Source organism: Phoca vitulina, unplaced genomic scaffold (assembly GCF_004348235.1).
Source record: "Phoca vitulina isolate PV1807 unplaced genomic scaffold, GSC_HSeal_1.0 scaffold28, whole genome shotgun sequence".
Taxonomy (NCBI): domain Eukaryota; kingdom Metazoa; phylum Chordata; class Mammalia; order Carnivora; family Phocidae; genus Phoca; species Phoca vitulina.
In genome coordinates, this window is record NW_022589731.1 from 10,772,349 (window position 1) to 10,893,281 (window position 120,933).

At 47.1% G+C, this 120,933-nt stretch overlaps 2 protein-coding genes across 2 annotated transcripts; one reads left to right on the forward strand and one right to left on the reverse strand.

The window, feature by feature from the left end:
• The first annotated feature begins 15,817 nt into the window (after positions 1-15,817).
• On the forward strand, positions 15,818-48,305 carry HABP2 (hyaluronan binding protein 2). Its single transcript, XM_032423445.1, has 13 exons — positions 15,818-15,982; positions 27,995-28,031; positions 34,721-34,831; positions 36,240-36,347; positions 37,546-37,662; positions 38,517-38,636; positions 39,140-39,311; positions 40,510-40,607; positions 41,500-41,755; positions 42,809-42,951; positions 43,704-43,838; positions 45,201-45,346; positions 47,733-48,305. Exons 1-13 carry the CDS (start codon positions 15,914-15,916, stop codon positions 47,895-47,897), a joined length of 1,677 nt encoding a protein of 558 aa, XP_032279336.1. The 5' UTR covers positions 15,818-15,913; the 3' UTR covers positions 47,898-48,305.
• Positions 48,306-48,375: 70 nt separating this feature from the next.
• NRAP (nebulin related anchoring protein) lies at positions 48,376-118,719 on the reverse strand. Its single transcript, XM_032423446.1, has 42 exons — positions 118,518-118,719; positions 118,073-118,167; positions 117,283-117,370; positions 112,319-112,423; positions 109,763-109,867; positions 108,553-108,657; positions 107,730-107,834; positions 106,857-106,964; positions 106,533-106,631; positions 103,721-103,825; positions 102,599-102,715; positions 100,258-100,362; positions 98,668-98,775; positions 97,533-97,637; positions 92,515-92,613; positions 91,119-91,223; positions 89,293-89,400; positions 88,946-89,047; positions 86,558-86,755; positions 85,863-85,967; positions 83,333-83,431; positions 82,131-82,235; positions 80,884-80,991; positions 79,118-79,429; positions 77,891-77,995; positions 75,069-75,167; positions 73,356-73,460; positions 72,522-72,629; positions 71,862-71,975; positions 69,952-70,149; positions 68,176-68,280; positions 66,892-66,990; positions 64,888-64,992; positions 64,432-64,539; positions 63,245-63,556; positions 57,305-57,409; positions 56,424-56,522; positions 54,994-55,098; positions 51,582-51,689; positions 50,074-50,385; positions 49,163-49,294; positions 48,376-48,579 (listed from the first exon to the last, which is right to left on the reverse strand). The coding sequence occupies exons 1-42, from the start codon at positions 118,587-118,589 to the stop codon at positions 48,475-48,477; spliced, it is 5,187 nt and encodes a 1,728-aa protein (XP_032279337.1). The 5' UTR covers positions 118,590-118,719; the 3' UTR covers positions 48,376-48,474.
• Positions 118,720-120,933: the final 2,214 nt, after the last annotated feature.

The following is a 120,933-nucleotide window of genomic DNA, read 5'->3' on the forward strand; positions in this document are numbered from 1 at the left end:
TAGAGGGTGAGAATTTCCTTGGGACAGCCCAGGGAAGCAGGAGACAGAGAGGCACAGCAGTGACCACGCGGGTGAGGCTCACACGTTCTGCCAAACCACCAGCCCATCTTTCCTTCTCAGCCTGGGCACCACCAACCTGCCTGCTTTCACACCATTAAAAGCATGAGTGTCAGGTTCTTCAAAGACTGAGCAGCAGGCCAGGCCAGCCTTGCTTCCAGTCCACCTGCAAAGGACCCAAATACGTGAATGAGAAAGCCAACCCCTCTCTTGTGGCAAACTTCGTTTCCAAGCCCAAGATCTCAGCCTTGCCAGGAGAGGCAGGCTTTGGGTCCAAAGGACTCCTCCAAGTCTATGTTTGAAGGCTGAAGGTTGCCATCAGAGGGGCTAACGGGACATGGGTGGGTCCCAACATGATGCGTGTGGCCTGACTGGAATTCGTGGGTCACCCAAGGGAGCTGAGCACTTCCCAAGAGGACAACGCTCCTTTGGAGGTGCCGGTGACTTAAAATAACAGTCTCATGAGTTCATAATCACACCTAGGAAGACTGCACAGCGGCATCTGCAGGTGGCGCCCTGCCCACCCCAGCTGGCAGGGGCAGGGATGTGACGACCCAGGGCAAAGCAAGACCCCACAGAGGGGGGCTGGTGGGGACAGGGGCTCCAAGGGCTGCAGAGTGATGGGCCCAGTTCTGTTAAAAGTTGAGAAAGAAGAGGAAGAGAGTAATCGTCAGAAGGGCGTGAGAAGGCTCCTGGCTGAAGGAAGAGCTGCAGTCTGCCCAACTACTTCTGGAACTTTGAAGAACGCCGGTTGATTTCAGACCAGTCCAGGAGCCCCGATGGACACGGGGAAAGGGGGGTGAGGTCTGCAGGTCCATAGGAAGGGGAGACCCACAGATAGAGGCCACATGGGGAAGGTGCCCCCAAGAAGATGCCAGCTCCCCGTCCTCACTCCTCCAGGCTCTGTGAGTGCAAGGAGGGACACCCCCCTGAAAGGGATTTGGGAAATTCAGGGACACGACAGTTTTTAAGTGCTGCTTACTCACTGGGCTCAGGGTCCCTTGGGCTTCTCTGTAACTGGTTTTCTCCACCCATAATCAGGTGATGAGGAAGGGTGTTGGGCTTGCATGCCTTTCCAGGATCTGAGATAGTCCCAAGGGAGCAGGTGGGGGGCAGAATGGAAGAACCGTTCTTCATGGCAGAAGAGCCAACGGTCCATGCAACCTGCCTGGGGAGTCTGGGGAGGGGTACAATGATGGCAGGTTCCAGTCTTACCTTGTTTCCCAGGTTTTATGTGGCACCCAACACATTCCTTTTAACTTATTTCCTTTTCCCTGCTGCCATTTTCTGTCTTTAAATGTATGAATATTTTAGGAAATATAAAATATTTTGAAATATTTATCAAAACCACCGAAATGTACATCAAAAAAATTGTTTTAATTGTATCAAAGTCATATATACACATGATTAAAAAATAATAACATTCAATGGCATTTAATGAAAAACAACCTTCCTCTGTCAAGCCCAGAGGCAACTTCTTATTTTTAACATTGCTTCTATTTTTAGTTCTTCTGGTGATCATCTCCATATCTTCAAATCTTCTGCTTCCACTACCACTTCTTGCTTTATCGATGGTGCACTTTATCTATTGCCCTTCTACCTGGGGAGATGAGGACTCAGCTCACTCAGGAACACTCACCGCTTCTCATCCTTCCTTATTCCTGGTAGAACTAAAGCTCAGTCTGACTTCCTCTGTTGGTCACCTTTGTCTACATAATGCATGCATCTGTGCTATTTTAAAATATCTACTGTTTACATACATCCGTGTGTGTGTATGTGTCTGAGTGTGTGTGTGTATCGACTGGAGTGTCTCTCTTTCCTGTCTTTTGTCCTCTCTCTTACCATATCTTCATCTGCACAATCTCAACATAGTTGAACACTTTGCTTGGATGTGGGTGGAATCAGCACTTACATGTTCGTTGCTGTCCCATAGATGAGCAAAGAGAAGGAGAGAGTAAAATATATGAGGAGCTGGTGTCCCCAGCCCTGGAAGCTGGCCCAGATAAAATGAAGGGATCAAGGTTTGCCCCACTTTTGCCTACATGCACATTTGCCAGTGGATGGTCAGATGCCAAGAGAAAGGCTGAAAACACAAAACCCTGGAAGCAAATCAGCACAGGCTGCTGCTTCTGGCCTGCAAGGACCCCCCTCCATAATCTTTTCTCTTCACTGGCCAGCTCCTAGTTGTTGACTCTGTGTTCCTACCTACCCCAGGAGCTGTCACCCCAGGAATAGTCATTCCCAGGAATGGTCACCCCTAGGAACAGTCATCTCCAGATACAATCCCCCCCAGACACAGTCACCCCCAGACACAGTCACCTCCAGATACAGCCACCCCCAGGAACAGCCACCCCCAGGTATAGTCATTCCCAGGAATGGTCACCCCGAGATAGTCACCCCTAGATAAGTCAGTCTCAGAAACAGTCACCCCCAGGAAGAGTCACCCCCACGTACAGTCATCCCTGGGTATAGTCACCCCCCAGATACAGTCACCCCCAGGAACAGTCATCCCCAGGAACAGTCACCCCCAGGTACAGTCATCCCTGGGTATAGTCACCCCTAGGAACAGTCATCCCCAGATACAGTCACCCCCAGAAATAATCACCCCCAGGTATAGTCATCCCTAGGAACAGTCATCCCCAGATACAGTCACTGCCAGGTATGGTGATCCCTAGGAACAGTCATCCCCAGGTACAGTCATCCCTAGGAACAGTCATCCCCAGATACAGTCACCCCCAGGAACAGTCACCCCCAGGTACAGTCATCCCTAGGAACAGTCATCCCTAGATACAGTCACCCCCAGGAATAGTCACCCCCAGGTACAGTCATCCCTAGGAACAGCCACCCCAAGGAACAGTCACCCCCAAGTATAGCCATCCCTAGGAACAGTCATCCCTAGAAACAGTCACCCCCAGGTACAGTCATCCCTAGGAACAGTCACCCCCAGGAAGAGTCACCCCCAGGTTCAGTCATCCCTAGGAACAGTCATCTCCAGATACAGTCACCCCCAGGAACAGTCACCCCCAGGTTCAGTCATCCCTAGGAACAGTCATCTCCAGATACAGTCACCCCCAGGAACAGTCACCCCCAGGTACAGTCATCCCTGGGTATAGTCACCCTCAGAAACAGTCACCCCCAGGTATAGTCACCCCCAGGAAGAGTCACCCCCAGATACAGTCACCCCAGATATAGTTCTCAGTCCTCTTACTAAGTTCCCACCTCTCCTTCTCTGCTCCTGTCCTTCTTCAGCTGCTCATGGATGCAACACATATTCATTGAGCAACCACCCGGTGCTTAGACACTGAGAACATGGGCACATACAAGACAGACAAAGTCCCTGAACTCTGGGAAAGGGGCTTAAGTGGCCTTTAAAAGGGACAGCCAATAAATAAATTAACTACATGGTGTAGAAGTACCTTAAAGGATGTCAAGAGAGAAAATAATAGAACTTCCCTTCTTTGAACAGAAATGCCACTAGGCATTTAAGCTGAGGCCACAGGAGACAAAGGAGCCAGGCATGCACAGAGCAGCCTGAAGGAAGGATGGAGAAGGGAAAGTGAATGTGCAAAGGCCCTGTGGCAGTAATGGGGAAGAGGGTGTCTTTAGGAACTGAGAGGAGGCTGGGCGCCTGGGTGGCTCAGTCATTAAGTGTCTGCCTTCGGCTTGGGTCATGATCCCAGGGTCCTGGGTTTGAGCCCCACATCGGGCTCCCTGCTCGGCAGGGAGCCTGCTTCTCCCTCTCCTACTCCCCCTGCTTGTGTTCCTGCTCTCGATGTGTGTCTCTCTGTCAAATAAATAAATAAAATCTTAAAAAAAAAAAAAAAAGGAACTGAGAGGAGGCCCTTCAGCTGGAGCTTGTCAGGCAAAGGGGAGAATGGTCCATGGTGAGGTTGCCAGAGGCAAGGGCCAGACTTTGCGGGCCTGGTTGACTAAGAGTTCGATATCAGAGGAAACACAACAGGAAGGCACTCAAAGCTTTTAGCAGAAAAGAGATACGGCCCCATTTTTGTGCTTTAAGATGTCCTGTCCGAAGAACAGGCTGAAACATGGGGATTCCTCTGCCCTAACTAGAGCCATGGACACCCCATCTTTCTTGGGGAAACGGGTCCATCTTCTCTCCAGGTGGTGTATCTGTGGCTACCAAAGAGTTCAGGGTTCTGGGAGAAAGGAAGGCGCTTAACAGAAAAGCCGTTCAAACCAGGGTGCCTGCTTGGCCACATGTCACAGGGGGACTCTCGCACCGCAGACCACAGAAGGTGCACGGGGTCTGAGCGTCATCACGCCGGGCGAGTGGGGTCTGGCTGGCGAGAGAAGCAGCAGCGTGGGAGCGTTCTTCCGGGGATTGCAGACGCGGGACCCGAAGGCTGGAATTACCGCCAGATGCATTGCAGTCCTCTATTAACAGTTTTTTTTTTTTTTTTTTTTTTTATCACCTGAACTCTTTCCTGGTCTCCCTGGCTCCACAGCAGGGGTCCCCATGTGATTTCTGCCGGGATCCACCCCCACTTTCAGGGACCGGGTTTGAGGCCCAGCCCCTCCACTTTCAAAGCCTTTCCCCTGGTCATCAGAGAGTGTCTCGTTGGGGCTGGGCTCTGTGAAATCCTCACTCTCTCCTCTCGCCCCGCCCCCTCTCTCTTCCTCTCCCCTCCCTCCACTCCTCCGTTTTTTTTTTTTTTTCCCCCTGTCCTTTATATTGAGTTATCTGTTCAGAGCAAAGCCATCTCTCGGTACTGTGTGCATGGGATCTTGCCTCCCATCAAAGCCGGAGAACCTTTCTCCAGCTAGTGGTGTCTGTCAAAACTTGAACTGCTGCGGCGTTTCGAGGCGGCACTTCCCTCCTTAGAGCTGTAGGCACACGTATGGCTCTTGAAGGCCCAGCATGGGCTGGTGTCAGCCCGCGGGGCCTGGTAGGGTCATGGGGGCTGATTACAGCAAGGCTTGAGCCAGCTCCCAGGTCTGGAAGGCACTTGGCCTTGGTGAGCAAGGGCTCCACGGCCCGACTGCCTCGGTCCACGTTCTGGCTAGTTCGTTGACTGGCAGTTGGATGGACGGCAGGCTGATTAACCTCTTCCGGCCATTCCTCAGCTGCTAGAGGCCACCCCCATTCTTGGCACATGGCCCTCCTTCCCCATCCTCAAAGTCTAGTCTCTCTCACACTTTGAATTTCTCCTTTTTCTTTTCTTCTGTCTCATCCCTTTGCCCCAGCCAAGAAAAGTTCTCTGCTTTAAGGACTCATTTCTCTAAGAAATTGGGCCCACCCAGATAATCCAAGATGATCTTTCCATTTCAAGGTCCATACCCTTACGCACATTTGCCAAGTCCCTTTGCCATATTAATAGGTTCCAAGTTCCAGGGAATTTGAGCATGGATATTTGGGGACCATTATTCTATTCTATTCTATTCTATTCTATTCTATTCTATTCTATTCTATTCTATTCACATTCCCTTAAAAGTCATTTAAGTCTTATATCTTCTAAAAATTCCTGCTCAACCATTTGTCTTCTAAGCCACTGAGCTGTGTAACACTGAGAAAGTCACTTGATCTCTCTGTTTCTCATTTCCATTGGGTACAGTTGTGTGCTGGTGAACACTTAACAGCTAGCTCTCCAGGGTGGGGGAGCCCTGATCTGTAGCATTTGCTGATTTCTGTGATACAAATATTTCCATGTGGCTGATTTCAAGCTACCAGTGTGATGCTCCCAAATGTAGACAATCAGCTCTTGGGAGCCGGTATGGGCCGGCTCCAGCACGCACTAAATGCGTGCGTGTAAAACAAGGAATTGACTAGTTGATTCAAATACCACTGGTGAATTAATGATTCCTCAAAATCTTGGAAACTTCTGATAACTCTCCATATAAATGTGTCCCTCTTGGCAGCTGGTGCCATCTCCAGGGTAAATGTTGGAAAGATACCTCTGTGAAGAACATATGGGAGAACTGGTTTCATGAGAAAGGCTGGAAGAAATTCTATCTAGAAAGAGATCTGAAGACCTCTGTGGTCTGTTGGCCTCGTTGTGATCACAAAGCCCCAAATCCAATCACAAAATGTGCTTGGCTTAAGGAAAATACATTATTTCTTTTTCTAGAAATGAATTCAGTTGTGTAACGGTTTTATTGTGATTTCCTTAGGTAGACATAATCAAGTGGAGGAATCCATTGAAGAATGCCAGCCTCATAAAAGAACCATTAGGATGTTACATAAAGTACGGTAATAATCTTGTCTTACAATATGTGCATTTCCCTGTGGTGGTTGAAAGTCTTGCTTTTAGGCAGCCCAGGAAAGTAAGGGCAGCATTTATTGAGTATTGACCGCATGCAAGGTATTGTGCAAAGACCTTCGTGCGTATTATTGAATTCAGTCGGCCTCCTGGGTCCCCGTGGATTGGATAACCGACCAGTCCCAGATCATTTGGCTAGAAAATGGAGGCACTGGATCCAAACCCAGAACTCCCTAGCTCCACCATTCCTATGTGTGAACACCAACCCACAGGACAGGCTCACAGCAAAGGTCTGTGTGAGGGAGGTCCCACGGGAGGGGTCAGTCCGAGCCAGAACTGGCAGTAGCAAGTATTGACAGGGAATCCCTGGGTGCCTGTTTCTGAAAGACGCAGTTCCCGTGAGCCCACCGACAAATGCTCCCCTTGTTTATTTGCTGTTGCTGCCCCTTCTATGTACTCGTCCGCAAGGACAGACGTCAAGGAGAACCTCTAAATAGGCTCAGACTAGGTTTGGGGACCTGTCACCCCAGAGGATGCCACTGCTTGGTGTCTAAGCCTGCCTTTATCCCTCTTCTCCTTCCTTCTCCCCCTTCTGCGATCCCCGGGATCTCATATACCCCTGTGGTGACAGACACACCTCCATAGAAGCCGGAGGCTACTGCAAAGGTCCAGGTAGGGTTGTTGAGGGCTCGAGCCACACCGTGGCGGTGCTGGTAGGGCCGAGAGGACAGACGTGAGAGAGATTCGAGAGGCGCACACACAGACTGACACATCACCTGCATCCTTGCAGGGACCCCCAGCCTGGGGTTGGGGCTGGGGCTGGGGGAGGGGGTACAGGGAGCTAGGCCAGTGAGTTTCGAGAAGTACATTCCAGGAGGTCGCAGGAGAAAAGGAACTCTGGGGAAAGGAGGTGATTCGAGACAAAAATCACCTGTCTCCAGGCCAGCGGATAAGCCTGGACACAACTGCAGAAGTGGCTGCCAAGGGCAAGGCGCGGTGACAGCACACACACCAGTATTTTACGGGAGATCAGCAAGGGCGAGGGGAGGACCCACTCCTGCATTCGGGAGGTCATTGTGATGATGAAGCATTCCAGCCCTTCCTCACCACATTGGCAAAACTGGCTGAATGCGTGACATTTCACAGTTAAAAAAAAAATGAGGCTTCGGGAGGTCGCCAATTTGCCCAGAGGTACCAAGGGACACAAGAGGGCACTAGAACTAAACCCGGATCTATGGAGAGGGAGACCCCATTTAGCTTCTGGCCACGGGGTCCTGGCTTCCTCTTCCCCCGGTCTGTCACTCCTGTCGTCTGTTCCACGTGACCTAACACTTGGCCAGTCTCTAACTATGTCCTGGGGTAGTAATGGCTTAACATTTGAGGTCTGTGCTACATGGCAGGAGCTGTTCTCAATACTTCCTGGGCTGCGAACTGACCCAAGCCAAGCTGTCCTTTCCACAGCTGTCAGGCTTTGGGGAAAACAAAAGGAGTCTCTGCTCATCAGAGGGGGATGGGAGCTGCATGGCTTCCCCTCCCAACCTGCTAGCTGAGGGCACTGTAATAAAAGCGGTCTGCCACACGCAAAAAGGAGGCATCAACTCACCCAGGTGGGGTCCTTGTAAGTCTCCACTCTGCTGTCGCAGGTGCTCTGACACCAGCCTGCAGGCAAGGGTCACTTTGCAATTGTAGGTCTGGTCTTTGGTTGGACCAGGAATGAGAGCCAAGACCACAAGGATATCTAGACGGAGAATTTTTCTCTGAAGGGTTGGGCAGCCAGCTTCACCGGATTCTTTTCTTTTGTGTATGCCGGGCAAAGGCACCTGCTCCACCATTTCAGTCAACCTGCTATCTCACCCCCGAAATTTATTTTTTTAACACCCTTTATGCTAATTAACAAGGCCCTTGGTGCAGCTTTAGATAGTAGTGTTTGAAGTCCCTACCATAGACACTCCGGAGGGTGGGTCATTTAACAAATGCTTGTAGAGCATTCCCAAGAACTGGAACAGTTTCAAGCATTTTGAACTTTACACGTCATAACCCATTTAATTGTCATAACAACCCCGTGAGGTGCATACTAATACTGCCCTCGTGTCCCAAATGAGGAAACTGAGTCATAGAGAAATTATGCCTCCCCAGATGGGGGGTGAGGGCCTTCAGTAGAGCCTGGAGGTGTGGCCCATCCTCCGAGCTCTATCCTCAGAAAGACACAAGAAATACATGTTGGTGATGGTTAGTAATTACCAATATGGCAACCGGTTTTACTGAATGGCGTGAGGTTGGGGTGTGTGGGTAGGTATGAGTGTTAGCTGAGTTATTCTGTAATGACCAATGGGACCCGCTTCGTACCTTCCATTCTTCCAATATGCCTTCCTCCAATTTCTCTATGTCCTGCATGACTCAGAGTTGGCCTCAGCAAAGACCTGGTTTTATAGCTGCTTGTAGATTTGCCTATTTGGATTTCCCTTGACAGAGATGGAAGTCTCTATGCATATTAGAATGCCATAGCACCCCGCCCTGAATGAGTTCTTCCAAAATCAGTGAAAGAATGCATGATTCAGGGGGACAAATCACACACCTGCATATATGTGTGTGTGTGTGTGTGTGTGTTGTTTCCACTTCTACCTCCTTCACATATATCATCCCATTTAATTCACACAAAAATTATTTAAGACAGGCTCAGATACGTTAAGAAATTTGCTCAAGATCACACAGCAAGTGTGTGGCTTTACCATTGGTTCTAACGCCAGCCCAGGCTCTTGCCGCCACAGCACAAAGCTGGAAGCAAACATGTTTAGAAAAGATGTCAACATCAGGCTGTGTCTAGAAGTACATCTTTGGTGGGGGTGCTCCGAGGTCTGCCACCCCCCAAAGGGAAAAGGCTTTTGAAAATAGCACATTCGATTCAGAAAGCCGACAGGTTTAGACAGAAAGGGACACCCAAATCTCAAGATCCCTCCTCTCTTTCAGGTTTTCTATTACACTGAAGTGGGGAGTGGAGGGCTTCCCAACATGCAAAACGTATGCAGAATTTTATTCAAAAATATTTAATAAATCAAAGGTACACTTAGAACAAGAAGCATCACACAGCCCAGGTGATAGCTCTTTGTGAGTCTGAAGATCCAAGGGGGCGGACTCGTGTTTTTGCAGAACTGATTGATGGGATGGGAGAGATCGGGGGGAAAAAAATACACTCCCTGCCATAGACAACCACCGAACAGAGGAAATTTAGAATATGAGAGGGAAGATTGAAGCCCTGCTGAAAGATTAAAGAAAGGAAAGAACTACAAATGGGCAGATCAATTGTTGTGCGAAGATCCTGAAGTGTTTAATTCATATTGGGCTGTGCTGTACTTGGAAGTCACACAGTTGTGCCGCGCGGATGGTTCTTGTATCTTTCCAAACATCGTAGATGACAGGAGTCACAACCACCAATGACCAACGACCAGGGTTCATTTCAGGTAGAGATTGCCAGCATGTCAGTGGAATTCCCCATCCTGTTTACCCAACTCCAACCTGTGCTCATCAGATCATAAGGGTTTTGTTTTTTGTTTTTTTAATCAAAATTGACCTGGAATTGACCAAAAAGGGGGAAAAAAAAAACCACCTTTATTTTTCCTGGAAAACCGACTTAAGTATAATGAAAATCATGCCAAACGATCAGGGTTTTCCTTTATCTTTGGCCAACAAGGAGCTTAGCTATAAATTTGTAGTTTGGCTTATTAACTGTGTAGCATTTATGATTTCCATAATAGCAGTCTGGTTTTCTGCTTGATATTTATTGCCCCAATTAAACATCTGCAATTGCTCCATGGACCTGGATCGGCCTGGCCATGTTTGTGGCTCCAGCTATCTCGAATTAGACCAAGGATAGACTGGGGAGGCTCATCCACAGCTTGACTGAGCCATTCAGGTTTCCTGACTTGGATTTTCCAACTAGGCAATGTGAAGGAAATTTCCAGTCCCTAGTTGGAGTGGATGCTATGGTGTTTAGATCCCTTTTCACAAACGAGGCCCTTTCTCTCAGCTGCCTGGTGTTGGCTCCTGAAGGCTCTCAGTTGAGCTCCTCTTGCAGAATTACCCTTACCCAGAGTCGCCTTGACCCAACTTGTGTTCCTTCCATGGGGATAGCCCACGTCCAGTGACACTGGGTGTTATAGGCAACTAATGAATCATCGAATGCTACATCAAAAACTAATGATGTACTATATGCTGGCTAACTGAACATAATAAAAAAAATAAAATAAAGGGTCAGAATAAAGATTAGATCAACTGGAAAATAAAATAAAATAAAATAATAAAATAAAAGCTGTTATAACTCCTTTTTGACGGGATGATCCCAGTACAAGGGCCCACCCCATGGCTCATGGCAGGACAACACTGAGGGCCAGCCCAGCTCTAGAACTTTCCAGGCTCTGTTGTGACTACATGGCAGCCCAAATTCTTCTACCTGTCCTGCTCCCCTCATTCCCCTATGGGCACTGATCCTAAGAGCATTCCCCAACAAACTTCCTGCCCACAAATCTCAACATCTCCATCTGTTTCCCAGGAAATCCAGCCTAAAATAATAGTGGCAGCTGCTGGAGGAGGACAGGGTTTCTGTACTACCCACCTAAGAATATGTACTGGCCAGGATGGAGAGAATGTAGAAATTGGCCAGGCAATGGATAATCTTTGCTTTCAGACATGTTTTCTTCCACAAGTTCTTACGTGGCTTGGAGTAAATGGCAAAACTACCACCCCAAGACCCTGGAGTCCATGCCATAGAGTGGGAGGAATTTCCAACCTGGCTCTGTCTCAAGCTGGGTGACCCTGGGCAATTTATTGAACCTCTCTGAGCATGGGCTTCTTTAACTGTAAAATGGGTCAGTTCACCTTGTGGGGTAGTTATAAAGACTCTATGAGCTTAGGGTTATAAAGGAACCTGGAACACAGAAGCTGCTCTATAAATATTGGTTTTCTTTTACAAACACTTTGGGGTGGTGGGCATCTAGTATCTCCGAGGTAAGAAAATGGGGTGGGCAGTACCAACGAGTTTACCGTGGACATGAACATCCTGGGGAGATTTGGGGCAGCATGGGGAAAGGTTACCCCCCATGCCAAGTTAACAAGGCATCTCCCCTGCTCCCTTCCCTCCCAACCCCAAAGGAGGGTGCCCCCTGGAAGTTAACAGATCAGGCAGGGGCCTTGAGGAGTAATGGGATGAACAGTGGCACTTCCCTGCAGGATGTCTTCTCTTCTCTGAGTAGGGATGACTTTAAGAATTTAATGGAAGGGGCACCTGGGTGGCTCAGTCGGTTGAGTGTCTGACTCTTGGTTTCAGCTTGGGTCATGATGTCTGGGTCCTGGGATCAAGCCCTGCATCAAGCACTGTCCTCAGTGCGGAATCTGCTTGAGATTCTCTCTCTCCCTCTCTCTCTGCCCACCACCCCCCCGCTCATACACATTCTCTAAATAAATAAATAAAATCTTAAAAAAAGAAGAATTTAATGGAAGTCCAGCCATGTGACTCTGAGTGAGGGTCATTACGAGAATGTAACTTCATGAGGCTGGCACTTGGTCTGTCTTCTTTGTCCCCTACAGCACTGCCTGGCATGTTGTAGGTGCCCAATAAATACTTGTGGAAGGGATGAGCAATCATCATTAGTCCCCACACCCCGCAAAGTTCTGATGATTCTGGAGCAGGGGGCATAACTTCTGGGGGAACACTCGGAGGGCAGTGATGTCACATCAGTCCAGGCCCCTCCGCTGGTTTCCGGTGTGTCACCACAGGGGCCCAGGCGAGTTGTGCAATGCTCCAGCTGCATCCCATCACTTTCTCCTGGGTCAGGGCTTCACAAGCCATGGCCTTTTTTTTTTTAATTTATTTTATATATACATAGAGAGAGCATGAGCAGAGGGAGGGGCAGAAGGAGAGGGAGAGAGAATCTCAAGCAGACTCCCCGCTAAGCACAGAACCTGACGTGGGGCTCCGTCTTATGACCCTGAGATCATGACCTGAGCCAAAAACAAGGGCCAGACGCTTAACCAACTGAGCCACTCAGGCGCCTGCCGTGGCCCTTTGTTTGTAAATACTGTTTTATTGGGACATAGCCATGCTCACTGGTATAACATTCTCTGCAGCTGTTTGTGTGTCATAGAAGCAGGATTGAGGAGACGCAACAGAAATGGATGGCCAGAAAAAAACCTAAAATTTTTATTATCTGGTCCTTTCAGGAAAAGGTTGCTGACCCCTGTCTTAGAGAGAACAAATGAAATAAGGGTTTCCCCCCAAGAAGGGGCTCATTTCTTCCCTAGGTTGGAGACTAGACTCACTGAACACAGTGCCCTTTCATCTCTGAGGGTCTGGGGGCTCAGCAAGTACCATCCCATAAAAAGATTTGACTGATATCAAAGGCAGCGTGTTCTGGAAAGTCTCTTCCATACCAGCCGTTGCGCTAAGACACCTCTCAGTAACGCCACTGCGTGGGAACTCTATTATCCCTACTTTACAGATGAGAAAACTGAGGCCCAAAGAGAATAAATGATGTCCACAGCGTCCCATAGCAGGGCTATGGCAGAGTGGGGGTTCTCCCAGGGCTGTTTTGAGTCCCAGCTGCTGTTCGTGGGCATTCCTCTGTCCGCCTCCCTGTGCTAAAGGCCCAGCAGGAAGTCTGTTGGGACTTCACCATGAATAAACATGAAACAGGTTGGTTCAGGCCCAACCAGTGGTTGCTGTATAAAAACAACCCCGAACCCAGTACATCGACGAGTGGGTCTCTGGCAAGGGCATCATGAGGAAGACTTTTCTTAGGGTGGAAGAATCAGCCCGCAGACAACCAGAGTCCCAAGCCCACCCAAGGCAGGATAGGGGCTCTCGCCACGGGATGTACCCCAACTCGTGAGAAAATGCCGCCCAGAACTCGGACGGAACAGACTGACTTGATTACAGCTGACACCCACACCGGAATGAGGCCTAAAGACTCTGCGTTTGAATTCAAAACAACAGAGATCCCAGGCAGGTCTGCTCCAACTCCCCAGATAAAGACATATTACACGATAAGCCCCACCCTTTTGTCTTCCTAAATTAAAAGGACTACACATCGTTTAGAGAATGCTCTCCTTTAGGGCTCTGCGCAGAAATTTATTCAATTTCACATTGTTGTGATAACAAGACTGTAGGGAAATAAGAGACAGTATGTGGGAGGCCTGCAGTTATTACACAAAGAGCAAAACTGTTTTTTGCTTGAGATAAAGGGAAGATTACATGTCAGGGAAATTAATCCGGATTAAAAAGATGGACAGCACGCGTGCTGAGGTCACTTTCCGTTGACACAGGAAGGAAAGCTGCTGGTTTGTTTTCTGAGACTCTGTCCACAAAGTCAGAAGGTCTCAAGTTCACGCAAGGCTGTGGAGGGAGAAAGAGATGTCCCAGTCACATGAGTGATGCAGTGATTGACTTAGGTGAAAACTTCTCTTTCTACTTTCTACCGACGGGTACAGGTCCTGTGAAGTCCCCAGCTTAAGTTTGGAAAACAGCAAACTCCCGGGTGCTCTGCCTCTTTGGCCCTTGCTCTGGGGTCAGATAACCATCAACAGTGTCCCCAGCACCTGACACGGGTGACCTGCTCTGCAAACATCACCACCTTCACTGCCTTCCAGGCTACGGAAACCTCCCACCCACAAGTATTTCTGGTCCATCACCTTGTTTCCTTCTTTTTTCACACCTATCATTAACCAAAATGAACTTGCTTACTTTTTCATTGTCTACCTATCTCCAGACAGAGCGTGTGTTCCTTAAGAGCAAAGTTCATGTCTGCAGGCTCAGTCCCTGCGTCGCCAGCCCGGGCTCACAGCGGATCACTGGTGCATATTCGACGGATATTAATGTAATTTTCATGCACAGGTTGGAGTGTGTTTAAAATTTCACAAATACTTTAGTTTTTCACATCAAGTTGGCTCTGCTATTTTAGGGGTCCTGGTTCTAAGGTATCCAACTGTCACTTTAACAAAGTGGCTTTTCATTTAAGATATATTTATTGAACACCTACCACGGGCCAGGCAAGTGCCAGGCTTCTATGCTAGGAATTCAATGGTGAGCAAAATAAAATGCCTGCCCTCAGGAGCTTTCAGTCTGGTGGGGACAGCGGGGAATAAGGATCAATGAAACAGCAATGCAGGCACAGGAGGGTGACCTCGGTAAGGGCTAGGAAGGAAAAGCACATGCAGGGCTTCTGAGAAAGTCATGTCTGTGCTGAAGTCAGAAAGCTACATTATGTACTAACTAGGTGAGTTAACTAAACAAACTTGCTAAAGAGTGATTAGGGTTGGAGTTAAGAACAGAATTAGGGTGGGAGTAAAGATTAGGGGAAGAATAGGGTGAGTCCAGAGAAGAACTTTCCAGAAAAAGGGACTAGTGCATACATGTGTCATAGACGTCAGGTGGATGTTGACCAAGAGTGAGTAGTTGACGGCTGTCTAAAATAGCTGGAAAGAAAATAAGTAGAGAAAAGAAGACAGATTTGGAGTTATTTAGGAGATAAAATGGCATGACTTGATTTGTCCTACAAGGACATCTGGTGCCCGAGGCATTGATTGGCCGTCTCCTGGGCTGGTACCTGGCGGGGGGGGGGGGGGGGGGGGCGCCCTCCATGGCTAGCAACCTGGCTTCCAAAGCCAAAAGAAGCCACTGAGCTGTCCGAATGCGTTATGGCCCCAGGTGAGCACCTGCCTTGGTTGGCAGCAAGGTTTCAGAACTGGGATTCAGGACTCAGGACGGAGGATTCCTGGAGCCCTTACATAGATTACTGTGGGCAATCAGGTGATTACGAGAGCTCAAGATGATGCCTATTAAAGAAATCAATTGTGTTCCTGAGAACCCACGCTTCATAGGTAACGTTGCTTTATATAGCCGTCCCTGAAACCAGTGTAGCTAAATAAGGAACAGAGAGAACAACGGGCCCCAAATATGAGCATCGTGATTTCTTCGCCCTCTTGATCAAAGAAAGACTCCAATGAAAGGAAAAAAAATAATTAAAAAGTAAAAACCTTATGTAATGAGATTTAAAAGAAAACTTTTGAAGCCAACAAGCAGCCATGGGCAATGCTTCAAAGGGCCCAGAATCAATGTTTGTCAATAGCAGTTTTGCATCCTTTATCTTTCATGAATAGAAAGTGTGATGTTATTAGGAGCCCATCCATGCCTTAATTCTGTTTGAGATTTGATGAATCAGAACTCTGTTAACATTCTGTCTGAATCAGCAATGGCCACGGCCCATAGCAGAAGCCTTACCCGAACCCAGGCTTTCATCCTGCGACTGGGATGGTCCTTATCTCTCGGACCTTCTGCACTGAACCCTCAGTGGCCCCCGGGGTGCACCCAGGGGCCGGGGCTCTTGAACTCTGCTACTTTCTTTGGAGACTTTCTCCCCAGAAAAGAAACCACCCCATGACTCAGCCTAGCTCCAAAGTTACCATTTGTTTAATCAAGATAGTTGGTTTGCAAAACATTAAACATTAAACAGTATTTGATGCCTAGTTAATAATTGGCATCCTCTTCATTTGTTCCTGAATCCTTGGAGACTGACATTTTCCCACCCTAAAGGCATAGACAACAAAAGAAATTGTGTGTCAGGCAACGCAAGAGTTCTTAAACTGCATAGATGCTTGCCAGAATGTCTGACCTCCATATTCTGCTGTTAATGGTTCTGGCGGGAAAGACAGCCATGGGCGTAAGTGTTCCTTTCAAATGTCTGTAGTTGAGAGACTGAGGTTATGAGGAGAACCAAAGCAGCTGGGCCAGGAGTGACTAGAAACTTCAGTTGTGAAGTTGAATATGGCCGGGTTGTAAGAGTCAATGCATGCCTGTAATGTTGGTTGCTGTTGAGAAGTCTGTTCCACGAGACCATGTAACTGACTTGAGCCCTCTTGGAGCAGACTCTCCCTGAGCGCCTTACAACTAAAGGGACTGGGGCAAGAAAATCTGCTAAGACAGTGGGCTGGGATCTGGCGTGGACCTTAGAGAACCGTTTGAGAAGGCTTTGAAAGCTAGCGACTCTCTTTGTACCCCGTTGATAGACCTACACAGTTTTCTAGCCATTTCAGGCAACACAAGGGTAAGATCCCCTGTGATTTGGCTCTAGAGGAGAATCTTGCTGGTTGCGTATGATCCTGGCAACAGGTTTACTTAGATGGATTCATTTTGGAGAAAGCTTTGTGGGTAATACTGTTTCTCCCTTTTCACAGGACCCTAGTAGATGGGGCAGGGAGGGGAAGCAGGGGCCCAAGGGAGGTGGTGGTGAGCAAGGAAAGGAAATGCCATCCGAGGGTCTTGCATGGGGATGCTCGGCATTTGGGAGCAGAGGGCTAGAGGAGAGGTCAGCTCCTTCTGTGGGCCACTGTGGTCACGGACTACTGGCTGGATCTTTGTGGGCACAGGAGAGGCCCCATCAGCAGAAATAGAGCCTCCTGGAATTCCCTACCAGATGCGGGTTAGGCATGAGTGTGGGGTTGGGAGCCAGCGCCTTGAATCACAGCTTTGCCACCTTCTCGCTGTGGAATATTGGGCCAGCAACATAATCTCTCGGAGCCTCAGTTTCCTCTACTGCAAACCAACTGATAGTCTCTCACTGATCTGGGGAGGGCCATGGCTGATTGAATGAGGTGATGTATTGGCTTTCAATAAATGTTAGCTCTTTTCCCTTAAAATTTCCAGAATGAATACAACTTCTCTGTAAAAATCAGAGAATGCCCCGCTTTGTGCATGTGTGTGCGTGTGGGCGGGGGGGGGGGGGGGGTGGATAGAGAGGCAGCAGGGGATGGGAACTGAATTAACAGTCATAACCTCTTTATCTTGTGAAATACCTTTGCATTTTATTTCCCATTTTACTCCATAGAGCTTTTCCTGTAGGAAGCAGGTTCAGTTTCAGGTTTTCTGATTATATACTTCAAAAACAAGAGCCTCTCTTCCCTTTTCGGTAAACCGTCCTCAGACCCCTACTTTAGCCCCATATTAACCTGTCAAGTGTCTCACCTCTGAGAGAGTTTCTTGTCCAATGATGACTTGTATATGTGTGCTGGGGTTGCAATTACACATTTTCAAGTCCCCCCCCCCCCCACCTCATTTGATTGCTTGTTGGATGTCTGGGGCAGAGACCCAGCAGAAACAGCACAAGTCTAGAGGAAGAGGGAGCAATTATCAGAGGCCCACAAGGGGCCCAGAGAAAGTACCAGTTGGAAAGAATTAGAGCCTAAAGTTTGCAGGCAAGGAGAGAGTTGATGTGGTCTGTTTGAAGGTCACAAAACGGTAATGGTCCCCAAAAATCCCTTTTTTGCAGGCCCCGGTGAATTTTTAGGGTTAGCAATGAAATTATAAGTCAATAATGGATAAAAGAGAAAATATGAGAGATAGCCTTCAGGCAATGAGCTTAGTCGGTTCCAGAGAGAGGATTCAGGGCTTTGGAATGTTTTCTTACCCCAGATGTGTGCCAGACAGGTGGTCGGGAAGGCGGCTTGCGTTCCACGGGCCAGGCCACAGACATCCAGGGGAAAGTGGCCAACCCGCTCAGATGCTTTGGAGAGTTCGGGGGCATCATCGGGGGAAGGAGCCACACAGCCAGATGGGCTGGGCGGCCTCTCCCACCGCACATAGCTAAAAATACTAACCAACTGCTTTCGTTTAATGAGAAGTCCTGTGAGCCAGGCTCTGTGTTTTCAGTGGATCAGTTCATCTCGGGAAGGACCCTGAGAAGTAGGAACTGTTATTGCTCCCATTTCACAGATGAGAAGATGGACAGCTTGGCCTCACACCCCTGGGAAGTGGCAGAGCTGAGCTCTAGACTATGGGATGCTGTCCACTGTCTGGACCAGGTCTTTTGCCTGGACCCTGGCTAAAGATGAGATCTCTTCTGTCCAAAGAGCTTCAAGGGCATGGTCCTTTGTGTAGGAACAGGGAGCTCTTAGACCAGGGGTTTATGTGCTGGTTGGGGTGTAACAACTCCATGTGCCTCTGGAACTTTAGAGAAAAGCAGTCACAGGGCCTGTGATTGCTATCCTTTGGAAGGTTGTATGGACACATGAATTTAGGTCATGGAGCACACCTTATAATGCCTTCTGTCTGAGCTCATCTCTAACTTAGATTTTTATTCAGATATCTATGATCCAAAAAGGGATAGGTCAAATGTGATTGCTGTCAACACCACAGCTTCAGCCATAGGTTCTTCCTGGACGGGGCTAGATTTGGTTTTCCTTAATGAACACCTGTCCCCAGCACAGCCTTGTATGGTTGTCCCCATTTTATGAGTGAGAAACAGATCCAGAGTTATTAAACTAACATCCCAGCCAGGATTGAGGCCCAGGTCTGCCCAACTCCTTCCCCATTACAGGAAGCCCACTCAACTGTGAAAAGGAAGGGCACCACCATCCAGGGCTCAGAAATCTCTTCTTGCTGTGGTTCTTGGGTGATTTGGGGGTGCCACTGGGCTTGGCCATAATAAAATTTGACCTCTTCCAGGGTCAGAAGCCAGAGGACAAGGCTTGTTCAGGCCTGCCCTACTTAGCTCGGCCCATCTCCAGAGAGGACAGAAGACAATGGCCCCTCCTCTCCCCAGTGTGTTTGTTCCCACTCCTGGACTTTTTAAACCCTAGAGTTTAGATTTAAGAACTCTGGAACTCTAGCATCCTCTCAGGTAGAGCACCACAGACATTTTTGAATAGGCCAGAGTCTGCAAATTGGCAACTTGGGGTACATTCGGCTCACAGCCCAAGTCTTATTTGGTGGGCGGAAGGTCAGCCTAAGAGTATTTTAATTTCCTTTCAGTTGCTTGGTGACATTTGCAAATCAGAACATTTCACATAGAAATACAAATTCCCAGCTTCTCTTGAAAACCAGACATTTTAGTAACATGGGGCTCACATTCCTGTTTGGCACCAACCAGATGAGGGGCTGTTGCTCCCATTTTTAGAAGAAATTCAAGCCCCCGAGTCCATAGGCCCTACCACTTTCTACTTTGACACCCTTTTGCTTGACAGATGTACATTATCTGCCAGATTCTAACTTGGAGAGAGAGAGATAGAAATAAGACAGAGCCCAGCTTGTCTGTTACAATGCAGAAATAGTGTGGATGTTGAAGGATTGGAGCCAGTTTTGGATGGTCAGGTAACTGGGTTCAATGTCTGATTAATTTGAGCATCCAAATCTGCATGCCCCCCAGGACTAAACCAGGCCTTTGATGGGAAGATACAAGCCACCCCTTTCTAAGCCTCAATGTTCCATAATGTCCAAGTTTCTTTCAGACCCAGGAGGGATGTCCTTCCCTCTTGCTGGAACCCACACAGAGTCTTATGGAAAAGAGAGGGATTGAATGTCACTGCAACTTCTCATACATTTTTTTTTTAACTGATCCAAAGCACAATTCCAACTCATTAGCTTTGGTGGTGTGCACTAGTATTTAGGGAAATCAGGTTGCGGGAAAATCACATGTGTATATAGGCACAGATATATTTATATTTTAAATTCATTAGGGTTCCCTAAATGCAAAAGCCATGCTGCTGTCACAAAGAAACAGCATGGCAGAATATTTGGCAGCCGGGATTTTAAATAAAACATGCTTTTCTTCATAATTAATATAACAAGGTTTTCTGGCTTAGGACCTGGCAAGGATCCCAGGAAAAATGAAGGGGTGGGGGTTGGTGTGACATGCCTCTGACCGGACGAACAAATCGCAGGAAGAGGTTATGCTTAGTGAGCCCTCCTCAATCATGTCCACACTTTGCAAAAAATAAAAAAGGAAGGAAGGAAGGAAGGAAGTAGAAAGAAAGAAAGAAAGAGAAAGAAAGAAGAAAGAGAAAAGAAAGAAAGAAGAAAGAAAGAAGAGAAAGAAAAGAAAGAAAAAGAAAGGAAGAAAGAAAGAGAAAGAAAGGAAGGAAGGAAGGAAGGAAGGAGAAAGAAAGAAAGAAAGAAGAAAGAAAGAAAAAGAAAGAAGAAAGAGAAAAGAAAGAAAGAAGAAAGAAAGAAAGGAGAAAGAAAGAGAAAGAAAGAAAGAAAAAGAAAGAAAGAAAGAAAGAAAGAAAGAAAGAAAGAAAGAAAGAAAGAAAAAGGAAGGAAGGAAGGAAGAAAGAAAAGAAAGAAAGAAAGGAAGGAAGGAAGGAAGAAAGAAAAACTCAAACTCACTGACAACAGTGGCTAATAATCATAATCATAGTGGCAACCATTTATTAAGTTTATTAAGTCTCTACCATATGTCAGCTATTGTGTGCCTACTGTTTATGATCTCATGAAAGTTTCCCGAGAGCCCCATGAGTTAAGGGCCATGTCATCCGCATTTGACAAATAAGAAACTAAGCTATAGAGAAGTTCAATAATCTGCCGCAGATGGCAGCCTTGGGGGGTTACAGAGCCGGGATTCAAACCTAGGTCTGCCCAATGCCAGTTCCAAGCTCATGACCCCTGGGCTAGAGATTGGCAATGTCAGGTGCTACCTGAGAACAGAAGAGGAGGTTGGGCATGGTGTGGAGGTGTCAGAGAGGCAGTGGTCTCAGACTCTAGCTTCGGGCAGGAGACAAAGTTGCTCCTACCCGGAGGCAACTTCCACAGTCCCCACAGTTTTTCTTTCTAACACCAAAAGCATCGAGGCTTGCCAGAGGGCTAACCAATCCGTTCAGTGTTTTCAAACCTTACTCATGAACGAAATCTTGCTAAAGCCCAAGCCAGTTTCTTAATATGTTCCTTAAACATACTTATCTTTTTCTCTATCTTGATAGATTTATTTTTAAAGGAAATTGTCCCTACTATAAATGGGGGAAAAAAATCACAGAAAATGATGTCATTGAATTCTTACCGGTTACACTTGTCACGCGGATGCTCAGAACCTCAAGCCTGCTTTCTCCTTGTGGGAAGGGGAGACTAGCAAGAGGCAGAGAGGATAGAGACTTACCAGCTCCACCGAGTTTTTCTTTGTGATGGGTTTGGGAGGGTTGACAGTAGAATTGGGAAGGGAGTGACCGCCTCCTGCTGTGTTTGCTGTCGCGCCCTGGCCAAGCACCACCCAAATCAGCTTGGGGATCCCCGGTTCCACACTAAAGAAAGCACAGCTTCAGGGCTGGACTGGGTTCCCATCAGCGGGAAGTTACTTTTCTGAGCCCCTGAGCTGTTTGCTGAGGCCAACTGGCCAAGGTTAACATGGGGAATTATGCCCATGTGGCCGGCCTCCGACCCATCCTATTCTTTTATTTGTTCATTTGCCTTTCCAAAGGCCTTCCAACTGCATTATCACATCCAGAAAGGAGTGTTTTTATCCAATCTCACTATCCTGGATGACCTTACTCCCTAACCTTCAATCCTCCCCAATTCTTTGCAAATGCTACACTCCCCATGAGCAGCCGCATCCCCTTGAATAAAAAACATCAGGGCAAGGAAATTTTTACTTTTACAACTGGGGAAACCAAGGCACAGGGAGATTCAACACCTTGCACAGGAGCAAAGATCAGCCCAGAGTCTCCTTGGCCAGGAGCTTCATGCCTAAGGCAGGTATAATCAAAGCAAGGCTGAGGGTAAAGTCCCCTGGGTACTGGTTGAAAATACATGTTCTGGGCCTACTCCAGGGCTCATGGACACCTAACCTCTGCAGATAGGGTCCAGGAATCTGAATTCTCATCCAGCTCTCCTGCAAAGAATGACAACTGCCATGGAGCTCCTCCCTCCACCCCACCCCCTCTCTGCTTGTCACATGAAGCTATAGTCCAGCCCCCACTTACCTGGGCGGGCATCTGAGTGGGCTCTAAAGCTCTGAGCTTGAAAGCAGAGAAGCTGTGCAGAGTCCCTCTGAGCCACATACAGGTTATTGACTTCGGAGCAAGGAGGTCTGGTCTTGAGTCCTTCCCCTGCCCCAATCGGCTCATGTCCTTACAGGAATACTTCACACACACACACACACACACACACACACACATACACACCCTGGGCCTTAGTTTCCTCCTCCATACAGGAAAGCTCTAGACCTGCTCTTCTCAGCAATGCACCCTTGCTGGTCACTATGGTCCTGCTTCACCCAGGCTCCCAAGAAGGAAACCACCCACCCAGAGCAATGGCCGGGGCTTTCTTCTTTGGCCTCCATAATTTCCCCTTCCCTCCTTGCCCTGAGCTTCAGATTAAAGCAAAGCCACAGGGAACCTGTCGATTCTGAGACAGCATCGTGCAGCTTCTGTGCTAAAGTAAGAAAGGCAAGATTCCTTGTGACCGAAAAAAGGACCGAGTGGCACCACTTCGACACCTATTAGGATGGCTAGAACTTTTTAAAAATGGAAAGTAACCAGGGGCGCCTGGGTGGCTCAGTCGTTAAGCGTCTGCCTTCGGCTCAGGTCATGATCCCGGGGTCCTGGGATCGAGCCCCGCATTGGGCTCCCTGCTCGGCGGGAAGCCTGCTTCTCCCTCTCCCACTCCCCCTGCTTGTGTTCCTGCTCTCGCTGTGTCTCTCTCTGTCAGATAAATAAATAAAATCTTTAAAAAAAAAAAAAAAAAATGGAAAGTAACCAGGGTCTGTGAGGATGCGGAGAAATTGGAGCCCTCACGCGTGCCCGGTGGGAATGTAAAATGGTGTGGCCGCTGTGGAAAATAGGATGGTGGTTCCTCAGAAAGTTAAACGTAGAACTATCCTAGCACCCAGAAAATTCCACTCCTAGCCACAAGCCAAAAGGATGGGAAGCAGGAACCGAAAGCTATTTGGACACCAGTGTTTACAGCAGCTTTACTCACAACAGCCAAAGACGTAAACAACCCAAGCATCCCTCAACATACGAAGGGGTAAACAAAATGGATATACAAGGAATCCGACTCAGCCTTCGAAGGAATGAAATTTTGATATACACTACCAACACGGACAAACCTTGAGAACATTATGCCTCGTGAAATAAAGCCAGTCACAGAAGGACAGATACTGTGATTGCACACATACGAAGTACCTAGAATAGGCGAATTTAGAGACAGAAAAGAGAAAACAGGTTGGCTGGGGGCAGGGAGGAAAGAGTAGTTGTTTAATGACTAAGACTTTCTGTTGGGGATGATGAGAAACTTTTGGGTAAAGATAGCGGGGATAATTACACACAATGGGAATGTGACTAATGCCACCGAATGGTCCACTTACAAATGGTTAAAGTTAAAAAGTAGTGTGTTATGTGTATTTTATCACAGTTTTTTTGGTTTTTTTTTTCCCCCCCGGAAAAGGTCTAAGTGGCTTTGCACAACTGTTAATTTCATCACCTAGTTTGTCTGGAGCAGGAGATAGAGTGGGGGGGTGGTATGGGGCAATACTTGGGCTGGTGACCAGAACCCTGACAACCTCTGTCCTCTGTCACCACCACCTCTCACCCTGACCTTGAGCTCTTTGTCCAACAGTGAGGACTGGCCTGCTGAACTGTGCACTTCTGTCTTTGGCCCGCCTTCCAGCTCCATGGCTGCATCCTCACCTGGCCCCGGGGCAGACTTCCCTCCCACCCAGCTGCCCTCAGGAGGAATGCAATTCTTCCACGTTGATCTACCACCAGGTCATGGTAGAACATCCAAGGAGGAAGGGATGGTGGGATTAGAGTCCCCAGTTTTTACCCACCAGGGGAAAGGTTTTTCTGTTGTTGGTTCATGCTAAGCCAAGCTTCAGGCCCCAAGGGACAGGTCTAGCTCCCCATCCCCCCTCTTCTGCTTCCCAAGCCTGGGATTCATCAACTCAGAGTTTTAGCCTCTGCCTTTTTGTTTGTTTTCCAGAAGATTTAGAATTCTGAAAGGTTAGAGGAAGAACCAGAATTGAAATAATCTAGGAAAAGATTAAATTAGATTAAAGAGAGGCCAAAACAGATTAGACTTCTATGCTCTTCACCCCTAAGGAGATTACACTGTAAATCAGTAAGACTCAGAGACAATATCTTTCTCTCTGGCCTCTGTCTTTCCCACTAACCAACCTTAGCCTAGAAGACCCTAGAAGATACTAGAAGCTGCTATTTTAGCCCAAGTTGAGATGAGGAACACAAGTGGTGGAAGAAGCAGGCAGTAACTGGCGTGCGCCTTGAGCTGGGTGGAGATGTGTGTTGAGATGCATTAGCCACAGTGGACCAGCCGAGGCTGGAGCTGACTTTTGTACCTTCTGCAGCTGTCATTGGTGCCCAGTGGCCCTCTCTGTGTCCTGCCAGGCCTGGGCTAGTCTGGACAGGCCTTTCATAAAGCTTTCCAAGGACAGGGGTCTGATCTCATCACCCAGTTCCATGCCCTGCCTCTCTTAGAATTAGGTAGCTCTTCTGTTTCCTTCTTCATTCTTCCATTCCAGTGAATGCTTGCCATGGCTCCCTTATCCCTCATCGTAATGGAAATTAAGACCAAGGCCTCTGACGGAAGGCTGGCTCCATTCCATCCTGGCTCCAGCAGTTGGCCAGCTGAGTCACTTTGGGCAACTTAGTCTCTATACATCTGTTTGCTCACCTCTAAAATGGACATAATTATAGAACCTCAATGATCAAGTATTATGTACAATAAGTGAGAGACCAAACGCACGTACACCATTTAGCACACTGTCAGCTCTTGATATGTGTCAACGGAGACCACAGTTGTCTCCTCCTTCTTCTTATTCTTTTGCTTTAGGGGTCTTCCTCCTTGGATTTGCAAGTCCCAGGAGTAGGAGTTATATCATTTCCCTGTCACCGTGGAAAAACGGAATGCCATAATGGGATGAAAGGAGGCAAATATTGTGCCTACCCATTCCCCCGGCCCCATCATCCAGATTAGTTTCAGGATCCAGACGGAGGGCATAAATAACTGGCTACTGGCCTGACCTTTCCCACAAGGTCCCCCAGATATCCAGCCTGTGTTTGGGCGGCCCCTTTCCACATTTCACTGCAGTCTCTGCTGGGGGACCTGGTGATTCACAAAACGAGTGGGCCGGCTTCAGATCCCTGGGACCCCCAGACACGCAGCCCAGGCTGCACAGCTGGGCGGCAGCTGCTTCCGACTCCCCGAGAGCCAGTGGGATCAGCAGGGCCCCCAGCCCCAAGAGGTCCAGCTTTCTTTTTGTTGGTTTCCCTCCGAGCTCCAGCTCCAGCTCCAGTTCCTGGGAAGGGCACGTCTGCCACCTGCTGGCTGTGGGCGGCACGGTACCTGGCTGGCCCTCCTGGTCCCCGTCAGAGCTACAATTTGGGGCTCTGGCCCCAGGCACGGGTGTCAGAGGGCCTTTTGCGCACTGGGCCCCAAGGAAGTCTGTTCCTCGAAGTCCTCCCTCCCGTCCTGAGCACTTCTTGGGGCCGACAGTGGACAGGCACGGCCCACACAATTCAGTTCAAACGGGAGAATTCAGTGGGTACCTCCTCTGGGCTGCGCGAATAGGGGTAGAGAGGGACAGGCCCTGTCCTCCAGATGAGCTCCACGGAGGGCAGCGGAGGCAGGGCAAAGGACAGGACCAAGGCGGAGTTGGCGGGGGGGTAACGTTGGCACCTGGGGCTGTCTCATGCCCCTCCTTTGGCACTGCCTTGGCCCTCAAGCCTGGAGGGGTCAACTTCAGATGCTCCCCATTCGAGCCCCCAGGCCCAGGAATACCCCTGAGACCTGAACTTGCCCTCCCTCTGTCAGGTTCCCCACTACCAACCCCCTTCCTAGAGAAATGCCCAGCCCTTGTATCATCCTTTGCAGAAACCAGGTGCGGGGTCGGGGAACGTGAGGCAGTTAGACCCGGACAGGCACAGTCCAGACAGCTAAGGGCCTCTCTACTCTCTGCATCCCGCTCCCTCGCCAACCATTTGTGGTAGAATTTGTCAAATCTACAGAAAGTGGAAAGAATAACACACTGAATATACATATAGATATATTCACAATACCATTATCATTCTCAAGAAATTCCACATTGATATGCTAATATTCTCTAATATAAGTCTATATTCAGGTTTCTCAATTGCCCCAATAATGTCCCTTATAGCTTTTTCCTTTTTAAAAACAAGGATCACTCACTGCATTTGGTTGTCCTGTCTCTTTAGTCTCATTTAATGAAAAACAGCCTTCCCATCTTCTTTGTCTTTCGTGACCCTGACATTTTTGTAGGGTCGAGGCTGGTTGTTTTGTCGAATGGCCACTATCTGCCCCATCATATGCCTTATGGGTAGACTCAGGGTAAGCATTTTTGTCAAGAATCCCACTTGTTGATGTTGTGCGCTCAGTACATCCTGTCAGGATGCAGTCTTTCTTTTTACCTGTCTTTTCTAATTTATTGTCCATCTGCCTAATTCCCAAAATGGTTAAAGTGGCCGACAGTAAAACAGAAAATCAAAACTTCCGCTGGAGGGAGAGGAAGATTGATGTGGGTACTGGGAAGATGACCACATTGGCCACAGCTTTTTAGTGGCTAAGACCCAAAGGGAGACCCGTCAGGGGCTAGAACCCTCTTTTTCTAAATCGGATGTCAGCAAACTTTGTCAAGTGCCAGGAAAGAAATATTTGGGGCTGTCTGGTCTCTGTCACAATGACTTCGGCGGTGTAGCACCAAAGACGTCTCAGACAATACTTAAAAATAGGCATGGCTGTGTCCCAATCAAATGGGTTTGCCTGCAAGGGCCTGAGTTTGCTGACCCTTGAATTAAGTAAAAGCAAATATTCCAGCTATTAAATGAGTAAAGCTTTCTTTTTCCGGTAAGTACTGCATTCTAAAAGGAACTGTTCATAACACTATTTACTTATTCAGCAAAAACTCTTTGAGGATCGTCATGTGCCAAGCACTATGCTCAGTATGGGGTAATACATCAGTGATGAAACAGACAAGGTCTTTGCCTTTCTGGAGGACGGAGTCAATGTGAGAAACAGATAACGTGCAGATGAACAAATGTAAACTACATGTCGCAATAAGAACTATGGAGGAAATGAACGGATAGAGTGACGAAACAATGGGGGAGGGGGTCATACCCATAGGGGAGTTGGGGAAGGCCTCCTTGATGACATTTAAGCTGGCACCTAGTGATGGTCATGAGAGACAGCTTTCCAGGCAGAAGGAAGAGCAAGTGCAAAGGCCCTGAGGTGAGGGGAGCTTGGCTCATGCCATTGGAACCCAGGTGTGGCTGGAGATTAGTAAGGGGCAGTGGAAGGGAGGGGTATGGGGGGAGGTTCATAGGCTGTGGCAGGTGTTTGTATTTTATTCCAAGAACAATGGGAAGCCACTGGAGAGTTTTAAGCATCTGTCCATCCCCAGCCCAAGGAGTTGTCACCCAAAGCAATCACCTAGACTTGAGTGTGAATCCAAATCCTATCACAAATGTGTGACCTCTGAGCCTCAATTTTCTCATCTGTCAATGGGCCAATAAAAGCCTCCTTATAGGGCTCTTATAAGAATGAGATGCAGCAACGCACAATCAGGCAGACAGGAGATGCTCAATCCATGCTAATCACTACCACTGACGAGATTGTCTGTACCGGCGGGGGGGTGGGGTGGGGGGGTGGGCAGCCACGCCCCAGCGTGAGAACAGGTACGCACAAGCACCACAAGTCTGTACCAAGAAGGATGCTCAACTGGCACAAGAAGAAGGAGGCATCTTCAAAATAGGCCCCACCCTCTCCCTCCCACCCATCCCAGCCACAGCCATCCCAGAGCACCCAGTGTTCTTGATCCTCCTATGTGACCCTGGGAGATGTTCCTCTGGCCTTGCAGGAGCTTAGGGAGGCACCCAGCCAGTTAGCTGACTCAACCTTGCTCAGCCCTGTGTTGGTTTCTGTTTGTTTCTGTTTTTTTCAGTTCTCCCTGATGTCTTTACTCATAGACCCGGACCCAGGTGAGTGTGTGGATCGCCCTGGGGCTCCTCACAAACTACAGGCTGGTTCTGGGATGGAAGAAAGGGGACCCATGCATGTAAGTGTTGGCACAAGCCCAGGATTCAAACAACTCAGAAATGTTGTGACCCCTTCCAAGAATTTTCCCAGAAAATGCACTCCCGGTGTTTGTCCCTCCGTGCACATACACCATGCTTTACTCGATTTTGAGTTGCCCATGAGTACCCCTGGTCCCCCGTCTCAGGATCCCAAAGGAAAAACTGCTGATACAGTTAAATCCCTTCATTTTACAGAGAAGGAAACTGAGGCCCTGCAAGGGGAGGCTACAGGTCACACAGCCCGTTAGTGATAAGATGAGCTGAAAAGGCCGACACAAAGTGAGGGTGGCATCGGGCACTTACTGGCTCCAGGCAGGCCGGCCCTGGGCCCCTACTCACTCCAGGAGCCAGGTCCTCCGTGCTGGGCCACGCAGGCAGTCCCCAGGCTGACCCGCCCCTGCGGTGGCCTCCCACCTGCACCCCCACCACTGCCGCCCTGCCCGGGGCCCTCCACTGTGCCCGAGCAGAGCAGGGCTATTGCTCTAGCAGTCACCCAATCTCTGACTCGGGGCCCAAGTCTCCCTTCACTGCTCCGAGCCCCAAGGGGGAGAAAACTCCGCACCCAAGTCCACCAGGGTGGAGGCTGGTATCCCCCACTGGCAGTGACCTGTGCTGGTCCTGGAGGACCAGAGCCAGGGAGCCAGCACATGGAGATGGCGGTCATGTCTAAAGTTTGGGTCAAGGGCTTATTTGGAGCAAATGTGGGGACACCTGGGTCAAAATCCATGTGACGGTCAATATTCTCCAGCAGCAAAGCCGTGGATGGGCAGACAGACTTGTGCTGGTTCAAGGCAGGAGATGTCTGAGCTTTGTCCACCCCTTATGCTCAGGGAATGTTTGTGGAATTGAGCATGGCATGTGCGTTTTCAGAGGGTCTATGTCCTTCCCCAAAGGAAAGGATTCTGTTCTATTCGACAACATATAATTTAATTCCTTGAAGGAATCTTGTTTCAAGGGGCTCTCCCCAGCTGCCCGCACCAGCATCCACATGTGGAGTCTAGGGCAGGGGGTGGTCCAAAGCCAAGAGGTGGGAAGAGCTGCCCCCTCCCCGGCCTTCAGCACACACCACTCAGGCACCAGGGGTCAGAGAGATGGAGCTCCAGAACTGTGGGGTCACACAGCAGACAAGGAGCACAGAAGAGTCCAGAGACCTCGCTCTCTTCAAGGATTTGAAAAGCAGATCCACTCCTAGTCCATGAGGTCAACTTTGTGAGAATTAAGAGGTGTCTCTACCTCAAGACACTGTACGGCCATCATTCAGAAAATTGCAGAAGACATCTACAGTGACCGCGAGTTTCTCACACCATGGCACTGATGTTGTGCAGTGAACAACTTACACAACTGGATGCAGTGGCCCCACTGAACATGGATCACAGAAAAGGGAGGACTCATTCTCTGTGTTCATAAGGCTTTTAGCTTTAATGAAAGAGATTAGAAGTGATAGGATCAGATTTGGTCTGCAAACAGGAGAACTTCCTCCTCATCAGAGTGGTCCAAAAATCTGAATGGGCTGTTGGGCTCTTGGGAAGTAGTAAGTTCTCCATCACTGGTGGTCTTTAAACACAGGCTGAAAAACCACTTAGGGAGTGGAGAGTATTGGATTTACCATTCTGAAAGTCTAAGCTCTAGAAGAACTCTGTCAATAGTTTCTGCCAGTTTGGTGAGTAGATGAAGGGACCCTGGAGCCCGCCATCCCTGGGCTCCCAAGTCTGGCTCGAGGTGTTCGGTCAACCTCTGGCTGTGGAGCGGGGTGAGATGTAGTAGCCGGGCCTTTCTGCAAAGAGCAGGTTAGGTTTTTAAAATGCCCCTGTCGGTATCTGCTCTAATTGCACATGGGGTGGTGCTTCGATGGAATTTGTCAGATCCCAGCCGGCTTTAGAAAGCGGTGTGGCCAAGGAAACACCATGCCCGTGTCCACAGGCAAGCAGCTTCCGTAGCTGGTCTTGCTGGACACAGTGCATGGCGAGGGTTTTGCGGGAGCAGAAGGCGCCTGGGCCACAGTCCCCAGTGGGTGGCCGAGGAGGTGGCCATCAAACAGCACAGACTCTGCTCATCTCCCCAAAGCAGGTGCCGTGACAGCCAACGGGCCTGCGGAAATGCCTCTTCAAAGCTGGCTTGGCTCTGCCCAGCAACACAAGCTGAGCCCATCCATCAGCTGTCCTGCCACCTGCCAGTGAGGGTCTCCACTGAGCTTGCCCTGTCAGCTGGATTGGAAGCGTCAGATACAGGCCAACAGGGCTGGGGTTTGGGGGAGGCCCTCGGAGGAACTGTCTGTGCCACGGTGATGGATGACGCCAACAGGGACAGCATTCCAGAGATTTTTATTCCGTTCCGCACATCTGGCAAGCTCCTTAACCAGAGCAGCTGCGGATCCCCCATCACACAAACTCTGAGCTTTTTCCGAGAGACCCTGGGTCCAGACCACAGTAATCCCGCTTGAGGGACTTGGAGCATGTGCTAAAAAAGATTTCTCGACGTGTGTTACTTCCTGGAAGATGAAATCCATGGAGTTCCACGAAACACAACCCCACAAGAGGCTCCTGGGCCGGTAGAAAAGCAAACCAGACTTGGAGTCAGGTAGACATGGGTTTGGATAGCACCTCCTCCTGCTCTTGTTTTCCCATTTCTGTCAAATCGGAATAATAATACCTATGCCACGGGGTGTCTCTACAGTTAAATAAGGTCATGTGCCACCACATTTATTTAGTATAGTGTCCAGTACATAGAAAGTACTCAATAGATAATAACCAGTTATTGGGATGATTTGAGTTAGCTCAGGATACTCTCACCATCCTTCCTGATAAGTTCTAGAAACAGACTCTGATAAATAGACAAATCCACAAGGATTTCTTTTTATACCTAATACAAAATGCTCCTGAGAGCAGCTCCCATTCTTCACCCGAAGCATTCTCCTTTTCTACAGCCTAGAGAAAGTCTCCAATAATCTGTATTTGGACCTGCGGTGTTTTCCTCCAACCCAGCAATGGAAGCAAATTCTAGGTCGGGCTCTAACCCCTCTCGATGCAGGAAAGCACTTGGACAAATTTCTAGACTCTACGGAGCTCAACAGGCAGCTTCTTCACCAAATACCTACGACCCAGATCTCAAATAGTTTCTCTCCTAAGTTCCCCGTTTCCTCTGCTCCAAGCAAATACCAACTTTGCTGGCCGAGCTCTGTGCTGGCCAATCAGAAGGAAGGGAGGCCCCACCACAGAGGGCAAAACTCACTTGTCAAACACATCCATTAACTGCATCTAGGGCTCTGTGCTGGGTCTGAGGGCTACAAAGAGGAATAGACATGGCCCTCGCTCGTAAGACACCAACTATCTAGTTGGAGGGAACAATTATAGACCAAGTTGAATAATAAACCACAAGAAAGAGGTACCATCTGAGCTCCAGCCATGAAACCTAACACTCTACAGCCTTCTTGGCCACTGAGGAAATGTCTAAAATTCTTATCCCACTGGCAACCCAATATCAGTCAAGCCCTGTGTGTTCATTCATTATTACTGCAGAGTATACTACCCCAAACTTAGTGGCTTCAACCATGGATATTCTTAATAGAATAAGAATCATGTCTCAATTCTTTGGGTTGGCGATTTAGATCAGGTTCAGCAGGGCACTTACTCCGGTCTGGACCAGGCTCAGCAGATGTTGGCCAGGCTTCCTCTTGAGTCTGCAGTCACCTGATAGATCGGCTGGGCTCTCACATGTCTGAGGCCTTGACTGGAAGTGCTAGGTCATCTGCTGCCCCACACCTTCTCTTAACCTCCAAAGAATAGGCCAGACTTGTACACATGGCAGTCGCAGGGGTGGGGGAGAGAGAGAGAGAGAGAGAGAGAGGGAGAGGACGTGCGTAAGACTTCTTGAGACCCAGGCTTGGTGCTGGCACGCTGTCCTTCCAGCACGTGCTATTATTGGTCAAAGCAAGTCCCAAGGCCAGTTTAGACCCAAGGGGTGGGGAAATCAACTCCATCTCTTGGTAGGAGGACCTGCAAAGTCTCACTGCTAAAGATGAGGTGACAGGGAGAGGTGGCAGGTCGGGGCCATCTTCCCCCATGGGATTGGCTCATACTGCACTAACGTGCCAATGTGGAACGTGAAGCCACTTGAGCTAGACTCGGCCACATCTAGCTCCGCTGCCTCTCCACTCCCCATTCATCTCCTTTCTTGGCTGGTTTTCCTCCCCGACTCACCCTGGCCCAGAAGCTCCTGTGTTGGAGGCCACATCCCACTCTTTTCTGCACATCTCTCCATTACTCCCAGTGCCTTCCTGAGCCTGGTGTCATACTTGGCCCATCGTAGGTGCACGACACACTTTTCTTATGTAGACAGTGGGATTAAGTGCCAATAGCATAGAAAAGACAAAATAAGCTAAGTTTGGAGGTGGAGAAGCGCTGCCAGGGGGTGCTTCTATAAAGGGCTCTGAAAACACGGGACAGGCGCCCCAAAGGTAAAGGATCTTGGTGCCTTTCCTTGCATAGAACTCCAATCGGCTGACTTCTGGTGACCTGGGGCCACTGAGCCTCTGTTGCTTCACTCCACCTTAACCAAGGGCCCTGGACCCCCCAGGGAAGAGCAGGGATTTTTTACCTTGTTTAGGAGACATATGACTCAAAGCTTACATGTCTTATTCCCTCTTTAGCTTCACTGAGAGCTGAGCAGACCTTGTTAACAAGGCTGGATTCCAGTTAAAATCCTCCAGCAGACATTTCAGCCATCCCCCAACACCTAGAAAAGTCACGTGACTCCATTTATGTAAACACCTTCCCCGTTTCCAAATATCTGCAAAGGGAATGATTCTTAATGGCCGAGCTGAGATTAGCCCGGCTGACCTTCAACCCGTGGGAGGGATGGGAGAAATTACAGGAGCACTCTGAAGGCACTTATCTATAAACACCTGTTGGAAAAACAAAAATAAATTCTCTAAACCAAAAAAGAAATAAATAAATGATGTAATGAGCTCATTACCAGCCCATTGTCTCTCCCAAATGTCAGTTTGAAATCTTTCATGTCAAACTCCGAAAAACGGTTTTTTCCCCTCACTTTCTCACTCTCTTTCTCTGCTTTATCGTGCTAGATGGAAAGAAACTTTATTTGCTCCAGGAAGACAATGGCCTTATCTTCAACCTAGATCCTCGTCCCTGGAAAGGTGGCCTCCTCTGGGAGCATTTTCATAGTGGGGAAAAGCAGCTCACGAGAAATAATGAGCAAGCAAAGGGAGTCTTGACTTGACACTGTGATAAATGAGGTGAAACTTTGGCAAGGAACCAGAGTTGGCGTATTCAAAAAGGAAATAAAAAGATCGTTCCATTTTAATGGGAAATATAAAACAGCCATTGTGCAAAAGTCGATTTTTCAAAAGCCAAAGAGATAAAGACTATAAGGGAATGACTGAGAGACGAGGGAGATAATGCAGTTGATAATCAGGCTGAGGTAAAGTGGCACGCTCCGAGCCCCCGGCTGGCTCTGCGGGAGTGCCTTTGCAAGTCTCGCTAGCTGCATTTGCTCCCACCTCATTACCATATGCATCTCCAGACAGCGTCCTTATAGCTTCAACTTGCCGCCTTGCCACACTCCGGCCAGCCGGGGAGAGCAAAGTCAGCCCAACTTTCTTCAAATCGCGAACTTCTCTCCATGAGCCACAGAGCTACCAGCATCTTCTAAGTCCCCAGATGACAAAGAGCCCGAGCCCAGCCTTACGCATGCACTTGCTCTTCCCAATGGACCTGACTAGCATGAGGTTGACACCTGTGGGCAGTGCCATACCCTGCCCTGTCTTTCACTGGGCAAAATCCATGAATCTTCTCTAGGTTGTCCTTGGGCAAATCCTAAATAGCAGGCTCGGTATGCGATGGGAATGGTTGCACCCCTTTCCCCAAGGGTAAGTGTGAATTAACCGAGGCAGTGAAAGAAGCCAGCTGAATGCAGTCGAGCTGATGCAATTTAGGGGCTATATGGGGATCAACTGCCTTAGTCCAGATCCTGCCATTTATTCTCCATGTGAAATTAGCTCTGTAAAATGCTTGGTGCAGGGCCCAGTACATAGTAAAGGCTCAATACATCTTAGCTGTTAGGATGACGCTAGAGATACAACGAGAGTACTTTGATGCCGTGACCAAGAGGAAAGTGATGAGTTTCTTTGACTTCATAAGCTAAGGTGACTAATAAAGGCCCAGGGAGAAAGTTTATTCACAAAACTGCCCAAGGAGGTGCTCAGGTGCTAGTGGGTCTCACCCTGGGCACCTCTTGTGTAGAACCTTGGAGACCTTCTAAACCCCAATCATCTTCCTGCTGTTCACAGATAAGCAAACCAAGGCCTGAGAATACTAGTAGCTTGTCCAAGGTCACAGTCAGTGGAAAGCAAGAACTTGACTTCTCCCCATTTCCGATCAGGTGCTCTGGACCCTGCCAAATGCCAACACCGCCCTGCTGGGTCATAAAACACACCAAAGGAAAACTCACCACGCCTAACCCCTTCTGTCCACCCCATCAGTTGAGGAGCTAGAAAGACACATGGATCCTTCTTCAGGATTTGGAAGTCTTTGGGTCTAATGATTAGGGTTTCTTCCATCCTCTTCCCACTTCTGCAGATTGGACCCCTGACTACTACGAGAATAGCTACGAGCAATCCAACCAGGAAGAGAACAGCAGTAATACTCCTGCCTACCAGGAAAATCCTGACTGGTACTACACAGAGGACGGTAGGTGCCAACGCTCTTGGGGGGCCCTCCTGGGAGGAAGCCAGCTCTGCTAGAGGAGTTTATGTGTGATTATATGCAAACGCCTCTCTCTCCTCTCTGACCAGCATCATAGAATGGGTATCGGATAAATGACTTAGACTGGCTTTTTTCAGTTAGAATCATACACTAGGAGGACTGGGGAGGTTCCTAGAGACTCTCTCTCCCACCCTCGAGTGACAGAGGAAGTGGCGTTGACTTAGCCAGGGTCATACAGCAAGTTAGTGCATCATCATCTGGGTGACCTGACACGGTGAGTAAAAGTCATGTTCAAAATCACTTCCTAGCTTTGATTACAGGTAGGTCCTAATTATGCAGAAGAGGCTGGGTTAGCATTCAGTATCAGATTGTAGCTTTCACAAATGTGGCATTGAAACTTCCCTTCCCTTTGTGCTGTGGTTTTCTTTCTCTTTACATTCCTCGGAAGCTTTGCACAGTTGATGTGTGTGTGTGTGTGTGTGTGTGTGTGGTGTGCACACTCATATGTATGCTTCTACACTTGTTTTTGTTTTTATGGCTTCTTAACCCAAGCAATGGGACAGAAGGAAAAATGAGAAGTGGGGCCCAAGCAAAAGCATGTGACAAAGCCAGGAGAAGGAATGGAATGCACTTAGCAGCTAGAATAAAAACTGTAACTGTGCGAAGTGGCCTGGAAGGCAGGGCCAAGATACAGGGCATCAGGGGAACATCAGAAGGGACCATCAAAACAAGAGCTGGGCCCAGGGATCCTAGTTCCTGAACCAAAGAACAATGTGTGTGAACAGAAGGATAAAGAATTCCCCAAGGGAAGATCCATTCAGACAACCATGAAAAGCCAAAGGCACAGATGAAATATGACAAAATCTAACTGAACAAGTAGTTGAAGAAAGATGAAGGCCACTGGGTCATTTCCTCCTCGCCGCCAATCCTTCTGTCACCCTCTTGCCTTTGGTCTTCTTTCCTGATGTTCAGAAAGCTTGTGTTTCATTAGGGGTGGGTTTTCTTTCCCCACTCCTGACCTCCACCCCCGGGCACTGGGAGTAGGGGAGGTCTTCAGGCTTATGAAATGCCTTCAGCATCAGAGGCAGACCCCGTGGCACTCCCAGCGAGACTGGGAGGAGAAAAACACTGATGGTGGAAAAGGGGAGTTTCTCAATGAGAAACTCAATGAGATTCCTTCTCGCCTGTCCTCTTACTAACCTGAATCTCTCTCTGGTCCTGTGACTGCAGTTTTCCTTGCTCTTTAAGGGCAATTCATGTTTCCCCCTTTCCCCAGTCACCGGCTATGCATTCGCTCTCTCATTCGGGCCAGGAGACCGAAGTTTGACGAGCAAGCAGGGGGCTTCTCACCTGCTGTGCTTTGCGATCATTGACTTCTGTCCACGTATCATAGATCCATGCCTGTCCAACCCCTGTGAACACGGTGGGGACTGCCTTGTCAGCGGGGACACCTTCACATGCAGCTGTCCAGCCCCTTTCTCTGGAAACAGGTGTCAGAATGGTGAGTGCACTTTCACTGGGTTCCCTCCTCCTTCTGAGTTGAACAAGAGGCACCCCAATCTAGGGGGTAAAAAGGGCTGAATGATTCCATGGAAAGGGTTATACATATTGCATCACCCATAATGGACTCCTTGGCATGATAACAAGAGACATCTCATTGGATCCTTAGCCATGCGTATTGGATAGGACTGGTATGTCCATTTTATAGATGGGAACACTGAGGCTAAGAGGAGATAAGAGCTGGACTCTGACCAAGATGTATTCTACACTCAGGACTTGTTGTTTAGAGTGTTTGGACTAACTACAAGAGAGAAACACTGTTCTCAGATGAGAAAGCAGGAAGAATCTGAAGGCAGATGAAGCCCAACCCAGTTAGAGAAAGTGAACCCAGAGACACAGGGGACCTGATCATGGTCACACAGCTATTTAGGAGAAGAGCAGATATTAGAGCTGTGGTGCCTGGCTCCCATCCCCATGTGCTCTTTCTTCCTACCATCCTCACTTATGGAGACTCTGATAAAAATGATGTCTGCCTTCAGTGACCTCTTATGGGCATAACATGAAGCTATGTGATAAGATATTGAGAATAGAACCCTTATGGGCTAAGTGAACCCCTGGAGAGAATGTGGATTCTGTTCCATCTGGTGACCATCTAACTGGGGTGAGGGAGGCAGTGAGGATCTTTAAATAGGGCTTTATGGTTGTCTTCTTTTCTCTGTGCCTTCTTCACCCCTTCCTTCTATTTTCAATCCTATAAGTCCTTCAATAAACGCGTCAGGATGGTTTGGGGTATCAGGCATTAACATAGTACCTGGGTTCATCCTTCAACTTCCCCAAATAATGACAAAATTGTAAATGAAATATAAAATCAACTGCAAAGTAAAGAAACTCAAATTGTAGCTCTATTTGTTTGTTGAAGGTATAAAAATGATCAAGGTTTTTAATAAAGATAGAGTAAGAAAGAATATGAGCCCTGGAAGGAACTGGGATGCAATCATCCATGACCCAAGGATTTATTAAAAAAATATATATATATTTTTTGTCCGGGGGTAGCATGGTATTTCGGGGCCACAGACAAGGGCACGCACTCTGTCAGTCACGCTTCACCACCACCCCCAAACATTGTATTATGCGGGTACCCCAGTAAGTAAAATTTGTCCCCAAATCATGTTGCTTACTTCTCTATGGATCTCCTACAGTGCAAAACAAGTGCAAGAACAACCCGTGTGACCGGGGCGAATGTCTCATTACCCACAGTCCTCCCTATTACCGCTGTGCCTGTAAACACCCTTACAGGGGTCCAGACTGCTCCACAGGTAAGTGCGGGAGGCCCCTGCTCTGGTACGTTTTCTCTCTCTGAGTTCTGCCTGGAACATCTACAACCTATTGTGTGGAAGTCCAGATGCCTCTGACGTTTTAGTGGCATCATCCGGGGACACCTGGCAGGCTCAGTCAGTAGAGCATGTGACTCTTGATTTCGGAGTTGTGAGTTCGAGCCTCACGTTGGGCGTAGAGATTACTTAAAAACAAAATCTTGAAAAAAAGAAAATGCATCACCCCTAGAGAGTCTAGGGGGAATTGACTAACCTGTGTCCCTTCTCATCCAAAAAGAATAATCTTGAAACTCATTTCCTCCAGGAAGTAAGCCCGGGTCTATTCCTGGAACGGGCCATATAGGGGATTAAATCTGTACTTAGTCACTGCAATGAGTCAGGCATTGTCCCAAGAGATTTACATTTTTTCTTACATTCTTCCAAAAATACCACAAGGAAGAACTTTACAGATGAAGGAACTGAAGTTCAGAGAAGTTAACCGACTCGCTTACAGTCCCACAGCTATCGAGGGGCAGAGCCAGGTTTCAGCCTAGCTCAGACTGGCCCATAGGTTCCTGCTCAGTCTATACCTCTTATTCCTCACTGAATGACCCATTTACTTAGATGTTCTTCTTTGCATGGCCTCCATCACATTCCCTCACCCATGTTTGTTTATGTTCTTAAGGTTCATGTGTCCATTTACTAGAGTGTCAGTGGGTCTGTCTTTCCCCTTTGGTAACCCAACTTTTGTGAAAGGATGGGTACCAGAAGAGTGCCACAGAGATCTCCTCATCATCTCCGATGTAGCTACAACTCCTTCTGAAGAGCCTTCCTGGCCCCATTTCCTGTGTTCACAGCGGTTCCTGTGTGCAGGCCAAATCCCTGCCAAAATGGCGGCACCTGCTCCCGGCATAGGCGGAGAACCAAGTTCGCCTGTACCTGCCCTGACCAGTTCAAGGGGAAATTCTGTGAAATAGGTATGGATCTCTACCACCGCCACTTCAACAGAAACTTGGGGCCACAGTGAGGCCTCTGGAATCCTTTTACATTTGGGTTTTGTTCCCAGAATGGGGTTAACGTCAAGATTCCCAAACTCTACTATTGCCTCTGCCTTCCAACCAAAGGGCATAGGGTGCACCTGGCTCTGTGTAAACAGTCATAAACTGGGATGTAGTGCAGGCAAATCAGGTACACCTGGGCCTCCCTGGCCCTCAACCCGAAGGCCATCAGGCTTTGTGTGAGCCAAAATTAAAGAACTAAGTTCCATCTAAGTTCCATCACAACCACCATGTTTCATGTTTTTAAGCTGGGCTGAACGTGGAATATACAAGCCACTTTCCTTCTGGAATTCATGGTGCAAGCTCAGGGTGATCAATATTCAGGCCCGATCCTCTCCCCACTTGATACACCTGCCAGGTCCTTTTCAGGAGCAGCATGCCAGTCCCTCTCAGTTCCCATGTCCCTGCCTGCTCTCTCCAAGGTCCTGATGACTGCTACGTTGGTGATGGCTACTCCTACCGAGGGAAAGTGAGTAAGACGGTCAATCAACACTCATGCCTTTACTGGAACTCCCACCTCCTCTTGCAGGAGAATTACAACATGTTTATGGAAGATGCTGAGACCCACGGGATTGGGGAGCACAACTTCTGCAGGTAAAACTTATCTTCTTCCCCATGAGCAGTCTTGGGTGCTTGTCAGTGTAAGGGTTTGTCTGTCCCTTTTTCCTGCTCCTAGTGTTCCTGGGCAGCTTAGAAACTGGGCGGGGGGGAGGGGGGGGCGGTAGTGCGGAACACTGAAACTCATCAGCTTTCTTTCTAGGAAGGTTTTCCTACACAGGATAGGCTAGGTTGAGCTGCTGTAACAAACAGCCCCCAAATCCCAGTTGCTTGAATACCTCAGGGTTTAATTTTCACTGTGGCTGCATGGGTCATGTGGGTTGGGGAGTGGGATGCGAGGGAGAGTCTTAGCTCCACAGAGTTACTCAAATACCCAGGAAAGGCAAGGAGAGACTCGAAAATAGAGCATGAGTTTTTTTACTACCTGAACCTAGAAAGGACACATCATCTCTGCACACATATTTCATTGGCCAGAAATAGTCATGCCATCCTGCACAACTTCAAGGGAGAAACGTAGAAGATAAAATGGAATGTCTGGTGAGCATTGCAGTCTCTGCCACAGGATGTTCAGGTTTTCCCACATCAGGATAATATCATTTCTATACCTGATGATGACTAGTTACCTTCTTCTCCTGCTGCCTCCAGACTACTCTGTTGGCTTCCTCCACTGCTCTAACCACATAGAATCTGCACATAAGGGGCAGGATTTGTATGGCTTTAAACTGGTTCCATTAAGCCAGAGGATTTCCCTTGCAGAAAATGCAAGTTACCTCCCACCTTCACTCAGTTTGAGCTGTTCCCTTCATGGAGGGCTCTCCAGGGCGATGCTCATAGCAGCCTTCCTCAGAGAATTCCCACACATGGAATTTGGGGGTCTTGGCAGAGTCTCTCCTCTCACCATGCATCTGTAGCTATTTCACTTTCCTGACAAAGGAGAATCTTCAACAGGGACCTCATTTCTTTTCCTACAAACACTTTGATATGTCCCGTGGATCTGGCACACATCTTGTTAACTGTTTTCTGGTCATTGGGATTCTACCCTGCAAGTTAAAGTTTTGCCACAAACACTTATGTGCCAGGGTTTGTTGACCTGTTGGAGGAATAGAATGGAACGTGGTCCCCGGGTGGGGGGGGGGGCACAGGAACTTGGTATTCTTTTATCCAAGGGTCCTTTAATGAGGTTCAGGGGGTTCACCAAGCCTTGACTGTGGGTTATTTTGTGTTTTCATTTTAGAAACCCAGATGGAGACAAACAGCCATGGTGTTTCATTAAAGCCAACAACGCAAAGGTGAAATGGGAGTACTGCAAGATCCCAGCTTGCTCAGCCGTGGGTAAGAACATAGCTGTCCCGAAGCCCCAGCAATGGTGAGGTTGCAGGCTCCTGCACCCCATCTCTTCACCCTGTTCACCCGCCACACCTGTTTTACCAATTGCCATCCCAGTGGAAACCCAAATGCCCAATCCTCTGCTCCCCTTTCAGGATGCCTAGCAAGCCTGGATACCTTTGTTAACAGAGGCCAGTGATCCAACTATAAACTCATGTTTCCTGACTCCCAGACAGTGCACTCAGCAAATACTTATGGATTGCTCGCTATCTGCCTGGCACTATGCCAGGTCTTCAGTATACAGTGGTGATCAAACATTGGCTGAGACTCCATAGCCTCTCAGGATGCAACATGGACAGAATTCCAGCCTCACAATCTTCCTGGCAGGCTTCTCTGGCCCACCTCTCTACCCATGTCCGGAAAGTTGCACCTTCCCACCTTGTCCTGATCGATGGGATTACCTCCCTGGATAGTTTCAATTCTGTGCCTTTGCTCTCATGGTCATCTCTGTCTAGAATACTCCATCCTATGTCTGATTTTGTCCATATCCAACCATTCTTTAAAAATCAACTGAAGTAACCCTTCCTCCAGTGATGGATTTACATATTTACACACACATTTTTGTATACATGTCAAAATAAGAAGTAAAAAGCAACATCTTCAAAAAAAAAAAAGCAACATCTTCATCATTAATTCTATAGACTTGTTTCATAGGAATCCATGTATTAACACATATTAACTGTGTACCTACTACATGCCCACCTTGTATGCATCAGTGCAGTCTCTTAACTCTGAAACTTGCTAAGCTGCTGGACTCAGAGTCATACCTTTGACAGGTCCCTTCTGAGGCCCTGGAAGGAAAGTGAGTAGTGTGATCTGTCTTTCTTGTGTCCCACAGACATTGCTGACACAGAGGAAAGCCCCACAGAGCCTCTGACTGAGCTTCCAGGGTTTGACTCATGTGGGAGGACTGAGATGACGAAGAGGAATGTCAAGAGGATCTATGGAGGCTTTAAGAGCACGGCGGGCAAGCACCCATGGCAGGCATCCCTGCAGACCTCATTGTCGCTGACCATCTCCATGCCCCACGGCCACTTCTGCGGGGGAGCGCTGATCCACCCCTGCTGGGTGCTTACTGCTGCCCACTGCACGGAGTAGGTGCCTACTGAAAGCAGAGGCCAGGGAAACTCAAGTCTTTGGGGCGTGTTCTCCCCTTCCAATCTGAGCAGCATTTTGGTGACTTTGGCAGGATCAGAGGGGCTGATCTAGCTCTAAGAGCAGGAGTGGCTCATTAAAACCAGATGGAAAAGAGCTACCATGTCTAGAAGGCTTACCATGGGCATTATGTGTATTATGACAATTAATCCTGAACACTATCTACTGGAAGACAAGTTGAGGAAGGACAGAGATTTTTACTTTTATTAACTGTAATATACCCAATGCCTAGTGCAAGTCTTCATACAGAACAAGTGCTTAGTAAATATTTGTGCAGTGAAAAAGTTGATTGTTATTCTCATTTCATAAACAAGGACCCTGGGTCTTGGGAAGGTTTAGCACCTTGCGTAAAGTCATGTGGAAAGTGAGTAGGTAAATGGGATATGAACCCAGACTGACCTGTTTCCTTAACCTCTCCAGCCTTGCCCTGAACAGAGAAAAATAGCATGCTCCTATCTGATGCCATTACTATGAACCTCCTGGTGTTGTGTGTCTTCAGCCATGACTCCTATTTGGCCTAGAGAAGCCAGCACCTACTGAGCACCTGAATTACCACCACTCCCCTGAGTTCCCCAAATTCATGGTCAGAGCTGGTCCCATGTAGCCCAGGTTTTGGTGGCAGCTTTGAAGGTCTTCCTATCCAGTATCATTAAACAACTTCTTCTGGGATTCAAACATGCAAACACTAGCCTCCACAAAGAATAGTTGTTCAAGAAGTTAATTGGCTGCTCTTTAGCAAATCCCAGGGGGAACGGGAGGTCTCTCAGGAAATGTGGGATACATGTTACAGCTTGCATTTGGAGACCATGTTTCCTCACATTTTCTTACTTGGACCACACAGCAGAGTTCTGTGAGCAAGATGACAGTTATAAATGAGGATGCCAAGGCTGCAGAAGGTCAGGTCATTTGTCCAAGGTCATAGCTCACTGGGAACAAAGCCAGGGCTTAACTTCAGTCTCTCAAATACCAGACCATCTTACCTTCCCTTGCAGCATAAAAACCAAACATCTGAAAGTGGTGTTAGGGGACCAGGACCTGAAGAAGACAGAATTCCATGAGCAGAGATTCGGGGTGGAGAAGATTTTCAAGTACAGCCACTATAATGAAAGAGAAGAGATTCCCCACAATGATATTGGCAAGTCTCCTCTATGGTGGATCTCCCATGGGTCTTGTCCTGGGTAGATTTCATTACTGATGGAAAGCTGAGGTTTGGTTCTAGAAGGTGCTTTTATCTTTTTGGTCCCTCATAGACTCTATAAGATAGAGAATTTATTCCAGAGCCCTTTAGTTTTAAAGGTCTGTGTTGATGTTATCGATAAATGAGGGGAAGAGGTGCTAGCAAGGCTGTATTGTGGAAAGAACTCAGCCTTGAATCCCAGCTCCCTCCCTTACTAGCTGGCTTCACTTCTCCAAGCCTCAGCTCCTCTTCTATAAAATGGATATGCTGGTGTACAACACTCAGCTTCCCGTGTGTTAAGTGACTTGATGTGCATGTGTCCCCACGTACATCTGGCATCTGGTAGGTGCTCGGATGTAGACGCAATGATGTTAAGGTGCTGGCTGCTCAATGTGTACTCTAGCTCTCCATTCCTAGGATCTGTCACTCTCTCTCCTTCCTCAGTATCTTTTTTTTCCCTCTTGAAGCCTGTTCTTTAAAAAAATGGACTATAAACGATTTCAAACTCCACTATTATTTTTTGATATTACACTCAGCCTGAAGTGTGACTCCTCCCCAGTTGGAAGTTAAAAGAATGCAGTAGCCGAGGAGCAAGGCATTCATTTGTTAGGCACTGGGAGTGGGGCTTTGCAATGTCTACCTCCTGATCAAGTTGAAGCTAATGACAGAGAAGATACCATCATTCATTTCCTCTTTCTCTCCTTACCTAGCTTTGCTCAAGCTGAAGCCAGTGGATGGTCACTGTGCTTTGGAATCCAAATATGTGAAGACTGTATGTTTGCCCCATGGTGTTTTCCCCTCTGGGACTGAGTGCCACATCTCTGGCTGGGGTGTGACAGAAACAGGTGAGTCTGGCCATGCATTCTCCTGAGACCCAGGTGAGTTGCATTAACTAGAGAAGAAAGGGGTCAAACTCAACATCCCTTCTGAACTTAGAATCAGTGTTCCATTGAAGGTGCATTACAAAAAGGAAGAGATTGCCTTATGGCTAAATCTCTAGATAAATCTCATCACTTCCAAGGAGCCTTCCCTGATCTTTCTATTTGTCCCTGTCCCCTACCTTGACTTCCATCAAGCATTGATCCTGTATCCACAGAGATCACTCTCCTTCCCGTGGTAGACTGGAAAGAGGATAGATTATAAAGAAGATGGGTTTGGCATCAGACAGACTGGTGTTGGGATCTTGGCTTTGTCACTTGGACAGCTGAGTTTTAGTTTCTCCATAACCACACTTACCTCCTAGGTTTGGAATCATTATAATAGGAGCTGATAGAATTCCATGGAGATATTCACTTAGCCCCTGGAGGGCAGGGTCTGCGTTCGTTTATCTGTTTCCCCTGAAGTGCTTCGCTCAGGGGTCTCCACATTGTAGGCATTCTATAAATTTTCTTAAACCAAGCTACTGATTTGTCTCTAGGATGTGGTCTTATCTAAAAAAGTAACCACAGGATCCATTTCCTCATGTGCTGACAAGATTATATTCTCTAACATATGAAATCCAGAGGCGTATTTCAAGTCTTTCTCAAATACTCAAAATAGATCTCTCTTCCCCCCAAATCTTGCCCTTAATAATGGAAAGCAAGAAACACTTTAAATAGACCTGTATTCATGAAGAAAATGAAATGTAATACACAAATTTGTCAGAAGGCTTTTGGGAAAGAAGATTTCGGGTTAATCAGATCTAGGGTTAGCCAGAGGCCAGTCTTCATAGGGATCTTCATTGTCGTGCGCCTAAACCTTTCAATATCACCATGCTGACCAGAGCACATTGAGCAGAACAGAGGATCCTCAGGGGAAGAAATCTCTGCTCTGGGAAGTAGGTAATCTAGAGGAGCAACTGGGGCACTGCATCCATCATTAGGAATCTACTGTGTGCCAGTCCTCTGCTAGGAAATTTTAAAAATGGTTTAAGACACTATCCCTACCCTTCTGACCTGATGGTCTAGCTGGGGAGACAGAAGAGGGAATAAATGATTCTGCTCCACTGTGATAAGCACAGAACAGAAGGTCTATAAAACCATGGGGAAGACTGGAGGCCAAGAGCCTCCATCCTTGAAAGATGAGGCCCCTCTGCCCATCTCCTGGAAAAGCCTTCCTTTCTGAGTTCAGACCTGTGGCCATCTTCTTATCAATGCCCCCACCATCTTCTGGTGGGACACGTGTCCTCCGGGTCCCCACAGTGGTGACTTCTTTTCTCTACCCCACAGGGGAAGGATCCCGCCAGCTCCTGGATGCCAAGGTCAAGCTGATTGCCAATGCTTTGTGCAACTCCCACCAACTCTATGACCACATGATCGATGACAGCATGATTTGTGCAGGAAACCTTCAGAAGCCTGGGAAAGACTCGTGCCAGGTCTGAGATTCCAAATGGCACTTGAAGAAGGAGACATGGGCAGGAGCTTACACTGGGCAGAGGCCAGACTGAGAGCCCCTGGCTGGGAGGCCAGTTCGGAGGCCCACCTGCCATAAAGCTAAGGCACAGGCAGGCATACTTGTCCTCTGGCAGATTGGCATCCACAACCATCTGGGAGGATCCAGCATTGTAACTGTAGTGGCCGCTTTGCCTGCCTTGTCTAAGTTAATTCTCATGACACTGGTGAAGGGGATGTCATCATCACAAGTCATAGATGCTTGGAGAAATGATCTTGGCCCATAGCACCTGGCTGGTTGAGTGGCAGAGCGGAGATTTGCTTCACTGTGTTTAAACGTGAAGATGGTGCTTCTGGCCTCAGTACTGGGCAGCATGGCTGTAAATCCCAACAAGGAGCTATCCAAAGGACCAGTGGCTAGAAGGAGAAAGATGACAGGCCCAGAGAATTCGTAATAGTAACTAAGCATCAGGATCTGTATGTGTGTGCCTGTGTATGTGAGAGAGAGAGAGACAGAGATGGGGGTGGGGATTCAGCCCTAGCACACTAAGTGGCTGAGTGGTTCCTCAGCCTGCCTGACATCCCCCCCAACCCAGTCTAGGACTTTTGGGGACCCCAAGCCACAGAGGCCTGTGGTAACTCAGAGGCTGCAGGACAGGGAGATGGGGGAGGCTCCATCTACTGGTGCTGAAGTGACATCAAGCCTTTACCCCAAGTCAGAGACCAGGCCCCATGGTCTCTCTCTCTCTGTAGGGGTCACATCTCACAGGAGACGTCCTTCCTAGACTCCCAAGAACACCTAAGTTTAGAATCTTCTGCCCAACGTCCTCATAAATCACCCAACTGTCTTGGAAACCCCAGTGTGGACACACTCAAGCCTCAGCTCCCCCCTCACAAATGGGCCCAACAATGACCTGCCGGCCTCGAGCTGGGGTGGGAAATCACCGTCACTCTCTCTAAGGTTTGTGGCTCTACTGGGACCCTCTGTCCCTTCCCAAGGGGCTGCAGAGATCCACCTCCTCAAAGGAGGGTCATGGGCTGATGGATGTGATTTGTCTGAAGCCCCTGGAAGATGAGGAAGAAAACAGGTCATTCCATCCTCTAGGTATTTCGAGGGCTTCACTTGCAGGCTTTGGAAACAGACAGTCACAGGTTTGAATCCTGGTTCTTCCACTTCGTGACTTTTGTCAATCACTGAATTGTTTCGTCAGCTCGGGCTGCTCTAACAAATCCTCATAGACCGGCTTAAACAGCACAGATGTATTTCTCCCAGTTCTGGGGGCTGGCTGTCCAGATCAGGGTGTCAGTGTGGTCAGGCTCCAGGGGGTGCCCTCTCCCGGGTCACAGACAGCCGATTCCTCCTTGTGACCTCACACGGGGGAAAGAGGGGGCTACCTCTGTGGGGTCCCTTTCAGCAGGGCACTAATCCCATGCATGAGGGCCCCACCTCATCTCCTCCCAAACCCCCACCCACTGAGACCATCACATTGGGGAATTAGGTTTCAACGTCAGTATTTGGGGGGAACACATTCAGTTCATTACACTGAAATAATTTTCCAATCTCGGGTGCCTAATCTGTAATATTAAACGAAATAAGACATAACGTATGCATAAAATCCTAAGGTGTGGCTAAGATTCAAAGAGACAATTGGCTGTAAATCCTCTCAGTTGCCGGGTGTGAGCAGTGGGGCGTGGTGAGAGCTGCCCCTTCTCACCATCCTCCTCCTGCCACTTTAGCTGGGGCTCAATATGAACCAGGCACTGTTCTATGTACTTTACAAAGATTAATCTGCACAGGAGCCGGGGCAGGGTTGGGGGAGGTCTGTTGCCCTCCACAGTTCACCATATGAGAAACTGAGGCCCACTTGGCGAGCATCCACCAATCTGGTTTGGAACAAGAAGATCTAACCCCGTAGACCACATTGAACATCTAGGCTGTGCTGTCTCCGAGCCCCGTCCTTCCCACCCTGTGTGTGCCCTGAGGGTCCTGGGAGGGTTCTATCCAAACAGGGTACCGCCCCCCCGACCCTGCAGGAATGGGATGTTGGGGGCCCCTGAGAACTCGCTGTGTGACTACGAGTCATGACTAAGGGTGTGGAAGTAGGGGTGTGACCACAGCACTGGGGTCCAGTCCTGTGGCTTCTCTGCCAAGCCCTCATGGACTCAGGGGCCTACGGTGGTATTCACTTCTCTCCCTTCAGAGCTCTGTGTCTGAGAAGGCTTTAGAAGAGCCCTGCCTCCACTTTCCAGAGAAACCCACTGGGGCGATGTCACCCCATCGCCCCCTGGCATCTCCTCATGGAAGGTGGAGGGTGTCTCTGAATGTATTCTGATTCACAAAGCTGAACTCATGTGTCTTTTTTCCCTTAGGGTGACTCTGGAGGCCCTCTGACCTGTGAGAAGAATGGCACCTACTATATCTATGGGATAGTGAGCTGGGGCCTGGAATGTGGGAAGAAGCCAGGAGTCTACACCCAAGTTACCAAATTCCTGAATTGGATCAAAGCCACCATCCAAAAGGAGGGTAGCTTCTAAGGTGTCTTCTGAACCTGAGAGCCCATTGTCCTGAGCACCCAGACAAGGCCAGGCCTCATGGGCAGCCCTGGACGCCCTGGGAGCCCCCAGGAGGCCATACAGCCGAGTGTCCATGCTCTGAGCAGAGACAACAGCCACCCAGCCTGGGGCGCCCTGGACCAGCATGTCCACCGCTTTATCAGGCTGCCTCATGGGTAACCCAAGACATGCCAGAATCAACCCAATAGATACTTTGTGGGCTTCCCTTCAAGAAAATCACAGACCACCTTCACCTCAGACATTTGCAAACGTGGGATTTCAGAACAACCAGAGCCAGTGGGAGTCACCTTTACATCTTTATTCCTCATCCCAGACACCCAAGGAACGCAACAGAACTGGCCACCCATGTCCAGGATCAGACGGGGGACCAAAAATACAACATTCTCCGTGGTTTTCTGAGAGTCGTTGTTTTAGTAAAGGCAGCTCGGGGATGGGCTGGTGTGTGGCTTTTTCAGCTTGCTCGAAAGGAAGCATGTCTCCGGTGGGCACATTTCCTCCTGAGCCTCTTTCCCAAGAGTCCTGGGTGGACGCTGCTCACTCACAACGGCACAGCCTTCCTCCTGTTGACGTGTAGAATCTCAGTGGCATCTGGGTTCACGTCCCCCCTCTGATTATCTGCAGGCTCCAGAGCCTCTGGCCCCCCCTGCAGAAATCAAACATACCTCCCTGAGTCAGAATGAAGCTTCCGCCCGGCTCCCACAGAATGAGCTGCCTCAGATGCCCTGGGAGCATTTCAAATGCTCCCCCTCCCCTGCCCTTCCCCTCCTCCACCCTCCCCAAGAGAAAGGATCCTCGAGGCAAGAAGGAGAAAGAAGCAAAGCCAATCTCTCATTTAGACGTGGCGTCTTTCTTCTGAACAAAGTAGGGTTCAAAACCCAGACTGTTGCAGCCAGCGAGTCCCTGACCCTTCCTGCGGATGTAACGAGCTAGCGGTGAGCACAGCCTGGGCGACCGTGGCCCGTGATTGAAGGGGCCCCGGTAGGCTTGTCTCCGTGCAACTAATGGCTGTGACTTCAGAGAAAACCCTGCAGGAAGTTTAACCCGGGTGTCATCCGCCTGGTCATCTCAGACCCATGAAATTAGGCGCCTTGCTCCAGCTAGCTGCATTTCACACTTCTTTAGAGCCGGCTGACCTTTGGCCAAAAATAAAGTTTGAAAAGAAACAATGAGTTTGCCTTTCCCCCACGGCCTTGCCGGCTGGGGTGGGTTTGCGGCTGGCTACTCACAGAAGCCCCCCGGAGACCCAGGCCCCTCGCCTTGGCCAGTTCCGCCGCCCGCCGAGCCATTTCCACTTTGTAGGAGCCGGGAGGTGTCCAGCCGATACCTCTGGTCAGGTTCAAGTCTGATTTGTACTTGACCTTAGGGGACAGAGGGAAGCAAGAGGAAGAGGTCAGTGGGGTCTGGGGTGGTTTGGCCACAGTGTGGCCTCTGTGGGATGGAGCACATGCCCTTGTCAGTAAAGTCAGGACAAGGGGGGCAAACTCCTCCCCAACAGAGGCTCCCTGGCACGGAGGGCCCGATGTGCTGTGATCTGGGCTGGCATGTCGCTGGGCTTTGCATCTTCCCACTCAAGTAACAGGAGCCACACTGGGGGCAGAGGGTGGGGAGGATCCATTCAAGTCTCAGCTCCCACCTCAACTCGCTCTGTGACCTCAGGAAAGCCATTTCCCTTCTCTGGGCTTCAGCTGCCTCCCAGGGAAAGTGCAAGGACTGAGTCAGGTAACTGCTAAGACCTCTCAGAAACAGTATGGCAGAACCATCGAGAGCTTGAGCTCTCACATCAAGCCAAGTGGGGTTCATATCCCAGGCCTGCCACCTGTTTGCCGGGTGATCTTGAGTCAGTTCCCTAAGCTCTCCAGGCCTCTGGTTCCTCATCTGTAAAATGGGGCAGGAATGGGCTGCTGTGGGAGCTACATGGCACGATGCTTGGAAAAGCATTTGGCACCAAGCCTGGCCCACGGTAAAGACTCCATAAACTGCAATTATTATACCTTCTGGCACTGTGGTGTTAGGTCTCCCGGATTCTGTCTCAGCCCAGCTCCTCCCCCCCCCCCCCGGCCAAAAGGTCATGTGGGTCACGTGGGATGCGGCGTGATGGCCGAGGCAGCGGAGGAAGGGTCTCAGCCGGGCGGCTCACATCACTCTGCAGCTGGTGGGCCTTCTGCGCGTGCTTCAGGCCCAGCTGCTCGGGGTCGCAGGTGGGCTGGGCCGGAGGCTGCCTGTAGCGCAGGTCGCTGGCTAGCTGCTGGCTCCTCCTGGCCTGGAGGAAGCCGGGCTGGTCCGGGCAGCTGTGGAACTGGGTCCGAGTCCTGGCAAAGTCCTTCTTGTACTCGTTGTCACTCTGCAGTTTGCCGACGCTGAGGAAATGCCTCATCCTGGGGTCGTCGTTGACGCTGCGGTAACCAATCTGCAGGCCCCGGTCCCGCAGGAAGGCCTCTTTATACCGGAACTGCAGGTCAGAGAAGCAGACGTGGGGCGTGGGGGCCGGCCTCCCCTCCCAGGCCAGCCCACAGGATTCTCAGCCAGAAGTTCAATGACGGGGTAAGAGCACAGCTTTGGATTCAGGTAGACCTCGGATCTAGATCTCCCTCTGCTACCTTCTAGCTGTGTGGCCTGGGGCCAGTTACTGAGTCTCTCTGAGCCTCAGTTTCCCCTCCTGATAAAATGGGAGAACGAGCCTCCACCCCACGGGACACGGAGAGGATTCAGCGAGATAGGGGCTGAGCTTCAGGTTCATGCCCACCGAGTGGCGACTATGAGTATTAAGGCTGCTGTAATGAATAATCCAACAGGAAGAGCCTCTCTCAGCAGCCACTCTTCCTTTGATTCTTCCCGGCTTACAGGGGCCCCGTCCAGGGTTCCTCAAACCATCTCTAGGGAAGGATCAGATTAATTTTGTTTTGCTTTTTAAATTTCCAATCCATCAAAGTCCCACAGGTGGTTCTACTGCATCTGATTAGTACGTAGTGGTAACACCCAAACCAGCCCTGCTCCAGACGAGTCCACTGGGCATGGGCTTTGTTGTCACAATGGCTAGTTGCTAAAAATGTTTCTAAATGCCTGCTCTTGATTTCTGGACTGATTGTGGGCAGATACAAGGTATTCATGAGTGATCCGTGATCTACCTTCTTCTTCCATAAAAATGGCTGCCATGTTTTGAACACCTGTTATTTGCACAACACTGTAAACCATTTTGTTTTCAGTCCTCCATCGATCCTAGGAGATGAAAATTATATCCCTATTTCACAGATGTAGAAATCTGCATTCAGAGGATGTAAGCAACTTGCCCAAGACCACATGGCCGCGTCCTAAGCGACTGAGCCAGGATTTGGACTCAAAATCAATCTAAAGAAAAAGCTCAATCTCTTTCTACCCTGTCACACTGCACTTCAGCTAGAAGTCCCTTTATTGTGGATTGACACATCAGTCAAATGTTAGTTCACTTCTAGGTACACATATGTCAACTTTTAAGAGTGTCCTCCCCAATCTGAAATTTCTGGCTAAGGTTCTAGAAAATAAGGCCTATTTTTAATTTCATTTGAAATACTTGTTCAGTTTGTGTTCCTGGTGGTTTGCTTTTCAACAGAACAGGGAAAAGCAGTCAAACCCACAAGTGAGAGAGGGAGTGAGAGCGTGAGGTCTTACGTCACTGGCGATCTCCCTGGACGCCCGGGCGGTCTGGAATGGGATGGCATCCAGCCTGAAATCATAGCCGCCAGCCCGGGTCTGTTCCCAAGAGTTTCTGTAGGCTTTCTAGATGGGGAAAACAGAGAAATGAGTGAGCAGGGAGTGAGAACTCCACACCTGGCATGTTGTTAGTTCTGAGCAGGAATGAATGCATACCCTCCGCCCTGCAGGTGTCCAAGGACAGAGCCATGGCCCCACATCTGTCCCGAGGACCTCCCCAAGCTCTGGGACTAGTGGGGCTGGCCACGAAGGGCTCAGCTCTAAGCTCCTGGCCTGAGCATCAGACCCTGCTCTGATGGGCCTGTGGTCTGTGAGTCTGGCTCCTTTGCTATATTCTGTTGGGACCAGAGGCCACCGCCCCACTCCTTCCTGTCTTTGCATTCATTTTCAGTGCCTCGGGTTTGCAGCTTCTAGATGCCAGAACTCGAAGTTCAAGAACTCTGCTTCTTCCCTCATGCTGAAAGCACTCTTCCTTGGGTCCTGGCACCCATGAGTTTGTTAGCTCCAACGACGCCCCGGGGGCCCCTCGGCTACTTCTAAAGCTGTGTCACACCAGCACTATGAAGCGAGCCGCCTCCCATAGGCACAGCCCTGGTGCCCACACGGAGGGAAGAGCCTTCACCTGAATTAAATTGATTGCCAAGAACCTGACTGAGTTCCTGACCCGTGTATTTCACATCTTCCTCTTTCATTTTTTCCCTTTTGAAGGTGTTCTCGCACAGCCTCCGGGAGTCTGTAATCACATCCTCTTGGTCCTCAGGTAGACCCACATACCCGAGAGAGCATCAAAATCTCCCAGGCCTTCATGTAGCTAATATTTTTTTTTCAGCATAAGGGAATGGCTCCATGAAAGGAGGCATCTGGAGATCCCAGTGGAGGGCTGTCCTTTATCCAGCCACAGAGAAGGGACACAGCGGGTGAGGCACATCGGCAGCAGACGACAAAGTGACAGCCCCAGACCGAGTCGGCGGCTCACTCACTCCAAGAGCCACAGCAGGTCAGGAGGCCCCGGAAGAACCTTGCTTTTGTCACTTGGAAACAGAGGTCATGGCCGAGGCCCCGTTCTATAGGGCATTGAGGGGACTAAGCAAAGGAGGGATGGCAGATAAAAAAGTGAAGTGCCTCGCACCACTGCGCAACTGGGCCTGGAACCAGAGGGGCCCATGAGAAGGAGCCAGGCACGGCAGAGCTCCACATTGTTACGTACTGCCATCCATCACCTTCACCTTCATCATCGCCTCCAACTCCAACATCCAATGCCACCAACCACGAGCCAAATACCTGCTGTGTTCAGGGGCCTAGAAATACAGAGTCAATAATCGTTGGAGTAATCGCCTAATTGATGGGCCACAAATGGCCCCAAGGATTCCATTTACTGGGTCACCACCGAGTGGAACAGGCAGGACGGAGGGATCGGTAGACGGGGAGAAACATTCAGATACTGACAGAGCGACCATCACCTTCAGCATTACGCTCCCTGATATCGTGGCCCCACAAATAGCAGTATATACAGCAATTAGAGTCCAAGCCCTTAGCATCCCCTGGGAAGGGGACAGTTGGCCCCTTCCTACAAAGGGCCTCCACACTGGATCTGGGCTAGGTAAGGGCGCCAAACTTTCCTCAGCACCAAACTCTGACGTCACCCCACTCTGGGGTCCAATGCACCCCAGCTTCTGAGCCTCTATGACAGAGGGTCACCTAGCGAGCGTGGCTGAAATTGGGGTTCTCTCCAAGGCGCTGGCTCCCCTTTCTCCCGCTCCTTCTCCCTGTATACTATTTGCTTGATTGTGATCACTTCCTCCCTGAGTTTTTTTTATTCTGTTGAGGTTTCTGCCTTGCCACTGGGAGACTTTAGATTCCGTAGGCTCTTTGATTTGGAACCCTGGGCGTTCCTCTTCTTTATCACAGTGGGTGCAGTTTTGTCCTCATCCTCACACATTAGAGTCATTTGATTTTTAGTTATTTCGGCTGCCTTACACATCTCAATGGCTTTCTTTGCCCAGGAAGGTCACTTTCCCTCCACATCTTCCTCACAGAGCACTTGATCCAATTGTGTGCATTCTCCACGCCCCCGAAGAAGTGCTCTTTCAAAAGAGGTTCATGAGTTCTCCATATCCGCATGCCCCAGCGGCTAATTTCAGCTCTGGGACTCTGCAGACTGGCATCCCTCGTGAGCCAAAAGATGCTCTGTCACCAGCCTGGGGTGGCCGTCCTCCTTCAGCTGGGCCCCAAATGGACTGGCAGCTTTACCCCAGTTTTCAGGGCTCTGAGCCTCCAATCACGCGGCCCATGGAGGCCCGGCCTTCCCCCATCCTCGAAGCACTAATACGATGGATGTTTTGTCCCAGCTCTGTTGAGGGGGAGGTCCCGCTTCCCCCAGATGGAGGTCAGCCCACCCGAGCTGCTCTTCTAAAATTATCGCCTGCACATCCCTCAAAAGCCTCAAATGGTCATAATAACTCATATTTACAAAGCACCATCGCATTCACTGCGTGGGATCCCACAGGGCTTTACAAACGCAACAAACTAATACACACGCTAACTAGAAGGCGCCTCTCGCCGACCCCTGCGAGGCGGCCACCTCTGGGGTGCGCGGGAGCAGCTGCTGATCTGCACGGAGCCCCAGGATACAATGGCCAGGCCAGGGAGGGAAGAATGGCCGGACTCTGGGAGGCCCCGCGCGGCCCCAGGCCGACACACTCAGCCTGTGTGATTCTGATCTGACAGTGGCTTTTGATTCTGCCGCCTGCCTACCTGTTATCCCTGGATCACAGCTTTGCTGGCCGAGCGGCAGCCTATTCTATTACAACCGGGGGCCTCCAACCCCCGCTAACAACAAGCCCGGGTTTAGGAAACAGCATCTTGGTTATGCACGCAAAGGGCAGACATCTAAGGGAAAAAGAAGTGTGGAGGCCACCGCCTCACGCACAAAGGAGCCGCTCGTGTTTGTACCCGATGGACGACAATTGTGCGGCGAGAAAGTGCCACCGTGCCTCCAAAGTCACCCTGCTCTGGGGACTGAGGAGACGTGTCCAGGAAAGAAACGGAGCAGGTGTCTACACCTGCCAGGGCCGGGGGAGCACCTGACTGCAGTCTTGGCCGTCACGCCCAGAAACAGAATTTTCAAGCCGGAAGGAACCACAGGCATTGGTCCGCCCAGCTCCATCCCATTTTCCAGTTGGGGAAACTGAGGCCCAGCGAGGGAAGTGGCTCAGAGTCCCACATGCGGTCTGTCTCACTCTCGGTCCTGCGTTCTTCCTGTCTCAAGTCCTCCTTCCTGGGACTTTTCTCCCCCCAACAAATACAGTCCAGTCTGGGTGTAGATACAATTGCAGGAGGTGCGTACCGCACAAAGCATCACTTCACTTACGTCACTCAGATGCAGCGCGTTGAGCCGGGCTCTGGCGAAATCGGGGTGGTCAGGGATCGGTGTGTATCTGTGCAGGGATTCCGCATCCCCCAACCTGTACAGACGCTGTGGGGGAGACAGGCTCACGGTAAATGCAGAACGGGGGCTGGCTGAGATTATGGGTGAGAAGCAGGGTGCCCCTCCCCACCGGGTGCCCGCCGTGGGAGCAGAACCCAGCCCTGCACTCGGAGAGCATCCCTCCAGAACCCACCATCTGACAGAGGGGGCCCACATGCCCAGAGTCAGGTAGGGTTGGCTGGTGGTAAGGAGACCCCGTTTAAAATATTTATCAAGATCTGCTCCAAATGCGCCCCAAACCAACATCCCAGCTGGCCACACCTGTGTGGTTTTACAAACAGTATAAGGTGTGGGGCTCTTTCGAGAATCTTTGCAATTGAGCATTGTTCAAGCTTTCTGCTAGTACCGAGATGTCTTAATGCCCTTATTGCTTGATGTGAATAGGAATAATAAAAAGACACAAGCGCTAATAAGTCTTTTTTTTTTTAATCCTAAAAGGACTTCATATGTTTTCAGAAAATTAAAGTTTTCAGAGTCTACCTGGGTCCCAGGAAGACACAATTTTAAAACTCAAGCTTTCTCTTAGTTGCTATTTTGAGAGCAGTGATCTAAGAGTTGCAAAGAATTTTAGGAAGGGATGGAGTCTCATCTACTTTTAGAGAGGAAAATATAGTATTGAATATTCTGATCCTTTTCCAAATTCAATTTGGGCTTCGCAAACGTGAACCTGTCGGTATATTTGGACTCTGTGTGACCAGGGGTCGGCTTTGTCACTGTGTGTGCAAAATCAAATCCCTTGACGAGGTCAGAGAAAAAATATTTAACTTCCTATACTTCGAAATAAATATAAGAGAGAAGAAATGAGGCTAAATCATACAGAGAGAGTAGAAGCAGAAAAAAGCTTTTAATATAACTGTTCTTTTTTTTTTCTAACTGGGTTATGTTCAGCTTTTAATTCCATTACCATCTATCAATAATTAAGATGTATCTCATCTAGTGTTTAGTAAAAGATCATCAATAATATGCAGTATTAATATTGTTACAATTATGAATCAAACCATAATATAATTATGAACCAAACCATAATAACCAACCATAAATTGAGGACTTACTACGTTCCCCATACTTGCTAAAAGCTTCACATACATTTATTTATTTAATTCTCATTTAACTCACTTAATCTTATGAAATGGCTCTATCATTGCCCTCCTTTCAAATAAGGGAATGGAGGTTAGGAGAGAGCAAGTAACTGGCCCTAAGTCACCCAGGTAGTACGCATCTAACCCAAGCCCGTGCTCTTAAGCACTGAGTACTGAGCAGCACTACCCACTCCTGGGCACCCGCTCCTGGGTTGGTGATGAAAACATACCCACCTCATTGCAGTGCATGTAGCTGTTCTTGGCATGAACCAGGTCTGGGGAGTCAACCACTGTGGTGAACTTGATACTATCTGGTTTCTTACGGTATTTGGTCTGTAAGAGAAAGACACAGATTCCCACGAAACAGTTGAATACCATGCATTTTTCTGAATGCAGCTTCACCCGACCTACTCAGTACCAGGTGTGCTAATGACACTACTGGAAAACAAGTCTCTCTTCTTGGTGGGTACTTCACAGGGCTCCAAGCTGCTTCTGTGATAAGGAGTATTTTACAAATATTTACTCTCCTGCACTATTCCAAGGCATATCACAATAAAGGAATTCAGTAGAGGGAAGGACTCAGCATCAATGTCCTTAGACCCTGTCCAAGTAAGTCTGGCTACTAAGAGATGGAAGAAGGCAGCACCACCCTCGAGGAGATTCTTCCCCAGGGCAGAATCTCCAGGCCACCAATATGGTGGGCAGTTCGGTAAAGGTAACCATCCCTCTGCAATGTATAATGCCATCTGAAATCAGAAAACCCCAGACAGTGGACACTCTGCATAAACTCTGTAGGTGGATGGCAAAATTCTGCCGCCAAGAAAACAGTGGGCCAGCTTAGCTCATAACTACCTGATGTACCAACTGAGAATCTTCTAGTGCATCATCTGTCTCTCATTGCCCAGTCTGGAACATGACTTTAACTCCCCAGCAAGTGAACTCATTTGGAGGGAAATCTTGTTTTGTCTTGTGATTGGGTTGCAAAAGACCAGGAAAAATGGTGGGGGTCCAGTGGCCATGGGGCCCTCTTGGGGTTTCCACCCCATAAGCAGTTTCCCTCTTTAGGAGGAAATAAATACCAGGTTGCATTTATGACAGAGTTGGGTGAGTGGTACCTCGCTGATGAGTTCTCCAGCCTTCTTTGCACTCTCCAGCTGTGGGGAGCTCAGTGTCAGCCATCCTGTCCCCTTCATGCCCATCAGGTCTGACTTGTAGCGAAACTGTGGAAAGAAGATCATTGGTTTTTACCAACAGAGTGCCAGTGACTGTCGGGTTATTTCAAGGTGCTTGATTTGTAATAGCATTTGTATTCATCTTCACCGTAACACGCCATCGTCTTCATTCGGAGAGCACTGTGCATATCGTTAAGTCAAACTGTGTGAGTCTGTGCACTCCGCCAGGAATTAAATAATGGATCATGCAGAAGATCCAAGCAGGCCCCACCTGTGAATGGGCAAGGTTAGAAGCCAAGGTAATGGAGGCACACGATCGCTTAAAGAGTGGAGATCTACACCCAAGCCCAGGCATCAGCCTGGATTATTCTGTTTCCTTCTGGCAGTGAGGCGACTACCTGCCTGCCTGCCTAAATAGAACAGTTTTACCCACCTTCAGGTGATCAAAGGGCCCAGAGTTCTGGGTCAGACCTGCTGGGGCTCAGAGCAAATCGCTTCACCAAAATGTGACTCAGTTTCTCTCTGTGATAGCTGAAGGTCATGACAACCCTTCTGTTCTCATGAGAACACCTGAGAGGCCTTGGGAGCAAAGGTCACTTGATGCGTTGGATCTGGTTTTGTCTGGTGGCGGGGGGAGTGGGGTGGGAGCAAGGGGGCAGAGACCATGCCAGCAGGACTCTAAGAACCACACACACTTAGATACAACCAGCCTACAGCATGTGAGCCATTTTAACTTTTTTGTGCCTGGATTTACCTCCCCTTCCTACTGTTGGCTCAGGATTTGCTTATATCACAAAGATGGGCTGGGCCTTATGCATTTTCTTCATTTTAAGAACTCAGAAGATTAGAACTGCAGCAGCATTCCTGGGAGAAAATCCTAAGCAGTGAGTAGGACAATGGGTCTGATTAGGAGTCTCCTAAAACGTTAAATCTTATTACCATTCCACGATCTGCCCACCATTACCTAGGACGAGACAGTCACAGGAATGCTTTTCTTCCTTCTCTTTATGGAAATGAGGCATTTTTAAGGGTGGAAAAGGACTCGCTAAGGAAATCTAAAATCTGGATCTAAACGAAGTTGATAGCGTTTCTCTAATTTAGATATAAGCTCTGCTGTAACGCAAAATATCACTCCAGAAACCAGTCTTCTGGCCTTTTTAGTTTCCTTTCATTTCAGGATTCACAGCATCCCTCACAGCTGGCCTCAAAGAGGGTCCGTTTCTGATCTACTGTCTGCTGGTTAATGCCCCTGTGCAAATTCCACTCTGCCTTCCGACTGGTGAAGGGAGGCGTCACTCAGGTTCAGGAGCAGGTTTCAAAACCCCATGTCAGTAAGATTGCTTTGTATGCCGCGATCTTTCGGTCTACACCGGCAAAGCTTTTGCCTTCCACTCTGATAAAGAACAGAGAAAATTGGATAAATTTCTAAGTTAGAGAGAATAATCCTACAGGGCCTCTTCACAGCCGGGCCTTGCTCCTTTCATACGCAAGATGAAGTGGGGAGCACTCTTTCAACTTGCCTTTTGTTGAGCTGAACAGTACAATCGCAGGGAAGTCAGAAAGCAAGATGCAGGTTCCCCAAAGATCTGACTGGGCCTCAGACTCTCTTATAAATGGATTGTCTCTTGATATTTCAGCTCCCAGGCCAGGCTTGACTATTCACGCAGACCCTAAAAACAACACACCTGCCCCGGACTTCATGATGAAAGAGGGGGAGAGAGGAGGGGAGCCGAGAAGATCAGCTACCCAAAGATGGTTTTGAAGAAGGATTCTAAGATAATAAGAGACCTCTCATGCTGCCCAACTGCACCTGGCTTCCCCAGATGGCAGTCTTGCTGCTTTCCCTTGCACGGATTACAACCTGGAGGCCACCTTCAGATTCATACGTGGGGTTTCCCGGCACCCCCGTTTTGGAGCACAGGCTGCAGTTTTGGGTCCCCAATTTCCACCAGTGTCAACAACTGGACCCGGAGGAGACCAGGGGAGGAGGTATATTTGTCATATTAATGAGAATCTTTATAATCGCCCTCTTGCAGAGGGTGTGGTTTGCTTTAGACTCATCTCATGCAGGGTTCACGCCACGCTGCAAAGGCGGGGTTCCTATACCTGTCTGCAGAACAATGGTGGTGTTCAAGGGACTGTTCAGATTCTCAGAAGAGCCATGGGCAGCTGTCCTCTGGGTGTACCAGACAGACGGTCCTTAAGAGAACCCTTAGGAGCCAGAGCACCTGGGTTCCTAATCCAGCCACCGGGGGGAGCCAAAGAGCACCAAACCAGGAGTCCAGAGACCAGAGCCCAGCTTCGCCTCTGACTTGCGGTGGGGTCTAGAGCAAGTCATTTCCCCGCCAGCCTGTGACCCTGGGCAAGTTACTTAAGATCATAGGTGCTTTAAGGGCGCCTGGGTGGCTCAGTTGGTTAAGCGACTACCTTTGGCTCAGGTCATGATCCCTGAGTCCCAGGATCGAGTCCCCCAACGGGCTCCCTGCTCAGCAGGGAGTCTGCTCCTCCCTCTGACCCTACCCCTTCTTGTGCTCTCTCTCTCACTCTCACTCTCTCAAATAAATAAAATAAAATATTTTTTAAAAAAAAGATCATAGGTGCTTTAGTCGCCACATCTATAAAACTGGGAGTCATGTCAATATGTACCTAGATACTAAATGAGATAGTTTGTGCAAAATATTGAAGCAAATGCCCGGTCCAGAATAAACATTCCATACATTTTAGCTATTGTTATTGTTCTTGTTTCTGATGGGGAAACGGAGGCTCAGAGAGCTTACAGAGTCTACCCAAGGTCATGCAGCTGTAAAATGTGGGGTCAGGGCTGTCCCCTTGACAGTCCCTGCAGGTGCTTTTCAGGACTCCCCACAGCCCCTGTGCAAGATCATGGCCATTCACGGTAGAGCATTCCCTGGGCAGAGTGTTGTGTCTCAGATATGTTCCAGAGGCAAGCACAACCCATGCATGGCTTGAGCGATCATAGCCTGAGACCTTTGCCCTAGGGGTGAGCACCTCTTGGCTTCCTCCAGCCCAACCCACAGCTTTCTTTCTGGCCTGGGTAGGAGAGGGCAGGAGAAGCAGCTGCAGGCCAAGGGTGCTATTCCTCCCCCAGCCTCTGCTGAATCGAGTGAACACACATGGAGCCTTTGTTCCTTTTTCAATACAACATAACCACATGAAATTAGATTTTCAATAACGACCACAAGAAAACTGAAGCCTCAGAACCAGCCAGACATTATGGGGCGTCCTCTGTTCATAGCATCTTGGAATCCACACCCCCCAAATTAACAAACTTCAAGTCTATAAAGCAATGCATGAAGCACAATATGGTGATTTAAAAAATTAAGCAACAGTTTCTCAGCATTCAAAATATTAATACATATCCTATCCCATAAAATGTCCATTTCAGAGTGCCAACCACCATTTCTTAGAAAGTCCTCTTTTAGATTGTTCTTCCTACTTGTTTTAGTGCTAAAATATGCTTTCTTTTCAGAAAAAAAAAAAAAAACTGTGATATAAATGGTAGCTTGAAGTAGTATTTAGTTTTTATTCCCTCACTTAGTAAAAAAAAAAAAATCTGATAATATATTGACACCACCATCTTATAAACATCTATCCACAAACGCTGAAATCTGAGGTCACCAATCAAATCAACCCTCTTTGCTCTTCTGTTGGATGGATGGAGGCCTAGAAAGTGAAGGGACAGCTCGAGGACACACACCCAGTATGTGACAAAGTGGGGCTTCCAAAGAACATCTTCGGGCTCCCGGCTCAGCTCCCCCTCGCCTCTCCCAGATGACCTGTGTATCTCCCTCTGGGATCTGCCCCACCCCAGAGGTTTCTTTCCCCCTTCCCCTCCCAGGAACGGCCCCCTGACAAGAGGGTCAGGCCATGAGCTATTCTTGCAGGTGGCAGGCTGGCCATCTAGCAAATGGAAGGCCTTTCCAGTGGAACAAGGGCGAGCACCTTGGTAACTACTCCTCTGTATGGGGCCCAATGAGTTCCCCCTGCTCCACACTCGACTTACTCCTGAACCCTGTGATGTTGTTCTTCCAGCAAATTGTGATGAATAGTTAGGTGATCATTAAACCACGACCACACTGACTCATAAGGAACCCCCACTTATGTGTTTATAATATTCTGCCTGTGCCATATAACTCAACCTAAGAGCAGTCGTAGCCCTCAAGACAACCAGAATCGACAGGCTCAGTGTAGAGAACAATCCAAACAGCCAACTCTTACTGGCATGTTTCTATGGACCACGCACCACGCTGGGTGCTTCATGTAGACCAGTCCTCAACTGCCAGCTGGGTGCTCCACTGGGTGCAATGCTGTCCCCCAGGTACATGTGGCCACATTTAGAGACATTTTGATGGTCGCCCCGGGGGAGGGCGGCACCATTGGCATCTCCTGGGTAGAGGCCAGGGAGGCTGCAAGGCACAGGGCGGGGCTCACAACAAAGAATTCTCCAGCCCCGGATATCCAGGGCGCTGGAGTTGAGAAACGCTGATACGGATGGGAAGGGTTAATGTGACAACAGTCCCACGGGCTGTGTTCTAAAGTGAGAGTTCCTTCCTCGTGGGGCTGCTCGGAGGCCTAGAGAGACAACGTGTGCAAGACCTCGTGGCACAGCGACAGCGCACAGCACGTGCTTCATACGTGCTGACCACGCCCACGCGTGTCGTTAGCACGTTCATACGTGCTGACCACGCCCACGCTGTGTCGTTAGCACGTTCATACGTGCTGACCACGCCCACGCTGTGTTGTTAGCACGTTCATACGTGCTGACCACGCCCACGCGTGTCGTTAGCACGTTCATACGTGCTGACCACGTCCACACGGTGTCGTTAGCACGTTCATACGTGCTGATCACGCCCACACTGTCGTAGTTAGCACGTCCCGGTAGAGGAAGCTGAGGAGTGGAGGGGGATGGGACTGACTCCAGCATGTGTGGGAGGGGCTCCCCACCAACCTGCTTGGTGCCCTTGCCTGGGTGAGGACCTCTCCCTTCTGAGTCTGTGTCTACACCAGGGTTGTAGGAAGCATGACTCCACTGCCTTGAGCTCCCTTCCCAAAAGCAAGATGGGTGAGATCGTGGGTTCTGGGACCAGTGCTGCCTGGGCGTCTCCTGCGTGACCTCATCTGTAAAAGATGGGTCACCATTGTCCCCACCTCATGGCATTATAGCAGGAGGGACAGTAATGACAGTCGGTCAGCGTCAGCCATGATTGGATCTGCTGTTTTCTGGTCATGACCTTCACCCTGCTGCACAGCATCCAGCCCGCAAGCGCTCTCAGACCCCACTCCGGACCACGTCCTCCTCACTCACCCACTCAAATAAGCTGAGGCTCCTCCAGCTCAGGGACTTGGCCTTTGGATTTGCTATTCTGTTGGCTGGAGTGCTATCCCCTTCCTTCATCAACTTTGGTCTTTGCTCAAATGTTGTCTTTTCAGTGGCAACTGCCCGGACCCCACCCCCAATTTATAATTGCACATGTGCAGGTCCACACACACCTTCACACCTCCCCACTGCCATGCTTTGTCTGTCTCCACAACATGTGTCACCATCGGACATACTACATATCCTACTTCCACATTCTGTCTCCCTCCCATGTAGTGGAAGCCCCACGAGCACAGCAGTTTTTTGACTCTTGTTGACTGCGGTTTGCCCAGGGCCTGTAATGGTGCCTGGTACATAGTAGGTGCTCAAGAAACAGTTGTTAGGTGATTGATTCCAACCTAGATGACCTAACATAGAGACCCAACAAGTCTTGGTTGGGGAGGTGGGGGGGTGTCGGAAAGGCTAAGGAAGAAGCAGAGATTTACACCCAGTCTTGGTGGGAAGAGGAAGGTCAGGGGCTAGTGTGCAGCCCGAAGGCGCCCTACCTCACTCTGCAGGGCATGAGCTCTCTTGGCCCAGGACATCTTCAGGTCCTCCGGCAGAGCCGTGAACTCGTGGCACTGTGTCCTGTAGTCATGGTCGCTGGCGAGGGCCTGGGCCTTCCTGGCGTGGACCAGATGCACCATGTCCAAGGGCAGGTGGCACTGGGCGTGGCTGCTGGCCGCCCTCCGCCTGTACTGAAGCTCGCTCTGCAGCTGACCCACCTGCCAGCAGTGCTGGAGCCGGGGGTCGTCGCTCACGCTCCGGGCCCCGATCAGCCTGCCTCGCTCCTTCACAAAGTCATGTCTGTAGAGAAACTGCAAGGGAGGACCACCGTCAGGGGCCAGCGTTCGGCCTGCTTAAATTCCACCTGCGCGTTTTCACTGCAGACCCTAGAAAAGTCACCTGTTCTTACTCGAGGGGGTGATGATTATAAGAAAAACCACAGCGAGGTTGGCCTGAGAGCGTGCTTCCTCCCTGGGGGATGAACAATTAAAACATCGCTCCATTCTTCCTATCTAATTAAAACCAGATCCTCAGAACCAAAGAAGGGGCCCCACTCCCCTTAACATGTCCTATGGCCAAAAGGAATTTATCAAAAAAGGTAAAAGAGAAACTTGTGCTTTAACCGTGCGTACTTGGCAAAACATGAAACCCAAAAGACAGGATCCATTTATTTGAAGTCCACATTTTCTGTGATTTGTTTGTGGGAAAGAGAAAGTCACCTTCATGTCCCAAAGCTATGACGCTATCAACAGAGTGGCTGAAACACAGCTAGCAAATCCTCACACCCATGTGTGAGACTACAGAGAGACAAGAGGGAGATGTGTTAGGGCTGGGTTATGATTTCTATAGCGAGTTCTCTTTCGAATTCCAGGTGAAGCTGGGCAGTGCACATGTTACCGGCGGGGGGGGGGGGGGCGCGGATTATGGCCCAGACACTGCAATTAGAAAGAAATCGTCGTCTCTTTCCTGCTGGAGACCTTTGCCTGAATTTAGCCTCTGATTAACAGAGCCTTTCTTTCCCTCCCTCCGTCAAAGAATCTCATTTCTAACTAATATATTCTGCAGGTGACATCCTGTCTCACAGGGTGATAGATTTGCTTTAATTCAGGAAAATCAGCCGTAGACATTGTTTTACATGAAGTTAACAGAAATTAGGCAAGATGGAAGGTCATATCATTCAACTCACATCACTGGCTATATCTCCAGAGATGCGAGCAGCCTGGAAGGGGAGAGCGTCTATTGTCAGCTTGTAGCCTTGAGCACGGAGATTACGCCAAGACTCCTGGTATTTTGCCTGCAGTAGGAACACATGTAGATCTTCTTTAAAAAAAAATTACATGAATCGGCGAACAAAGGCTACCCCTTTCATTTGTAGTACAGGGTTCCAGAATCAATTTCTGACGAGCAAAAGCTCTCTCTTTTGCAAAGACAATCTCATCAGCCCATACGCTGTAGTGCGTGCTGACGCATTTGGACACCACACACTTGGGAAAAGGCATATTTACCGAGAGCATCGAAAAGACATTTTTTTTTTTTTTTAAGTTTCTGAGAACCCCAGAAGTGTCAGTGGGAGGTCCCATCACAGCCACAGATATACGCAGCTTTGGAGCCTGTCTGAGCCTCAGCAACAAGAAAGGCTTACGTCACTCAGATTGACTGCATTTGTTTTCGCTCGGACAAACTCGGGCAGCCCCAGGGTCACTGTGTACCGGTGCATCTCATCCTCTCCGGCTGCTTTATAGAGGCGCTGGGTAAAAGAGAAGAAAGAACAAGCAAGGAGACAACGCTGTGTGTTTCTGCAATGCGGGAGGTCCCTCGTTTGCAAGTGGGAAGTAGGTTTGCAGAAGGCCCCTTGCCGTGTCATGGGTACACCTTCTGCCTTGGGGAAGATCTTTCTCTCAATAAAGACAGTCTTTCATGAGTCAAATTGAGTGATATAAAAGGAATATGTAAGGAATTGCAAGTTGATTTTGACGGGGCTCAGGACAGGTTACCCCAAAATATGGCACCTTGGCGTCCTGAGTCCTTTAAGCTGAAGGAATGTGAGATGCAGCAGGTGTTAGAAGAACTCTTCCTCCTCTCCTCTCCTGACGCAGGTCATAAGAGTCTCCTATGAGAGGTGCCCTCCCTACACCCAGAGGAAACGAGCATCCTTATCGCCGAAGACCAAGGGCTGCTGAGAGGAAGCTGAGGGAACAGACCTTGCTAAGTGCACCCCTGTTCTTAGCTCTATCACATCTTCCCATGACTTTCTACTCTTCATCAAACCTCGTACAAAAACGTTCATGTTTAACCATTTCTTCTGGTCTTCGTCTCCTTATGAAGGTTCCCATATCATGTAAAACTCATATTAAATAAACTCATATACTCTTGTTTTGTTAATCTGTCTTTGGTGACAGATTCCCCACTGAGAACCTAAGATGGGTAAAGAAAAATGTGTTCTTTTTTTTTCCTTCCTCTACACTTTACTCAACAATAGGCCAAGGAAAGAAAGCACATTTAGGAACGTCATTAAGGTTCTTCTCATTGTAGGCTTTTCCCTTGAGGATATGGTGTAGAGACAACAAATACTAAGATCTGGGAAATTTAGGAGAAGCTCTGGTTGGTAGAAAAGAGGCTCCCAAGCCCTGTTCTGCACCCTTTACTAAAGCCCCGGCTCCTCCCATGAATGAACTCATGCCAGTGTTGCCCTGGGAGGCCTCAGCCAGTTCTGGAAACACCTGTTCTCATGATCAGAAATGGGTCTGTGGCTGGTGAGTTCTCCGAGGCCAGAGGCCACCATAAAAGGCACTGTTACCCCACAGCATCCGGCTCACACAGCAGGCAGGAAAGGCTCCAGAGGAATTTAAAATTGAGAACATCGCTACACAAGCCCTTGGGAGCATTCTTATCCCAAGCTGCTGTGTCTTACTTTTTGACGGTGAGAGTGGAACCTCACTGTATAAATAGCCAACTCTCAACTGACTTCTAAAAGAGTCAGAAGTAGAATTTTTAAAACTAAGGACGATGCCAAATTTAATTCTCTGCCAAGCTCAATTTCTATTTCAAACTTGCAAGAGAGCCACTAAAAAGTAGAACCAAAGGGGCTGATGTCATGAGATTCCTTCCCCTCTATGCCCCTTCGTTAGAGATGATTAAATGAAGTGAGCAAACAGCAGGTGAGGGGAGGAGGCAGAAATTCCAGAAGGCTGACAAACACCATACTACATAACCACCCCTGGGTAACCACACATCCTCCCTCTACTAATCATCAGAATGACCGTAAAAATGCAGTTAGCCAGTGTGCACCTAGAAGGAACAGATGAACGACGGATCAGTACTTCTCAACTTCAACACGCAGAGGAAACCTGTGAGGATCCTGCTCAATGACCTTGTGGATTCAGTGGGTCTGGGGTGGGGCCCGAGGTTTGGATACTTGTGCTGCTGGTCTGTGACTGCCCGTGGGACTAGAGACTAAACCTGATTTCCAACTAGGACTTCCTTCCTTCTGGAAAATGTTTACATTCCATATAGGACGTTCTTTTCTTTCCAGAATTCCATGTAAACACTTGTGTTTTTCCCCAGCCCCAATCCCACAAATATTCAAGCATATTTTGAACAATCTAGCAGTTTTTTAAAAGCCCATTCCAAAGCCATCCGATTTTACCTCATTGGTAATCTGGTTGCTGAGTTTTGCATGAAGGAGGCTGGGAGTGTCTGTCACAGCTGTGTACTTGAATGACTGGGGATGCTGACGGTATTTACTCTGAGGGAAGAAGACGACTTGATAAGGCATAAAACCAGAAGCAGAACAAGCTCTATAAGTGCTAGTTATAAAACCTCACTTTGCAGCTGCTAGTCCATCCCCCAGAACCCAGTCTGACACCTGCTCTTGCGGCCTCTGTGAATGTGACTATTGAAATCCACATTTTGCTCCCGACCTTTGCTCAAGGGAGACCCAGAGGTCCTCAGCTTTGGGGGTATCCCAGAAACAACTGCGCAGCTTAAAAAAATACATAATGCCTGCATCCCACCCTGGAGACCAGGATTCAGTCAACTGTCCGTGGGCCCAGGCCTCTGTGTTTTTTTAAAGTTCCAGAGAGGATTCTGAGGCACCACCAGGTTCAGAAACCACTCTCTTTTGAGATTTCACTGGAAAAGGAAAGCACAAAGTTCAATCTAAACTCCCACGGTGAGGCCAGTCCTGTTTTCTCAGAGCACCTGTTTCTCAGCGGCGTCCTGTTCGGTACTCCCCTTTTTCCCCAGCTTATCAATGTGTGAGCCCACCTGATATTTCCAGTGCCTTCCATCATGCCCTCCTGTCCTTGCATCTACAGCGAGTGGAAGTCCCAGAGCCCTTGCAGGTGTAAGTAAGTTTCCTCAGGCGTTCAAAGAGCTTAGAATCCTAGACTTCTGTATTTTTACCATGAAATTATCACCAAGCTTATAACAATCATTTCTCAGCCACCAGAGAAGCACGGTTGCTTAGATTATTCATGTCAATCCCCTAAAAACTAAATGAGAGAGGTAGGAGCACCCCCATTTGACTGATTAAGAAGTTGAGACTCAGAGAGGGCAGGTGACAGGCTGGAGGTCACACAGCAAATGAGTGCTGGCCTAGAATTTCAGTCTCCCCATCTGTTGATCTCCAAGGCCTGCCTTCTTGTCATTGTACCCTAGGAAAGCAGATCTTATGAGCCAATGAATAATTCTTATGGGTTCACAGAAGAACCAGCTTGGTATTTGCAAAGCTGTCTTAAATGGCATCCAATCTGAATGGAGAATCTAGTAAGAAGAAGGGCCCGGCAAGAGGTAATGCTGTGAGTCGCCATTGTTAAGTTGAACATCTAGCTCGCTCTAGCAGTGAGCAGCAAGCTGAGTGCTGGGGAGGTACTTCTGCCGTGGAAATAGGCTGACACCCATCACCCGTCCGTCCAGGGTCCCCGGTTACCTCACTGATGAGTTCAGACGCTTTCTTTCTCCCTTCAATCTCCAATGTGCCTGGAATGATGCAGGGAACGCCTCGCATAAAGTTCAGGTCTGACCGGTACAGATTCTGTGAGAAACAACACAAGGCATCAGAAAAGCCAAACTCACAGGACAAGGAAGCAAAGAGACGCCCGAGGACCCACGGCAGGACAACATCATAATTAGAACGCAAGGCCACGCCAAGTCTCTGCAGAGAGATCATCCTCAGCGCACACACAGCGCCTCTCAGTAAATGTTCATTGGGGGAACAAAAACGTAGGTCAGGACAAAAGATTTTCTACTGTCACTTGTCTCAGGAGCTACAGAGGGATGAGAGGTGGGTTTTTATCTTAACGTGGGCTCTCAGAAAATAAACGCTGGAGCGGATTGTGGTTAGGAAGTCAGTTGTCTTGGGGCAAATGTGGAAATGATGGTTTAATAGGTCTTCTAAAACAAAACCCAGCAGCAGAGGGTAACGTTAATTAATCATGGCTTAAGAAAGAACTAATAAATGAATCCAGAATCATCTGGCACAGGCCTGTCTGAGTCTATCATGAGTAGGGGGGAGTGCGTGTACCTGAGTGATTTGGGCTGACAGTTTAAAGGGTCCCCAAATTCACGCCCCTGCTGCCACCAACATGCCCCCCTGGGCATTCTGCCTTCCAACTGCTATCACGATGAGAGGCAGGGCAGGCGAGGGCTCCACTCAGGCGACACACGGGCCCGGAGCTGAGCGTGGCAGCTCCCTCGTTCCTGCAGCTGCTCTGGGGCTCCTGACAGTTCATGTCATCCAGTAAACACTGTGCACAGGCAGCAGATTCGAACAGACGACAAACCCAGATCTGAGCACCCCTCTGCTTCCAGGCCCCGTCAGACCAGGGAACAGGCTTTGTCAGTGTTTTGCCCTCCAATCCCAGCCCGTTAGTTGCAAACCCCATCGCACGGAAACCCAGCAAGCTGGGAAAAAAGGAGAGTACCGAACAGGACACCGCTGCCTGTTAAAGGGAGACATCCAGGCTCTCTTCGGGAGTAAGGAAATCCTCAATGCTTCCCAACACTCCCGGGCCACCTGCTTCAGCAAACAGGCGGCATGAGCTCAAAATGCACGTGGGAGGCCCATCAAGGCCTCCACAACTCCTTGCAGGGACCCAGGAAGCATCTCTGGGGCCCGATGTCCTGCCCTCCTCTGGACACTCTCTTCTGCTTTAAGTGGGTCCACTCTGACCCCACCCTCTTCGAACAGAGCATGGCCTACTGCAGAAAATGGGCAGCCTGGCAATGTACAAAGCACCATAAAGAACCCCCAGTCCAACCTGAGGCCAGAGGCAAAGCCACTGGCAATCTTGATCATGCAAAACTGTGAACCGAAGGCATCGTGATCAGACACTAAGTTCAAGTGTCAGCCCCCCTTTCTCACTGATAGTTGTGATCTCGGGCAAGCTACGTATTTTCCTTCTTTGAGCCTCACTGTAATGTCTCCATAAAATAGGGTAAAGACTATTGACATAGGGTTCTTTTGAGGTTTAAATGAGATCATGCATGAAAACGTAATGCTTAGAAACAGTAAACGTTTCCTGCTGTTGTTAAATCTGTATAATCGTGCTGGGCAGGAACACCGGGCAGGGCTTCTGAAGAAAACCCGGGTTTAGGATTTCTCACCTCCAGAGCCCCCCACGGCACCAACAGGAGCTTGCAGGTCCCTGCCTCGTGGTCAAATCTGAGCTGACAGAGCCCCGAGAGAGAGGCCGGGTCTCCTTACCTCGCTCTGCAACTTATGAGCTTTCTTGGCGCAGCTGAGCCTCAGGTCTTCAGCCAAGGAAGTGTACTGGGGGAGCGGGTGTCTGTAGTCTTGGTCGCTGGCCAGGCTCTGAGCCTTCTTGGCATGCACCAGGGTTACCATGTCCAACGGCAGATGGAAGTGTGCCTTTGAGAGTTCAAAGCCTTTCTTGTAATTCACCTAGAGGGGCAGACAGATCAACAGCGGCTATTTCAAAGCCACCATTTGCACAGGGGCCATCAGGGAGAGCAGCGGCGATACAGTTGTCCCAGGTAAGCCGGGGAGACGTTCCTGGCGGGTCCAGTGCTCCCTTCCTGCAGGGACTGGCTTCAGAAGCAGGATTTATCTCCTGGGCCCGACACTCACCACCCCCAGCTCCTGGAGGTCATCATGATTCGGATGATGATGGCCCATGCCTCCCCAATTGGGGATAACACAGAAGTTCAAGAGACAGACATAATGCCAGTGATGCCCTTGCTCGAGTCTTTAGCTAAATCTTCTCATTTTCCAGAGACCAGAAGCTACATGGCTAACCTACGCCCTGCCCACCAGAGTTTCTCCCCATCACCCTCTCAAGTTCAGATTTTAGACACCGGGGATTCTACTCGGGTGAGTTTATGAAGAGCTTCTTCAAAGCATCAGATGACCTCCTAAGAAATCTGGAGGCCAGCAGCAGTGGGGCCAGTTCTGAGGGATGGGTGTTCCCAAGAGCCCAACATGCATGCTGAGGGAAGAAAAGAAAGGCCCATTCCAGACCACAAACTCCACTGCAGTGCACAGAGAAGCTGTTGGAAGGTCGGCAAAGTTCAGTCCGGGCTTTCTTGGAACTCCGATGCATAATCACCACCTACTCCATCCTTCCCAAAGCTCCAGCCACCCCTCCCTAACCTCCTGCTCCCATCTCCATGAATCCTCCCCTGACACCCAGCATAAAGCCAAGGACAATTCATGTCCAACCCCACACTCAGGTCAGCACCCCAGCACAGAAGGCGGGGGGGGAATGTTAGAAATGGGGAAACTGAGGCAGAGAACAAGATGGCAGAGAACGTGTGAAGCTGTGGAAAGAGCATGAAATGGAGGGCTGGCTCCATGTCCACTTTTCTAGCTGAGCTGAGACAAGGGACTGAAGCACTCAGAGTCTAGGCTTTCTTATCAGCAAACCAGGCTGGATAAGACAATGACGTTCCTAGAGATAGTTCAACGGTCAAGTGAGATGCAGTGTGTAAAAGTGCTTAGTCCTCTGTGACACAGTGGGCACATACTAGGTTTTACCACCACCATTAGCCAACTCACATGCATGCCAGGGGACAGTGTGTACACGCTTGTGCCAACATCCAGGGGGTCGAACTCAAGGGCTGCAAACCCAGATGGTTCCAGGGGCCAGACAAGTAGCACCAGGAGGTAAAGCAGGAAGTGGGGGAGGAGGGGGTGGCTGCATGACCAGGGGAGCATAGATTCCTTCTCAGTGGACTCTCAGCAGTCCACTTCAACTCTAGCCTTGAGGGATCCAGGCCCAGCTTCTGGCCAGAAGTCTAAAACTTTTACGTGAAAATTTCCATTTTTAAAGGTTTGCAATTAATTCGCTCTACAGACCAAACAGAGCACCTCTGCTGTGCACATCTAACCCGCAGGCCCCCATTTGTGGCCACTAGTCAAATCATAGAATGCCCAACCCTGAAGGGAGCTAAGAGGCCAACTAGCTCAAACTCTCTTTTGATGAAGGAAGAAGCTGAAGCCCAGAGGAGCCAAGTGACCTAACAACGACACAGAGTCAGTCAGGACAGGACCAGTGACCACAACCAGAAGGACCAAGGACATGAGCTGGCTGGGCATCATTAGGCAGAGGGCGGGGGGGGCGGGGGCCCAGCTCCACCGCATTTTCTCCCACTTACTTCGCTCTGCAGCGAGTTCGCATACACTGAATGTGCGAGGCTGAGATCGTCTTCCAAGCTCCGGGAGCCAAGCATCTGCCCTTTCATTTTCTCAAATGCCTCTTTGTATTTGTACTAAAGGGAAAGAGAGCGGGAGAGAGTAACAGCTCGGGGACAAGGGACACGGAATGGGAGAGGTGGGTATTGGGCGAAAATGTTTTGTTCTTTTGACAGTGACTAGGTGAGTTAAAAGAAAACGCGCGGGAGTCGTCAAAAGGCCTATTCTTTCATATGCAAGACTCCCAATGACTAAAGGGCTGGATATGAAGTGGCAGGACGCGTTAGCACTTGGGCGGCCCACGCTGGAGGAAGGTGGGTGCATTGTTAACAGTCTCTGCCCGCGGACTTGCTTTAGGAAAGCGCCTGGTGGAGGGTGCATTTCATCTGCCCGGGGTCCGGACTTACAGTCCGGCATTGGGCTTTGTACCCGGGCTTGGGGATTTTTTTTTGTTGTTGTCTGGATTGTTCTTTCTCGCTGGTCGTTATCCGATTGCCCTAACACAGTCATTTGGGAAAGCAGAGGATAGTATCCACAGGCAAAAGAAGGCAGGGGTGAGGGGCAAAAGGAGTAAAAATTGGTTAGTATTAAACATTGACACAGTAATGGAGGTGGATGCTCACATCACTTATGATTTCACCGGAAGCCTTTGCCGCCTGGAACGGAATGGCATCCAATCTCAGCTTATAGCCCCCATCCCGAAGTTTGCTCCAGGATTCCTTATAACGTGTCTGTTGAGAAGATGTGAACAAATAAAGACCTTCATGTGATCTGGTGGTTCTGAAATTCTCATTACCCAAATGGGGATCTGCTTTGTTGTTGGGTTTTCTCCCACCCCGCCCCCACCCCCACCCAGGTGGAGTTTGATATCACCATGTCTTAGCAAACACCAAGAGTTGGATCCTGCCTCGTGTCCACCCATGGGAGGGAGAGCCTCTTGGGGGGTACTCTTTGGAGTCAGACAGACCCAGATTTCTCTGAACAGCAAGCTGAGTAGAAGCAGCAGGTAGAAGGCTGAGTGTGCAGAGTTCTTTATGTAACATTCACAAAACTCAACTGTCTCTGTCAAAGAACAGGAAATGCCAGGGGGGTGGTTGCTGATCAAGTTCACAGGAGGGAAGCGCCTCTCCTTGGCATAGCCGCTGGATACACTTGCCTATATTCTGACGCTCCCGTATTTCAGTCCCTCGGTACAAATGCCCTTTGTACTAAGGCAGTTTTCCCAGTCTCCTTCTTGTAAATGAGCTTGACTCTTCTGCAGGACGGCCTACCTATTCTGCAGAGCTCCGTGGCAATGAATATGTGGGGACCCTTGTTCAAAACTATGACAAATTTCAAGATGGTGACAGCAGAGCATTAAACTAGGCTCCGGGCCCCTCTGAGCCCAGGCTGTTGTGCACCATCCAGGTCGCCTGATCTCCTGTAATTAAAACCAGTGCCCCTTCCATCAGCCTCACCTCACTGATATTCATGGCATTCAGCTTGGCAAGCAGGACTTCAGGGAGGTCGGCTGTCTGAGTGTAATGATGCTTTATGTTTTCTCCTTGTTCCCTGTATAACCTCTGTGGACGAAGAGAGGTTTTGTATTAGATCCAGGAGGCTCCTCCATGCAGCCATCAGCCAAGTCGCACTCCCGGGGACAAAGGTGGGGCGGCTGCCCCCTCCCCGTAGAGACAGGATGCTGGGTACCTCTACCGAGATCTCACAGCCAGCACGGTGACGCGGACCTCATCCCCTCCTGAGCCCTCCAGCTCAGAACATGGCAGGCTGAAACTTGCCTCTCAGTGAACACTCTCCACTTGTAGCATCTGCTGACACAGGTCAGCAGAAAATGAGATCTAGTTAACCCTTAGTAATTTTGTTATTCCCTATAAACCATGAGAGGGCATCAAAATTCAGAAGCATGAGAGATGGCTCTTCCCCAGGTGAGGTTTGCCCTGGACCGACTTCGATCCCTGTTCCCTTCCCCCATTTCAAGGATTCTTGTGCTAATAAATGTCTACTCGGCGGGTCTGGGGTGCTATTCACCCGGAACTCTGATTTGAGCTCATGACATCCTCGTAGTGACAACACATGAAGTTGGCATCAGCCACCAGAGAAAGTTTCTAAACCAGGCTTTTCCATCCTAAATCTTATTAGTGCGTCCAAGTTTCTCCGTATCACAGCAGTGCCCCCTAGAGTTGGTTAGGGTAAGGAAGAAGCAGGTGTTGTTTTCCTTCATACAAAAGTTCTTGTTTGACCATCTGTGTTTCTCAGAATTCAGTGCGCTTCTGATGGGCTGCTCGTCAAGAAATTATAAATTCCTAAACCCGTAAGTGTGTAAATAATCTCATAACATATTCTGACAGACACTCAGGACATTTCCAAGTGCCTGTTGAATAAGGCACCCCCAGAATAATTTATTCAATTGGGAAGCAAGAGAGATAATCTTGAAACTCCTCTCCCATCAAGATTTGTGAATTTTCCTTGTGGCAAGTTGAATGGTTTGAAGATATTTATAAGGCATGTCTGCCCTGCACAAAGATCTGTGGGCCTCTCTCAGTAGAATCAGCCAAAAGTGGTTAATCCTAGTCCTAAAGTGAGTTTTTATAGGATCTCATGGTTTAATTTAGTCTCCAACGAACGCTGTGCCGTGAGGGCAAAAGGCCAGATCTCAGTTTCACATTATAAAGGGAATATGGGAAATGACTTCAAAGTTAGTCTTATGTACACAAGACCCAAATCATTTTCAAAGTCTTTAGGGGAATTCAGAGAGCAAGAATTTCTGCCCCTGGGTCCCAAGGCACCCTAGCAGGGCTGAGTCTGCCAATTACCAAGAATTTTGGCCCCAAAAATTCCAGTTCTGAAAACAACACTTCAAAACAAAAAGGACAGGGGAAAAGTCCCCACCACAGACAAATCTTGAAGACACGCAAATGGGAAGAAAGGAGAGCATGGGGGCAGTGGGGTGGTGGAGCCCCACTTGGCATCCAAAGAGCAGTAACACCCCATTTGCATCCTAATGAGGAAGCCCCCCCCCCCCCCCGCTAAGGTGTGCCTCTGCAAAGGACAAGAAGTTCCTTCATCCTTAGAAAAACAGAAGGAGCAAGGCAAGAACCCCTCAGCTTCAATCGCAGTGTTGAAAGAAGAGCCCACTCTTAGAGTCATAATGTATATATATTATCACTTACATCCACTGCTTGGGTATAACTAATTCTGGCCTGGACCATCTCCGGAGTGTCTTTAATACTGGTAAACTTCAAAGCATCTGGATGCTGACGGTACTTCTTCTGTTGAGCAGAAAAAGATCAAAGCTGTGAATTTTGTGCTGCTCTTTCATGCCATTTGAAAGGGAAAATCATAGGTTGCTTGAGATTAGAGTGAATTTGTGAACATAATTATTATTCGGCTTCCTCCATCTTTATATCCTAGGTGCCTTCAGGTTAATATTTGTTTCAATTTAAGAATAACCTCATGTCAATTAACATTAAAGTATTTCTACCTGGTGCAAAGAAAACATCGCAAAATTAGGTTATACCAGTAAAATACTGTGGGATGCACACTTAGGGAAAGACTCTTTTTATAGGCTTCAAATACTGTGTCACGGTTGTTTACATATCTTAGTTTGGGTCTTCCAAGCAAGAAGGAAGTCACATTTATCAATTGAAACTTCCCGTTTCCTTCCCCAAAAGGACTTGGCAGAGATTATCACAGTCAAAACCCTTGCATTTAACAGCCAGTGATAGAACAATTCAATCCTTTAGAACCCAGGTCAGTTAACACAAGCAAGAATTCTTTAAAATGTTACAATAACAAAAAGAAGGGTGCTATTATTGAAAGGAGCCATCATACATTTTGAAAGGCACGGGAAAAAAAAAAAAAGAATTACAAAGAATTCAAATGCTGGCAAAGACTTAGATACCCAACTCTGGTTCTAAAAGTCACGCTTAAATTAATTCCTGTTTTGTTTTTCTTTTTAATCCAGATATATTTCCAGGAGACTAGAACAATTGCTATATTAATGGAATTACGAAGCATATCTTTCCTCAAATCGAATAGTTATTTTATAAACATTTCCTCATTTAGCAGGTTCAATTTTTATATCCTGGGTTGTTTAAAGAAGATACAATTCAACATCCAGCCATCTCTGTTCTGTCACCTGTTTTTGTAAATAAAGTTTTATTGGAACACAGCCACGCTCATTCATTTATGTGGCAGAGTTGAGGAGCTGCAACAGAAACCATGTGGCCCACAAAGCTGAAAATATTTACTATCTTGTCCTTGACAAAAAAAGGTCTGCTTTAAGTGACAGGCATTTGTGCCTTTGTGGCTCTTTCAACAGTGCATGGCATTCTGTCTGAAAATTAAGAGGTTAGCCAATTTGACACTAAACTGGAAATGTGCCAAACTGAAATGAGATGATTGGGGAAAGTTGCTGAAGGATTTTCTTGCCCTACTGAAGTTGAGAACTGGTGTGAAGCATAGAAGATAAGCACATTTGTTGGGTAGGTTTGCAAAATGAGGTGGAAAATTAAGCCCACCGTGGGATAAATAGTTCCAGAAAGATCCCTTGGATGCCAGACTTAGATGCATGAAGGAATCATCTTGAAGTCTAAATTGTGTGTATAATTCATTTTTCACATCCTTTTATGAGTGGGCCCAATGAGAGTTTAGGATCATGAGTCCTCAAACCTACATGTTTGCTCCTGCAAGCTTCTCAAAACCATCCTTTTAAAAGGGCCTTTCCTCAATCAGACTGAACTACTTAGGGTAGTACAGTAGCCACAGAACCCCCAGGGTCTTCCGAGCTTTGCGTGTTGACTAAGATTCCAAAAAATTAGGCCACTCAGACTGATCCCGCTTTTGGAACCAGCTCTGTGACATGTCAGGTTAACTAAAATAACCTCCCTTGGGAAAATATCAATGCTGGGCAGGTGTGTTTGAAAAACCAACTTAAGGGTCTTTCTGTTTTACCTACACATTTAGTAAGAAAGTCTTCTCAAAACAAGGTGCCAGGAGACTTATAACTAAGGCTATAGTCTTCTGGGGTTATGGCCATTGTGGTCTCCTCCCCACCCAGAAGTCTAGAAAGACCAGGTTACTCTGAAGGCAACTAAAAAAATTCTCACTTTCCTTCTGAGCAAACAGACATGAACAGAGGGGGATTTGGGCTGTTGGAGGATGTGCAGCCTCCATGTGAGCATGAGGCTAAGACAGCGCCCTGGTGGCTCTCTACCTTTTGGCAGAGTCTGGAGACATTTTTGGTTGTCACAACTGGGGAGAGGGTGCTGTTGGCATCTAGAGGGTAGAGGCCAGGGGTGCTGCCAAACACCCCGCAATACTCAGGACAGCCGTGCCCCCCCACCCACCCACCGCCAGCAACAGTTTTTACAGTGTCAATAGTTCTGAGATTGAGAAACCCGGATCTAGTCTTTAAATGATCTGTTTAATGAAATTCTCCTAAAACGTGAGCAGACGGCTCTTTTTAACACGCCGTGACGCCTTAGGGTCCGGCTAGGGAGGTTACAAGTAGAAAGGAGTGAGATTTAAACAGAAGTGAGACCCCCCAACAGGAGAGACCCAAGTCACGTGCTCCACACCACGTGAATATTCAAAAACTGTTTACACTGTGGCAGAAAGAGAGGGAGAAAATGTGCATAAAGTCACAAAAGAGCTTTCTGGGTGCAATAAATGTATCTTTTCATCATCTCTCCCTTGTTGCTTCATTAAAAAGGTAAGTTGGTGGGTAGCAATTGAGTTCTTTTTGATTGTCATTACTATTCATAATATCATTTGTCACCCACTTTGTTTTTGCCAGGGCTCTATGGGCCCCTACTGGTGTGTGTTTGGTATGCAGTTTCCCTCTAATTACCAGCCCTAGTCTGGGTTTCCAGGCCTTTCATGTAGCTTTGCCTTTTTCTTTGCCTTTTGAGTGGAAATTATTTTAATTTTATACAGAAATGCCACACGCCTAGTGCAGCCAGGCCTGTTGCACGCTGTCAGGAAATCTCACCTCGCTAATGAGTTCTCCTGCCTTCTTCGCTTGCTCCACATTTAATGACCCGGTGGCGACCCATCCCGTGCCTTTCATCCACTTCACATCTGCCCTGTATTGGTTCTGACAAAAGAGAGAGAAAAAAAAAAAGGCAGGCCATTGTTGGTGCGCAGACATTTAAAGGGCTATTAACGGCGCCCAGATGTCGCCTTGGTGCCAGCTGAGTCAAATTAGATGCCACTTTTGTCTTATCCATTTCTGTACAGTCACAGGTAGGGCTCCAAAATGTCAATTAATTTCCCCTTTAATTGGAGCGTCCCGCGGCTGGCGCGTTAGGCCCCGCCCAGCAGCGCCGGGGGTGGAGCGGGCGGGGCGGATCCACCTGGTCCCTCATTAGGGACGCGTCTACCTCGGGAAGAGGAGCATCCTCATTGTCTGCTTCCCCCGTTTTCTTGTTTAAAATGACAAGCAGGGGAGAAGAAAATGAGAATTCACAACAGAACCCATGTGGGGAGCTATTTGAGGGAATTTCACAAGACAGCCGAGGCTTCCCACGGCGCCTGATTCCTTCCTACGCACCTCGGTGCGGGGCAGGGCGGGGGGATTTCTCATTTCTTTACTTGACATTGAAGGAGTCGTTTTCATGGGAAGCCATTTAAATGGACACTTGTCTAAAGCGAGCATATCACCCATTTATCCGGAAACAGCTCTACCAGGAAGGGTGTGTCGACGCCGCCCTCCTCAGCCCCTCGTGGAACAGTCTGGCTTTAGGTGACCTGCCTTTTCAGCTCACCCACTTTCTCCTGCAAGAGTCAGCTGAAGGCAGGGGGGAGGAGGAGGGATTGAGCCAGGTAGGGCATACAGGGAGAAAGGGAAGAGGGCTCTTGGGGGTCAGCGTGCTGCTCCTGAAAAGGGACGGCCAAGGTTGGAAGGAGGATGGGAGATGCTCTCCCAGAACAGGCCACAGTTAAGAATGTCAGGTGTATGTCTTCCCCCTCTACAGTAAAACGAAACAGAGAAGACATAGGTAGAGCAAATCCCCAGAAGAAAAAAGTCGCTCTGTGATTTTCTCGGTGGTGGTATAGAATCTAAAGTGGGCAGAGTTCGAATAAAAGTCAAACCACCAGGAAAGCGAAGATGGGTCCGCCCTGGGATCCAGAAACAGGTATCTCCATGCATCTACTGGGGAGGCTCAGGCAAACACTCCCCAGGAGGCTAGCACACAAGTGCACACACGGAGCTTACATCGCTCTGTAAACCGTATGCCTTCTTGGCCCATTCCACCTTCATGTCTGTGGGCAAAGCGGTAAACTGATGAGATGCTGTCTTGTAGCTGATGTCTGTGGCTAAATGCTGGGCCTTGCGTGCATGCACGAGGTGGATCATGTCCAGGGAGACGTGGCACTGGGATCTGGTGTCCTCAAACCCCTTCTTGTACTCGAGTTCACTCTGCAGCTTGGACATTTGCAGCGAGTGGCTCATTTGTGAATCCCCCTGGGCGTCCTTTGCCCCAATGAGCTTCCCTCTGGACCTCTCATAATCTTCCTTGTACTTCACCTAAACGGGAGGAAGAGAGCGGAGTACCTTAGCATCTCCTAAAGGCATTGTTCACTTTCAAACCGAAGGCACGAAAGTTCAAACAAAGCCATACAACAGAATGTTATTAGAATTAGCGTCATAAAGGGTTTGCCTTTGAACAATGAAATCGAACAATGAAATAAAATCTTACTCATTATTTCCCTTTTCACCTCAGCTGCCAGTCAGCTCAGAGCTAAACTGAATGCTCAGCTATACTACAGTCTTTTCCCAAGTTCCTGGTGACGTTCCGTCTCGTCTCTACTATTCGACCTCATTTTTTCTGGCTTTATTTTTAAGTGGCCTGTTGCTTTCATGAGGGTCACTTTAAATACCTTTCTGGGAATAGTGAAAACATCATTAAAAAAGTAGTCATGAAATGAAAAAGCCACAGAATAGCCATAATACGATAGCCATTTGAGAAAGGGGCTCGAATTATAAAACCGGGGTACACAGAAATATGCAGGAGTATAGGGAGCATACTGGCGTGGAAAAAGACACGAGGCCAAGACCAATGAGGATCAGAAGAAAAAAATAAATATGGAAATGCTTTAAAAACTGTAACAGGACATCAGCGTGGGGCATCCTTTTCAACATTATCAGGAGACCTGGGCTCTGCTGTCCTCTGTGCCAACTACACAGCAGTATCGATACCTGCCACCATGTACTGACCACTTACTGTAAGGTGAGCATGGCACACCCCGGGCCCCTCAGAGCGCATCTGCAGACCAGCGCTGGTTGGTGAGCTCTTGCCACGTGAGGAGATAAGGAGCTTACGCCAGAAGGTAAATCGACCGTGTCACCAAGCCACTGTTTAGTCCAGTTGATATCTCCATATATTTATAGAGAGAAGTATATTTATGTGTATGCATCTAGTTTGAAGCCAGACTGTCTTGATGAAGTGAGCGGACTCGGCCTTACATTCTGGCTTAGGCTTCTTAGCTCCCATCAGACTCCCACCAGATGGCTTTGGACGGCGGAAACTCGGGACGCATGAAATCGTTTCCTTTCCTCATAACCACTTTGCAACTGCCAATTTACCAATGAGTTAATGGAGATTTTGAAAAGTGACACAGTCTCCCCAGAGTCACGATGCTAACAGGGGATGGAGCGAGGATTTTATCCAAGGTCCACCTGCCCCAAGAGCCTGTACTCTTAGTCAGTGGCCGGCCACAACATCCTTAGATAGTCCTGGAAGGTGTCTGGGCGTCAGTTAATCTGTCAAATAAGCCATTTAGATGACTAGTCATGCTTTCACCCACCGAAAACCAATGTGTGGCAAGCAGTGTGCTGGGCACTCACGTGGTGGTCTCATTGCAAAGTGGTCACCTCTCTCCCCACTTCACAGATTGGACCCTGAGGCTCAGAGAGCTGAAGAGCCTGCACGGACCCTCTCTGGCTGGCTCTCTCACAGCATCCACTGAGCACCGACTCACCTCGCTGGCCAGGTCCCTGTTGGCTTTGGCTGCCAGGAAGGCCAAGGAGTCCAGACGCAACTCAAACCCTTTTGCCTTCTGGCTTTCCCAGCCGCTCTTATACAGTTTCTGAGGAGAGGTAGGAGAGAAGAGATCATCCTCCTGTGGGAGGGCTTCCCTAGCCACTGTACTGCTCTCTCTCGGAGGCCAACACTGATCGTGTCCCCCCACGGCAACCCGGTACCCCGCATACCACCGGACCTCCTTGTTCCTGCCTCAAGGCCTCCTGACACACAGGGCTCCACTCAAAAGAAGCAGAATTCGAATTCTGGAGGCCTTGAAAAATAGTCTTCATATAGGTCTCAAACACATGCCCACGGTGGAATAACATTGCAGAACATGCAGCAACACTTCTGAAAGTCTGTTCCCTACCTCTGCCCACCCCCACCCCCCAGCCCAGCGGCTGCTGTATTTACAGCTACTACCTTCCTTTGTCTTCCCACCCCCAGCCTCTAAGTCCCTGTGGGTCTATCCTTGCTCCTTCCATTTCCTGTCCTGCCCCCACCTGCAGATTTCAAGTTCTTTCTTCAGCAAGTCTCCCTCTCTTTCTATGTGTGTGAATCAATTTAGCCTCTGTTGCTCCTTCTAATTCTCCCCTCTATTACTCAGACCAGGACTCCAAAGACTGGTTGCTGAGTGGGAGAGCTAAGGAAGGTCCCTCCTAGAAGACAGAAAGGAGGAAGTTGGGACCATGCATGCTTTTGTGTCTGGGAGTGATAGCTACATTGTGCACACCCCTTCCAGTGCTTTCTGTATATTAGCTCACTGAAGCCCCGTGACAACCCAATGACACAGGGACTAGTATGACCCTGATTTTACCAATGGGACAACTGAGTGCGAAGAATTTGCCCAAGGTCACACACCTAGTAAGTGGTAGACCCAAGGATCAAACCCAAGCAGTGTGGAGTGAACACCTGAAACTCTCACTTCCTTCCATCAATACTCTAATGCTGTTCTAACTATGACCCAAGAATCACCACCGCCTCCTACCCTGTTATATTCTCAGTGGGTTCAAGTCTCCCGCCAGCTCGTTCCTAGGAAAGGTGGGCCTTCCCCCCCCCAAAAAAACTGGCCAGGAACAAGGTCTGCTGGACGGACCGGACTGAACAGAACCTCAGTTGACACACCAATATGGCGGGTGGGCTTTGTTGCCCAGGCACCTACACGGGGAAGCAGAGCCTACGGCTGCCCCCTCCCTTTTGCCATACCTCACTGAGATTGGCAGCGTTGACTCGGGCCTGTAAGAAGAGAGGCTCATCTTTGCTGATGCTGTACTGATGGACAGACTGCTCGTTTCCTGCCTTGTAGGCCACCTGTTGGGAGAGAGCACTGGGTCAGGAGCAGGTGGGGGGGGGGCGGGTGGCATCACTGATGTGTCTTCAGATCTGCTTGGCGTTTCTGTGACTTGCACGGACAGTCCATTACAAAACCGCCCAGACCAGACGCTGGCCAGCAGAATCCAGTAAAGGAGGCTTCTGGCAGGAGGGGTGAAGCCAGAAGCAGACGCCATGAGGAGCTGAGAGAAGAATGTGGCCGGGGGACCAACCTGAGAACACCTCCAAGGTCTGTCCCCACACTTCTCCCATGAGAACCTTCCCAAGCTGTTCCCATCTATGCTGTCCACGGCCACAGGAAATAACACCCCAGAGGGCTCGGATGAGCACAGACTCCCCAAATGAGAAAAATAAGAAGGCTACACTGCCGCCTGCACCCCCACCATCAATCCCAATGCATTCATGAGTACTGACACCCAGAAAGCGAACAGTGACCTGAAAGACAGCGTCAGTGAGCATCTACTCCATGGAAAACTTACCACTCTGCTCTTTCTCTCTCTCCTCTCCTCCCGCCCCCCCAAACAGCAGCTATCTGCTGATTCTGAGCTCTGATGGCACCCTCTCTGGCGAGTGTACCTGGACCTTTAGGAAGGAAGGCCAGGAAGGTCCTGGCCCCATTGTAACAACTCCGGCACCTGCTTGGTGCGGGGGCACAGGGAGTGCCGAGCGCTGATGTGTAAATAAGGCACGTGCTGTTTCACTGTCGTGCTACCCAGATCTGAGCTCAGGTCACCCGCCTCAAAGATACTTCTCTACGGGCTGCAGAATTATGGAGTCTTTGATGAGAGAGAGGAGAGGGAGAAAGAAGGGAGTGGGCAATCCTGAAAGCCAGAAAGGAAGAATGTCAGTGGGCATCTGAACCTCACAATCAGCAGAGAAGGGAAGTGGGTGAGGCAGGGAGAGCAGGGGTCCAGCTCCCAGAGACAGCCTGGAGGCCCCGGGAAAGTCAGGCCCAGCCTGTCAGAAGCAAAGGCTCACTCGTTCCTGGATTGTGCCTGGGCAGCATCTGCTTTGTCCCAGAGATGCCCCGCCCGTGGCACAGCTGCATAGTGGAGATGGGGCAGCTCAGAACTCACCCCGCTCTGCAGCTCCTGGCTCTTCTTGGCGTGCTCCATCTGGGAGCTGTCGGCCACACTGGTGAACTTCAGCTCATCCACCCTCTGCCGGTAGTTTTTCTGTTTCCAAAGAAAAGAATCCCTGTGGCATTCGGATTTGGCTATCCCCACCACCACACTTGTGCTTACATCCACACGCGCACTCTCAGTGACTCCCCCATCTTCTCGGGGGGAGTCCTCCAGCTGGGTCTGCAGCTTAATCGGGACCCCACAGACCTGAGACAGCCTGCTCTGGGGAGCTTCTCCTAGGTGCTGCTCCTGAATGAGGACCTGAATTTCTCCCCTCACTAAACCCTATACTCCACTTTGTGCCCTGGGATGCATCCAGTTTTATAAATTGAGACCTGGCATAGGAAAGTGAGGCAAAGGGAACTTGGACTTTACAACCAGGGAGACGGAGGCCAAACCTCGCCTCCGCCTCCTTCCAGCTTCGTGACCTTGGGCGCATCACTTAATCCCCCGAGCCACTCCCACCACAATGGTACAAAAAATAGCAGCTGCCCCACTGTGGGGCAGAGCGGAGGCTTCAGGGCTCTGCTTTCCACGAGGGGAGTCCTAGGACATGGGGAGTGTTCACATTAGCCATCACCATCATGCACGGTGCTGTCATGACCATCTATGCTCTAGGGAGAGGAAATGCCAGGAGCCGCGGACCGGAGGAGGCTGGCGGCCAGGTGGGATTCACCCTCACAGTTTCTTCGTGTTCTAGATCACTGAGGTCCTGTCCTCGTTGTGTCCCCGCCTCCCAGCCACAAAGTGACTGGCAAAATTTCAAATGTGCTAATTCTGTGTCCCCACAGGGACCTTCCCGGAGGTTAGCTCCGCTGGCTTTTCCACGGGAGGTGCCAAAGTTGATGGGAAAGGCGGCAGCTGAGCATGGCTGACTGAAGCTAAAGCTTCATGTGGCGGGGAGAGCAGAGAGGAGCAAAACCCCGGTGCTGTCAGCAAGAGGGTCACAGATACCAGCTGAACCCAAAATAGGGTTTGGAATATTGAAGCCTCCAAATGTCCTCCCTTGAGGAAAAAAAATTTCCAGAGACAATATTCCAAAGAGATTTGTAATTTTTGTCTCTCGTTCCAGGGTGTTGAATGGGAAAACTCCTTCACCACATAACTGAAGGAAGTCGCATTACCCTTCCATGGTTGGAAATTCCCGATCATTCCAGACTCTGCCTTGGTCAAATCCTAAGAACTTACTGAGGAGCCAAGAACCCGCCCTTTACAGAGCACAACAGAAATATAAAACAGGCAAAGAGGATGCTGTCTTCCTGGCCCTTGAGGAGCTTAATAATTAGTAGGCACAGGAAGTCAGACAGAGATGGGAATTCCTAAGGATGGAGGTCAGCCGGTTGGGTTTCCTCACCAAACCTTTATCCAAAACAAATGGGGCTTTGTTTGCTCCACCTGGAGTTTAGCAGGCCTGAAAAGAAACTAAGTAATAGGAACCGTAAAACGTCGTTCGCTTTTCTCTTCTTTATTTCTATATTCTAACCTTAAGTGTGTCTGTGTCTGAGAGAAGGATGAGCAGTGGAAAAATAAGAATAATTTACAAAACGTGCTTTGGGGATGCGAGACCACTTTGTGGGCAGGAGCTGGGGCCTCAGACCGCACACACTGGGACAGATCCCAGCTCTGCTACCTACTCGAAATGTGACTCTCAGTCTCTCTTTTCCTCATGAAAATGAGGATATTAATAGGGTAGTAAGAGTGTCTACTCACATAGGGCGGTTGTGAGCCATAAATGAGCAGTATGTATGTAACGCACTCAAAATGGTCAATCAATGACAGCAACGATTGCATAATTATTATCAGCCCACAAAGGTCAGCTACATTATCACTATTATTGCCATTTGCAAGAGAGATGCTGACTCAGCCTTCCTGATCCTGAAACAAGAGTTCCCTTTGAAGAGTCCCAAACAGAGCTCCTGCAATAATCACACTTCCAAATGAAATGCCCTTCCAAAATCCTCCTCTGCCTGCTGCCCAAGCCAGCTTTACATGGTGTAAAGAGAAGCTGAGGCTTGGAGCTGCAGGGACTCTGTAACGTTCTCTGTTTCACCCGAGAGGAAGAGGATCGGAAGGCTCGAGTGACTTGCCCAAAGTCTGCAGCGAGTTTAAGGCACAGGCATCATGTGAATGCTGACCTCCGAACATCAGGTTCTCTGATTCAGGAGCAATCACACATGCCTCCCATGACAAACACATTTCCCTTCATGCTCATCGACTGTGTGTGACAACCCTTCTGAATTTTTCCTTGGATGTCGCTGCTACTCTATGTAAATCGGTAGGCTTCTTACAGACACCTCCCCGGGATGGGTAAGGGTGTGGAAGACTAACCAGGGTGCACTGCAGGTGCAAAAATGAAGAAGGGCTCCTCTAAGTCAGGCTCAAAAAAGCATGGGGGTTGGGGAGGGGGAAGCAGAGGGAAAGATGGCTCTCGGGGACTCGTGGGCTGAGAACCACTGGAAGCCAGGGCCTGAGCTCGGGTTACCTCGCTAACCAGCTGTCCAGCCTTCTTGGCCTGTTCCAGATTGAGACTCCCCTCCATCAGCCACCCGACTCCTTTCATCCACGCTAGGTCGGCCTTGTACTGCAGCTGCAAGAGAAAACCCAAGCTGTAATGGGATGCAGGGATGCAGATGGGGCAAACGTGTTGGGAGACTTAGGGAAACCCTTGCTCTTGCCTTTGTTTTCCTAAAAGAACTGCCCCCCCCCACTCTTTTATAATCAGGCACAGCAATCTCCTTGGGGGTGAAGCCACTGGGCCCACTTTGTAACCAGCAGAGCATGTTCTGCTTCAGTGCTGAAACCCCACCACCGACCAAAAAGAGGGCTTTTCAGAATTTCTCACCAAAAATCTTACCTACCAACCTACTAAATTTCCAAGATTTACTTGCCGTCTTCAACACTTGCTTCTTCCCCTTTGCTCATCGCCATTATCAGCACATCTTGACTCCTACAGTAGCTCGGAACCCCAACCCTCCACCCTCTAGCCTCCATTGTCTCGACTTTTATCTATAGCTCTACCTCCCCACCCATTCTCCCTGGGCCCAGCACCTCTCAGCAGTTCTTCCTAGTCCTCCGAGTTATGTAATAGATGCATGCACAGGTTCCAAATCACCCTCACAATGTCACTGCACCCAACTGCAGGAGATGCATGAGAACTGGCAGTGAGTGAGGGCTCACCTCGCTCTGGAGCCCATAAGCCTTCTTGGCCCACTGAGTCTTCGTATCTTCAGGCAGTACGGTGTATTCATGCAGCTTTGTCCTGTAGTCCAGGTCGCTGGCCAGAGCTTGGGCCTTCTTAGCATGCTTGATGTGTACCATATCCATGGGCAGGTGAAAGTGGGTCTTACTCTCCTCAAAGCCTTTCTTGTATTCAACCTTGAATGTATCAACAAGGCCCATTACTTGAAGTCTGCCTTTGCAGAAGTGATTTACAACACAGGAAAGAAGCCCAGGCTTTTGTGAGGAATTGGCAATGCCACTCATCTGTCAGAAAGGTGTGACCCAATTTCTGGCTCTAGAAGGGGGCGGTGTTGGGGAGCTACAGTTCCACACTCCTTTGTCTCTAGGAACAATGCCTCTCACCAATATTAAATCTTTTTATCTGGCTGATCCAGGAGGAGAAGGTTCTATCCAAGGTTTCTGCAGACTCCTTAAGAGGCAGAATAACAAACCCTGGGCTCCAGAGCCAGATCAGCCTGAGTTCAAGCTGGTCTACCCCTTGCCAGTTGGATGACCTCTGGAAAGTTACATCACCTCTCTAAGGGCTCATGTTCCTCAGGGGACTATTGTGATAAGCAAACAAAATAGTAGCTGAAATCTGCTTAGTACAGGGACTGCCATATAGCAAACACCTGATAAATGTTCACAGTGAGGATGGCAATGACGGTGGTGATGGTGATAATAGTGATGATGGTGGTAATGATGGTGATGGTGGTAATGATGGTGATGGTGGTGATGAGAGTGATGATGACGATGGTGGTAATAATGGTGATGGTGGAGATGGTGGAGATGATGATGATGGTGGTGTTGATAGTGGTGATAGTGATGATGGTGGTGATGGTGGTGGTGATAGTGATGATGGTGGTGATGGTGGTGATGGTGGAGATGGTGGAGATGGTGGAGATGGTGGAGATGGTGGTGATAGTGATGATGGTGGTGATGGTGGTGGTGATAGTGATGATGGTGGTGATGGTGGTGGTGATAGTGATGATGGTGGTGATGGTGGTGGTGATAGTGATGATGGTGGTGATGGTGGTGATGGTGGTGATGATGGTGGTGATAGTGATGATGGTAGTGATAGTGGTGGTGATAGTGATGATGGTGGTGATGATGGTGGTGTTGATGGTGGTGATGATGACGATGGTGATGGTGATGATGACAATGGTGGTAATAATGGTGATGGTGGAGATGGTGGAAATGGTGGTGATGGTGGTGGTGATGGTGGTGATAGTGATGATGGTGGTGATGGTGATGATGGTGGTAATGGTGGTGGTGATACTGATGATGGTGGTGATGGTGGTATGTGTGGGGGGAAGGTGGCATGCTATAATAGAAGCAGTATGATGCCAGTAAGCAAGGGTCCTAGGATCTAACGCTACCCCTCCACCTTTATCACTGACTACTATATGACTTTGGGCAAGACACAATCTTTTTGGCCCCAGTTGCTCCAACTGCAAATAAGAAGTATCATTTTGTTCTCTAAGAAGAAGCCAAATTCTCAATGTCTCGGTATATTTCATGATTATGCATGTCATAGGACTTGTTCCATAGGCACATCCAAAATGGCAACTCAGATGCCAACTCTCTTATTCTAGTCAAACCCTGGCTCCTAAATGACTCATCAGGTAATTATATCTGGCTGTACCACGGGAACAGCATAAGCCAGCCTCCTAACTTGGAGCAACAATTGTAAAGCAGAAACTCAATGCTCATGTGTCCTTTTGGCCTGCTCAACATTGGCAGGGAAGACCTGATCTGAAACCAAGTCTGTCCTTCCCCCAAAGGATTTTGGTAAGTGACATTTAGCAGGGTTAATCTCCAGCCATTACAGTTGTTTACAAGCAGTGTCATTTTGATTGGTTGGAGTTTGGATGCCCCAGTTGTTTGCTAACTATTTTGGATATCAAGTGTGTCTCGGCCACAGGACTCAGCCGGGACGTTGCCCACAACAAGCAGGATGCTTAGTATCTGACTCTCCCCATAGAATTAAGCTCCCCTGGGGAGGAACCTGTTATGTGTTGTTCATTCCTACAGCCCTGGTGTCTTACGCAGGGTCTTGCTCGTAGTAGTTGCTTGGTAAATGTCTGTGGAATAATACAGGTGGACGGACACCTTTGTACCTTGAGCAGTAGATACCGGTCACCCTTCGGGCCCACACTCCTCATTTACTTTAAAAGAACAGTACACTTTGGCTAAATAAAGAAAGTGAACAAACTTCTTGCTCAAGCTACAACCAAAAATTGTAGGTGGGAGTCAATCAAAAGGTCCCAGGTGAAGTAGGCCCTGGAAGGACTTTTAAAGCAGCACAAGTCTGAGGAAAGGGTTGAGGGACAGGAAAGAGTTTACCTCACTGCTCATCTTGGCCACCTGCAGAGAGTGCAGAAGCCTCGAGTCTGTAGTGCCCATGACTTTGCCTTTCGTTTTCTCATACTCTTCTTTATATTTAATCTTGAGAGAAAGAAGAAAGTCTACGGTGAGGGGAAGAGAAACTTTGCCACCTCAGGGGCTCTGGTATTCACAAGGCAACGGGAACAATTCTGAAAACAATCTCCCAGTCTTTCAGGAACCCAGAAGAAGATTAAAGTCGTGGGATGTTTACAACATAAGCAGTCATTATTTTTTTCCGCAGGACCACTGACATTTTTATGGGAACCACTTCTTATGCATTTCTGAGTTAATGAGAAGAAACCTACATTGCTAGCAAGCTCTCCAGAGGCTTTGGCGGCCAGCAGAGAAATAGCATCCAGCTTCATCTCAAATCCTTTCCCCTTGGCCTTCTCCCAGCTTTCTTTGTACTTAACCTGACAAACAGAAACACGGGTGAATAGGAGTCAGGATCCATATTCCTGCCCGAAGTTTAAAAAGACATTTTTTTTTTAAAGATTTTATTTATTTATTTGACAGAGAGAGAGACAGCAAGAGAAGGAACACAAGCAGGGGGAGTGGGAGAGGGAGAAGCAGGCTTCCCGCTGAGCAGGGAGCCCAACGCAGGGCTCAATGCCAGGACCCTGGGATCACAACCTGAGCTGAAGGCAGATGCTTAACGACTGAGCCACCCAGGTGCCCCTAAAAAGACATTTAAAAGAACAACAACAGGGGCTTCTGGGTGGCCCAGTCAGTTAAGCATCAGACTCTTGGCTTTGACTCAGCTCATGATCTCTGGGTCAAGAGACTGGGCTCCGTGCTGAGCGTGAAGCCTGCTTAAGATTCTCTCTCTCCCTCTGCCCCACCCCTCCCCTCTCCCTCTCTAAACAACAACAACAAAGCTGGTTTCTTCATCTGTTTACAGACCAGAATCTTGGTCATTATTGTCAAAATGGTCATAGCAATTACTGAGACAGTGCATTGATTCCTGAGCTATGGGGCCATGCAGGGCAGAGGTGATGGGACAGAACAAAGAGAAGAGTCATGTGTCCATCCTGGCTGTGTTGTTTCCTGATCATGAGACCTTGGGCAAACACATCCTCTCTCAGCCTTACTTTGCCATTTGCAAAAAAGAAAGAAAACAAAACAACAAAAAACCTCTTATTACCTGTCTCAGGGTTGCTGTGGGGATAAACTGGATATAGAACATGAACACGGAACCTAAGCTGGTAAAGACAAAAGCTATTGATGTTGGCATGGTAACAACACCTACAGGTTATTGACCCTTCCTAAGTGCCTTCTACTCATCAACTGTCAATCTTCGCATTAGGCCTGTGAGGCTCAGAGACATCAATGTCCTGATGTAGGTCACACAGCTTAAAAATGGCAGTGCCAGCTTCTGACTCAGGGCATTCGGATACCAAAGCCCATGCCACTGTGTCTCTGCCATAAATAGGTCCTAGGGTTATGATAGTTGGATAATTCCATATGTAAGATGCTTATCTCAGTGCACAGCAGAAAGCAGGCATTCAATAAATGCTGGTTCCTTTTCTTCTTCTCCTGCCCCCATCTAGGATAAGAAGCCTAACCACAGCCCTCTTGTGACTCCAGGAAGAATCTAGTGGTTAAGATTGATCTTAAAACTTAAATTTTCAGGGCACCTGGGTGGTTCAGTCAGTTAAGCCTCTGCCTTCACTTCAGGTCATGATCTCTGGGTCCTGGGATCGAGCTCCGGTTCAGGCTCCCCGCTCAGCGGGGAGTCTGCTTCTCCTTCTCCCCACTGCTCATGCTCTCTCTCTCTCAGTCTCTCTCTCAAATACATAAATAAACAAAATCTTAAAAAAAAAAAACTCAAATTTTCTCCGCACAGCAAAGCAGCAGTCAGAAGTCACCAGGACAATGATGATGGTGTGTGTGTGTTTGAGCTCACACTGTACACACGTTCACATAATAAGAATTAAATTCCTGTGATCAATTTATCCCCAGTGAACGACCACATGCCATGAGACAGCAAAATTCAAAACCAAAACATGATGGGCTCCTTTGATGAACATCTCTCACAAACAGAATAGCCTCTGGTTGTCAGGCCTGGTGCCCTCATCCTCACATTGGTTAGATAAGCTCCACCAAGTTCTCACCTCCATTGCTTGCTCACCTCACTAAATAGTTCGGCATTGGTTTTGGCCTTCACCAGCTGAGGTACATCCTGTGTCAGTGTGTAATTCAACTTATTTTTCTCATAGTCAGCACGATAATTCACCTGTTGGATTTAAAATAAACCCACAGGCTAATGCAAGGTTTTTAGATAGATAGAAGGTGAATTCCGGAGGCAATGCTCTCTTTTTCACTTTCCCCTTGGGCCCACAGCTGAGAAGGAGTTTCTGGAAAGGGCATTTGACAAGGAAGCCTGCAATTTTATGAATGTTTTAAATTAACTGATTAAAGACGTCAAATGAAAAGTAAAACCACTCAAAGGCACACTCAGAGTTGTGAGTTTAGAAAAGATTTCCCTGCGGTTACTTCACCAACTCTCCTTTGAAGCACTTGAGAGTAGAGAACTTGTTTTTTGGGTTTTGCTTTGTTTTGTTTTGTTTTTTAACGTGCCGCAGTGCTGAGCATCTCGCTTATACAGAGAGTAGATACTCAAAGAGTAATTATCAAATGGCTGCCCACATTGAAAAAAAAAGCCACCTTAAGTCACACACAAAAAGTCAACCAGACATTATATGATTCTTAGTGGAAAAATACAACATCATCTGAAAAGCATCCTTGCCCCAAAATTGAACCTGAACCTGATCAAACCTATAGATCTGACTACTACTATTTTAAAGGACATTTGGAGGCCAGAGGAACACATGAAGTCCACACTAGGATGCAGTACACAAAGTTCAGACTGTGGCAAACGTAACAGGATCAACAATCCAATTTCTTCGATAAACCACTTGCGAGAAAAGAAAAGAGATAAACAGGAAAACGTAAAGATGAAAAGAATTTTAAAGACCTATCAACCAGTCACAAGCATGGACTTCATTCGGATCCTGATTCAAACTAACTGTAAAACTGTAAAATTATAATTTTATCAGATCATTGCAATGTTAAATGCTAATAGGACACTGGTGATATCAAGAATTATTATTAGTTTTTTGGTGTGATGTATTAAAATTGTATAAACATGTTTAATTTTTTTTTATCTTTTAGAGATGCACCCTAAAATATTGATAGATTATATTATTTAATCTCTGGGATTTTCTTCAAAATAACAGAGGGGGGAGAAGGGGATGGGCATACAGATGAAGCAAGACTGGCCATGAGTGGATAGAGGTTGAAGCCGAATGATGGATACATGGGGACTCATTACACTATCCTTTCTACATTTAAATATATCTGGAATTTTCCATAATAAAAAGTTTAAATTGAGGGGGGTCGTCTTGTGGTTGTCACAAGACACATGTCACTGTTAATGAATGCCAAACCCTTGGGGAGTCAGGTATCCAGGGGCCACAAAGCACTTGAGTCCCCCACACCTGGCTGGGGAAGGGCAGGTCACTTACATGACTCAGTTGCTGGGCATTGATTTTGGCTTGGAGAATCTGAGGGGTATTGGTCACAGAGCTGTACTTCAACTTGTCGATGCTTTGCCTATAATTGACCTGGTTAAAAAAAAAAAGAAAGGACACAAGAAGATGTCACCAGCACTTTTCTTTAAGATTTGCTTAGTTCCCTACCCCTAAGCCCAGCAGAGCTGTGATTCTCCTATTACTAAAAGGACCAAAGATTCCAGTTGGAAACCAACAGACACTCCAAGCCCATAGATTAAAAACAAAAACGATACATTGAAGAGTGAGTCACTTGAACAGGCAGCGCACACAAGAGGTCAACGGAACTGTCAGTGAGCACAGGAAAAGGTGCTCATCCACGTTGTTATTATTAGGAACCAGAGAAATGCATATTAAAACTGCAACGAGACACCCCTCCACATTCGCCTGAAGAGTGAAAATTTGAACGGCTGACTATACCAAGGGCTGGCAAGGATGTGGGAGCTGCGGAAACTCTCACAACACAGCTGGCGGAAGTGAGGGTTGGCACAGCCACTTGGGGAACCAATATGGCGCTTTGGCACACGCACGTACCCCAAGTCTCCACAATTCTATTCCTAGGTGCGTTCCCAAAGAGAAACACATGCACAAGGTCGCTTTATAATAATTCAAGCTGCCTGTCTATACTTAATGTTCTTTTCTATATATGTTTTATACTTCTAAAGAAAAGAGGTTTTTTAAGAAGGGAAAGAAAAATGAAAGAGACAAAAAGTCCAACTGATGCGGTGTCTAAGTGGGAGGGCACGGCACATCAGTGGCTCCGTGTGAGGACAGTCTCACATGTCTTCACCCCGTACACCAGCCCCGCCTGGCCCTCGCTTCCGCCTTGCCAGAGTCCCCAAGGAAAGGGCCCGAAGCTGGGCACTTTCCTGAAAGAAGAAGGGTGGGTGGGTTCAGAAGAGAAGGTGGTGAGCTTCTAGCACCGCCTGGTGCACGGACTTCCGGTTTCCCACCATTTCAAGATACTGGGGGCTCGTGGCTTTTCTCCTTTGAAAGTACAATTTGCCCCTCAGAGACTCAAGGATCATTAGCTATTTGCCCATGAGAAGATATTCATCCAATCATCTTATTTTCCTCCAAGCATGCCTAGGAGCCACTGCAGAGAGAACGGGAACTTGAGCAGAGAGGCAAAGGAACGTGTGAGGCTTGAGGGCAGGTGATAAGGGGAGGGGGCGCAGTGGAGCTGCGTGAGGGCCCCAGGCACCCGCACAGGTGGAAGGGGAGCTGGGATGCAGGCGAGTGACGAGAAAGAGCGTGAGGTGGTGGATGGTTAATGACCTCTGCCTGCGTGGTCCCGTCATTCATTCATTTGTTCATTCATTCATTCCTTCAACAGTCACGGAGCGTCCACTCTGCGCAGAGTGAGCAAACACAGACACAGCCCCGTCCACGTAGATATCTCAGCTGGGTCCTTGCTCCCAGGACCCCAAACTGACCCAGTCCTGGAGACCCCTGAGCACCCGCCCCAACACAGGCTCCAGGCTATGCCCTTCCATCAGCTACGCTCTGGCTTTGTTCACAGCAATCGGGTCATTGAACGCCCCACACCCAGTCTTCATGCCTCTGTTTTATTGCCTGAAGCCCAGGACGCCACCCAGGATCCCACACAGTGTGGCAGCTTCTTTAGGCCTACACCATGCCTAAGATCGTCACAGCCCCCTTGTTGTGTCCCCACTATCTACTGCCATCCCTGCCCAGACCTCCACCTCCCGCCTCTGGCCATGCTCCTCCGGCTGCCGGCTCTGCCCTATACTACACTCTACTACCCTTCCATTCACTGTCTGTCTGGAGTCTGATGCCATTCTATCTTATTGCTGCCTCCGTAGGTGACAGCCCTCCCCAGGGAGTCTTTGTAGCCCAAAGGTCACAAAGTTGGTGACAGCCAGACGGACCACTAGCTGGCTACTGGCGAAGCACTAGTCTGGGCTCAGTGTTTGACCTCACTGTTGGGGAAGTAGTAAAGAGTGGTGGGGACTGTGGCAAGGGACAGCCATTGCTACTCAGCTCTGGGGAACAGTTAGGGTGCAACAATGTGGGGCCCAGCGTGATCAGATTTTCCAGTGATTCCAAACAAACCAAATATCCATATTATTATGTCAAGTCTTGCAATTTTTAAATGCTGACAAATAGTTCAATATTTTTAGAACCCAGTGACCCAAGTGAAATAGACCTATGCTTCATCTCTTTCTTGTACTCACTCCACTCCCGCCTGTCCCAATACGGGCTAATAATAATCATGGCTTAAAAACAATACCATTACTATGTGCCTAGCATTATTTCAAGTGCTTCACACATCTTAATGCATTTAATCCAACCACCCTGTGGATAGACACTCTTATTATCCCTACCTTACAATGTGAAAACTGAGGCCCAGAGAACTGAAGTGATTGGCCCAAGGTCACCCAGCTAATGTCAGGATTCAAATTCTAGCATTCTGCCTCCCAAAGTGGTTCTCACCCTCTACACTGTCAATCTGGTTTGCCAAAGCTAGTGTAGTGTGCTTGCAACTATTATTTTACAGATGAACCTGGGATCCCCTGTAGCCAAAACTACCACTGTTCAGACAGGGAAATATATCCTGGGTACAAACAAATGACTTACAAATTAATTTCTAGGACAGGATCTAGGAAAAACAGTGTGTTCCTGACACCGGGACACAGGGTATTTTGTTGGATTCAGAGATAAAGAATAGCATCGCTTTGTGCTTTTTGGTTAATGGTTCAATGACAGAAGTTTTTGCACATTCTGAGTTGCGGATAAGGGGTATAAAGGAAAAGTAGGAAATATAAAGTCATTTCAATGTCAACCGTTAATGAGATTAGAGTGCACTGGTTTCCTAATGCATTAACTCAGAGGGGAAATTATCATCTCATAATAAAGAGTCTATTAGAGTTCAGAATTGTGCATGATAAAATGTCATGAAAACTGTATTTTTTAAAAGGCATATTCCTTCCCAATAATTTTGCATTAAATCTGTTGCAGAGCACAATTACTCTCCTCTGCGGGACATAATTAACAGTCTCCATGATTAATCACATCCTTGCAACATCACAGATGCTTGGCCATTGCTTCAATCTACTTTCTGAAGGAACTCTTTGCTGAGGATGGAGTCTCATTTTAATGCTATTACTGCTGATAAAATCCATCTGAAGGGAATGCTCTCTAATTAAAGACCCGTGCTTGTTTATTTAATTTCATAGCTATTTGACCACCTTTAGAGCCACCAGACAGAGAGACCATAAATGCTCTTGTAATGGATTCCCCAAACTTCCTGAATACTTAAGTCCCTACACTAGGGGCGATAAATTCAAATTCACACGGGAGCCAGGAAGAGAAGGTGAAGGATAATAAGACAACACTTAGCACCTGCCACTCAGTCCCAGCTAGTTGCTCCCATGCGGGAACTAGAGCTGTCGTTTCCAGAGTTTTTAGATTTTTCTAGAATAGGTGAAAATATGAATTTTTATACGACCTCCCAAAATCTCTAAATGTTGGTCCAATTATTTTTTAAACATTGTGTGGTCAAACTAAACACCTCTGCAACCTGAATCTGGCTCCTGGGCTTCCAGTTCAGAATCTCCCTCTGCTTCTAATTAATCCTTCTAACCCAGGCTGGTTTCATTCTTCTATCAGACTTGCCCAGGTGAGCAGGCTGTATTTCAGGTGCATAGTTTGATCCACAGCCTTGCACAGACAAATGTAATAGCAAGTCATGTCACACCGGGAGTACAAAGTTGTAGGAATCTCTCTAGTTTGACTGCTCTCAAGCATGATTGATGGAGGTCTACGAACAGAGTACACACTCCCATTCTAATGAGGTGCTCTTGGTCCTCAAGTCCCAGGTAATGCGTGCAGCAAAAAAAGGAAGGAAGTAGCTTAGGTAGTCAAGTGTAACCTTGGGTTTCATGAAGGTGAAGTGATAAGTCAACCCAATCAAACTTCCTGGGAAAAGAAGAAGCAAAGCTTAGTCTCCCTTTATAGTCCTCGACTTCCCCTCCTTTGCTTTACTATATATTTGAAAAGCCCATTTCATTCATTAAACTATTGTTTGCCATTGATTGTCCTTTGTTGTCCTATAAACCATGCTAAACACCGGAGATGCCCAGCTGAACCCAACACTGCTCTCACTCCAAGCAAAAGGGAGAACAATGTGAAGACCTACTTACCAGGAGCAAAACCCAAGTCAGTGCTACTGGAGTTGTGCTGATCCCAAAGGAATGTGAAGGAAAGCAGTACTGGGCATTCAGTAAATATATGTTGAATTATTTGTTAAATTATTGATTGGTTAGAGATAACCATCACTGACAAATAACTATGATATGAACTCAGTTCTAAACCACTTTACGTTTTAAGAAAACAGATGACTTTAATCTTTTTCTTTGTGCTTTTCTGTATTTTCTAAATTTCCTGTAATAAATATAGTAAAATTCCTATAATTAGAAAATAATAAATTTAATTAATTATACTTATTTCACTGGGACAAGCCGAACTATAGATAAATAAAATCACCGCTATAATAATTAAGAAATACATACACTTTCCCAAGTGCTCTTGAGAAAAAAAATTAAGTCAACATTACCTCTTCCTCTCAACTTACAGCCATTTTATTTTACTTCCTTTAGTCCCTCAACATAGCACACTCCAAAACTTTAAATCAAAAAAAAAAAGAAAGCTCATCATCATTGTTAAGGAAGAGTAATTTTAAAGGTGCCCAAAGGCACACATATTCTACCAAATTCTAACTGACTGCTGGTTATTTTCAAGATGAAACCAGAGTTGTCCCCACCTTACATGGGAAATCTAACAGTTTCCAAACATGCATGAATGGACTTTCCTAACGGAAGAGTTCCCTTTCTCAATCCCTTCCATTAGGAACTGTTGTATCTTGTTTCTTTCCATCTTGCTACTTAAGAATCACTCCACAAGAAGAAGTGACAAGGAATAAGAGAAGATATTCCTGGAGGGGGACTTACATCTTTCAAGGGAACCAGTTTCATTGTTGTTTGATAGGAAGGAGTGAGAGTGGCAGGGTAGTTGTAGTCCACAACGTCGTGTTTATAATCAGCCTTGTAGGCGATCTAAAACACAAAGAAAAAAAAACACAAGAGAAAAGAAATTAGTCCCCACTTTCTTTTGACCTTGTTTGAATGTCATGGGAAACTTTTAAAAAGTAACCAGAAATAAAATTAATTCCATTTCATCACCTCCAAGGAAAATTAAATTATGTTCACACTTTGCCTTTAATTAATTTGAATTCTTCTTAATTAATCCAAAATTAGCTAACTTCCATCTGTAGCACATTTATTTTATCTTTCTTATTAATTATGGAACTCCTTATAGTTTTTGTTAAAAAGTAACACTGGCACATGGGTGTATGATGAAAGAGCTTCTTGGCTAACCCCCCAGAAAATAAATGAAGTCAAGAGTCTTCAGAGTATTTAAATTTTTTTTTAAAGGTCAAATTTGACATTCTCAAGCAGAGGAAATTTGACATTTGTATGTTTTACTAATGAAATTGGTTCCTTTGAAGTGCCCTTTACCTCCAAGATTTACAACTTGGCATTTACAAACCTGTCAACTGGACCGACAATGCCAAGGAGAGATTAAGAGATTCCATGCTATGGGATCTGATGTATTTTTTTACCCCACTACCTTGGCCAGTACTTGCCCACAGGAGGTCTTCAATGAACACTACAATTGAATAAATGAGTGAACCAACCAACCAACCAACCAAACAACCCCAAATAAATCACAGACACTTTGGAAGTTTGAGGAATTTCAAATAAGAATTATGTTCATCCATTTCTCTTTATCTCTCAGAAACTGAATGTTTTTCTCACACTGGATCAAAGATAATAGATCTAAGTACTCTTCAAGCCAGAGAAAGCTGAGATAAATAAATTGAAGCTTTTGAAAATTTTCAAGGGTTTTACCTAGCTTTGGTTATATTGGTTAATGTTTAGAAGCTTTTATGGGTCAGTCTTTATACAACAGGACACTGACTTTTAAAAAGGAAGTTTGAAAAAGAGTTGGCTGAATTCCTCCTATTTTACCTCCCTCCACCCCAATATGTCCCCAGACCTATAGGCCCTTCAAAATTGGACTCACGTTGCTTGCCAAGCTTCCAACCTTCATAGCATGGAGAGTCCGTCTGTCCATACCAACTCCTTCATAGTGGCCTCTCATGTGGTTCTGGTAATTTTCCTTATATTTATTCTACATGGAAACACAAAACAGTCAATAAAAGATTTCTCTTCCCAACATGTTGAAGATCAACTACTCATCATAATGCACTAAATTGGAAATATAAATGATTAAATAGAACCTATTTAAGTAGTCAGTGTATCACTGAATAAAAAATAAGCCAAACCTTCATTTAAAAAACCACTTAAATTTCAAGCAAGCACAAGAAGATGGAGGGAGACAAGCACATAAGCACACAACCAAACATAGGATCTGGTGAGTACAGACAGCACAAAACAGACCCAATTTTCTTTTTAACATTTTCACTTGTAAATGTGTCAGATTTTTCCCGTGTGAAAACCTCCCATGAGTGGGGTGGGGGGCTCTCCAATGGACAAGACTGATCGTGCAGACACTGGGTACAAAGCCCCAGGCTAGGGGCTTGTACAAATCACTGTGTGCTATTACCTCTGTTTCTAATTATATGAAGAATATAACCTGAGCTTTGCCAAATTCTGTGTTTTTACACCACAAATTAGTGGCTACTAAAACCATGTGAAATAAGGATGTCATGTCCCAAATGCATCTTACCAAATGAAGGGAAAACCAAAACAGGATGCCAAGAAGTCATAAATAGGAAAATCTGGGTAGCTTCTAATGAAGCTGCATTAAAATCACCTACCTGGGAGGCCACTGACTTTCTAGGCACAGAGATTATTTAAACAAATACTATTACCATGTATCAGACACGATTCTACTCAGTTCATCTTCACAAGGACTCCATGAGAAGGAAGGACTTAGTATCATCCCTATTTGACACATGGACAAAGTGGCTCGGGGGTGCTTAAACAACTTGCCCAAAGTCGAACACTTGACTAACCACGGAGCCAGGTCTGTCAGCTTCAAAGCTGGTGCTCTTCACCACTACATGTAGGCAAAACAAATTCCTCTCTGAGCCTTACGAAGTCCCTCATGATCTTAAATTTTACTACAGTATGCAGCGAAGCAGAAATAAAATCACATCATCTAGTATAGGTCCTTGATGTTCTCAAGGAAACATCTCCAGAACTTCTCTGAGAATTTCCAAATTTGCAAATGCCATCTGTTTCTCTGTAAAACCAGGAAAGCACATCTGGGTCCCCAGGTTAAATGAGATCAGACATGAACTAAGAAGCACAAAGTTGCATTGAGAGGGGATGTCGCATGCTCAGCCAGGCTCCCCCCCCCAGCATTCACCACCAGGAGCCCCCGATACTGCTACACAGGAAGAACACAAGAGGAGAGGTGCTGCCATTAAGGATTCAAGGTCAAGTGTGTGGTGGGGGATGGGACAGAATTTAACACTTTGTGGACTACTCCCTGCAGGCAATCTTGATCAAAACTCTTAGGTATTTGTGCCCAAGAGGCCATGCTTCTCTGAGACAAACAGATTTTTCACATAGACTGTCTCTTAAGAGACCTAGGAATTAGCTCATAAAAAAAGTCCAAAGAAATGCTTAGGTGTTAAAAACTCACATCACTGGTGAATTTTGAGATCTTGCTCACGTTCCTGAATTGAGGCGTCTCACAGTAGTTGATACTGTGACCTTTACTACTTCCCAGGTCCTTCTTATATTCCACCTTGGAAACCAAAACACCAGATGCACAATAGAACCAAGTCCAAAGCCACTCTTGAAAATGTCACCAGGACTTTACTAGGATATTTTTAGAAAACTTGCAACCCAACATTTAAAAATACCAGGCATAGGATGCTCGAAATTAACAGTACATTTTCCTTTCAAATAATAAATAAGTAAATCATCAGTTTGGTTCTGAAAATTAAAGATATATGGTCCCTTCCAAGAGAAAATCCAGTAAGAGATCATACAGCCCAAGAAGTGGCAAAATGGGTTTTAGAAATCAGGACGGCGGTTACTCTTGAGGGAAAGTGTCTGGGGGATTGTGGGGGGGTATGTCTGAGTCATGTTCTGTTTCTTGATCTGGGCGCTAGCGTTGTGTCCACTTGCAGAAATCTTCCCCATTATGGACATATGGCATTTACACTTCACCATATGTACACTTAAATAAAATTTAACCCAAAAAGTTACTTTACAAAGGAGTATAATAAATGAGACCACTCATAGATGCACAGAGCGTCTTCTAATTTTAAACAGGTTGGCTAGTTGAGCTCCCCTGGGTAGCTGGATGTAAGATGTGAGGTTATAGTTATTGAATAAACCCCAAGTCGTCCCTGGTAATTGGAGGAGGCAGCTGAAGGCTGATTACCACGAATAGAGCATGACTGGTTTGTCCTACTGGATAAGGGCAAAAGGGCAAAAGGAAATTTTTGGATTTCCTACAACTAGATGTCCTACTTATGGTTATAAGGTCAAAAATAAATTGAAGGTTCTCCTGTGACCTCTTACCAAAAAAAAAAAAAAATACAATTTGTTATCCTATCTTATAAGACATATGGTGGAAACATGCTTTTTAAAGTATGCAAGATGAATTATAATGCTCACAATCTGATAAGAAGTGAAAAAAGTATAGCAAGCTATAAATATAGTTGAATTCTAATCTATAAATGTCTTTATATTCATATACTTGTTTATAGTATTTTCACCTAGAAAAAGGCCAAAATGTTAACAGTGTTTTTCCTGGGTGGTAAAACTGTACTTTCAGAGATCTGGTTCCAACTCTGTCCCTAAAAGTCTCTCTGAATCAGAATAAGACACTGTACTTTTCTAGACCTATGACAAAGTGAGGACCTTAAGATTGCCAAGGTCCCATCTAGATCTAATGTTCTGTGAATCAAGAGCAAGGTTTACTACTTGACTCTGCTCTTGTGGGGTGAAAGCAGCCAGAGACAATATGTAACCAAGCACGATGTGGCTATGTTCCAATAAGCTTTATTTACAAAACCAGGCTATGGGTCAGATTTGACACTCTGGTCGTAGTTGGCTGACCTCTGGCCTAGAGCATCAGAACCATCTCATACGTGAGCCTCCCACTGAGATTAGGAAAACGTCACTCCTGGTGATTCTGAGCAGCCCAAAGTTAGAGGATCACAGATTAAGGAATAGTTGGGGGGGTCAAAGACTGACCTTTAGAGGTTAGGGAAGAAAAATATCTTAGGATACTTGAATATCTGCTTCTGAGTTGCAGATAACTTGTTCTGGGAGTACTTTTAATAGCCGTCATTCTTCCCTTTGCAAGAGGTTGTTAACTCAAATGCCTTTAGGGTCTACTGAAGAAATGCCAATGAGACGTGGCTGGAAAGAAAAGACTGGAGGGAGTGATAAGGATTTGGGAGCTTGAGGGGTTATTTCCTTGCCAGAGTCCCAGCAATTCAAAAAATCTGACTCACCCGGTAGACCAAACAAAACACACGGTCTGGTGGCCAGTCCAGCCTCTAAGCTATGGGAATTCATAGGAGACACATAGCTCTGGGACACCGGACTCCAATAATAAGAGAATGAGAGAGGTTCCATGTTGGAAACACTTTCTGATCTTTGATTTCCACTCTGTTTGAATGACATATTGTTATAAAGGTTGGCTAGGGAAGTATTCTGCAACTAAAATTCAGCTGCCTGAATTTCTCTTATTCTGAATCAGAATAAGACACTGTACTTTTCTAGACCTTCTGAATATCTACAGCCTTCTGAATATCTACAGCCCTGTGAGAATTGGAGAGGAAACTTCTGAACCCTTGGAGAAACTCCATTTGTTTAATTTGTTTGATTCTAGGCTCTCTAGTGAGTTGCTTTTTTTTACTGCCCATTTGTTCCATGGGAACTGGTAACTGTGTTTAGCTCCTGCATCGTTGCACAGAATTTTTCACGCTGGGGTTGCCCCGTCCACGGTCCCCCATACGCACCTCGCTCACAAGCTTGTTCACGCTCTGGGCCCGCTTGAGAACCAAGTTGTCTTGGGCTGGGAGGGAGTGATAATGCGCAGGGCCTTTCATCTTATTGAAGTCCTGCCTGTATTTTATCTGAAAGAAGCACACAAAGAGGGCCCAGAGTTGTTGTTTTCACGCTCCGTGAGAGAAATTACTCCAAAATGACCCCGCATTTAATGTCAACATTTACTTAAGAGAATTTTCTGAAGGGGAAAAAAAAAAAAAAAAAAATCACATGGTTTTTTTTTTTTTTCCTCCATGAAATCCATAAACCACTCAGTCCCTTTTGTATTAAAGTTTTACTGGCCCTTTTCACACTTTGTGTACTTTATACTCTAATTCTGCATGAAGAAACGTCTTAAAACAAGCATGCCAAAAGGTGTAATTCCAAACCCAGTCTGCCCATGGTTTCAACATCTTTTCTCACCTAAACTGCTAACAAGGGGCCAAGTGAGTTACGTGTTTTACTTCCCCTCTCAGGGCAAGAATGCACTGTCCTGGGCAAATGGGTATAATAACTGAATAGCACACAGCAAAGGAGAAGGGCAAAGGGGGTGTGAAACTCATGCGTGGCTTCTAACTATACATAGACCAAGCTCAGATTGGCATGTTAGATCAACATGGGCACATCACTCGACTGAGTTTAATTATAGCTTATCTTTCAAGCACTGCCAGCTGGCCAGCATTCTGCAAATAAAAATCATTTTATCTACTGGGTTATACCCAGTTTGATAATCATATAAGCTGTTTTCATCAGCTATTCCCCTAAAGTGCTAGGTTTCTAAATGGCTTATTTTGCAAATACTCTCCTAACCCCAGCTTATCTGGCTGGACCAGCATCTGCACTTGCTTTAACTCACCTAAAGTAAGTTCCACCGTTTGTCGGTGTCACGCTCCTTTGAAGCAGATAAATGTGACCAAACAGTTTGAACAAAAGAAGATGTCAGAAATTTGGAGAGAAATTGAGGGCTAACATTTTACTCTGGCTCAGCCCTAAATAAATTGATCTGTGTGTAGGTTTCAGTTAAGCACAGTCTTCAACGTCTTGTTTCTCCTCTGCTTTGGTGGCTCTGCGGGTCATTCCCAAGTGGTACTTACATCACTAGCGAGTTCATTGGCTTTCTTAGCATTCTGATAAGCCGGGGTGATCATGGCGGGGAAGCTGCCTTTTCCTCTGTGCTCCTGATATTCCTCCAAGTAACCCTGCTGGGCGAATAGAAAATTTCCATCAAGGATGCTCCCCTCCCTGAATGGGGGGGGAGTTGGAAATGATCTCTCCTAGAGCCTTTTCCTATAGAGGCCCATCCACACTGGACATTCCAGGGATCGCCTTAGGAGCAGAACCTTGTGGTGGCTAAGATGGTGGACTCTGAAGTCAGGTCTACTTACTGGCGCCTGGCACAGAGTCAGCACTAAATAAATGGTAACTATCATCATCAACATTTCCACTAGATAAATCCAGACATTCTACAAGTCTCCCAGACCCATGGATTATGGAGTACTCATTTCATATCTGACACCAGGGAGGTCCCTCTGCCTTCTAGTAATCTCAAATGCCGCCTTTCTTGGGCCCATTGGCAGATCTATGCAGAGAAACCCATTAACATCCCAGATACCATTTTTCCAGTGATGTATGTTATTTGCCAAGAAGAAGAGCATTTTATAACTGTTTGAATTTTTTTGTATTTGGGGGAAAATTTCAAATTGCCCTAAGAGGCTCTAAATGGGACTAAATGTGTATGTCAGAGTATTATAATCTGAGCCTGTTTCTTCCTTCCTCTTCCCCACATCACCCACCCACTCGCACAAAAGAAAACCTTCTCTCTCATATCAGTAGCATAAAGCTTTCCTGGCAGTGGGATATACTTCAAGACCCCGTCCCACACTACCTTCTCTCTGGAAAACTCCTCCCTCATTCCCAGTCCTGCCCCAGGCAGAATCAGCTACTTCCTCATCTGTGTTCCCACCCATGTGAAACAGCCTTATGTGCCCCCTCAAGCTCATGACTCCATCTCCCTCCGGCCTCCTCCAAGGCAAGGGCCTGCCCCGCTCCTGCACCAGGGTCGGAGTCTGGCACACACATTTTAAAAAATAAAACAGTTGGGTCAAATTAGAAAGTCCAGGCTTTTCCTTTATCCAATAGTGACAATTGTTTAGCCTGAGCGCTCCTGTATGTTTGGCTGCCAAAATGTTCTGGGCCAAACGCAACAAGTAAAAAAAGTTAAGCTAAAAAAATAATAATAATGAAGGCTCCCAAATTCTTTGGTAATCCCCTTTTGCTCCTTCTGCTCTATGGGTGGGGGTTGGCTTATAGCTTTATTTTCACTTCTCTGCTTATACGTATCTATGTTAGGTATATAAATCTTTTAGTGAGACACTCAATCCTCCTGGGGATTTGACTGGTTACAAACAATAAGTAGATTACATGATACAGCCCATTCACCTAAAAAAATAGTTATTCATGAAAAGGAAGGATGAATTGTTTGGCATTTTAGGCACTACGGGTATTTATAGTTTATCTGACTGTCTGCTTCTTTCTCACTCCCTCCTACTCATGCCTGGTGGGTCCCGCTAAATCACACAAGGAAATGCCACACGAGGCTGATCCTCTTGACAGTTGTTGGGGGCCCTATCAAACAACACCCTCTTTGATTCTTAGATTTGTTATTAGCATGACCGGAAACTTCAGCCAAGATGTCCTAATAAGTGAGAACCAACTACAACACTGTGAGGTTACATCTTATCGATGTGTATAGATATGTCTAGACACGCTCATGTACTGGCAGAAAGCGTTGGCCACATTTAGAACAAAATATTTTCTGCCAAATATAGAAACCAATTTTTAAAACTGATTTTTAAAAGTTGTCTTGAGCCTTCTATACCATAGATTTAAAACATGAAACTCATAAAAACATAATTTCATTGAGGTTAAAGCACTGACTGAGGCCATTTAAGTAACTTATAGAATTTAATAAAATGGACTTTTTCATTTAAGACTGAACACTTTTGCTCAGACAGACATTTGCAAAGGGGTCACACCCCATCTCCACATAGATCCCAAGTCTTAACGCAAGTGTCTCCCTAGACACTCTTCTACAGAAAAGAAACAAGTTGTTTCCTTTTATAAATTATGTATGTTGAATAAATCATGTATGTTGTAGAATCTACCCACTGACAAAAAATTCAAATAACTTTCCAATTAGTTTAAAAAAATCAACTAAACTCCCTGCATGTACTCTTCGAGTACACACACTTAGCCTTCCAATATTCTTTACTTACAACTGTGAAAAGATGATGTTCCCTTTCTCTCCTACACCTGTTTAGTACCAGAAAATATGGAGGGATGTACAAATAAAAATTAGCTTCTAATTATCATCTCAACCTTTTTCCCCTCTGTCACTAGGTAGTTCACGTGAGAAGTGAAACTGGGGAGAAGATTTGCATTCTCTGGCAAATTGCTTCATCTAGCAACCTAGATAAGAGATGTAGCTTCTAAGAAATGAGCCCTGCTACTTAGTGAAGTGCCCAATATGTTTCCAGACGTGCATTTGGATCCCTTTCATGCTTATACAGTGATGACATAAAATTAGCCAGTCTTAGGCCTTGGGACCATTCTTCAATGAATAGGTGAGAATGCTTTACTCTTGGCAAATCCACCATCTTGACAGAGGTTCTTTATTTTTAAAAAAAGAAACGGAAAAGTGCTTAGAAACTGTTTTCCCATGCAGATCAAGTTGAGCCCAATGTAATTGTTTGTCATTGCTTTCTGACTTGGAAAATCCATCTTTCGTAAATAGGGCAAGATAAACCACAGGCCAACCCCTGACTCAAGGGCCATCGACAGGTGACAGGCCAGCAGGCTAATGACCATCAGAAAGGGCAGGCTCCCAGGAGTGGTTTCATCACCTACCTGGCCATACTGGTCCATGCATTCCCTTGTGTCTGCAGCCCCAGCAGCCGGACCAGCCATTCCTTTCATTTCCCTTTGATATTGTTGATGGTACTTCACCTAAATGAAGGGTAAGGACAAACCTCGGGAATTTCACTTTCTATGCACAGAAGCCAGAAGACTAAAAACAAATGTCTTGCAGAATATTCTGTTTCTGCTTGGGTCCAGGGAAAGCTACTCCCTGGACCACAGTGCATGCAAAAGGAGACAGGAAGTTGTACTCGCCAGGCCCAGGTAACTTCCTGCTTCCTCCCCTACCACGAATACACTGTCATGGACACTCACAGCACTGGCCAGCTCATTGGCTCTCTTGGCTATCTGATATGCGGGTGTGATCATAGCAGGAAAACTGCCTTTTCCTCTCTGCTGTTCATAGTCCTCTGTGTATCTCACCTGGAAGATGAAAAAAGAAAATAAATATCATGCCACAATCCCACAATGTATGAGGCCATCTGATGAGAAGTCCTGCCGAGGGTTTGCATGACCCCCTCAGGTCCCCCTGACACAGCCCCTATGGCACCATCACTGGTTTATGGCTTGATGGACCACATGCATCTCCTTTACCATTTTATTTCCCCAAACCCAGCACAGTGCCTGGTACATGGAGACACTCAATGCAGAATTCAACACATACTTATGAAGCACGTGCTGTGGGCCAGGTGGTGGGGCTGGGCAGAGGAAGGAGGCTTTTGCCCTCAAGGGGCCACCAGTCAAGTCTAGGAGACAAAAGAGGCTTCTCAACCCAAGGCAAGTGGAAGCCACTCGTTAAGCTGAACCTGGATTTGAGCTTACACTTCCCGCTCAGAAAAAGACTAAGTTCTTGGTCTTATTATGCTAGGAAACAAGGGGGCTGTGAAAAGGCAAATGGTAGAAATTCCTTGGAAGTTATATTCTATAATTTGCAGTGACAAGGACTGAATTTTTTCAGATGAATCACATACATCTGACTTGTGACTGATACTAAGTTTTCTCTCTAAGGAAGAGTTTTCACAAGGTCTGTGCTGGCTGACTTATCTGACTTGACCATCCTTGACCTTAGAAAGTTCTCCCTGGCTCCCACCCGGGACCAAGAGGCCTCCTCCATTCTTCCTCCCTCCGCCTCCAAGGAAGGAAGGAAAGGAGAATCTTGAAGGCCTCTAGGCCTCCATCATTTCTTACATCACTTTGAAGCTGTCCTCCTGCCTTGGCCCGTAGCAGCTCAGGGGTGTCTGCCACCGTGGTGAACCTGGACACGCGCTCGTCATGCCCTCTCTTGTATTCCACCTGATGAAGAGATGGCATGGAGTCAAGGTCATACCCACCAGCCTTTGTGAGGACCCTTCTTTGCAGCTGCCCTGAAGCTATACCATCGTGCTAGACTCAACAAAAGCTTATGGCCAAGTCTTTAGGGCTGGTTTCCTAAGCTCCTCTTTAAAAAGCGTCATTCCTACTATGTTAAGCCCAAGAGAATGCCAGGCACGGTTAACCATTAACAAATATTAACTCACTTCATCTCTATAACAATTGCATGAGGCAGGACTATTATTTTCCCCATTTTACAAATGAGCTGCTGAGGAATAGAGAAGCTTAGTCATTTGCTCATGGTCACACAGCTAGTAAGTGAGAGAGCCAGGATTCCAATCCTTGCATTCTGGCTCCAAAAATCTGAGCTATCTTAGCCAACAAGCTTTGCTATTCCTCAGGAGGACGTGCCATCCACTTAATAACAATCAGTGTCTAAAATGCTAAAGTGACCTCGAGAAATTATTTGGTCCAGTCTTTGGATGAGCTAAGTGGTCTCTCCATTTGATAGATGTGGCCCAGTCAAGGCACAAAAGATAACAGGTAGGGAAAACATAAGAGCACAGTTTTCTCTATAATACCACACTAATGACACCTACTGTCCATAAGCACTCTCTTACTGGTTTTTATCTGAATCCCAGAGTTTCATTAGTGACCAAAATTAGCATAATCTATGGTGAATAAGCCCTGGGACGCTCACTTGGCTGGCCAGCTGGTTGGCTTTCTTGGCTCTTTGATAAGCAGGCGTGATCATGGCTGGAAAGCTCCCTTTGCCCCTCTGTTGCTCATAGTCTTCTGTATACTCCTGCTGGACAGAATCAACATTAGCACAAGAACCAATATGATATCAGATAAGAACGAAGAAAACTGTAATTGTGAGAGCATCATCAGAACCAATGCAACTGGATTTATAAGGTAGTTGGAAACCATTTCAATCACCTGGAGTAAATTTGAAAATGTTATTCCACTGGTGATTTGAATAACATCTTCGACACTGAAGAAATCCTATTTCCCAGGTCAAAGGGACTCCCGTTCAGTGCTTATGTCGAATTATGTGGAACCTGGCCCAACCCAAGGGACCCAAAGAGAGCACAACCCCTTTGACTCAAAGGCTTGTATGATAATGCAGCAGTTAATGTGCGGGAGATTTTTCTGTAACTTGTCCACTAGAAGTAGTTCTACAGCATTGAGAGTAAAATGTTAGGTTTCCCTTCTTACTTTCTGAGTACCTCTGATGATTAGTCTTCCTAATGAGACATGGCTCCTAGCATTTGTGTCTCTGCTTTCTTTCCATCTGCTAAAGGCTAAGTCACTAAAGACTGACGATAGTTTCCAAAGTAGTTTCTTCAAAGGGTAAGTGCCCTGAGTGTGTGGAGAGGACCAGAAGGTACCGTGTGTAAATCATTAAGAATTTCCACAATCTGGGCTAAAACTGCCTTTTCTACATGAAAATCTACTAAAATCTCTCTTACAGTGCTGGGGGGGGGGGGGCAGAAGTCTAAAATGGGCCATCAGGGCTGGTCTCTTCTGGAGGCTCTAGAGGAGACTCCATTTCTTTATCTTTTCTAGAGGCCACTTGCATCCCTTCGTGTATGGTTCCCAATGGCTTTGACCTCTGCTTCTGTAATTACATCACCTTGTCTCTGACTCTGACCTTCTTGCCTCCCTCCTTATAAGGACCCTTGTGATTACCTTCATCCACACTAACAATCCTGGGTAATGTTCCTATCTCCAGATCCTTAGCTTAATCATATCAGCAAAGTCCCCTTGGCCAGGTAATGTAACAGTTACACCTTTCTGGGGATTGGGACATGGTAATCTTTGGGGGAGGGGCCAGTAGTCTGTCTACCACAATCTTAAGCTAAAGAAACATTCAAACTAATTGCTAGAATAAGTTCTGAGGCCCTTACCTCACCAAGAGACTTTCGGGCCTCAACGATCCTTACGATTTCAGGGTCTGGCAGAGCTCCTGGGCACCAAGCATTCCCTTCCCCATATCCAGTCCAATAGGCTCTCTATAAAGGAAACACACAAATGCATAAACACATACCCCACACATTTGGTTGGTAAGACCTACCCCACCCTCTTAGCAATGCTCACATACACTGTCAACATAAGAGAAATTCTCTAAAAACTATAAACTCCTGTTGGCATATGGTGGGTCTCGCCTAACAACAATGTTCAATTTTTTCACCTAGAAAATAATCTAATATCCTAAAAAGTTGAACTTCCTGAGATTCACTTATATTCTAGAAGGGTTTCAAATGTAACTCAGCATTTCTTTGCTCATCACTGTACCTAGACTGAGCAGTGGGGAGTCATTATGGACGGGCGATGTGAGATTAACCAGCATGATTCAGACATGCTGCAAAAACCTACTACTTGTCATGTGCCTAATATTGGGATAAGCAATGAACACTGCGAAAAGAAAAGCCAAAAAAAAGGGAATACAGTCTCTTATTTAAGATATCTGTGGCCTCTATAGGGAGATGAAACCAACATAGGAAACAAGTAATGATTAGAAAATGTTTGTGTGCGTAAGTGTACTGTATTGAGGATAGACGCAAGGTTTTAAGAGGCAATCTGTATATGATGGGCCCCATTATGGATAGGAAGATGGAACCTAAGCTGGACCTCCAAGGCTGAGGTCAGTTAACAGGGGCAAAAGGAGAAAGGACATCCATTCTAGAAGGTCAGTTTCATTAAGGCAAGGATTTTCATCAGTTTTGTTCACTGATGTATTCTAACAGCCTGGAACAGTGCCTGGCACATAACTGACTCAGTAAGTATTTGTTGAATAAATTCCAGGAGTGGGGACTACCATGAATTAAAGCATGAAGGCAATGATAGGCTTTGTGTGAAAGACCATGAGGAGATGGGTGTGACTGGAATTGAGGGGAAGAGATGGGGAGCCAAGTGGGCTGGAGGTGGGGCAAATTGGACAGGTTGGGTAGAACCATGCTTTGGAGATCTGGAAAGACAGATAATTCACATATGAAAATATGCTCAATGATACTAACAATCAGGGAAATTTAACTTAAAACAACAAGATAGGAATTGTCAAAAACTTTTATCTGGAAATACCAAGTATTGATGAGAGTGTGGAGGAATAAGTATTCCCATCCTCTGCCCGTAACAGTATTAAATGCACAGCCATATTAGAGCACAATTTGACAATGGCCATGGAAATTAAATCGGCATGCACCCTTTCATCACCTAGCCACCTCATTTTTCATTACCTATTCTAGAGAAACCCTCACTGTGTCCAGAAGAGGTCACACACAAGGGTGTCCACTGCAACTTCGTAATAGGAAAAAAAAAATTGGAAAGAACCCTGCCCATCAATAGAAGAGCATGATACATCCATTCTTAATGGTTGCATTCATGATACACCCATCCCGCAATAGCTTAAAAGGAGGTTGACACAGAAATATCTCCAAGATATTTGTGGATTGAAAAATATAAGCTGCAAAATAAGGCATGCTGTTTCGTGGAAAAAATTACACATCCCGATAGAAACACACATATGCAATGTTCAGTGAAAATAATGGCTAATATTTACTGTGCCTACCATTGTTCTAAGGTCTTTACATTTGTATACTCTTTTAATCTTCCAATGGTTCTGTGAATCAGGAATTGTCAGAAGTTCAGTTTACAGATGAGAAAGCCAAAGAAAAGAATGGTTAAATAATTCATCAAAGGCCCCTCAGTATGTGGCAGTGGTCATATCCAAATGAGAGTACTAAGAAATAAATGACATAGATCTATATTTATAAATGAGTAAAGTCTGAAAGAATACCCACAAGACTGATAATGACAGGTACCTCTGTAGAGGGACTGACTAGAGATGGTGCACAAGGAGTTCCTCTGCACTTGGCTTTTTTTACAATGAGGAAAACGCAAGTATTATGTGTATAATGAAAAGTAAATGGCTGAGGAATTTTGAAACGATGAGACTCTCACTAGTGAGCATAAATTCTCAGGTGGTAGGAAGAGTAAGTTAGGGCCATCCAGGAAGCTGTGTGTGACCAACGTCACTGGACAGACTGGACAGAGGCAAAGCCAGAAGACAGAAGGCCATTTTGGAAGGTCCTGGCAAAGGTTCAGGCAGGAGATGATGTGGATCAGAGCAGGGAGAGTGAAATGCAGGACAAGGGGCAGACCTGAGGGAAGGATCAGAGGCAGGAAGGGCAGCCGTGGTCTCCAGCCTGGGTGGTTGTTCCCAGGGACAGAAACACAGTAGTTGGAAGGGACAAACTGACCAGTGAGTTTGGACTGGAAGCAGATACGGTGGAGATGACCCCATGACATGCTGGGAGATGTCTTCTGTGGACAGCTGGAATCACAAAATGGGTGAACGAAAGCCTAATCAATTTCTTTAGAAGTAATACTCATAATGCGTCTCACTTGCAGAGTGTGTCGGTCTTTTCCCTTTTTCCCAAACCCATTCACACCTCTCCTCTCACCTTGTTCATCAGGGCCTGCCCGTCAGGTGCATCTGTCCCATCCCTGGATTTCATGTCCCAGTGAAAAACCGACTTAAACTGTCCGCCCTCATCTTGGTCATCAATCTGCACCATGGAGACATTGTCAGTAATGTTTCCATCAGAGAAGAGAAAGAAAATAAACAACATATAGTTAAGTTGGAGGGACTATTCTAAATCTCAACGGTAAAGCTTCGTAAGTGCACAACGACACACTGTCAGGCGCACCTGCTCCACCAGCCAGGTGGCACATGCAGAGCCCCTGCAGTGTGCAAAGTTCTAGTCAGCAGTGCAATTAAAAAGACTGAAGGTCTCAATGACCTCATCACACGACACCCAGTATTCAGGTTGGAGTAACCTCAGAAAACGCTAGATATCAGAGTAGTGGTTCTTAACTTTAGTCTGTGCCACAATCACCTGTTAACATGTTGTAACATGTTGTTAACATGTTGTCCCCCCAAATTCATGTATGCATTCTCCTATGCTTTATAATTTTACCTTTAATATCTTGATCTGTAATATACCTTGAGTTAGTTTTTTGTGTATGGGTATGAGGTAGGGGTCCAGGTTCATTGTTTTCCATACAAATATCCAATAACTCCAGCACTGCTTTCCTGAAAGATCATCCTTGCTACACTGGATTGCAATGGCACATCTGTCATAATTCGAGGGACCGCATAAGAGCGGCTCTATTTCTGGACCTTGGATTGCATTCTACTGGCCTGTCTATTCTTATGCAATACTATGCTATGTTAATGACTACTACTTTTATAGTAAATCTCAAAATCTTGTAACCAAAGCCCTTCAATTTTGTTCTTCAGAGTTTCTTGGCTAGTCTAGAATCTTTGTGCGGTTCACATCAATTTTAGAATCTGTGGGTCAATTTCTATGAAGAACACCAGGATTTCGGCTGGAATTACATTGAACGTGTAGATCAATTTGGGCAAAACTGACATAGCAATGGTATCTTCGGAGTCTTGGGCTGGGCAAAGAGTTCTTAAAGACAACCTAAGTAGGACCTGCCATAAAAGAAAAAATCAAAAGGTCTTAGGTCCCAATCCAGATTTCATAATGGATGAGGTCTAAAATGGGGCCAGAAACCTGCAATTTAACAAGCAGAAGTTGAAATCATGAATTTTACTGATGAAGAAAGAAACTGAAAGCTTACTAAAGTCACTCAACAGGTAATCAGAGCCAGGCTTAGAACCCAGGAATTCTATTTCCACATGAAGGGCACTTCCTCTCATCGAATTTCTAGGCTGACTACTGCTCGGCGAAGCTGCAATATGTGTATTTTTAAATATATAAATTGAGAGTGCTTTACCTGCTTCTTCCCCTGGATTTTGAGAAACTACCACAAACATGACGTAGACTGAAGGCAACGTTTCTGGTCAGCAGCACTACTGACATTGGGGGCCGGTTAACTCTTTTTCCCGGGCCCTGTCTGGGCCACTGCATGATGTTTAGCCGCATAGCTGCTCCTTACCCATCAGACACCAACAGTACCCCTCCCTGCCAGTTGTGACATTCTAAAAAGTCCCCAGACATCACAAATGTCCCCTGAGGAGTAAAATTGCCCTTCTCGAGAGCCATTGCCTTAAGGAATCAGAATCGCAGGATCAAAATAGATAGAAAGCCTTATTTGCTGTCCTCCACCCACAGGACAAACCCTTCACTGGTGTGTACCTGCCTCTCCAGAGACTTTTCATGAGATTCCGGATTATTCTGAGGAAGTAGGAAGAGGAAACAAAAGCCACTAAGTGTCTCAAGTGGGGTAAGGAAGAAGCATTAAGAGCTAAAGTCCCTTCTCTGAATAAAAGAGAACCTAGATGTTTTATTCTCCTAAAAATTCCACGCACGCCTACCAAACAGGAAATTTTGTCTTAGACATTTATTTATTTAGTTTTAAAAGGGTGACATTTAGGAAACACAAAAATGTCAGCCTGCTTCGAATGCCAACTCAAACTCTTTCCTTTTCTCCTTCATCGCCATCAGTGAAGCATCCCTCTTGTTCTTTCTTTTAACACATGTGCAACGAATTTGTTTTTATTCAACTGGCAAACTCAGAGATGCAAGAGTTAGGCAAGAAAGTCATCCATCCCCCTTCCTCAGGTGGGCCTATAAGACCCGGGCCTAGAAGGGGCACAGCTGTCCATTTGAAATTTTTCCTGGTGGGGAAGGAGGACCTCAACAGCCAATTGTTTGGCATAACGCACACATACACACACACACGCACACATGCATACACAAATATACATGTATACACACATACACCATGTACACACAAATATACACAGAGACGTACACACATACACACCCACACACCACACACGCATATACATACACACACACGTGCATGCATGCACACATATGTATATCCACACACTACGTACACATGTGTGTGTGCCCATGCACGCTTATTCACACCTACACCCACACATACATACACTCCCCATATGCACGCACACATATTTACACACATGCACACATATTCGCACAGAAGCAAACAAATGCACACACACAGGCGTCCCGGGAAGTTCACATCACTGTCTGTGGCTAGAACCAGAACCAGGAAAATTCTCACTCCAGATCGGGCCTGTCACACACAGTGAAAAGAAAATGAATCCACTACCACCTCAAAGAAAGGTAACATTGTGTGACCTGTTGTATGATTGGAAGGTAGGGACATGCTTGTTAAAAGCTAGCGTAGTATGGAAAAGTAAGGATATTAGGGATCCTGTTGTAGAGAATGTAGTATGTCCAAACAGCACTCAGATGCTGTAAGTACTTCTCCTGGCGTTGAATCTGTCAAACCCTGGCTATACAACGGTAGAAACATCTGGATGTTTGTAAACATAAACAAGTGCTTTTTTCCTTCTGGACAGTTTGCACTATGTGCATAGAAGTAGGCCAGTGGAGCAGTTTAGGATATGGGTTCTAGAGTCAGATAGATCTGGATCTGTACCCACTCAAGTAGCTGGGTAAAACCAGGCAGGTTACTTAACCTCTCTGAGCCTCAGCCTCCTCAACTGTAAGATGGTAACATTACAGAGGATTCTTGTGAAGAAAAAAAATGAGAGAAGACAGAGAAAGAGCCCAGCAGAATGTTTGGCACTCTGTTTAAGTAAGAGCTTCACTCAGTATTTATCGCAATTTTGTGTAGCTGCCCTTAGACATCAAGGGACGAAAACAAGATCCTAAAAGAACAAACGCTCTCAATGTCCACAATAGCCAAACTGTGGAAAGAGCCAAGATGTCCATCGACAGATGAATGGATAAAGAAGATGTGGTATATATATACAATGGAATATTATGCAGCCATCAAAAGGAATGAGATCTTGCCATTTGCAATGACGTGGATGGAACTGGAGGGTGTTATGCTGAGCGAAATAAGTCAATCAGAGAAAGACATGTATCATATGACCTCACTGATATGAGGAATTCTTAATCTCAGGAAACAAACTGAGGGTTGCTGGAGTGGTGGGGGGTGGGAGGGATGGGGTGGCTGGGTGATAGACACTGGGGAGGGTATGTGCTATGGTGAGCATTGTGAAGTGTGTAAGACTGTTGAATCACAGACCTGTACCTCTGAAGCAAATAATACATTATATGTTAAAAAAAAAAAAAAGAAGAAAATAGCAGGAGGGGAAGAATGAAGGGGGGGAAATCGGAGGGGGAGACGAACCATGAGAGACTGTGGACTCTGAGAAACAAACTGAGGGTTCTAGAGGGGAGGGGCGTGGGGGGATGGGTTAACCTGGTGATGGGAATTAACGAGGGCACATTCTGCATGGAGCACTGGGTGTTATATGCAAACAATGAATCATGGAACACTACATCAAAAACTAATGATGTAATGTATGGTGATTAACATAACATAATAAAAATAAAAAAAAGAATAAACGCTCTCAGTAATCTAGGATTGTTTGTGAATTCTTAAGGCTTGCGAATCCTTCGAAATCAGTGATGTATAAGCAGCTCTGCAGCTCGGGCTCTTCACCAGCAGAATGAGAGAATAACAGTACTTACCCTATTGGAAGTAATGTGTATTAAGTGAATTAAATGATCGTACAGTCAATGTTACATAAGCATGTTAAAAAAAATAATAAGCTCACAATTAGTGCAGGGCTCTTAGCAAAATAAGCTCCTTGGCAGGAGGCGTGGGGGTAAGCTCAATCTAACACACGTTTTCCTGAGGAGACTGGCGGCCTAGGCAGGCAGGAGAGGCAGTCTGAGGTGAGGTGACATGAGGAGGGCAGATCACTGACAGCCTTCCACCTCCTATGCAATTTTCTAATTTTAGAAAGTTGCTAGCTCTATCCCACAGAGCAACTTCCATGGGGCAGGGGGGAAAGAAGTTAAATGAGTCATCATTTTAATAAATGCAGGCATCCAAGCTATTTGACAAGATCCAATTGTTGGTTTTTCAAAAGAAGTTGGTTTATCAACAAGGCTCCCTTGTCTATCCAAACATCACTTCCGAATCAAAATATTTTTGACCTACCCCCTACCGCAAGGGGAAAGAGAGGCTGCTAGTAATCGTAAAAACACCTGAATTCAGAGAGATTTTAAGAGTGTGGTACTAGAGGTTTTTAGTTTTCTATACCAAAATAATCATGGGAGAAAGTAAGGAAAGGCTCTTGTAATGTTTTCCAGCTATATAAACTTTGTTTTAGGTTATTAAACACCTAGTGTATACAGGGACTATCAACGTGAACAGAGCCAGCAGACAGAGATTACAAAGACATCAAATATTCAAGCTAGATTATCTTGGGTATTGGCCCTTACATTGTGGTGGGACAAACGGCAATATTTGTTACTTAAATGCACTTTGTACTTATAAATGGAGAACATGAGCGGGTTCCAGGTTGACACAGACACTTAAGAACCTGAGTTAAGAAATTTTCTTTAAAGGTTATTTTGAAATTCAAAATTAAGTCTCTTACCCCATGGATGGCTTCTGGAGACTTCCTCACATTAAGATTTAATGGAGTATGATAGACACTTGTGAAAGTGTTGTTCTTGGGGTTATGGCTAGAAAAAATAGATATAAACCAAAATTAGAAATGTACTTTACCCAAGATGATTGAGTGACTATCCCTAAAGGTATAGTCATTTTTTTAAATTGATAAATATAAAACTTAATAATTGCATGTTAAAAAAAAGATGTCAGTTCATTCAATGGAATATTTTTTAGTTTTCTTAAATGCAATTTATGATTAGTTTTCAATAAAATATAAAAACTCAAAACTCAAAAAAAAAAAACCTTAATAGTTAAGTTTACAATTTTCCAGGCAATGTCTTAAACAAAAAATAAAGGAAATCAAATAAATTCAATAGATACAATTTAAAGACCAAATTTAACTGGAAATGGTCACTTAAAAACTTTCTGAAAAAATAGAAAAGGATTCTGGAATTATTTAAAAGAAAAATATTAAGGCTTTATAGGCATATCTGTGGCAATTACACTGCTCTGAAAAGTATTTAATGATTTGATATGGGGTTATAGCGGGTAGATTTGACTTTTTACCTACAAGAAATTTGAAAATTTAAATTTTCTGTCCTTTGCATAAAATCCTGCCATAGGGCTCGTCAATGATTATATGTAAATGAAAAATTTGGGGAAGATATTTCTTGGATTTAACACTGGGCTGTGTGATTGGAAGCTCTGGTTGGCTACTTGTTAAAAAATAAATAAAACCCAAGAGGTGGTGGGGCGGGGCACCAAACACTTACGCGTGACAATATGGCTTTTTCTGGTGACTCACGAAGTTATTAACCGATAGCATCATCTTGCAAACTTCACAGTGAAAACATGCTTTATGCCAGATCTAGAAATCATATAAGAAAAAGATGTAGCAAAATTACCTTTTCTTCCAGACTCAGGATTCTTATACATTTCCAGGTAAAAATGGATCCTTAGAGATAAAATGGTAATACACACACACACACACACACACACACACACACACACACACACGACTACAATATGTTAAATGAATGAATAACCTTTTTTTTTTTCAAGGCAACATAGAAGACAGAGATAGAAATGGGTAGAACTGAAGAAAGACGAGAAATACATCTTCTTTTGATTGTTCAAAAAACCCTACACATCCATACGTAAGAAGACAAATCTCCCATATTGGTTATTATTTCCAAAGGCCAAGAAATGTCCACTGACCTGATCTAGACAGCTGATCTTCTCGGCAGGATAAACTCCATACCCACACCTAGTGCAAGCCTGCACATTCATCTTGGTGTCCGAAGAGAGAAGACAAAGCTAGGCAACGGGCAAGAAATCCAAGGAAAAGTCCCAGGCTAGCTGTGCAAGTTAAATCCCCGTGGGCACCTTGATCATTCAAAATCCAACTTCCACTTTCCTTTGCTGACCTTCTAGTTTGAAGTCAGCAGCTGGATGGTTTTTAAAGCTGCCACTTACTCAAGGGACTATTTTAGCGACTCACTCAGCACGCATGCGCCTGGGAAATTAGGTGGAGGTATTTCTAGCTGACGTGCTTCTCTAAATAGAAAAATGAACTCACAACAGCATCATGTTTATGTGGGTGACCGAATCCTCGTGTATGACTAGGCAGCATGTAGTAGTTTAACACGAACTGTGATCATAACCCAAGAAAAGAATACAAAGAGATAGGCCATACACTTATCCAACAATCCAATTTAGAAAAGCTCACTCTATGGGGCGTATGACTAAAGCACAAAGGCCAGCTCCCAAAAATATAAGAAATAAAACGGGATTGATTCAATCCATGGGAAGGGTAAACACTGTATTTGAAATTTTGGCTTTATCTATAAAAAATGTTTACAACATGGGGGGCCTGGGTGGCTCAGTTGGTTGAGCATCCAATTCTTGGTTTCAGCTCAGGTCGTGATCTCAGGATCCTGAGATCGAGCTCTGTGTTGGGCTCCGCATTCACGAGGGAGTCTGCCTGAAGATTCTCTCCCTCTGTCCCTCCCCTCAAATTTATCTCAAATAAATAAATAAATCTTAAAAAAACAATTTTAAAAATGTTTGTAACAGTGAGGCTGAAAACTGATTAAGATATTTATTTGTGTTTAGCTTCTACTAGACTGCAAAACGAAGAACACACTAGAACTCTCAGTGTTTTGACCCCTATGTTATCCTGGACTGTTCCAAGGTCTGTCTGTTTACTCTCTTACCTCCTGGGCCTGAAGTGGGGCAGCTTAAAGACAAACCCTCTCTTCCTGGCTTTGTGTAGCCCCTCCATTGACTTCACTGTCCACTACATGTCACCTTAAAACAGACCATCTAGAAACAGCTTACAAAAGATAGCACCTCACCTGTTCCCATCCCTCAGCTCACTACTTCCTATGACACTTACCCAGCTTTATGTTCTTAATAGCAGTTAACTGTCACCTGACATCTTGAATATTAGAATCTCTGCTTTTTAAAATTATCTGTCTCCTCCATCAAAATATAAATTCCATCAAAACAGGTCCTTGTCATTTCTATCTCTAGTGCCTAGAACAAGGCCTGACACAGAAAAGATGCTCAATAAGTACTTACTGAATCAATGAAACAAATTTAAGACTCTCACCAAAATGCCTACAGAGGCCAGAAGTGAAGTCATAGGTCATATTAGGGACCTTCCCAAGCGGGCAGGCACATACCCCATCTGATGCAGCAACCACTCCTCAGTCCCAGCCAACTTGTCGTGAGGGAATCAGTATCCAGCCCTGCCAAATACTGTGACTTCTCCAGAGAAGCCAAATAGTTGCATTTATACATCAAAGTCCCTGTTTTGTAAAACACTGGAAATAACACAAGGCCAGGGGCAGCAGAGTCCAGGGCTTGGGCAGGCCACCACTTAGTGACCCTGGGTCTAAATGGTCTGAGATCATGGCTGGGGGTCCCCAGGTGGAGAGAAGTCAGCAGTACTTTTGCGTTGTGTTAGCCGGGGCGACGGGCAGGGGAAAAGCTGCAAAGCAAGTGAAGAAAAGTAGAAAGTAGCATTCACATGACACTAAGGAGGGGCTGCAGTCTGAGGTTCCCACGGATAGAGAGTGGGGCCCAAGGCTGCTCTCTCAGCAGGAAGGGGACCCTAGGCAGGGACTCCGGGCTCCGGAAGATTCCCACGCCGGAAGGTGGTGCAGGGCAGCTTGAATAAATGGGAACAACAAAGAACAAAGACTCGAAGCGTTCCCAGAACATTCTGCTCTGTACCAGGCTTCTCCAGCCTGACCTGGGAAGCGGGCTGTAAGCCCCATAACCACTGAGAGAGGCCTCTGCCCCAATCCAGAGGGATGCAGAATTACAGTCAAGATTTCATTTAAGGTAAAAGCCACATTAACACTTCTCTGTCTAAGGTGTGATTGCCCTGGACAGCTGCAGTCGCTTCTCACTCACCCTCCTGAAAACAGGAATTACCAGAATTAAGAGGCTGAATTTGACTTGTACCATCACTTCTGCTTGTAAAAGGCATGTATTAGGTGTCAGCAGTCATGCGGAGAAATCACCCCAGCGAACTGGAAATGGACACTGTAAGGAACTCAGGTAAGATCCACACAGCCGTCATCTGCCTGGCAGGCACTGTGGGCCGTCTCTCCTTTGTCCATCC

What these genes read in the sequence shown, in the direction of transcription:
- HABP2 (XM_032423445.1), top strand. Translation starts at nt 15,914, where the DNA reads ATGCTTGCCAGAATGTCTGACCTCCATATTCTGCTGTTAATGGTTCTG. An exon ending in ACTCATAGACCCGGACCCAG is followed by an intron (nt 28,032 to 34,720) that starts GTGAGTGTGTGG and finishes CCACTTCTGCAG; the next exon opens with ATTGGACCCCTGACTACTAC. An exon ending in GGGGAGCACAACTTCTGCAG is followed by an intron (nt 39,312 to 40,509) that starts GTAAAACTTATC and finishes TTTTCATTTTAG; the next exon opens with AAACCCAGATGGAGACAAAC.
- NRAP (XM_032423446.1), bottom strand. Translation starts at nt 118,589, where the DNA reads ATGAATGTGCAGGCTTGCACTAGGTGTGGGTATGGAGTTTATCCTGCC. An exon ending in CCCGAAAGTCTCTTGGTGAG is followed by an intron (nt 108,658 to 109,762) that starts GTAAGGGCCTCA and finishes TCTGTCCAGCAG; the next exon opens with GAGTATACAGAAGACTATGA. An exon ending in TGGGTCTCCGGGGGGCTTCT is followed by an intron (nt 48,580 to 49,162) that starts GTGAGTAGCCAG and finishes TGATTTCTGCAG; the next exon opens with GGGGGGCCAGAGGCTCTGGA.